Consider the following 110,515-nt stretch of genomic DNA (forward strand, 5'->3'; position numbering starts at 1 on the left):
ATTTTAATTTAAATGAAGATTATAGACTAATTTAACATTAATGTTTGTCAATCACTCAAATAAACACGTATTTCTTTCAATTCAAAATTTAATTTTCGATTTAAAAAAAAATAAATAAATAAATCCTAACTAAATCACTTAATTAATTGGGAGATTAAAAATAAAATAATGGCTCTACAGCCACCTATTAGACTCGTCAGTAGCGTCCGCCATAGGTGCAAAGGGACGAAGAAGCCATATTAAGATCGATGGTATAGGAGGTATGTCAACTGAGTCCGATATATCCCTAGTCGACATCACAATCAAGGGACGTTATAGTACGGAGTGGCATTCTTTAAAAAATGTTCGTTCTATTCCTAACCTGAACCTTGGTCCACAACATATTGATCGCGAGTTTGTTAAAGGTTTACATTATTTATCTGATTTGGTCGATTTTATATGTTATGAACATGCTAAACCGATGCTTTTAATTGGTATCGACAACTGGAACCTCACCCTGCCCACAGAGATCCGCCAGAGCTCTAAGTCTCAGCCTGTAGCCGGTCTCACCCCTCTTGGTTGGGTCCTTTTCGGTTTCAGCTCGAGTAAAACCAAACCAATCGAGTTCGTAAACCATACCATTTCCACAACTGTAAATCCGTCAAACAGCTATGAATCGTTGGAAAATCTCATAAAAGAACATTACAAACTAGATTCTATAGGCATTGTAGCTAAAGATTATCGCACCCCTACTGAGCAAAGAGCGTTAGATTTACTAGAGTCCACCACTACTCGTCTTCCTTCAGGGCGATTTGAAACAGGTCTCCTATGGCGAGACAACTTAAAAGATGTCCCCAATAATTATAAACTTGCCTTGTCCCGCTTTAAAAGCCTAGAACGAAAACTCATAGGTGATAACTCGCTTGCAGAATCATATAGGCAACAGATAAATGCCAACATTGTCAAGGGTTACGCAGAAATATGCACAGAACCTGCAGACCCCTCCAAAATCACTTGGTATCTGCCACATTTCGGCGTCGTACACCCACAAAAAAGAAACTTAGGGTTGTACACGACGCAGCAGCCACTTTTGAAGGTGTTAGCCTCAATTCTATGCTTTTAGCAGGTCCCGATTTACTGCAACCTCTGTTAGCAATCCTGATGCGTTTTCGTGAAGGCCGCATCGCTCTCAACGGCGATATTCGGGAAATGTTTCCCCAAATTAAAATCCGGAAGGAGGACAGAGACGCTCAACGTTTCCTGTGGCGTAATGAACCATCCCAACCGATTTTGGAATACAGGATGTCGTCGATGATTTTCGGTGCGGTCTCCAGTCCGTGCACAGCTCTCTACCTGAAAAATAAAAACGCATTAGATTATAAAAAAGAATTTCCGATGGTCGTAGATGCTGTAGTTAACAACCACTACATGGACGATTACCTGGGTAGCGTCGACTCTGCAGATGAAGCAGCTCGTCTCGTAGCTGATATTGTAGAAGTCCACTCTCGCGCAGGTTTCGAGATGAGAAATTGGGTTTCTAATTCTAAAGAAGCTCTTACCTTGATTCCTCGAGATCTATGTGCCACAAATATCTTAGAGGTAAATCTCGCAAACAATGCTCCAAACCATAAAATTCTCGGAGTGTCTTGGAACATCGTTGATGACTCTCTAGGCCTTTTGCGAAGTTTACCCCCTATCCATGAGTCTTCTAAGTGGACTAAGCGCCATGTCCTATCATTACTAATGCAAGTATATGACCCTCTAGGCTTTTTGGCTCCTATTGTCATAAGAGGTCGAATTCTTTTTCAACAAACCTGGAGGCTCGGTATCAACTGGGACGATCACTTACCATCCGAAATTCTATTAAAATGGAAACATTGGTTTGAGCACTTATCAAATCTCCGCCAAACTTCTATTCCACGCTGCTACACAACATGTGAGTGGACGGAAAAACAACTCCATGTCTTTGCTGATGCTAGCGAATACGCATACTCCTGTGTAGCGTATTGGCGTTTCATAACGCCCAACGATTGCAAAATAAGCCTTATTGGTGGAAAAGCGAGGTTAGCTCCTCTAAAGCCAGCCTCCATACCTAGATTAGAGCTCCAGGCAGCTCTGATCGCCGCTCGTTTTTGTAAATATTTAATAGAGGCTCATAAACATAAGCCTGTCAAAATTTTCCTTTGGTCAGATTCTTTGACAGTTCTCAAATGGCTTCGTAGCGATGCTCGCAATTTTAAAGTATTCGTTTCACATCGGGTTGGAGAAATTTTAGAACTCACAGACATTTCTTGTTGGAGATATGTTCCAACTCATCTGAATGTTGCTGACGACGCTACGAGGCCACAATCAAAATTCGAAATTTCACGATGGTTCTCCGGGCCACCCTTTCTATTACTCGGTCAAAATGAATGGCCTGAGGAACCTTCCACAAATGTGCGACTAGGCCCCGAAGAAATGAAATGTGATCGAGAGCTAGTTGCACTAACAACAGATAATTCTCCGGAACTATCCCCAGTAGTAGCTAATCACTGTCGTTTCAGTAATTGGTTACGTCTAGTTCGCGCTACAGCTACTGTTGCTCTCGCTGCTAGGTTTTTTATACATTTATTGTTTCGTAAGATAGGGAATAGGGTTGACGAAGCCCCTTCTCGACGGCTACAAGCCTCAGATCTAGTCGCATCAGAACTCCGCTTACTCTTGCGTTCCCAACTAGACTCCTTTGGAGAAGAACGTCGCCTTATTAAAGCCGAAAAGCCCTTGCCTTCTAGAAGTCGTTTGAGACGGCTAGCTGTCACCTTGGACGATTCCCAAATATTAAAATTAGCAGGGAGGACAAGAGCCTGTGCGGGTTCAATCACCACAAGTAACCCCATTGTGCTCGACGGCAAGCATCCCATCGTAAAACTTCTAATAAAACACCATCACAACAGAGCAGCACATGCGAACACAGAATTAATTGTCAACGAATTACGACAGAACTATTTCATCTTCGGTATACGTCCAGCCGTAAAGAAAGTCGCCAACGAATGCATGATGTGTCGCCTTCGTAAAAAGAACCCACCGACCCCACCGTTCGGTGATCTACCTGCAGAACGGATGGCTCATAGCGTACGCCCATTCTCCTTTGTTGGGCTAGATTATTTCGGGCCAGTTACTGTATCCATTGGCCGACGAACCGAAAAACGCTATGTGGCACTCTTCACTTGCCTGACAGTACGAGCCATCCACCTAGAAATTGTTGGCAGCTTATCCTCGGATGCGGCAATCATGGCTCTACGTCGCTTTATATCAAGGCGTGGATGCCCAATTAAAATTTACTCAGACAACGGGACAGCCTTCGTCGGAGCAAATAATATACTGAAGCAACTCTACCATGACGACGTAGTCAATGATGCTGCCAATAAAAGGATCCAGTGGCACTTCATTCCACCTGGGGCACCCTTTATGGGCGGATGCTGGGAGAGGTTGCTCCGAAGCGTAAAGACAGCCCTCTCTGCAACACCAAAAGAAAAATCACCACGAGAAGAGGTTCTACACACACTCCTCCTAGAAGCCGAAGCCTTAATAAATTCAAGGCCACTCACCCACGTCTCCGTAGACCCTAATGACGAAGAAAGTATAACGCCATTTCACTTTCTAATTGGTTGCTCCTCTCCCCACCAATCATTCGGAGAGATGGATGAACGCGACCTTATCCGTCGAGTAAATTGGAAAAAGGGCCTTCGTCTTGCTGACCACTTTTGGGCTAGATGGTTGACGGAATACCTCCCCACACTGATTCCGAGACGACCAGGAGAAAAACCAGAATTCAAAGTCGGAGACCCGGTTCTCATTGCCGACGGCAACCTTCCGCGCGGTTCATGGCCACGGGGCCGTATCTTTAAAACATTCCTCGGTCCCGACAAAACGATCCGTGTGGCAGAGGTCGCCACCAAAGGAGGTATCCTCAAGCGCCCAGCCCGAAAGTTGGTTCCTCTACTAGACCGCCAGCATGTCAGCTCAAACTAAACCGGTGCTCACACCGCGGGGCGCCATGTTGCTGACGTACTGGCCACATACTTTTATACTTCATATATTGTATTTTTCTAAAGAATTTTATTATATTATTTTGTATACAGAACTTTAATATCAAATAAACATTGTGACAGACAACAACACTTGCTATAAATATTATTACAGAAAAAAAATCTGAATCATATAAGCTTTATTACTGTAATGTGTGTTAGTTTGAATATTAATATAAAAACCTACCTTGTGTAATACAATTACAGCGATTCTGTTTTCTTTATTATCCCACTCTATATCGCAAAAATATTTGAAAACCGATTTCCGCGTAAACGAGAAAACAATGAATATTCCTAGAGGAATGACAGATTCAAATGTAATATTGTGTTTATTTTTAATTGTCACAGTATTTATGGCCAGACTTTAGGACAACAAAAGCGAAATATTATATTTTTTAAATTTACCCTCTAATAAACTTATATAAGGTTTATTTAACAGTAAAAATTATTTTGTTTTTTTTGTAGGAAATGAATGAATTTTTTTTTTAAATCATAAATGGACGTGCCATATGGGGGAGCTGGGTATCCCTGATATTGCTTACAAAGTCATTCCAACACTTAATTGTTGAAATGGAATTGTTTTAGAAATAATAAACGTTTTTCAGATTCATAATTTCAGTACATGACAAGATAAAATTTATAAAAAGAAAATAAGACTTAGGAGGAGTCTAATTTTATTTTTATATATTAAAATAATATACAGGAACATCTAATTTTCGCTGTAAGTAGTACTTACTCCGTCTTGATTTTTTGTTGGCCTGTAATTTCCACCCACGCTAACGCGAGAAATCTATACATACTGACTAATGACTATGTATACATATGTATATAATTTGTTTGTTTGTAAACAAATTTTATCTTTTACTGGAAACGGAACTATTGAACCGTTTATATAAATGGATTAAAATAAAGCTATCGTGAGTTATATTTATGTTTTCATTTCCGCGCTGCAATAGCTGGTAATCTATGAGTTTTATTATGTACCTACTTGTACTAAGAAATGGGAATACTAACTGGGGCAAGTGAGTTAACGTTATAAAAAATTACTATGTCCTTCTTCGCCCCAAATAGCTTGTGTATTCAAAATTTCAGTCGTGAAGACGCCAAATAATTCATATTTTAATTAACTTCTTATGGTTCACACTACAGTTATATGTTTAGCAATTATTTTAGCGTGTATTTTATATGATATTTACCTACGTCAATAGTTAACATTTCACTATTAGTTCTATTATAAATAGGGTTTGCTCTGTATTGATTCCATTGATTGAGCACGATTGAACCAGTTTTTTAATGCAATACATTTCGTTTGAGCAAAAACTAATTGATTTATTCCATATCATTCTATTTATACATTATTGTATTAAAGAAATATACGTCATTTACAACTGTTGTTACAACAACTTTACTTTAATCTTGTCTGCGCTAAGAATACACTTATTCATTAAAAAAACATTAAGTAAAATACTTCCTAACGTTCACCTTAGACATAGCTATAAATATTCACGAGATAAAACCATTTATCGCCCTTAGGACCGCAAGCTGACGCCTCTCGCGGCGGCCTGAATTTGAAAATGTAATTCCAATTCAAGGATAGTACCTACTGAATACGGACAGTGGATGCCTTCTCACTTCTTATCCTAGCTGGTACAATACCTTTGGATTAAATAAAATATACGATAAATCTAGTTAGCCAACTTCATAAAAATATTGTATACAAAATTTCAAACAGTATCCATTATTAATATATATAGTCAATCAAGTCTTGACATAATTATTGACTTGACAAAATAATTTTATTCAAAATAAGATTTTTGCCCTCCCGACGACGTTTCGACGAAGTTACATTTGCCGTGATCACGAGCCGTAGAGTAGTACAATGATGTAGGTGTCAGTGGTATTTTCAACTACCGTCACTAGATTGTCCAAAAAAAGATTATGTCACGCAGCACTTGCTGTACTCGAACACTTATTGAATATAATTACTTATAAAAATTTATAAAAAAACAAATAGCTATAAATGTAATACAAATACAAAATACAAACAATATGTACTAAACGCAAAAGTTTAAAAATCATATTATAGTATCGTACTTAGTTCCTGGTGTATAGATTTAGCCTGCCATAACTCGCAGGGGTCAATATTTTTAAATGTGTTTACTTATTATTGTTATACTATACTTATTTAAGTAGCGAACATTATAATTTTATCTTTAGGTTTACTATAATTTTATATGAATATATGAAGCTGACTGTACATGCCAGTTCAATTCATTCTAAATTATGGCATTGCGCGATTTATACCCAAATGACTACATATACCACTAACTTTACTCATCGAAAAAGTAAGAAAGCGTAGCCAAGAAATTGTATCGACGCAAAGGCGTTTGATAAATCGTTAAAGTAGTTTTTCCTGTTGTAAACATAAGTTCTATGAAACGAAGTTACCACGAAGTTTTATATTGAATATATCTTATTCTTTACATTTCGTCTTACGTTTACTGATCTACTTCAGTTCTTAGACACCAATATAGTAAATAGGTTTTTATAATCGTAATTTCGTTAGTATCGACGTTCTATAAAGTAAACGACATATTTTTTTTTCTAATACAGTATATTTTTACATATATTTTTTGTAGTATAGGGGACAAACGAGATTGTGACTCATCAATGGTAACTGATTACCGCCGTCTATGAGCACTCGCAACACCAGGGGAATTGCAAAGTGCGCTATCGACCTTTTAAGAAGGACTAAGCTCTTTTCTTGGAGTTTTCAATATCGTATCGGTGCTGAAATATGGAATGACAATCAAAAACCTGAATACCTGATGGTATGTGATAACCGTCGCCTATATATATATAAAGAGCATTACGATATTATCATATAATGCCCATGACACAGCTTATGGGGTGCCATTTCGCATGGCTAAGATATCATACCTGTATTCAATATTGAAATAGGTATTCACTATACAATTTAGGTAGGTATGTACCTAGTGTCAGTAGTAATATTTTAAATGGGAAAAGATGTCTGTTTGTCTTTTCAGAACTTGACAGCTGAACGGATTTTAATTTTTGCCGTGAAGATAGATGTATCACAAAGATAGATATATGCTAGCTTTTGCCTCGAAAAATACAGAAGTCGCAAGTAAGAGATAGTTAGGGGAAAAAAATTGCCGTGTTCAACATATAGCTGATGACGAAAATATTGGAATTTTATTTTGTGGGAAATTAACGGCTCGTTATGATCATGGTTATTCATTGATTCGGATATTATCTATCAGATTCAATAAATACATAACAAACACAAGAAATAAATATTCGTACACTATATAAAATTCTGTCTTTTAATAAGTAATCAATTTATACAGTGTATTATAATATTGTTAAAAACGCGAATGTTTGTATGTAACTTAACTTAACATACATCCTTGCGAAACGGAGGTGAGTCACTACTTACTACACTAAAGTAGTCAATGTAATTAGGTATATAAATGTTAAAATCGATAAACGCAAAATTTTCTCAGAATATATTGTTAAATATAGATGAACATATAGTTTAAAAAAACTTAGAAAATTATCTCCTAATTTAGTATTGTTTCCTCATTAATTTTAGCTATTGTTTATTAATTGATTAATAAAATAACAGATTCTACCTATTAACTGCCGTACGAAATCGCGAGCTTACCCCTGTGAGTATAATATCCCTGTGTTATTTGTATATTTAACTTGGTATATGACAGATTATTCAAGTATTAGTTATAATGTCGTAGAACAAGTTGGTTAATGAAGTTCAAGTAGCCACGTGGGAAATCTGTCAGCTCGGTCAGGTGAATATTTATTAAACGCAAAATATAGGGGAAAAGGTCACGGTTGAGGTTATATTTAAAATTTGCATCATTATATAGATCTTATAATAAGATGAGAAATATTTTGTCAATCCCAATCAAGGCTCCGGAAGAATTTAGAGAGTATTTTCGGAGAATTTCAAAGTCAGTAAAAGAAATTCAATTTACATTTTGGTATCATATACAATAGCAGCATCGTAGATTTATTTAACTAATTACAAATTTAAGCTTATTTCACTTTTATGTATAAGACCAGTTTAATTGACGTCTACTCTTTTTTTAAATAAGTGCTAGCCTATATTCGCCCTCGTTATAAAATATAATGCAGACACACTTTCGCATCTATAATATTAGTATTAGAAATTATATACATACATTTTCAAATAAGATAATTTGTAATTAAACTTCAAAAGTGCCAGGAACCTAATATTCAAACGTAGAGTAGCAGTATACGATATTTAAGGAAATCGACCTAAGCATCGCATGGACAGGAGATTGGAACATGTACCTCCATATAGTGGCGGACATTTTACGTCATTTTAACGTGCAGATAGAAATGTCAGATAAGACTAATAGCGTCTCAGCTCGCAAGAATTTATCATTTACGTACTTACATGAAGAACTCAAGAGGAAGAGCAAAGGATAGCATTTATACCCCTTTTTAATATGATCAAATAGTATATTTTTCTATTATATTTTCCTTTATAGTGTCGATTTGTATTCCTACGTATATTTTTATTTTATCTATGAACAGGTTTCGATAGTTCAGCTTATTAAAAAAATGTGAAAAGATTTGGCACAGAAATAAGTATCTTCTATTCAATATTGTAATTTACTAGCTTATAAAATAAGTTAGATAAATAAAAATTACAATTAATTAATTTTTATTTATGTTTATGTCAGCCATTCTATTATATCACTTTTTAGACAGACAAATTCACAACAATATGTCATATATGTGTACTTTTCATGTATACAAATCTATTATTATTATTAGATTCACCTCAATAATTCAGGATTTGGTTAATGTCACTGAAAATAAAAAAAATTAAAGGAAGTCGCGATTAGCCACAATAATATTAACAAAGAAAAGTAACATCAAAATATTTCTGTTCCCGGTCTGTTAATCACATTGTAGTTTAAGATTTCTTTGATGCGAGTTACGGAAGGTGAACATTAGGACGCGGGAACATTTTTGACCTTCTTTAAGTTGGTATGGGAAGGAACAAACGTTTCCGATACAGGGAACTCTACTTAAGATAAGATTGAAAAACTTCCGTAAGAGTTTTATGTCTTTTGGACTGAATATTTTTATGGACTCGCTTCTACTTTTCCAGAATTATTTGACATAAAATTATTGGAAAAATATTTGCAAAGTTATATTCATAACGCGTAATATTTTGGTAAAATAATGTGATTATCTAATTACGTGCACGAAGGGCGATTCATCTCGGATGATTTCATTACTCTCGGTATAAGTTGTAATCACTAGCTAAAGAAATATCTGGGGTTTTCTTATAACAAAGATCTAATTATGCGGGATTCCGGATACAAATAGAAATCGTGCCTAAAATATTGTTAGCTTGAGTTTGAAAAATGATGCATTGTCAGTAAAAACGTACGAGAACTGTATGGATTAATATAATGCTAAATAGAATTGAAAAAAGTCAACGATTCTCTAGTTTATTTACTTTTGATTTGGATCTACGAGATCCAAATCAAAAGTAAATAAACTAGAAATTATTATAAATAATTATTACAAATAAAGTTATTAACGTATCAAAAGATTTGAATGGATCAACAATGTATAATATTAATATTTATTCAGAATCACCATGAAGTTATTATTAATATATGTATTAAAATTGAAATCAATCAATAGTTAAATTTGAATAAGATATAATGATTATCAGTTATTGTATAATGATGATGATGATGATAAGGATAGCAGTTGTAATACTAAAGTAGTTGTAAGAGAACTTTTTATTTAAATTAGTATTGGTAAAGATTATTAATTGGGAGAGGATAAGTGCAATAATAAAATATGTAACAGTTCTATTATTTATGAACAGGTTTAAAACGGATGAGTGAATTTCTGGAATAAATTTCTCCGAATCAATATAAAGATAATGAAGGTATTAACTGGCTTATGCGCAGTTTCCCAAACCGATTAGTTGGCACAACGGGACATCCGTTTTCACAGCACGACGAGATGATGAAATCCGATAGCGATGCCTCAGTAGTTTTCGGTATAGACGAGACATCACTCCCTTATCTGTTTCATATTCTATTGGAAACAACTTTCATCCCTTGCGAAATGTGTCGCGTCGATCAGATTTTGTATATTCGTTATAGATAAGAGGATACCATTGTGACGGATGACTAAATGTTTATTACTGAGTATAGAAATAATGAGTATAAAACTCAGGACAATTAATAGTATCATGATGGCACTCTGCCGCGCCGTCTTAATACTATGATATGTTATACACATATGATATAGCAAAGTTTGTACTATAAATACAGGCCAACGGATAGATTTTATAAATATATATTTTTTTTTAATGTACATATATAGTTGTTTCTACAGAGTATTTTCTATATTATATCATATATAATATAATGTTATCTATGATTATATATAGAAAATACTTTGTAGAACAATCATGAATACATTTTATTTATTCTGTGAGATGGTGGTTATAGGCGGTATACTAAACTGCTAGACCAGCAGGGCCTTGAGTAATCGAGAATATTTGAGACATATGTATAATTGTAAGTATTATGATATGATTGACTTAAATACTGAAATGATTTCATCACATGATTAATATTATTGTTTGATAAGGTTTTACTTTATCGAGTTACATACTTGATTATACCTATAAATTATTTGTTTGACAGTGAAACAACATTTTGTAATAGTGGTTTTAAAAATGGAATAGATTCAATTATTTTCAATATAAGTATATTATATTGAAAATTTGTAAATGCGTCTGTCTACTGTACTTGTATATATGATTTCTGTACTTGTATGTACTGTATGTTGCAGTCACAGTTTTTTCCTGTTTAGGTTTTTCTATCAGATTGCTTTCCATGGGAATTTCTATCAATGTATATAAAGATCAAAACAAATAATGTAACCAATGCAGATAAGATAAATGTAGATACGAATCTACTTGTGATTGAAGTGGTTTACCTCACCACAATAGGTATGTAACAGAACAACTAATATACCAAATCAAAGCTCGAAATACTTAGGACTTATGTGAATAAATATATTATTCATCATGTACGGTCAGAGATAAAAGCCGGTATTTACGTATGTTGTAGCTCTTACTTTTTCTTGGGTTAAAAATAATATATTCTTGCATGACTTTGTCATACTAACAAACTAACTCTACTCTCGGCAAGTATGCGATATCCAAAAACCATACTTATATTATAAATCTGAAAGCATGTCAGTGTATCTGTTAGTTTGTTTACTTTCACGACCTAACGGCTGATCGGATCACACAAACATTGTAACATACATAAAAACGAATAAGGCTATGTTTTATCTTAAAAAGCATATGAAGTCGCGAGAACTAGGTTTATAATGACAAACTTACACTGTAAGTTAGGTATATATTTTTTGCTATTATTTAGTTATTATGTATGTTTATTACAGTTATTCTGTTGTATCACTTTTCTTACAAGTAGTATATAAATCTAGTATGTGCTTAATTTTCTAGTAATTATAGTCGTATGTGACTTATTTTTTACAAATATTATGAGTGATGTCACTGTGAACTCTGGATATATTATTATATACATACGTATAACACATTATTATATAAGTACATACAGATTCTATAATACAGAGTAGAGGGGCTTACCGAAGTTGACAAAACTCGGCTTTAACTCTCAGTTGATTTAGATACGTATCAATACTGTATTATTCTGAATTGAACTATCTAATAGCGAATTATTTGCAAGATTTGTGTTTAATATAATTATAAATTTATCTTTAACATAATTTAGTTATATGCTTCATAAAACAAGTGAGCACTGAAATAAAGCAGCGCTCATAATTCACGTCACGGTGTCTTGCGGTTTTAATCAAAGCCAAACTTTCTGAAGAGCGTTAATCTACTAATGTCGGGATAACAAACTTGTTCACCAGTTTGGGTCTCGCCTCGCACACAGTTCAATGCATAAGCACAAGTTTAGCATTTAGTATAATCTTAGATTTTGTAGGTACAACCTTTTGTTATAGTTAGAGGTATTACATTTTGATGGCAGACATGAGGTCTCTGTTATTATTATTATTATTCTTGGTATATTTTGTTTTCTCTTCTGTTTTTTTGCTGTGTTATTATTTATTTATTTCAGGCAACTAGGCCCATATCATCAATATCTTATAGACTAACATACATATGAAATAATATTTTAAAACTAATATATTGAGCTTGTCTGTGTGGTCACGGCACTGACGACGGCAATCTGCCACTGTAACGCCGATATACTACAGCCTTCGCCTAGGTTACTCTGGGTCCGTATATAATCAACAATGTCCTGCTCCTTAGTGGCGTAATGTAAACCGTACAGGTACATTGCCGTGGTCGGTGTAGCAGCATGTAGCAGGAAGTTGGGCCCAGTGAGGGCAGTGTCACAATGGCTCCTATTGACCCTCTTCGTGCACCTCTTCTTTTGTACCACGACGAAGCCATCATCGTCAATCCATCGTTATAATACGATATATTTTACAGAAACATAAAAACGTATATAATTTCTTAGATTTAAAAATATCGCGTGGCATCACGGGACATTTTTAAATGGTAATTTTTAATGGACCACATGGTAATGTCTGTGACGCTTTTCATGTATACAGTCGTCCAACAGATCAAATCAGATGATCAGTTAACTTATACTAGTGAAGACCCTCCAATAAAAAAAATTGTATCTCGAAAAGTGACGAGAGAGCCAATTGAAAAATTTAATTGTGAAACAAAGTTTTTAATGGCAACCACATTTGAACACACTTGTGACTTTTAAGTCGGGTTAGTAACCACTAGCCCACCCTGTTCTGGCCACGACCCAGACAGTTTCAGTAAATTAAAACAAACAGAAATGCGACTTGTGGTTTTATATACTTGAGATAGGATAAAAAGTTTTCTGTAACATTAAGCTACAATTATATTATTTACTTGTATGATAGAAACTAATATTAATAAACGTACTCGTACATATATTATGTATGGGAAAATAATAAACTATAGTTATTTTGTATACTGTACTGGTTAATCAGAAATGTATTTGTTATTCTAAACTTGTATTTGAATTTATAGTTATTGTATTGTACATTCTTGTTTATACTTCAATGTCTTGATAATCGTTCCTAACATATAACTCCGTATACCAAGGCTTTTTCTGTGTTTTCTTTATACCTATATACAGATAAAATAAAAGTACATACATACAGTTTTATATGTTGGTTACTCTATTATGATGTAACGTCTATATAGATTTGCATCAAATTTTGTAAATGGAGAGATATTATTATACTATTATTTTATTATGATTCATTAAGTATACCTACATATTAACTGTGGTTAAATGTCATTCACCCTCATTATATTTACCGCAATATTCAGAAATATTAGAAACAAATGAGTTGAAGTGAGTGCTCACGCATACTCTAAAGCGTATTTATTCGTGAAAGCCATCAGTTCTGTGATGAAAAGCTAGCGTGTACTAGTGCGGAGGGCTTATGCCTCGACTCGTTAACTAAAGACTGGCGGAAAATTAAGCTTCGAACCGACCCGCGAGCGCAAACGCCTCCATCATTGCCCATTAACCTCATAATAGGTTAAATATGGTAAGGAGCTCGCATTCGGGTATAATAGTGGCTATGACTACCTTTCTCAAATTTTCTTAGTACCTACTTGCACAAAATTTCTTAGTACTTGGACGTTAAACAGTGCAAGTCTTTTTAAAATTAAATAGTCGCGCGCCAATATTACAATGGACAAAGTTTTTAAAGATGTTTTGGTATAAAATAAGTACACTTTTTCATAATTATAGCACAGGACGACTACAACTTCAAACAAGATTTATATTTTAAGATGTACATTATAGAATTGTAACATAATAGAAATTTATAAATATAGAGTTACATATAAATAATACGTTGTGTATATGTGTACAGTTACCCATAAAAAGTTATATCGCCTAAATAGAGGAAGTTTGTTTGGTATTCCTTTAATTTTGGAGTTTTGCAACAACTACAGATAATAAAATATTCAAGAGCTTGTCTTGTACAAGTAAACGTACTCATATGCCTACTGTTGTAGAATCGACATACATAGTAATGCAATACAGAGTTAATACTCAGTTGACAGAGCAGCCTTATCCGGTAGCGCCAGAATATCTAGTGGTTTTCAGGTCACGTGCGAAATGCGATCATTCGAGTACAACAAGGCTCCCCACAGGGTATAGATACCATTGAAATATAAATTTAACAAACTCCTGCCAGTCATAAAAAGAGATGACACTGAGGATAACATAATAAACTCAATAGGATTAAGTATATTATCAAGCTGCCCGGTGCGCTTGACGTCTCACGAGAATGTTATTGTTTGACCTACTTAAAGGGAATACGGTTTGAAATTAAATTTTCCCGCTAAAATATTAGCCAATGACATTTGAAGTGCTAGTATTTTATTAATGTTTTATATAAAACTATTATTTTTAGTTTTTTTTATTGAAAATTAACTATTAGTGGCAAAGTTTAATCCACATTTGTAAAGTTTTCTTATAAATTGCTCATGACAGTTTCACACTTCAGCAACTTTAGAATTTAATTTATTACTGTACTTGGATCTATAAAATTTACTCTTACTATTTATATATTTTTACTCTCTTTGACTTTTTCGATATAGATAGGTAGGTAAGTATATTATTGCTGCCATTAGATATACTATACATTAGATAAATATATATCTCTTTTTTTATTTAACGTGTAAAAATAAGACATCAAATCAATATACAATCTTTGGAATAAATTTAGGTTGCACTTCTACTTGGCACCTTTAATTACTTCTACATATATACAATACGATGATAACATCTTGTTTTCCTTTTATCATTTGTTACTTTTCTTTTATGTGCATATTGTCCATTATAATATATGTAGATGCACATGTCATTATAAGACATGTGTGATGTTATCTCGTATAGTAAAAGCCTTTGTTTGCGATCGGCCAAGTTAGTTAACAGTTATGAGTGGGTGTAAGCATAATTCCGGATATACGTTCGATCACTGATAATTTCCATTCATTAATTTATAATTGAATTTGACATCACCTTGATGACAGTTCTAAATAAATGGACCTTTTGATTATGCAGGACCAAAAATGGGTTTTACAACAGAAAACCGAATTTCAGCATCCGTATCAAATTCAAAACTATCTAAGTTTCTTTTTATAAATATAATTTATGTTTACATAAAAACATATACTTAATTGATATATATTTTTATATGATGAAATTATTTTCTTCATATACGCAGTTATTTAATAAACTAATGTGATTAAATACTAACTAATGATTAGTTTTAATTCAATAACTAATAACTAATGATTAGTTTTACAAAACCGTTTCATTTCATTCCAGAAATAACGAAAATTATTTACATATATTTGGACAATTGACATAGGGCAGATGTTAATATATATAAGTGCGAACACCCTTATCTGCTCCGTAAAGGTTCTCACAGGAGGATAGTTAGATAATTAAATCTATACTTTTTATTAACAATATAAAGAGAGTATACAAACAGGAACATATGCATAATAATATAATGAAGTTGGTTTACTGATTGCATAGCTTGAATAAATGAAATTACAGTATACCTATAATAGAATTTTCTGGAGCACGCACGGTTTTGTGTTTTTCCGGTCTTAATCATTTTCTATTCTGGGTCAGGAGAACTCGGGTGGACTAGTGACGTATTTGCACATGTTAAATTCACGCCCAAGTCAAAGGTACGTCGAGGTTAACGAGACACACCTCACTACTTGCAACCGCTGTGCAAACCACTTTTCTGTTAAGTATTTTATATTACACATATTGAACTTGAATCTCTTTTACATCCTCTTCAGTCACACCACATAAAGAGTGAAAACTTATTTGCCAGTGCCCATTCTGAACTGATATACATATGTAACCGTTGCCGTCGATACCTCGCAGTGGTGAAGTTAATATTGCGTATTGTTGAAATGTACACTTGGTATATACTCGTCATTACTCGTATTTAATTATTTGAGCTGTCATGCTCATATTTCTTTAATATCGTATAATGAAAGCTATTAGTGGTGAGATGTAAATACAAAAAATATATGTATATTAAAATTAATTTAATATATATTTATTTTTTGTGTGCTACTAGTAACTGTATTATCCAACTAGGACGAATTTGTGTATTTTATTTTACTTGCTCATTCTGTTCACTGAGGTTTGGTTTGAAAATGAATTACAATAAAGTCATGTAATGGAACTACAGCGCGATATTGGTGTACAAGTTGTAACAAAGTATGTAAGTAATGTACAGATTAGCCACGTGGTCTCTACACGGACAAACCATATAATACGACACACCAAATGAACTGTACGGAAGCTTTCAACCCCATTTGGTGAGCTCACAAATCCTAGACGAAAAACATTACTGCCTAACGTCGGTAACGTCCGCTTTCGAAACTTGCTTGTTCATTTTATTTTATTTTACTTACGTGCTGTATTTACTTTCTGCCGACATTATAAGAATTTCGGTATAACTTTCAACTGAGGTAGACTTTGAAAAAAGTTCTCTGCGTGGGTACGTCAGTCTACTTTACAATCAGCCGCCAAACACCTTGCTTTGATTGGTTACCACTCACCATCAGGTGCGTTGTCAGTCATCAGCTTATTTGCTATTTTTACATAAAAAAAATATATTTTTTATCTTTATTTCTAATTGTATTTTATGTACGAAAATTAATTCGTTTTACTCAAGATATTAGTAAAGTTTGACACAATGTCGCAATGATATTTTTGACCAGTCCAAATATTTTTACACAATTATTATATATGTATATGTACTTTGTGTATGAGGTGTATAATATATAGTTAGTGTTTATATTTTATTATTAAGACTCTTATTCATTAAAGGTATAACTGCTCACAAACAGAGCTCAACTATTATGGATCTATTTTTTGCAGTTTATAATTGAAAACTGTTACTCATCTGAAATTTTTAGATATAATTAAATTCTTATTCAACTAGTACGTTTAGTTTATAATAAACTAGCTACTTGCCCCAGCTTCGCCCAGATGTACATGTATTATACCTTACCGTACCTTTTTCTAGAATCACTCTATATATTTAAAAAAACCGTTTCAAAATCCGTTGCGTATTTTTAAAGATTTAAGCATACATAGGGACGGACAGACAGCGATAGCGACTTTATTTTATACTATGTAATGTTATGTAATGGTTTAAAAAAATTACTCTTGCGACTTAGTATCAGAATTTCAGTGACAATAAAAATTGCCGTAAGGTTATATAAGCGCACAGCGAAAACTAAATATGAGGACTAAAAATAAGGTGAGCACCTTACGAGCAACGTCTGAAAGAGCTATCAAATTTTAAACACAATTAAATAATTTTATGAGTAATTCTGTGTGATCATTCAAATAACAACTCCATTGCATCTCAAGTCTCAAACAGAAGATTATATCAAATCATCTCGTTCTCTTTTGCAACAGTCGGTACAATCTGTTTCAAAATGGTACATTCTCATATGATAGATTGCCTAATTGCTTTAGAAAAATGTCCATTCAAATCTTAGCTTCTGATTTATCTATTGTATATAATGTTATTAAGTATAGCGTATTTATAAATTAATAAAATATACTTACAAAAAATATTAGCAATACACTATACATACGATACATACATATACGATACAAACCTAATGACTCATTTATAAATATATAGGTCCTTATTTTTACATTACAAATTTTTATATAGGTATTACACATTTATATACATAATGCTTATAATTAAATAATATCGTATATGCTATTACTATCAACAAATGTTTGTCATGGCTTAATAAAAAAAGTCAAGTGTATATTGATCCTATACCAAAACTACTATGTTTTTAAAATCACTGACATACCCGGTTTCTAGTAGTTATGCGTATATTATAAGATTATAAAACACTGCCGTTGAAAACCTGCTCAATTTCAAAATTATTATATATTTAGGTTTATACCTACAGCTGTAGTATAATTCAACTAGACGTCCTGAATATAATATCTTATTGATGGTCAAAGCCATGAGCCTGAGAGCCTTAGGGATTTGTATATATCGTTTGTCAGTGGCCAGGGCAGGCCATTGCCATACACAATGGCCACTCTCGGGACATGCGTATTTCTGTTGCCATAGTTCTGTCTATCGATGATATTACAAGATAAAGATTGCATACTGATTTTAAATTAAGAAATTAATATAAATTCTGCTTCTTTGGGTAATACAAACACTTAGAACTAATGCCCATCGTGCACACTCCCAGCTCTTTTTTATTACCTTTTCCTACTCACACCATCTTTAAAGACCAACAACTTACCTGCAGTGAGTGTAATATGTGTTCTGATGGGCGGTCTTAATTACTTACGATCAGGTGTGCGGGAAACGCGTTTGCCCTTTACACTATAAAAAAGCTGAAATTTAATTTAATTTAATTTTGTGATTTATTTATTTATTTCAGGTAATGTTTTTTACATTGTATGATAAATGTACGAGTACACACAATCGGATATAAATAGAATAATAACGCAAGAGAATGAAATTAGGTAAAATAGCCTATCGCGACAAATTCACCAGGCCTGAAGTGCGCTAGTGTTCTTGAAAGACCACGTGGAGAGGTCGATACCTTATAGGCTACATTGAGGAATGAACAATGAGGAAGCATTCCCTTGAGGAGAAGTGAATGTTCCCTAATATTTAAATGCTAAATTCTTCTCATTTTAATGACGATTAGATATGTGTGAACCCTGGTGTTTAATTATGCGTGTATTATATCACTATTTGTAGGAATACCAAAAAAAACCTTAAAAAAAATACCTTGAATATTTAATTTTTTTTTTTTATTAATTAAATTTATCAGTCTAAATCAAAAAACAATTTTACATAATAACAATGGGATATTTATACAACAAATGTGAAACTTAATATTTTGTTGTTAAAAAATATGTTATTCCCGAATACAGAACAGAGTCAATGTTTATGTATATGTTGTACAAAGGATAAGTATTTAAGTCTATAGAAGGAAATATCAGAGGACCCATATCATTTTTGCAAGTGATTGGCGGACGCGAAAAAGGCGTTCGCAAATGATGACCCTCATCATTTCTAGTTGCCTCCCATCTTTCTGGATCTCTTGTGATGATACAAAAACTCTCAACTTAGTAACCACATTCAATTGAAACGCCTACACTTACGTAAATAGAAAAGTAATATTAATGATCTACATATGTCTGAGTTTGTTTTAGATGATGTTATTAATTAATTTACATTATCATATATTTTAATAATACTATACAACAACAATAAACGAAGTATAAACTAATTTAAGATACTTTTAGATTCAAATTACAAAAACGGTACCAAACTATTAAATTAGAAAACAAACTTATTTTTGTTTTAAAGAAACACAAAGTAATTTTACATTTATATACATTATTTGAAAAAGTAATAAAAGCTTTTCCTTGTTACAGATAACATTTCCTCGTCATACAAATATTCTATAATAGGTTACATGAAGCTCCTTCTATCCCAGTTCGTCTATTAATACAAAACACCACCGTAAATTAGTGCCTCTAGTTTAGAAGACAAAAAAGCCAAATAACATAATATAAGTGTCGTAGTGCCAATGTTGAAGAAGTGTTGATTAATAATAAGTATAAAAAACAATAGTGAAAATGCTGCCAGTGCCGCAGGATCGTTTGTCTGGGAGACGAAGCAGTTCCATCGTCAGTCGTACTCTCCTTGGTCGGCGGGCTTCCGTTTACGTTACTGGCAATCAACAGGACCCTGCAAAGGTTAGTATTTTTATATGACAAATATTATTTTTCTAATTAAGCTCGTTCATATACTGGTAATATTTTTTTAAAGTACGTTTTCACTTTATACACACCATAATATTAAGAATGATCAAAATAATATCAGGCGATATTAATGAAATTTTACGTAATTAGTTAATATATGTACATACATACATAAATCTTAATAAACATACTACAATATGAAATTGTATAATGTTCTCAATAACATCTGTTGTAGTTAAGTTAAAGGTACAATTTTTTTTTATATCATGCAATCAGTCGTCCAGACTATAAGTAGATTTGTTGACTATCTGATATCGTGAGAGGTGATTCTCCATTGAGAATGCCTCAGATATTCCAGCTTATGCCAGGTTGTTGAAGTCTGGTATTTTACGTCTCTTAAGACGTGCCATATAATTAGGCAACGTCAGTTAAACAGCAAGTTTATTTGGATGTCTGTCCAGCTTGATTTTATATTTTTTTATTGTTTGAGAGATTTCCTCCTTGACAGAGTTGATCCCCAGGTGGTGATGAACCTCCGAGTTACGAATAAACCAGGGTGCGTTACAGGTTTGCATGTAGTTTTGAGCTCTTTGAATTTTGTTGATGTTGGTAACACTTGCAGAACCCCACAGCTGGAGCTCATACGTCCAGATTGGCTTAAGGATTGTCTTGTATATGAATAGCTTATTGTCAGTAGACAGCTTTGAGTTTCTTCCAAGCAGCCATTGCATTTCTCTATATTTGATATTAATCTCATCTCTTTTAGCTTGGATGTGCTTAGACCAAGTGAGTCGACGATCAAGATGCATACCCAGGTATTTCACAGTTTCACTAGTGGGAAGTGTGCTCGAACCCATCATCACGGATGTAGTTGCCTTTTCTAAGGGTGAAAGTTATGTGAACTGATTTTGAGGCGCTGAATTTAATTTTCCATTGCTTTAACCACAGACCAATCTTTGTGAGAGCATTTTGTAACAGATCTGTAGCCTCCACTTGATTTTTACTACAAGCTAAGATGGCTGTATCATCTGCAAAGGAGGCTACGATTGTTCCCTGTGTTTCCGGAATATCTGCTGTGAAGATACTATATAGTAGTGGACCAAGTACGGAGCCTTGTGGCACCCCAGCCAGAACTTCGTAAAATGCCGAGGTGTACTCTCTCCTTTACTTGGAAGATACTTTCTCTGAGATAAGACTCCATTAGCCTATATAGATTATATGGGAGGAGGTTCTTGATTTTATAGAGTAAGCCTTCATGCCAAACTTTATCGAATGCTTGCTGTACATCTATAAATGCTGCGGAGCAATACTCTTTACGCTCAAACGCATCTCGAACAACCTTACACACTCTATGAACAAATTTAATATTGTAATATTTTTTATATATATAATAGGTAACTTTTGACGTGAAGCGGTATATAATTTAGTGGTGTTTGATATAATTAAAACTTCGCTGTCATAGTCGTTGTAACAGTTTAAACAAGATATAGAGAATAGCCTTCCAGCAGTGTTTCCAGGAAATATCTGATAAGTGCGGCCGAGCCAAATCAACTCAATACACGGTCCAACTAACCTCAGAGATGCGGGAAATGTGTTAGAATATTTTTTGCCATGAAGGAATGTCAAAAGATCTGTTTTTCCATCCCTAAATCCCCAACGAGTCTTCTATTTGGCTTATATTTATTTTACAAAGAAATTTATCTATTTAATTTGTTTATTTCAAGCACCGCTTGGCACCGACCGTGAACTAATCTCCAGGTCTTAGTAATAGTAATATAATACAAATTTTAAAATGAACTCCTTATTAATTTTCTCAAGAGATATAGAATTCTTCAAGGAGAACATTAAATTTATTATTTTTATATTTCGTGTTTTATACATGTAAACTATATACTTAATCGAATTTTAACCCGAATAAATGCATAGTAAATATAGATTAATTCTCTCGACTTTTCGACTAGGTTCCACTTGCAGTGACCACGAGCTGATTGCAGTACAGCTATGTCAATATCTACTACCGTCGCTAGATTGGAACTTTGTTTAAACTTATTTATCAGTGTATTCCACGCAGAAGTTTATATTCCATACAGTAGTTATCATTTACGATTCAAGACCCGATTTAATAATGCATAAATAAACCATAAAATGGTCTCTTGCGACGCAATAATCATTTAAAATATGGTTTAATATTTAAATAGAAAATCGTTCATCCATTTGGTACCAATATATATTCTTTTATCAGTTGTATCTCTTATTTGTTATATTATGTAGGTTTATAAACAGTACTCGGTATTTTGTTTCTTACTTAAATTGATACACTGAACCAAAAAATAACTGTGTTACCCAGAAATAAAAAAAAACCCTTCTATTTCCATGAGTGAATTGTAATTTCCACGCCCGTCGTATACTGTCAACCTGATTAACAGGTAAATGCAGATTTTAGAAATCGACCAAACTAAAGTTATTCGCAAAGTAAGTAACTATTAGGTATATCATTATTTTTGAAACTGTTACGTTTGAAAAAGTAAAATACGATCGTAAAGTTAAAAAGTACAAAGACAACACTATAGTTTTTAGGAATTGCAACATGCATCTCTAATCAACCGATTTGATATTTTTTTTATTATTTGAAAGTTATATGATGAAATTTATATGGCATATGAATTAAATAGTAATTTAAAAGATTTAATTTATATTTCGGTCCCTTGATACTAATTAATAATGGCTTAATGCAATAAATAACTAAAACTCACGCAAATAGTTACAATGAAATGTAAATTAATATGCTAAACATAGTTCACTAACACAACTAGCTGATGGCTGTACCATTAGTATGTTTTGCAATGAGTCTATTTTATAACCTCTAGTTTCACACAAAAAACGATAAAGTATTTATATCTACTACTGAACCTGGGTCCATTCCTACTTTTATTGTAATATGCGTATGTCTTAGTAATAAGTATATACATGGTTTTCCATTTTATCTATTTCTTCTTCTAACATGTATATACATATAGGAAAAACATAATTAATAGAATTGTTTTCCGCATAGTTACTAAGACTATTTTATAGAAGTTTGTACTCGAACCTAACGCTACAAACACTGAATTTTTTGTCAATTCCAAGCTATAGTAGAACTGTTTCTACTAACACCAATGGACGGGTATATTTTTATAGGCTGGTCAAACTGATGACTACAATCTCTCGGGTAACGTTAAAACAAATCGGCAGTTTTGTCTTCCCAAGAATTGTATTTTTTGTGTCGCCTTGTACATTTGTTGTTCATATATATCTAGTTGTACTACATAGAATTTGAAAAGACTGCAATTCATAAACACCTGCAAATAAAGAATTTTCCAGATTTTTATCCCAGATTGGGAACCATTCTAACATGTGACTACAAACTGAAAAACTACATGCATACTTTGTGCCATATGATAGTATAACAAGTCATGACAAAGTTAAGTAACCTATAACTAGACTAGCCTTGTACAAAGTCTTCGCTGGACAATTACTATGATAATGAAGGAAGCGAAGAGCGCTACTTATTTATAATTTTACAGACAACTAATTTTAGTCTATTTACTTTTATTTTATCCTATAGTAAAAAGCAATTAATTCAAACTAAAACAAAAATCTTGAGTAGTATTCGTTTATTTATGATAATTTGAAACTAACTCGTTACTTTATTCACATACGCGTGCATTTAAAAGGTAGGGTACCGTAGTTTTATCCTTTTAAACAGTGTGAAATCACAGCTCCGAAATGAGATCGAATGAATTATTTATACTGTCGATAGCTCGAGAGTTTCTCCAGCGATCAGGTTACCGAAGTCAGTTGGTAACAGCTGAGCGGAATTTGCATTATAAATCGTCGATAACATTCGGCAAATTGGTCTATTCAGACACGAGTGGATTAGGATGAGACGTTTTCAATTTGTATAACTAATAAATAAATGATGACACGTACATGGGGTAAGTACTCTATTTAATGCCTAATATAATTAATTGAGCACTACTTAATAAAATTAATGTAAAATAATGTTTACAGAATTCTTAATTAGAGTAAAGATAAATATGCAAATAAGGGTTACACCGAACAGCTCCCAGACGTAAAATTATTTACGGAACATTAACATTAGCAAATATTGTACAAAAAGATTACTTGTGAGATATTGTAGTCTATCAAATATTGTACATGCAATAAAACCTTTTAATAAAACTTTTTAAATTCATGTGAAATCAGCTAAAATGTTTATGTTTATATCGTAAAGATGCACGATACTTATATTGCATCTTATTATCCTATTTTATTCAAAAATCTTTAGCTATTTATGCATCATTGGCCGCTTGTAGATATTATGAGACAACTATAACAATAGTCAAGATGTTTCAATATGCAGTTACAATTTATTTGGCATCTTTCCACTAGAAATAATATCATTATGGCGTACTACAAAAAACTTGGTTTATGATTCTTACTGAATGATAGTGTTTATAAATGTAGTAAACATTTAACGATTTATTTCCGTCTCTCATAAAGTGTTTGGGTAGAGATAGACAGTGCACTGTTCTTTCATATGAATACGAAAATATTGATGTTCAAATATTTTTAGACTTTAATGACTAAATTGCATTAGTTTCATGTAGTTTAAAACATTATATCTTATTTCATAGCAAGTCAAACATTAATATGCATCAGAAGTGAGTCCAATCAAACCAGATATATTATTAAATATCTATTTATAATTTGCAAGGGTACATTTGTGATCCGCCATTATGTACACAACCGGAGCAAGAGAGTGATAGCACTGGCTGTCTTATTTCCCATAATATGTCTAATTTTAAATCTTAAAGAAATCGACTGCATTGCAAATCAATTATGCGATGCCATTTCAGAGGGCTAAGATATGATACTGTTACGTCCTGGATAGCCAATGAAACTAGTGGACTCTATTAATAGGTTTAATATAAAAACTGTTATGAACAAAGGACAGATTCAGATAAATTTTAGAATGGAGGGATTATTTGTAAGCCGGTAAGTGTCGATGCCGGTCGGACAAGAAGTGCCGGTGTCCGCCACCGGCCGCAGTTGCCGATGCGCAGCACCGCCCCCGCAGCCCGCGGAGCGGTGCGTTGAGTGCGTAGACGGATACCACTTATCCTGTAATTTTACTACCTAATCACACCCCATTGCTGAAACAGCTTGTACAAAGCAAAATGCTTAACGGCACTGACGTGGGGACGCAGACTTTTAATAATCTACCGCGATAAAAAAAATTATATTAATATACAGAACAGGTGTACAATATCATGTGAGAAAAAAAATATTTACGTAATAAATACCAGTAATTTCAACAACAACCAAGCTGAGGAAAAAAATCTTCAATGCAAATATCGTCCTATCTTCTAAACATGGGGCTTTTGAAAGAAAATAATGCGGATGTCGTTTATATGCCTCATTTCACGGCTTCATATGACTCTTTTCTTCCATTCATCTTGCGAATAGTAATCTTAGTTATACTCACAGCCTCGGCTAAATTAAAAACAAGATTTTTGCATTCATCAAATTATTGTTATTGTTATTTTTAATACTTCTTGTGAATTATTCTTTTATATATACATGCTCTTACAAAAGTATGTATTTATTATTATTATTAATCTCTCTAATAAATTTCGCTTACTTTGTGTATCATACATACTTTTCTTTTTGTTATTTCCAATTTATGTAGGTACAACTTGCTTGACTATGATTACCGCTGGATGTTTTTGTGACCTGAATATTCAGTGATAAATATGTTTGTAAGTCTCAAGGTGTTGCTGAAAAGATAATGTAACTTTTACAAGCAAATTTCGTCCTTTCAGAAATATATAGGTAACGTTGTAAGATTATCCTTAAAAGCGAGCTTTTCTTACAAGAATTTTAAGACAGATTGATATTTCGTCCAAATTTGCTATGAATTTGTTGTTTGACTTCGTTTAATGCAATAGTCCTCTTTTAAAATATGCATAAGGCGGATAGACTATTATAAGCTTTGTAATTGACCATTCAAGGAGTTGCCTTCCAAGGTCCTCCCACCTTATTTTTAATAATTGACCTTGCTAAAACCATTGTGTTTCATGGGCCACCAACCTTATGTGTAACATAAAGTAACTTTGATTTGCCTGGAAACATATAAAATAATAGAAATGACAAATAGGATAAACAAGTTCTCAGTCACATTTCCATCCAACCTGTCTGAATTTATTCCTCCCACTCGCAACATTGAGACGAAGCTTCCGCAGTATCGTCAACTGTTTGTTCAAGCTACTTATACTGATTTTCAGAGGGACGTGACAAGACCCATAATGTAGTCAAATGATGTTGGCTGGTAACAATAGACTAATAAAAAATACCTTTTTATTATTTCTTTATGGGTAATTAACCCACATTGTTTCAGTTCATACTTTGCCGACCACCCGGGTGCAGTGGTGACACGTTACTTTGCATTAATGACGTTCCGGGTTCGATTGTTAATCGAGTCATTACAGTAAAATTTTACTGATTTAAACTTCATTTTTGCTGAACAACCAGAGCACAGTATGAATTGCAATCTGAATTAGTCTAATGCAGGCAATTAGTACACCATGTACGTAGCAGTTAGTATTCGTAGTAAATTTTCTTATAACTTTTAGAGAGCTAAAACTAAAACTAAACTAAAAAAAGCCTTTTCCATTTATTTATTTGAATGTAAATGAATTCCTTTCACATTATTTACTTATATATTTATTAATAAGACCTTTAATTAAGTACTACTTTTAGAGTTTCAATTATTAAAATACATTTCAGAAACGCTCATCATTCCTACTAAAATGTGAAAGTTTCAGCATAGGTAGACTGTCAAAAGTCACCTGTTTACTCACATCCTGGTACATTCCCGGTATATTTCTCATCCACCAATTGCCTTGCTTTGTAGGCTTTGTTTCGGTTTCAGGGTCCAGATTAAGCACCGAAATTAAAGGATAAGAGGCATTCTTGGTGCTTTGGAATGGTAATGTATATAAGTAATAGGTATGTTTTTGTGGGTATCACTTCATAACGTGATATCCGCTATGCTGTATATATAGTGTCTTTTTGTACAAAATGACGCAGCAATGCGCCTAATAATATATTTTAATTAAATATTAATTTCATTTTTAATTAAATCTTTTTTGATTACTAAAACTATCGTTAAAATCGGTTCACTGTATGTCACTGACAAACAAATAAACAGATATATTCTCGATTCATTAAAGGTACTTATGTACATCAAGTACGTAGAGTCACCGCAGAATAAGCACCGATCCCGTGGGAATGCGGTGAGCCATTATTCTTCGGCGTAATTTATTTGCTTCGGTATTATTTCTTTTGCTAATATATTATTGAACAAAAAAGAACAATGTGCATGTAACACATTTTTAAGTAGTTAAATGGTTAGTACTTTTAGTAAGATTTAAATTACGAACAAACCAAATAAGTATTTTTTATGTAACTGGAATAGCAAACACGCGTAAGGTCTACTTGATGGTAAATGGTAACCGTTACCTTTACATATGAATAGCAGTATAGACATCACGTTATTACGAGACGTTCGTGGTGCGTTACTTATGCTTTGGCATTTTGGATAAGATTTAGTAAGTACAGTGCCCAGTAATTTCACTGACTTATCTCAACCTTCAATTAAAAAACAACTTACAGCTTGTCTGCTGCAGTAGGTGAGACAGAGAAACCAAAGCTTTGGTTTAGTATAACAATAGTTGGCTATAAAAAATAAAAACAACTGAAATGAAAAGTTTGAAAGAATAGATTATATAGATTCTTCCTATAAATATAAGTTAAAAGTAGGGAAGATACCCCCACCTACTTATAACTTTAAAACTTCTCTTTGTAGAGTTCTCCATTGACGATGTCTTTGTAGCCTACTAACTTCTTATAATATAATATAAATGTTTTTAAAATATGAATTGGTACCTACTTTATTAAGTTTGAAAATATAATGAAGCAATTAGTAACAGTTTATTGAAATTATCTCGCTTACTTTTCAAGTATGGAGTTTACTTTTAAGATAGGTATCTTACGTTGCATTCAAATTAAATTTTGATAAATTTATTTCAAAATACTTTAAATGAAATTATTCACATACATAAATACTGATGTATGTGAATTATTTCATTTATCATTTTCTCATATTTACAACCCTGTAGCTAATCCTAGCCGATGTTGTCAGTAGATTTACCGATCTATAGAGCGGGTTGTGAAAGCACATCCATCACCTTGTAAGATCCATGATCGTAACGGATACGTCTATAGCTTGAGTTGTGATCCACTAAGCATCTATATATTCAACCATTTCAAACAGTAAAATAGACAATATATAAATAACTGTAGTGAAGAAACAAGTATTTATGAAAATGGTTAAAAAATCATTACTATTAAAAACTCTAAATAATTACAGTTCAAAACAATTATGTTAAATTAACAAGCTTTTCAATAAAGATAAGTATAACTTATAGATGTAGTATTATTTTAAAAATAGAAATATATTTTTATAAAGAAAATCATAAAATGGTAATGAAAAGTAGATTTTTTACATACAGTACTACAGTTTCATTCGTTATTTTTAATTCAATTCCATTTGGTCAAGAAACCAAATAGCCCGTAAAAAACACAAGTTTTTCAAATCAAATACAAATACATTTATGATATAAATATGCTACATACTTCACTGTTTGAATTAGCATGGCAGTTACATTTGCCGAAGTGAATCGCAAAAAATACTACCAACCTTTATATATAAATAGAAATAGAAGGAAGCTTCACTTGCTTTATCCAATCGAAACCGTTATTCCGTTGACATCTGAATTTCCAAAAGCCCTTTTGTAGTGAACGCCTACTCCAATACGCCATATATCTAAGCAACGTCTATTCAAATTTCAAATTTCATAGTATGTGATATACCACTAATAGATATCAAGTTTATATTTCAGCCAGTAAGACTGATTTCGCTATTTGTGTTATATGTACATTTATAGGCATATTGTGAATATGCATTCCTAGGGGTATCTGAGAATGTATTCTCTTCTTTGTCGGTTCCTCAAGACTGAGGGTCGTGACCACCAGGAATGCTCCTTCCAACCAATACTCTCCAGGCATTTCTATCTTGTGCTAAATGGACCGCCGACTGTATATTTTGTTTGACTGCTTCTCGTACAGGATCAGTCCAACGTGCAGGTGCCCTACCTCTGCCCCTTCTACCGTCCACGTGGCCCAACATTATATTTTTTTCCAAATATATCTGGTTTTCGGCGGGCCACGTGGCCAAAAAAAGTTAGCAGACGCTGGAAGCACACAGTAGAGAGACGGGTTCTGATACCCAGTTGTTCCAAAAGAGATGCATTAGTGCGGCGCTCCGTCCATGATATTCCTAACATTTTGCGCCAACACCACATCTCGAAAGCATCTATTTTAGAGAATGTATTACACCATTATAAATAAACTTACGTTATTGATACGAATATGATGCATTTCATTGAAGTGAACGTGTTTGTCACTACACTTATTTGCATACTGTTATCATGAATATTGATAATGATCCGCGGGTTTACAAAGGTAAATGTGCATGTTCGTGATAGTCGAAATAATATTACGGGAGATAATAATAATAAATAATTTTAAGGGCATTCACATAACGACATATAATTTTACACCTTGTAAGAAATAATGTAATGAACTCTGTTTAGATGAGCAATATACACGAGGCCAATGTCATTTTTTGTTATTGTTCTGAGGTATCATCCATGTTTTTGCAGGTGCAAATTATTGTATAAGAAGAAAGCAGTTAAATAAAAATCCAGATTTCAGAAAGACATCCGTATATTAAATTTAATAAATATATATAAGCAAATATAGCAAATATATATATATCCAATTTGAAAAAATTAGAAGGAACATTTAAAGTAAAATACAATATTTATTCCCACTATTCAGCTAGCCTTTTGTAAGTTTTCTGAATATAAGCTACTCATAATGACCAAATATTCCAATAATTCAAGCTGTTTTTTTGTTTCAAGATAATGTATGTACTCGTTATAACGAATTGTATTCCTATATACTATGGAAAAAATAAGTATACAACGATTTAATAATTATGTCAGTAATAAAGAAAATAATATTTAAACGATAAATAAGACAATTATTAAATTAAAATAAAGTTTTGCAAAGCTTTATTATTAGTCCTTGGTGTCTTGGTGCCAAACAAACACCCAACGAATATAATTAAATTACTTAAGGGAATAAATGGCACCGACCACAACTGGTTATATTAGATTAGGAGCTTAGTTGAAAGTTAAGATTCGTAAGGGTCATTCTTTATTCCGACCTCATGATGTTTCAATTTAACTAAAATTATTTTTTTTTATTGAAAATAAATGTATTTTCATGCATTAATCATTTGTTCAAATACGAATAAGATTCTAGAGACCAATATACTAGTGAACTAATTACATGCATCGACATGACTGAACGTCACACTGTGTCTAATTGAGTTATGCAAAGTACCACATCGTATCCCTCTGACGTTTTCATTAAGAAGCGTATAATGGAGTAGGTTTGCGTGCACCTCAGTGGAAACTTGTGTTAGTAAATAAAAAACACCACCCAGATATGCATACTTAATATCTACTCATTCTTAATAGTATTAAAAAAGTATATCTGTTTTTCAACTAACTTTTTCTTAACCAGGAAACTGATTTTATTACGATTTTCACTATGATTTCTATAATTTATTTTGTAAGGTTTATATGTGTAATACCTACATGCATCTAGTTATACGACCTCCTTTATATAGGTAGACAGTATATAACTGAAAGCGAGGTTGGTTGTTTATAAATATATTTAAAAAAAAGTTAATATGCGGGTAACATTAACTCATATTTAATGATTGATGCCAATGGAATTAATTTACTCCATAATGTAACGGCGGCGTCGTGAAGTCAACTTACTAAATTATTAAACATCTAGAATTGCCGCACGCTCTCTTAACAATTCATGAGTGATTGCACGAACTTACATCTGAATAAATCAAACACAACCTTAATTACTTAAGTAGGATGCTATGATAATTGAAATCCCGTTGAAGATTTATATTATGTACATAGTTAAATTCATTGTGACTATTTATATAGCTAACAACACAGATTCTATAATTCCCAATACCTGTAGGGCAACCATTCACTACAAAGAAGCTAACTGAAATCTGTAGAGAACAATTAATAGTTTATTGATATTGAATATTAAAATAACTAGCTGAAATTATAATGATGATGACTATGCTAAGCTAATATAATATGTATTTAGATAGGTACTTTGTACAAAGTGTAGTTATAAATATTTTTGTAAGAATCTCATGAAACAACAAAAAGCTGCACTCATTTTAATTTACATGGTTAAATTACATATATCTACAATTTGCTCCCTAGAAATTCGACAATAGTATTACCGGACCGCAGTCAAACGTAAGGTTTAACATAAAAATAACATACAATATTCCAAACTCAATAAAACTTTGCAGTATGTATGCATTTGTATGACGCAATGTGATAAAGTTGAAATTGAACAACGAACGTCCCGGTTGCATTATATTTGTATCGAAGGCAGAAGCAGAAGTAGAAACTTTGTTCTATATTGAGAATACTTCCAACTGCTCGTTGTAGTTCCGAAACATCTATAGAATTTCCCAAAGGAGTTCCCAGGTTAGTGAGCAGAGAAGAGCATTCTCTTGTTAGTAATTGCCGCAAGTAACACATTACTTGTATCTATTCCTCGAGAATACATGTGGTTGGAAACATGTGACAACTGACGAGATTATCATAATAATAACAATAATTCCCAGGACATTTTACAGCGCCATCTAATCCCGAGCTGAGCAGACTTTGTGTACCTATAAACAATACAAACAATTATACTAATTACTATAAATGTTTGTATCGTGCGAGAAATGAAACCCACGACTCTCGAAAGTAAAGCGCTATGCTAAACCGCTAGACCACCGACGCCGTATATAATATTAATATTCTCAAAAAGACAACATGACCTAATGTTTTATTATACGACATAGACGAGACTTTAGAGGGAGGGCACAGCTTGATGTATTTTGATACATCTTGCTCGACTTGGGGCGGCCCGAACTGGCGTAGTACATCCACCAAGCAGAAAACCACAGCCAAATAGTGCTGTGCTTGCAACAGCACTGTGTTCCTGTGGTGTGTAAGGTGACCAGAGCCCCGTGGGGATTGGTTGTGCTGGTATTGGAGGACCTGTGTGTTCAACAGTGCCACGGAATTGCATAGGCGCGACGTGGTGGCGCAGCGTTCAGGGAGACCCGGTAAAACGGCTAATAGCTGGCCGCCCTCAATGCGGTCCACCATCATCTCGAGACCGCCAAGCCGACCCTTCTGTTCCTTACGGAGACACAGATATCCTGTCCGGCTGATACTTCGTACCTTACGTATCCCGGATATACATTTGAGCACAAATTTGTGCGTCGAGCTGGGGTATGTTTGTATGTCCGGGAGGATATTTGCTGTCGCCGCCTTCTTGGCCTAGAAAAAAAAGACCTGTCAGTACTATGGGTACGCGTAGATCAGAGTGAGTACACCGGTATCTACGCGTGCCTATACAGGTCTCATAGCGGTGACGAAAACACGACTCGTCTGTTTGAGCACCTTCAAATCACGTCTGATAAAGTTCTCGAGCAATATCCCTCCGCGAATTTAGTGATACTTGGAGTTTACCCGAGTTTACCCTGGCCTATGGATTCTCACAACTGGTTCATTCTCCAACGAGAGTACCAGATATCGAGACCCATACGAGTTCCTTACTGGACCTTCTGCTGACTACAGGTCCGGACGAATGTTCAGTCACCGTGGAAGCGCCTCTTGGTTCTTCGGATCACTGTCTTACTCGATCCCAAGTACAGTGCCACACAGCGAACACCTGGTCGACGTCGCATGTGGCATTATAAGTCAGCAGATTGGGACAGATTGTGAGAATTTTACGCGTCGTACAAGGCATTTGGCATCAAGATCTTCTATTGAAATTGCCCTCATACGGAATACCATAGGGATTATGCAAATGGGTCGCTAGTTTTTTGTCTGGCAGATGCATCAAAACCGTAGTCGACGGTAGTTGCTCCGATAGCATGGACATTAACGATAGCGTCCCGCAAGGCTCTGTTCTCTCCCCGACACTGTTTTTGCACCATATTAATGATTTGTTAACTACGGTTGACATTCATTGCTATGCGGATGACAGTACTGGGGACGCGTTTTACACGGGCCGTGCGAACATTTCTCTTTCCGTTGTGGAGTCAAACCGCGAAAAGCTTGTGTCTGAAATCGAGAGTACTCTCACCAGAGTCTCCGATTGGGGACGATTGAACTTAGTTGAATTCAACCCTACCAAGACACAAGCCTGCGCGTTCACCGCTAAGAAAACCCCTTTTGCTCCGCAATTCCGGAACACGTCCATTACCATCTCTAAGAACATTGGGATTCTCGCTGTCGACATCTCTAGCACAGTTGAGTTCCGTAGTCACCTCGAAGAAAAGGTCAAGCTGGCGTCCAAAAAGCTCGGTGTGCTGAATAGAGCGAGGCGGTACTTCACTGCGAACCAGAGACTTCTATTGTATAAGTCGCAAGTTCGGCCGCACATGGAGTACTGCTCTCATCTTTGGGCAGGAGCACCTGGTCGGTCCTTTTGACTCGGTTCAGAGACGTGCTATGAGGATTGTCGATGATCCCAATCTCTCAAACGGTATCGAACCACTTAGCTTGAGGCGAGACTTCGCATCGCTTTGTGTATTCTACCGATATTCGGTAGAATACACAAAGCGATGTATCTACGTTACATCGTACGTACATCGTTGTATATACAACGGACTGTGTTCTGATGAATTGTTTGACATAATGCCTCCGGCTACCTTTTACCGTCGCACCGCTCGCTATCGACAGGGAATTCATCCCCACACGCTGGAACCTAAGTGGTCTCGGACAGTGCGGTTTCAGAGTAGCTTCCTCCCGCGTACACTTAGATTGTGGAATGAACTACCTGCCGAGGTTTTCTCGAGAGACTACAGCATGGGGTTTTTCAAGAAGGGTATATTAAGGTTTCTTAAGGGTCGGCAACGTGTATGTGACACCCCTAGTGTTTCAGGCGTCCATAGGCTACGGAAACCGTTAACCATCAGATGGGCCGTATGCTTGTTTGCCACCTAAGTGGTATAAAAAAAAAAGACAATTTATATTTTGGACCGACTCACTGGTGATAAAAATGTATATGACAAACCTAAAATAATTGGTGAGATGGTGGCTGGTTTGCCCTCTCTCATGTTGGAATATAAGTCATGGTCGATTAGTGCTTTCACCACGACGTTGTCAGTTGATAATGCTTCTGACTGTATAGTAGTCAGAAGCATTATTAACTAACAACGTCGTCAACTACATATACCACAGGTATATAGATATATTTTATTATTATTTAATCTTGCATTGTTTTTGTTTATTGATCATAAATTAATATGTAAACCTGAATTAAAATAAAATTCCAAATTTCAGTTCAATCAATTGGGGGAAATAATCGGTTCACTACTGAAACCTATTCCTATCGACAGAAATTGGATAGTGCCGTTCTGAACCTTTCCATACTCATAAATTGAACACTAAGAACATATTTGTTCAATATCTCGTGAATTAATAGAGACTGTAATCAATGGATTCCATTTACTCTTAATTGCATTTTAGAAGAACTACAGAAAACTGGATTAGATTTCAATCGAAATGGCGATTAGACTCAAAACAAGAAGTGCTACTCTAAAATTCAATTGTAAAATTTTATCACTAACACGCTTATTCAAATATAAACTTGTAAAAATGAAAAAAGCATGATATGTCGATTCCGACATGCAGAAATAATATTAATAATATTAACGAAACTGAAATTGAATACAAACAATGCAGATATCAGCATAGATGTAGAAGTGAAAGTGCATGAAGAAAAATCATATGGAAATTTCATCCTTTTATTACCTTGAAATATATTCTAGAATGAAACATCGTTACGGACAAGTCGCTTACAAAAAAATGTTAAATACTATGAAATTTAATATTTTTCAAATTACAAAATGATTAATGGAGGTTTTTACCAAGCGTCAGTACCGAATAAAGCACTGAACTGAAATTGGACGGCTACGAGAAAAATAAAACGACTAAACGCCAGACTGTAGCGGAATATTTCGAGTTGCAACTGTAATACCCACCACTCAACAGAGCTTAGCTGATGCTGTGACGTAGAAGTAAGTTTAATTAAATTGGCGAATTTACTATATAAAATATCTGTACAATCCTCATTGTGATTATACTACTAATACAATTGAATAATGTACAAAATCATAATTATTTCTCAATTACGTAACAACGAACGAATAAATACAAGAACTAGTGAAATAAATTGATTTTTAATTAATTGAAACTATCTTTTTAAGTATGACGCAGGAATACCCTCAACATAAAGTATCTATATCCTAATCATGGATTACAGATACGAACTAGTATTTCTGTACTTGAAGTCGAGGATCCTTGCAATTGTGGTAACTGACTAACAAAACAGACATTAAACTATTTTTTACAAAATAAATCATCGAAATCTGTTAAGTTTCGTCAAAAATATTATATAAATTTAACACAACATTTATTCATTACGCTTATTTTCCGTCATTAAGCCCCAGCTTTACACACATATATTATAAAAGGTAAGCAAATTTAGTGAACATAACTCTGCGTCATTTCCTAGCAGTCAATCAACTCTTTTTTCTGTATCACCCATGCAAAGAAAAATTATTGGTTATATATATATATAGCCAATATGGTGGTATAGGTGATGCAGAAAAATGGATTATATATAGATATATATATATATAGTGATACATAAATATTAGTAGTATTGAGAAAGTGATACTTGAGAAATTTCAATACATTAGAAGGTGGTTGATGGAACATATCTAACCACGAGCGCCCAGATCGCTTATCGATGTAGAGCATGCAACATTGTGTTCGAATATTACGTTCGTCTCCTTTTCATAGTATCATGGTATGTATTATACATCACAACTATATTGATTTAACTGTATAAGAGTTACAATTATCTTTTTCTTATTAAATCGATTATTTATAAATATTATAAATGTATCTAATATTTATTATTTATTAAATTATAAAGTATAAATTGTTTCATTGCTTACATCTTTTATTTATAAGAATGTATCGTTAAGCTGTATATAATAGCAGTAGTAAACTGCTATAGCTGTTGATGAGCAAGTTCCATAATCTCTCTCTTGAATCATTAGGAAAATGAGACAAAGCCTCAATAAAATTATAGTTAAGGTGTTGTTAGTCGTACTTGAGTTGCCTAACCTAACCTTTTATATATTATGCTTTATGTTACTCCCCATTACTCAAGTGCAACTTGCATCAGGTGTAGATATTACGCCCCTCGTTAGTGAAGTAAATCTCGCTTCGCAGATTATCTGGGTTGAATTAATATATTATACATGTACTATAATTTATTATTCTTGATATAGAGAATGCATTTCTCTAAATCTGATCAAGTATGTAAAATATTACTTCAATGATAACATGAACTATTGCCATTATCAGAAAAAGACTGTAAGTCGTGGGTACCTATGAGCTTACTCGTCTAATTTCGCCATCAGAATGTCAACTTAAAAATATAAGCAGAATTGAAAACAATACACTTGTTTATTGTAAAATAATGGGTAACCTTAATGGAGTAGTAACAGTTCTTAGTTCCTATATAAGTTCTTGCGTAAGAAGTATATATTAATAATTCATTTGTTAAATACTATATATAGGTATAACATATTAGGTATGAAATAATCTTAAGCTTCAATAATATGTTATCCAAAAAGTCAATAAAATTTTTTCGCTTTAAAATATTAATTCAAGCACGTCGAACCCTTCTCAAACTGATGCAACTACGTGGCGAGATATATCGTGCCTCGGTTAGACATCAGTTATAATGTTAGGTATAGCAGCGCATATAGGAACCTACGCTGCGCTTCAGTTTAGAAGGTACCTAGAGTATGGCTCTTAAAACTCATCGAACAATGCTCCTATTTTCCCGACTATAGATGAATGAAAGTTAATTTTTATTGCATAATTGTATAGATATATAAATATATCAAATCAGATCTTAGAAACAACGTACACCTTAAATCTCTTGATGGATTTTCATTAATATTCCATTAAATAAAATCCATGAAACCTTTTAATCTCTAGGTCATTAAATTCATTTTAATTGTAGAAGTGCTGTTGAGTACATGACAACAGTATAAAATCAATTATGACAGCTATAAGCTGTTACACACGTTGAATACACCTATTACCTCAATTATAATTTTATCATAAAAATACTACTACTTGAATAAAATTGTTGTTAATATATAAAATATTATCATTTGCAAATAAACACAAAGTTGAAAGTTTAATATAAAAAGAAATATTTATATATGTATATATATATTTTAAAATATATTAGTAAACATTTTTAGATAATTTAATAATTGATTATAAATTTGTATAAACACTGGCTCAGACTATCTTCAGTGGTTATATCCTAAGTCGTAATGCTAATCCATGTTCTACCATTTAGAGATCTATTTAGGTTATCTAGTTTAGTAATATTAATTATTCTGTCCCCAAAAAACTTAATATAAGTACAGTATATACATTGTTCTTAATGGTGTAATATAACCCATACTATTGTATCACTTTCTATTCGTCGACAACTAGAATTTTTGCTGTAACAAGTTACCTCTTTTACGATTTCACAAACTGATATCTCATGACCGATCTGCTTGAATCTGCTTTTATCCCTACTATTACTGTAGAATTACCTAGAATGATAAAAAGTCAGGGAAATCAGTACTCACTGATATCACGAAAAACCCAATTATTCTCAAAGTTGCTGAAATTCAGAAACAGTCCGCTCATTTAACTTTATGAACTGGTATGAAAAAGTATCATCAAGCATTATTACAAAAGTTTACCGTGAATATTTTTACTGTAATTCAGAGCAGTTATTGAGATGAATGAATAACGTAAATTTATCATATTGTTCAGCTGCCTAGCCCAGTCTGTGATAAATAGACAGCATCAAACTCTAAAAAGTCAACATGTCAGTTTCAAAACTCAACTCAAACTTAACTTAAAGATTACAACAGTTAGTAATTTATAATTTCTTCCATCATTTTTAATACTGCAGCTTAAGTATAATTCTACTTGTTTGAATATTGTGTGTACGTATACATAAATCATTAATTTTCCAAAAGTTCTCTAGTTCGAAATCGTTTCGTTTATCTCCTAATCGTTCAGTGTTTAACAGGAATAAATTCATTATATGTAATTATAGGTAAATAATTTGCAAGTTACAAAATCAAAATATTATAAAATGTAATGTAGTAGTGAATAAAACTATCATGGAGTACATTCAAATGTAACATGTTTTATGAGTAACGTTTAATTTGAACGTAATTTTATTAATGATTAAATAGGACAAGAACAAGTGGAGCAAGAGTCATACGTGGTACATACAGTGTGGTGGCAGATGAGTTTCCTCTCGCAAGTACTTAGGTTCTTGAAATAGCTCCCTTCAGAAGAGACTGCATCATGGGGATTAAAAAGGATATAGAGGGTATGGTAATAAAATGCCACACCTATTTAATACCATAAAAATAAGTAAGTTTGTTTGTCATAATGTTGATATTAAAATAGCAATCTTGAAGTACTCCAAAGAGTAATATGCGATATTTGATTAAGAGTAAGAAATAATAAAATTTAAAACGATAATATTCATAAATATTTATATCAAAAATCTAAAAAACCGGAAGTAACATTCATCGTTATAGCTATAAAAACTGTTTTACACTTTACTAGTGTAAAATAACATGGTTCTATCAACGAGCATATGTATGAATGTTCATTTGAGATAATATTTACGAGTTTAGTTTAGTTACTTTGTTACAATTTCATATAGATCGTAAGGTGTAAATGGTTTAATATAGTTCGTAAGCCATATGGTATGGTACATTTCAATTAAATTAGCATACTACCAGTTTAAGAATTTGAAGTACTCTTAAACGTAAATGTGAAAGTTTGAGATGTTTGAATACATATTTATTTATGTAACTAATTTACGCGTAAATAGCTAAAAGCTTTATTTTTGATAACTCTCTATCCATCTATCAAATTTTATATTTGATACATAGATAGACTTTATCTTACACAAAAATTATTTACCTTAAATATATGGTATACAAGATACAGCTGGTATTTCATACAAAACTAACTTAATTAGTAAGTAATAATTTCTGTACATAAAGTAATAAGTAGTTCTAGATAGAATTATTTGGACCGAAAGATATTACTTTCAGTATTCTCTAAAAATAGACATAGTAATAACTTTTAAGTACCAATAATAATATTTATAAGAGCTGGGTCCTGCTTCTACATTCATATGAATTAATACAAAATGCTAATCAAGTATTTTAATTACTAATGAATTATTAACAATTTAAAGTAAATGAACTTTGTGTTAAAAACATCGAAATATATGATATTAATAATGTAATATTAAATGTGAAGTAAAATAAACTAAAATTATAATAACAAAGCAAAATTACAAAGCCTCATGTTTGTTTTGTACAATACCGCCAATAACAATAGATGCCTTCAGGCTAGTTTGAACGTCAGCATAATATTGCATGCAGCTAATTGCCGACCACAGCTTAAGGGCCCTTTCGGTATCTTTTAATTAAAATTCTCCTTCCGGTCGAGGTGTCATAGAAACAACATGTCATTCTGATGTATATTTTGTGTCATTTGGAAGTTACCAAACGAAGTTATACACACAAACAACAAGCGAGTTGAAAATCTCTTCATTTAGATTGTTCGTTAAAATTCACAATTTAGGAGAAATAGAAATAATCTTTATTCAAACAAACTTAATATAAGCACTTTTGAATAGTCAAGTTTTTTTATTCTACCGTTTATTCGGAATGCAGATTCATCACAAGAAGAATAAGCAAGGAACTTGTGTGTTGCTCTTTTAAATAAATATTGATTTACTTATATTTAATTAAAAACAAGCATTAGGCATGCGACAATCAACATAGAAACCGCTACGCACTTGATCTCTGTTCAATTAGACAACATTGTCAGCGCTATGAATTTATGTTAGATATTTTCTACAAAAACATTATTATCATTTATAAATTCTTCAATTTTATAATAGAGACTGAATTCATTAAAAAAAGCGTTCTAGCCTGAAACTGTGTGACAGACTGGGAGCTAAATCGACGAAGTTGTAGAGACAAACTGTGCCATCCGCCATTCATAGCCGCGGACAACTGAAAGACAAGTTTGAATGAAAGCATTCAAAACTTATGCGGCCACAACGCCCCTAAACTATCCCGTCTTCCAAAGAATTAAGCCGCAGTGACAGGAGAAGACAGATTACAAAAATTTCATTGAAAGTTACTAAAGTATACGCGATAAGTAATATAATAGATAGTCAGGATGTTATTTTAAACAAAGTTGTAACTGTATTAAATAAAGTTGACAAAACACATAATAGGTTAAGTCTATCAGTCAGTTTTTTCTCACTATAAAGCAAGGTCCATACTGGAAATAAGTAAATATAATGGCATCTAACAATAGCAATATTTTCATGTTATGGAATCTATATTCAGTTCCAAGGCATTTAACTTTAACATAACATGTTAAATTACGATATGTTTGATCAAATCGAATTCCATTGCTTTTTGTTTTTTTTCTTCATTGTATGTTATTCACGTTTTAACAGTTATAGATGATGATATGTCTATAATTAATATTTATCATCGTATTCTTCAATTAGATATTATTTTACTGTTACTACTTACATACTTATTATTAATTCACTGGTGATATAATTATCTGTTGATAATAGGAACTAAGTTTTTATCGTACAGTATTTTGATATTAATAATCTTAATATATATCTAATATATAGGCAATACTTAAATTATACCTGTCTTTAAGGCTTCATTAACGCGAAATTGTACCTCACAGTCTACAAACTCTCTATATGAGAGGGATAAATTTTCCACGAGTCAATATTGAACTATTCTGCCCTGCTTTACTCAATTTGGTGGGCACTTCATTTTACTCAGAATGTATTCTGATACACATAGTATATAGTTATCATTATACTTTTGTATATAAAAATATGGTATCTAGTAAAAAGTATTGGAAACTGTATAACTATATATTTTTCTGAGCACAAAATGAAATGCAGCTGAAAGTGCCATTCGTAATGATTTATAGTTATTGTACATTTTAGGAGTGTATAAATCTTCTATTTATAGATAGCTATACCGGCGACTTCGTCTGATTTTTTGAGATAAAATATATATTCTATGTCCATCCTGTCAGAGACACACTATCATATTTATAATATTAGCAAGTAAGTGTAGATTATAGATAGTACAATATCAACCTATAAGAGTATAACTACATATATATAGGTATCACAAACTAGGGTGGTTTGATTGCAATGATGATAAAATTCCATTTACTAGTTTACAGTCGGCCGTCAGCTTATTTTTATCACTTGTAGTGTGATTACCTCTGTCAATAACTATTCTCAATTCTCATTACAAATCGTTAATACAGAAAAACAAACCGTAAGTTAAGAATAAAGTTTATCCTAAGTTTGCTACTTTATGTATTAATATACCTGAAACAATTTTAAAAATGATGTTCTAATATCTCATTATTAAAATAAGAAGTCATTTTATGGAAATATTACTGAATGATTTTTTATTTATGTGTCTTCAAAATTGTGACTTCTTGTATTCATATACACACTTGTACATAAATACATAATTTATCATTACCATGCATATTTATGGTACCATAATTTTTATTAGTCATGTAATTAAATCGAATTGACACTTCATTTATTCCGTGCACGCCCTACAGAGACGTGTAGCCACTAAAGATGTCACTGCAGTAATCCTAGATGGATTGCTTAGCAAAGAGAGCCAAAGAATGTTTATTAGGTACGTAGCTACGAAATATTAACAAACATTTACGTCCATATAATGGTAGAGTTAATCAAGAGCCAGATGCTTTTACTACTTCGACTTCCAAAGCCCAAAGTATATGGAGTCTTATTTGTGCAGCAATGCAATATTGTGTTAATTTAAAAATGATGTAACGATTATGGGAACCTTGTAATAAATCAAATAAATAGTAAAAATACATCGTACGTTAATATTGTAGATAAAATAATACTATATAATAGTGCTATATATTATATTGTAACTACATCGTTCGGATTGACAAATGTTAATTAAATACTACATTAATATACATTATTCACCTCTCTAAATATTTTACATATGTACTTAGATAGGTAGGAATAACCAATCTAATGAATCACAAACGACGATATTTAATACCACATTTTTTCTAAATTACATATAGCTGTTCGCCTATAGTATCCAGTAGAAAGTACGAATCATGAGTTACTCTGTATTCCGAACTTTTTTAACATAAGAGGGTTGTATCACCGGCTTGCTTATCAGAACAAAGGGCGTTCCATAATACTGGCCACTAGTAAAATACATATGGCCACTTACATAAATTTCGACAATAATAAGAATAAATTGAAAATTAGAACTGACACAGGAAACACACTGAATTATATTACATAAAAAATACTGAACTAATATAACTGTCATTACTTCGCTGTACTCTTAGGATGCTCAGTGTATGGAAGGAGTTCTTCTTAAACGAAATCATATTTCTCGTTCCTGCTCATAATTTTTTCCTTTTGTAATACACAATCCAATCTCTAATTTATTTTCCTCTTTGTATGGGTTCGAAAGCCAACAGAAGTAGAACTTATTAATGTATCTACTTCTCTATTTAACAGTCCTTATGCTTTAAACTGTTTATCAATATTTCATCCTTACATATTTAGCTTTAAATGAAATTAAACAATATACAAATGAAACACACTTATAATATTATTTTTCCATGTTATATATTAATATATAATATTAATTTTAAAATTTATTCTGTTATTATTAATTTATTCTAAAATTCCTGTATTGCGGCAGAAATATGAGAAAAGCACTAATAATGTTCAGAATAATGATTCACTACATCGAGAATTGAAGCAGCATCAAATATCCAGCCATACTTATAACGCTAAATTAATGTCGCAATATTAAATACTGTACGCAAACAGTAAATATCCGTTATTCATTTTTGTCTTGACTATTCATCTGACCTTATACATACTACTTCTACATAGGTGTATGTATATCCTTTTAAATGACTACAGTGACATATAAATCTGTGATGCTATACATTTTTCTCGCGATCTTTACATAGTAAACATATTACAGTACATATTATAGCGAACCGCTTGATAAATAATTTATGTATATATTATTTTTAAATTTTATAATCAAATTTTTGACATATTCTTTTTTGTAACATTGTAATATATATTGCTGTCGTACTAGCTGCATTTTATCCAAGCAATCCACAAATCTACATACATTAATATTTATACTATATATACATAATACAAGAGCTGTCATGATTCAGTCGATGGAAAGCTTTACTGTCAGTTAAGGAACCTCTACCTACCACTAGAATATCAGCTTATTAAATATAAATTTATATATATATAATATAAATATATATAATATAAATTTTAATATTTGACAGGTTGTCAAATATTAAAATTTATATTAAATTACGATTAATAATACATATAGGTACCACAGAGTACCTCAAATAATTATTATGAAACTCATAATTTGTGAAAGCACCTTAATATATTTGAATGAAAATCTACTTACATATAATGTGACACCGTAGACCTAAATTGTTTAGGTATCAACTTAATCTTATTTATTAAGATTTTGAGTTTTCAATAAAATAAAAATATAATAGTGCATCTTTGAGAAACAACGAATTACTAACTGTGAATGGGCGTGTCGCATATTCAGAACAAGACTGCGAAAGCCCTCGTAATTCCGTTCGTGACATTTCCAATGATTTGTGGATTTTAACGCATTTTATTTGCACAATCACACAAAATATGTACCTGTGGGCGATTGTTGATTGTGAGTTCAGCTACTAACAGTACTAATGTATATTCTGTGGTGTGGCGACGTTGCAACATATAATATAAGTGATACTCCTACCACAGATAACATAATATTACATACTCCTACTGTTAAGTTAAGATATACATTGGAAACGCACGGACGTCGCTGATGATTTCTATTACTATAAAAATGGTACTAACCTTTTTGATACAACTATGATCGACACTTGGTAATTACTGCTAATTATACATAATATTTTACGTATTATACCTACTTGTAATATTATCATAACTTATTAATTCTAGGGAATCATTTGTGATAGATGTTGTGCTACTACCTTGCATTATCGCTGAGTTTATTTCATTATCAATTAATTAAACAGATTTAATAAAACAGTGTAGGATATATACAAACAACAAGAACTGAGTACGATATAAAAATATCCATTGCTTATCAATAATTACAACACACATAACAGAATAATTATATTACAATAAAGACCAGAGCGGAATTCGGATTTTAAAAGTACGTAAAATACATTTAATATGATAAACGAAATAATTTTTAGTTAAAGAGAAGTTTATTTGAGGTTGTGGTTAAAAATGTTTATGAGAAAGCAACATACTAATGTATATAATATTGCGATCACATAACGTTGTCATAATTACTAGCCCATTTCCCGCGTAATAAATGTGCGAGAGAAACAATGTAAGCCTGTGAGATTCAGTCGATGTACATTATGTAGGGCGATAAATAAGGGCACAATTAAAGTACCCTTCGGACGTTGACTGATATACAGCCTCTTTGCAACGATTACCAGAGCAGGGCTCTGACATCGACCGTACAGAAAAAAAATGAACAGAATCACGTCGGCGCTCCCATCTTATCGATTTATAGGACAGTTATTGCAACACAATTTGGTACATAAAGTTATACCTATATATGTAATATTAATAGACATATGATGCAAAAACTGTACCATTTATGTACGAAATATACATGGACGAAAAATTTTATGAAAGCTTTTATATATATTTTTAATATTATTGCTGAAAAATACATAAAATGATATTACTTACTACCACCATGCATTTAACACACACACATTTTAGTCTTTACGTAATGACCTAATGAGAATCTTAATAACGTTTAAATATAAAATTTAAATGAATTATGAAATGTTAACCACTAGATATAGATGCAGGTATAAAAAACAAATAATCAGGAGTTTTAAATGATACGTACTCAAAATTATCTATCCAAAATATTTCTACTCCATTCTTAATGTTTTTAAAATATTGTCTTTGTTATTATAAATTATTATAAATAAATATGCTTGGACTTCGGATCCAATTCACTAGTTTGAAAAATACTTTCACTCTTTGTAAATCAGGTAGGTACGTTATTCTTAATGATAGAGTCTGTATTATGATACGTAATATATACCAAATCTGAGCTAATATATAAAAAAGTTATCAGCTAGGTTAAAAAAGTAAAAAATAAGTATAAAGAATTACTCATTTTAATGCAACTGCTATGTACGCATATGGATTTAATACAATTTCTGAAACTTTGTAACATCAAAAACATCACTGATGTATTATTTGGCCTCATATATTGAAATAAACTCGAGTATATCTCATTTAGTTTATAATTACTGGCGGATTCATTGACTTGAAATGTTAATCAGAGGAAATGTTAATTAGCGGAAATTTCGTAAATATTACGATAGCAGAACCACTTTATACTTAACTAGCGACCCGTCCCGGCTTCGCATAGGTAGAATGTAGATACTAATATGGGGCAGTATGGAGTGATATTATGCTAATAAACCTTTCTCTTAAATCACTGTGCTTACTGCAGAATACTGTAATTAAATAGTATCGTTGAGTAGTTTAAAAGATCTAAGCGATCAGACTTCATTGTACGTGGGTAATAAGCGATCCTTCCCGACTTCGCACGGATGCACACGAATCTTTAATATCTCGAGTTGTTCTATACTATACTACGCATGTATGATACATACTCACTCACTCTATCTATTGCTAAAAACTGCATCAAAATCCATTGCATAATTAAAAGATATAACAACAGAACGAACAGACAGTGGCGGCGACTTTGTTTTATACAATGTAAACAAGATACTAAATTGACTTTGTACCGAACCATAAAAAATGAATTACTTGTACAACAACAAAGAACAATATTAATATTATTATTAATAATACAAGAAATTAGCATGAAGATTTATTAAGGCTTTATTAAGGATTATGTATTTATTAAAATATTCACTTCAATATCTAAAATAGTAAGCTTAATAATAGCTTGAAATGTTAATGATTTCACAAACAAACACGTTAATTGCTATTTAAACAAATACATTTATACTTGATACAAATTTGTAATTGAACTTACGTTACATTTTATACATAACCATGCTTAAAATTCCACTCTTTCATCAGGTAAAATTTTATTTTTCTAATTAAATATTTTAGTTGTATATTTACTGTTCGAACTATTAATTATTTTTTGTAATATGGAAACATATACAGTCCACGCAGAGGTAGGTACATATTAGGTACAGTTAGTATCTATAAAATGTTACATAAACACTTGTATAGAATGCATATAGGTACAAGTCAATTCTCATTCGCACCAATTCGGTCGCATCCTCAAGCAGTGTTCCATTTTTAAACTTTTAAAAGAATATGCATTCGTATTTTAAAATCGTGATTATTTATAGTAGTAGCGTCTAATAAAAGTTACCACTGAATACCACTACATTTTAATTACTGTATAATTAAAAAGTTTAACCCCTCTTGCTTAGAAAATCACTATTAATTTTAGGTAAATGACAGAGATTTTTTTTTATTATTATGTGATTGTTATAGATGTTCTACGTTAAAAATTATTGTTTACGATTTTTTTTCTCCATATGAAAAAAAAATACTATAATAAAACTAAACTGAGCAGGTAACTATATTTTCTACTGTAATTATTTTTGTACGTGTAGCGCCACCTAAGGGTCTCAGACGTGAAACATACTACAAAGCTCAAGAATTTTCTTCAGGCGGGCGGAATGTGGCAGCTCTATACGAGAAATCTGTTTAGTTTCGGATGGATATACTAGATGTCGCTGTAATTTTTGTTTACTCTACTAACAGATTAAAAATAAAGACAGTGAAATACTATTTCAATGGTTATGGTTTATGGTTAAAATATTTTCTTATTACTTCGATTATATTTAAATATATGTATCTAATATGTACTAAGATTTTTAAGATTTTAAATTTCGAGTAAATAAAATATCAAGTCAAAAGGAAAAAAAGTTTTTTTTAAATATTGTTCTTAATATGAGTATGAAGTATATTTATCATACCTATTTCAATATTATCAAATATATTTGTATAAACATAATATACAGCACGAAGAATTTCTTCACTTTCATGCATATTCAGTGTATATTGTAACGAAAATGTGCAATATAAACTTATATGTTAGTATACCCATTTAACTTCTGCTAGCTAAGTATGTAAAAAGTATTTATTATACTCTTATATGATTCTTACTCCCTACAATCCCAACAGATATTTTGTAAAGTATTTCACTTAATCTGTGAAAGAAAGTGAAATTCTGATGTAAGTTTTCGAGGCTTTCCTTTTTGTTGGAAGTTTTATATTTAAGATTTTTCTAGAGCATCAGCCGCAAAACCTTTGTGTACTGCTGCACAAGGACGATAAAATATATCCGTGCCTATATGAATATTTCTATTACAGTTTAGGGTGTGCAACCGCTTGATTTATCATAACAACCCACTCATATTATCCCAGTGTATTACGCGTCTCTCCCAATAAACAATATTAATTAGCCATCCACACCTGTATTTTGGGATGACTGAAGACTCTAAAAAATCGTCTACGTGGGTATCTCCGTTGCCGCTACGTGTTCTGTATGTTCTGTTTCGGTTGAAAAGTCAAGATGTCTTTGCCTTCCGGAATAGCAACTCATGAGCAATACCTCGGGCGTCACTTGATAAAGTGATCTGTAGTGCTGTTCATGTATATACACGATGGTTCCTCATCAGCAGGTAGACCGTCAGTTTGACAGTCTATTTACTATAAAAATAGACTTTTTTCTTCTTTTTAACTAATTCGGCCTTCTCCAATGTTGGTCGCAGTTGGGCTTTATAGCTTCATCGGACAATAGGGGGCGTGTGCAGATGGCACTCCATACCCTCGGAAGAACATGGGACGGCTTAAGGTTCCTGCCTGACAGATACAACTCTAGTCTGAGTAGCTGTGTACATGTACGATGCTCCGACTGATTAGATGAACTGACGACTTCAAGAAGGTGGACGGGAGTAGATGGATACAGAAGGCGGAAGATTGTATATAGTGGAAGGCATTGGGAATGGCCTATATCCAACAGTGGATAGGGACAGTCAGAGGTGATGATGATATTAGACACAATTTGTTTTTACTTTCTAAAACAAAGATCGAATTGTGATAATTATTTAGTATGTAATCCCCACTATTAAGGTAGCAAAGCTCAGAGAGAGGGCCAGTGATTATAAGAAGATAAGCCATTGTCGATGTTTATGACTTATAAGTACTCAATCAACTTAATCTCTCCGCTATCCACCTTGAAAACCAACGTGGTTTATTCCTATAACATGAGGATGGAAACAAGGTGAGAACGAAAATGATGTCATTCTGCACAATGTGGAGCACAGTGGGCTTCATGTTTTCTTTTTCGGTCTCGCCCTCCCCTCCTCTTGCCAGCTTCATTAGCGTTTTTTCAGAAGTTGTGAGATTTGATACAACATTATACAAGTACAAGACGAGTGAAGTAAAATCAAAGCTTATAATAAATCTTGTCTTCAATGCGTACACAAATGGGGCGAGTGTGATTATGACATGATGTCAACAGACTTGGAGTGGTTTATTTGAGTGAGTCTGGTTACTAATAACGTCCTGTCAGCCACAGACATAGTAAAATATTTGATTATATCTAAATTTGTAGTGTGTATAGAGCCTGCACTATTATGAATATAACATTAAAGATCACAATTTGTTCAATCGAGGAGGAGGACAAGTTTGATGATAAGAAAATCATTACTAACCACTAAACAAGGTAAGGGATCTAATCTACTTAAAGCTTTAGATTATTTGTACATATTAGTAGAATCACAAACAAATGGACAGACAACTTGATGGTAAGTGGTAACCGTCGCCTATATACATAAACAGTTCCACGGTCACGTGACGCCGTGTTACCCTTAATGTTTACCATAATAAAAACTAAATTTAGCAAAGAAATTAAAGAAATATATATTTATGTAACGCATAAGTTCTTTGTTAAGTTCTCACAAAACAATTTTTTAGAATCATGATTTTAATTACTAACTAGATTTTTATTACAATTGCGTGTAACTGTCGCTTGTAACCGTACTGTTGTACATTTTATGTAGGCTGCTTTCGTGACCGATTTCATATCACATAGTTCATGGACTTCTTAACTACGCAGAATAAGTAAATTTATGTACGAAAAATTTATTAATTCAATTTTAAACCCAGAACATAACTAGCTCATTTAAAATACACAATTTCTTTTTCGTACGTATTAGATATAAATTACTTACTGATATTAGAATAAGACAGAAGTGATGCAGTTTACGCTGTAAACTGTTAAGTTACGTCCGTCTTATTACTATATGTATTATGTGTTTTACATCTATAAGTTACGCTGGCAACAGAATACATAATAGTTTAATTAATTCCATTAAAGTCTGACTAAAATTGTGGGCCACCTATACTGGAGAAGGTTTTGGAAAGCCACCTAAAGTAAATTTAAGTCATGCGGGAACCATCAGACCACATGACAATTACAGTACCTACTTGACATGTGTACCCAGTCCAGAAGCCGCGGCAAACCCTACCTCACATGAATGTCTACTATTAAAAGGAACCTAAAACACGTCGAATTAATATCCCCGATGACCCAGGATAGACTATCCTGTCGAAGATTGACCAGCGGGCCGACCTCAAATAAATGAGACTAAGGCCACGTAAAAGAAGTGAAGAAAAACTGAATTAAATTGTGACAACATTAGTAGTAATAATATATTAGTTTCATTTATAATAAGTCCAGTATAGCCTTTATAGGGTCGGTACATAGTAACCAATCTTATAATGAATGGCATAAATCATAATATTTAATATAAACAATAAGACAAGGGTTTAATATACTGAAGCTCAAGTAAACGAAATTTCCTCCTTTGAAATATAATATAGGTATCTTATATGGTATAACCCCATTCTGATTGCTCTTTTGTTGAGGATGAAATTTAGATGCTTGTTGAGGGTGTAAATGGATGTATACACTTACGAAAACAAACGTTTTTGCACTCGCGATGTTTATGTGAATATAATTAATAGATAGGTTCACCATTTTATTACCATAAATAAATTCGAAACAGACTACATAAGTGGTATAATCGACATTCATATATTATCCTTAAAATGTTACTAATACAAGTAGCTATCCTAAATCTATATTATTGAGAGATAAGTTCTAATTTTCTATCAACAGATTGGTACTATCCAAATTCTATACCCAGCCCTCGGCCTCACTGACTTTATTATTGCAATAAAGCGGATTCAATCATTTTGTCGAGGATATATTTATGAATGCCTTATATATGTATATGAACAAAAAAATGCCACAACGAAACTATTTCTATTATCTGCAAATATTCGAATTTCCGAAAATTTAAAACTTAATTAAAATTACATTTTTAAATATTTTATATAATTAAAAACCTACCTATTTTATGTTAAATTCAGATACATTCTTTATAATACTTACTTATCTGTGGCACTCGTAGAAGCTAATTTCCGTGAAGTAAGAAACATTGCCAATAATAAAAGATTTTCACTTTCTTGCATTTAGCATGTATTATCTCCGTACAATATTGCGTTTTGCATGAAAAAATATAAATAAATCATTGCTTGTTACAACCTACGACGGTCTTGTCGCGGGGCTGTAGTTTGCGTTTGTACGCGCCTTGCAATTTTTATGCAGCAGGAAAATTAACTTTTGCTGCATTGTAGCCCAGCTTTTTGTACAAAACTGGTAGTTAATTTAATTTAATCAACCCGCTGCGTGAGTGAAATTTTTATTATACCATGTAAAACGTTTTCAATGTTTTATATTAACTCAAGGTTATATTCGTGTAATAAAGATTGAAAGTATACAATAATGTCAAATGTGAAACTATTTTAATATTTATATCTACAGTGGGAATAATAAAACGTAAGAATTTTTGTGCTTGATATGATTTATAATAATTGTAACTGTTACCCGCTTCTTCTGCCCAAAGTTTCATTTTAAATTTAATACCACCCGTTTATTTCGTAATAAGGTAACAATCAAACAGACAGACATTTATAACACTTTCGAATTTATAATATTCAGGGTCGTTATTTATGAGTAATATTTGTTACTAACTTTAATAATTGTAATATTTACTTATGCCGCTTACGTCCTTAATATAAATACTAGTTATGAGTTACTTCTATAATATTCTAATTTTTTCCGATTAGCTTTGTCTTAAAATTATAGTTTTTGTATAAAACTACTGAATCTTTCTACGTATTTTATTTATTAGCTCTATATAATATAATCATATATGTATTTATTAATAAAAATCAAATGACCAGAATGTAGAACCCATTTATTTTTAAATCAATTAAAATTATTTCGTGAACATTAACACCGCGCCTCCTAGTCCCACGGAGCTTGTTTTATGGATACTAGACAACTGAAGACTTAGTTTTTTTTGTAAATAGATACATAATATATATAGAAAACACCCAGACCGATAATAAAACATGCATACTTACGAATACAAACGTGCGAGGAATAGAACCCGCGACCATCGCCGGTAAACCTAGACCAGGGACGTCAATTAAAAAAAATAATAAATTTAAAAAATAGGTAGATATCGCTTCAATTTAATACAAAATCTTTCGTTTCGATAACTTTATAGTACCTAGACATAATTAAAAGCAATGTGCACTGAATGCTCGATGAAATGAGTCGGACTTGTTCGTTCGGATCAGTAGTTATGAGGTGCGAGGTCGGAGCTCGGCGGCAGGGAACACATGCAGGGTTGATTGGCCCTTGTTGTTTGATTTCCTCGGGCTGGTTGCTGCCACCTCGTTGCACATCACTGACTCCAGGGGTGCCAACCGTACGCCAATCCTCCTACAAGAACGAGATTTTTGACCTTCGGTACGTGGATATTTTCATCCTCGTGCAAATGTATAAGAAATCTTTATAATAAAAATAGGGCGATATATGAGGTTAAAGATCCAGATTGAGCTAATTTACGAGATTTTATAAGATCTTTTTTCTAGATATGAAGCAAAGTGCTAGTGTTAGTTTATGGTTGGCAACCCTGACTGGTTCGCTCATGCCCGCTGCTGTTTGTTTTGCTCCAGTATATTAACGTTAGTTCCCTCTTTTATTATGTTAGGAACACAGGCGTTCCACATGAGGTAACTTGTACCTCTATTACTGTTTTACTTATGACATTTTCAACTTTTTGAATATTGTTGACAAAACAGCGAAAGAGGCGTAGTTATATTCAACGACCATTTTTATGAAGAGGAAGGTCCTCAATTAGACTTTAGTATTTGTGTGTTACATGATACCAATAGCTTACCAATGACACTTATACCAATGCACTATGTGTCTTAACCCATGTAATTTCAGTATATGTTTTACCCGTGATCATGGCCGTTGAAACACTGCCGAAATATCGGGAACTCAACAAAAATAAAGCGTGGTAAGATCCCGTGATTTACTAATTATACTTATTAAATTAAATAGATTATTATTTCAACGTAATAAAAAAGAAATCAGACTAATCTTTACAGATTGCGTGTCACAACACTATGATCAAGTTAAAGTTAATCCTGCTGCCTCACATTTTAATACTATAATGGTGAAAGAGAAAAATAGTGTGACATTAATTATTTTTGTCACGATCTTTTGCGATTGTCGTGTGGAGCAGACCTGATATCTTATTGATTAATCAAAACTCTAAAAATGATAACTTACTTTTTAAATATTCCTTACTAGTAACAATACACTTTAAGTGAATTCATCACCATAATATGACATAGTAACCGGCACCACCATACGGATATCATAATTTAATTTACATTTTGATGTCAACGGTATGCCTCCGAAACAAAACACTGCCTTTAAACCAGACCTACCTGTATTAGTGTTACAAAGCAAGCTGCTTGCTACGGAATTAGGTGAAAAAAAAGATTCATGCAATGACTTTGTACAAAGTCTACCTCGATGTAACTCATTCTTTAATTTCATTTTTGTATAGAAGAGAAAAATAGTTAAATATTTCTATGCGAGAAACTAAAAACTACAATTGCCGCATTTCCATCATACTTTCGTTACTTTTCTATTATTCCAAATTTTCAGTTTTACGCAGTTTATTTATGCCTGGCTAATGGAAATGACGTCACAAACGCCAACCACTGCTAAGTATAACGGATTATGAAAAGCCGTGGTTATTGTGATAATAATCTGAGGCCGGTTAGCACACTGCAGCTAACTGGTTAGTGTGACAGGAGGCGAGGCCGACGCGACGGAAACGAACTGTGGGCAGTGCGACAGATATCATCGAACATTTTTAATATTTTTTTAAGCTTTGATTTCTTAAGATTTTCCATTATAATTTATGTATTTAATTATTCTTGATTTTTATGATAGGTACAGATTATTGCAACTATTGTATCACAATTAACGTTCGTATTTTTTATGTAATTGGAATGGAAACGCCACACATCAGTGTGGAAACCGTATGGATAGAGCATTACGACATCACATTGTCATGTGATGCCCGTGATATCACTCATACGTTACCTTTCCGGGAGGTTTCTGTGATTTAACTACCTTATCTCATACTACTGATGCATCACTTTAAGTTCCGTAAATAAATTTAAATAAATGGTATATTGTGTATAAAATTTACTAAAAAAGCAAGAAAATGGCTTTTTTCGGGTATATATATTAGTAATATAGGTATATTAGTGAATAACTTTCAACAAAACGGTAAGGCTGAATAATAAACTAATATCAAATTTAATATGCATTGCATTCGAACTAGATTCAAGTAAGTGGAACTCCAGAGAATACTATACGGGTAAGTACAATTGAAATTGTATGACATCCAACTTTTACCTACTTAACTACTACTTAGGGCTTGTGCTCATTTGGTAGTTTTATTTTCTCTTTGTTACTTAACAACAACACCACTCGTCTTTTTGTTAATTAATATAATGAAGGTCATTTTTATCATTTCATGTCTACAATTTTGCGTCTTCCATTTATAGTTTCTGTCTTCTATCACCAGCGCCAGCTTTGTACCTAATAGATGTAGGTGTGCTGTATAATATTCTAAATTCTAAAACAATGTAATTTTAATTTTATTGAAATATATCAATTATAAAATAAATTTCTAGTCTAGATATAAAATAAAATTAGTTATAAAAATACATTTTAGGATTAGATGTTAACAATGATTATGAACAAGGAATTACGTAATTTACTCTACGAAAAAGGTAATTACGTAATTTCATATGTTGATATTATTTAGGATTATCGCTAGTAAAAAAAATACAAATAAGCTTCTTTGAAATCGAAATTCAATCAGTTTCTTTATTTCCACTATATCCGCTTAGTCGTCCTTCGTTGACTATGACAAGTTTAAATTTCCCCTGAGATAACCAACTGACGAACTTGTATATTCAATGTCAATATTTAAGCATCGCTTCACATCTCAATTGCTAATAAATATAATCCCAAGTTGTAAACAAATGCATGACAAGTAGAACAAAATAAAGTAGATACTTTTTATATTATGTTAAAATTATTAAACAATGTAAGTGAAGCAGATAGACAGTCTTATTCATTCATATATTAATATTTAATTCTAGCAATAACGCAATGACCTATTTACTTGTTATATCGCTGGTGTAGGCAATCCACTCTTCAAATAAAAAACGCCGCTATTAGGGATAACTGGGTGAACCTTAGCACAAAAATATTTATTGACTGAGGACTGAATGTTATATAGACTCAGTTTGCACATGTATTTAATTAATATATTTATAACGATTTTTGTCAATGTAGAAGAGCAAATTTTATATAAATACATACATGAACGATTTTAAGATACTTTTTGTTAAATGAAAAGATAACATTGCGTTATAGTTCACAAAAGCGAAATCATTTAGAGGACTGCATTAAAAACACAGCTGTATGAATATACAATGGAATATTTTTATATAAATATAGATTTTTTTATTAAAAAGAGTAATCTTCGTTTTATACTTACTTATATTTTTAATTATAAGTTTCATGTCAGTTGAAGCACTAATAAAGAGTACCATAAAATTTATTGCACTCCCTATACATACAAGCTAAAATATAAGAACATTAAAATATAGTGTACATATATGTGTGAAAACAAATATATTATTGGTTACACCACGTTTTTCACACGAACAAGAAATCTTAATTCGACCAAGAAGAGGAAGACGAATCGGACACAAAATGCTACCAAGACTTAAACACCCAGAGGTCCGGTGCCGACCAAATATTTTAAACGTTTTCTCTATTTATATATCCTACGAAGTATTTGATAAAAAAAATATACTCGCAAAATATAGATAGCAGCAACGGTGGAAGTTTGAATTACACTGTATCAAAAAGCGCCCGATACCTACTTACCTCAAAGTCGTGACCTTAGACTAATATTTAATGACCAATATTTAAAAATAATGTAGACATAGTAACAACAAATACTAATTATATTTATTAGAGTCTTAATATATTACAGAATTAACATTATAATAAGTACCTAAGTCCTGACTTGTTATTGCTAAGCTGAAATTTCTACAACTAAGTATACATTCCAAATTGGTACAACTTCAATATACATAGGGCATGGTCTATTTATATATCAAGCATAGTACAGCACAAAGGATTTTAGAAAATTCATTGCTAATTATAAATATATTTATACAAGCTCTATTTCATTAATAAATATTACAGATATAGATATATAGGTTCATAAATTTGTATTATAGTACAAAACAAGTATTAAACATTAACGTACTTAATATAATCTACTAAATGAAAATTTGAAAGAACACCTTCACAAGTCATGAAAAACAGCTTAATCGCATATGCAAAATAAATATTTGAATTGAACTTTCAAAGTTTATGACTTAATCATACTCAGACAACTCATCGAATTTAGATGAAATGATGAAATTTTGGTACTTATCTATCTACTCATATTTGCCACGAAAAAATTGGACTATAATAAAACTCGATGGCGTTGCTTAGATGATATGAATATATATAAATACACACTGTTCCTAATCGAAGAATTTTGGAATAAATAATAGAACATAATCAAATGATATTAAAGTAAAGGAGTTGTTACAATTCGATTTTTTCACTGATACGTTTTGTTTCTTATTACGTATTTATGCTATTGAACAGATATGTAATTTAATACCTACTAATATATTTTTGTGATATCTATTCTAACAGGTAAATATAACAAAATTGTGGCCTAATTATACAAAATAATAAAAAGACCTATGTCTATTCATTAAAATTTGGCCTTTAGACCAATATTTGCAAAAACACTGTCGATATTTAGTTAAAAAATAAATTCATGGATCAATTACGGCTACGTGTACCAACTATATTCACACATCTTATACAATTCCTACATATATAGTCCATTTATTTTGTATATCAGCAAAATTGAGATTCACACTTTGTCGATAATATTAATTTATTAGTAAAATCCATATCCATATTTGGTCAATATCTGGTTTTATCAGTAATGTCAATTTGACAAAGTAGTAAAGTGTTTACACATATACAGGTTCGTGACATACATACCCTACCTAAATTCCAAACTGAACAAATAACGACATACAAGTACATAGTACATACTGTATTAAGAAATACAGTATATAAAAACACTACTGCCATGCATTTATATTTTTAGTAAGTGCATTACTAGTAATAGTAAAAATAAATGCCATAAGGACCGCCATGCACCGTTACTTGTATATTTATGTCATTAAATTATTAATAAATTAATTAAATTTATCTCTGTGGTAGTCTAAAATAGAGATATTATCTACAATGGACAGGAAATGGTTGAATTATATGAGTTCATCTGATACAAATTATACTATAGGATAATGAAACAGACCGTATATTTATCGTTTCAGCCCAATATTCCACCTATTGTTAGATATTATAAACTTTGTAACAAGTCATCTACTTTGGTCACCCCAGTCTCAACTATTTCAGCCACCATGGAAGTTTGCGATGTATGCTTCTGTTGAATAGTGAGAGAAGCTAATGAAATCATAGGAAAAGAGGCTCCTACCTCTTATCCTGTAACTTCACGTAATACACGTGTTAATTGAAAGCACTAAGATGATGACATCTCATCTTAGTCCTACGGATTGACAACACATGAGCTGTCATGATAACGTGACCTACAGAGGTCTCTTCGAGTATATAGGAGTTGGTTACCACTCGCCATTAGTTGACCAGTGAGTTTTTTTGCCATTCCTACATAAAAAAATGTGTTATATGAGTTGTTTACAGGAACTTTCCCCTTAAGAAAACACAGGTGAAGTATTTTATCAATCATTACGGGCAGCGGGTGCGCGGGTCGGCGCGGGCGAGTGGCACGGCAGCTGTCCTCTGCGGCAGTTGAGCGTCGCGCCGGCCGCTACGACACGCGCCTCCTCTATATGTACTCGTAGCCCGCGAGCTACGACACGACACGTATCAACAGTCGTGTAATCCACATGGTTTTTAAAATATATTTAAATAAATCCATAAGCTAACTTACATTAAATAAAAAAAATATTATATAAGTAATGTAATACAGACTTTAAATGTATAATTAAAAACTGTGTTTCAAATAAGAAACTAAATTAGTTTTTAAAAGTTACATGACTTTGTTGCATTATTACAATGTAATTATTTCTCTTTTCATATAAGATAGAGAGAAACATGACTGCATCTACTTTTATTACTTTGTATTTGATTATTTTCTCTTAAATGACAATAGTACATAATTCCACATACTTCTTTTCTAATATACTTTATTTAGATACCTCTTTTTTTTCTTTATAAATGTCAACTGTCTATTTATTTTAAATTTAAATATCGAATGAACTTCGAACGCTTCTAATATTTTTCAATGACTGAAAATATTCGAAAAATGGATTCAATTTGGCTTAATTGTACCGTCAATTATTGCCCCTTCAACATCTGAATGTGAATATATTTACTTATATGTACTTTACGTACATAAATATTAATTTTCTATCACATCCCTACACTTTCATTAAATTATCATTACATGTTCTTTTGTAAATTGCACTTAACTATAATATATATTTTTTATATAATAAATATTTAATGTACAACGCGTGCATAATTTGCACTTGAAAGCACAATATCTGCGATATGATAGTTTTTCTACGAATTTGGTGATGGTATTGTTATATATAATTTTAATTAAAACAATACAGAGCCTTACATTATTTTTAAAAATAATATGAATCCTGTACCACTCTGTATTATTTTATTGAAACATTAATTATGTTATATGTTCGTTTCTATTTAATAAAAAAAGGCCCTCAATTGGCCTATATATTTTCTAATACCTATTATATATTGAAGTTCTTTCATCTGAAAATTTAAATAATACTGTATTTCAATTGATTATTTTTGCATTGTTGCTCTCATATTAGATATGTAAAAAAATATATTTTTTTAATTTTTGTAGAACAAGTTATGTGAACGTTAAAGCAAGTAGAGTATGAAAGTAAAATTTTATGTGCACGTCTATCTCAGACGAAGAACGGGTCTGAGTTTCAGTAACTTAATAAAGTTAATTTTCTTTGATATAATAATGTACAAATTAGGGCTTAAATGAATTCTCTTGTAGCTGTAAATTTAATATGAAATATGTATAAAGAACTCTTGTCATTTAAAAATATAAAGATTGCAATCCTGATGCAAAAAAAAATACGTTTGTTTAAAAACGAAAATAAATATAAAAACTAAAAGTAAAAACTAAAAACTATACTTAGCTTTTAAAAACTTTATCAAAAAATTTCTGTCATATACATACTGCCCTGTTTTTAATTCAGTTTTTTTTATTAATTGTTCTCAAGAAACATTACAATTTTCAGCAAAGTATTTCCCATTATTCTCCCATTAATTCAAAAATTGTCAATTCCAATTTCTCAATTTGGTTTAGTTTTAATTAATGATCCAGTTACTTTGTAAGAATTTCAGATTTGTAGTACAAATATTTTCAAACATTTTAAATTAGAAATTCAACCAAGCTAAAAAATGCATGAGATGACAAGCAACGTACAACAAATACGTAATTTTAAATATATCTTATTATTATTAATATTATAAACTCGAAAGTTTGTGAGTATAGATGGGTGTTTTATTGCTTTATCATGCAAAAACCACTAAATGGATTTTGATGAAACTTTACAGTAATATAGCTATAGCATCAGAATAACATATAGGCTAAAAATTTAACGTGGGTGAAACCGCGGGCACAGATAGTATATAATAAATATGTCTTACAGACAAAACAGTATAATGATTAAATAATACCTAACTGTAAATACCAAAGTGTGTTTTAATGTTACCACTGAAAAAGAGTAATTTTTTTTAAAATTCGTGATCGTGAAGAGTAATATTATAGGTTCAAATATATCCCGCTGAATAATGTCCATAACTCGCAACGTCATAGAGAACCTTCGTGACCTCCATGGTGGTGGCGTGGTGTTGCTTTTTGATATATAGGCTGGATGGATTTTAATACAATGTTTCGTTAAATTTATCTTAATTAAAGCTTTAGGGGAAATCGTTATAATGCTGTGAAAGGGTCAGACCACCATTCAAAATAATATCAACATCGCACCTACATGGCGTGTTTTTTTAGAACTACAGTTGATGAATAGATTAAGAATGTACTTTATTTAACAATATGAAAATTACTACTAAATTAATATTCAAATAAATCCATATAAATAAAAGTTTTAAATTAGTGAAAATTCGGATAACGGCACAAAATAAGTCACATTGACCTTGTGGCTTTTCAATATATGTTTTATGTGTTTTTTTGTATATATTGTAGGAAAATGTTTGAAATTTACAGAGAACTCTGATTCTAATTCTAATTGAATTAATAAGTAAATCCTTTTATTCATATTCGTGTTCATTTATATCTGAGTTTAATACTAGGTATTGAAGAAGAATAGATGATAATCCCCATCGAGCGAGGATCGTATTCGCATATAAGAGTCGACTAATCCGGGCCCATGGTAGGTAAGGGGACAGGACAAACAGCCATCCGCCTATTTAATCCACCACAGAATAATAATAATAATATTACTGACTTGTATTGCAACATAACAGTTGAATGGATAATACATACATAAATGTTAGTTTATGCGTAGTCTAATACACGTCGGTAGTATAATGATTCTATGGTCTGGCCTATCTTTTTTTATTATTATTAATTTTTTTTCATAGTGTAGTCAAATTTACCGGATTGAAATGTCTGGTCTTATGTGCCATGCCACGCTAGCAAGAAGTATATTATGCCAATAATTCACTTTACGTAATGTATTTGAAAAACGTTAAAAATGTATTACAAATTTACACAATAAATGTTAATGGTAAAAAACCATCTCGTATTCAGTTGCTACGTAATGTATTCAGTTTTTATTCATGACAGCTGGCGTAAAATAATAAAACATATGTAGTTTTGCCTACTGCACATTTGTTCATTGTTTCGAACCAAGTATTTTTAGACCAAAGCCCGCTTATCAATAATTACATCAATAACACAATAAAAATGTCTACCTATCTTGATATTTAATATCCCTTTGTGACATTTGGTTCCGTTGTTATATAATAATAATTGGGGTAATTAAATATATAAGATCATTTTATATATATTACACTTTCAGGATATCAGTTTCGGGCCATCAGTTAGTCGGTCATTAGATATAAATTAGATATGCGACTCATATACCAGAGTATGAATAGTGATGAAAACAAATAGTAGTTCTCAATACCTACTCTATAAAAAATCAAGAAGATAGATATATATCTAAATTTCCAAAAGAAAGGTAAAAATACAATTGGGAATTACCATTTGTCTGACTAATACACGTAAATCATGTCGTGTATACGAATTGCGAACTTTATTTTGCGCAAATTTCTTTCCTCATTTACGATTTTTTCCGCAAACTTATGAATGTATAGATTATTTGAGCGCAATTTTTTTCTGCACTGCGTATAACTGAAAAGATTTCTTTGATTGCGGTAAAAACCATGCTGAAATTACGTAGTATGATTGACCTCTTAGAATAATATACGTTATTTTTAAAGTATAATAGTACGGTAATAATATTGTTAATATGTGTTCAAAATTATGTTATAAAAATCTTAGAAAGTGTATAATAAATAAAAAAACATTTTCTTTTGAAATACAGTATACAAATTTCATAAAATATTCAAAGAATGATTTCATGATCACAAAATTCACAATCTCTGCGAAAGAATTCTTCACATATTAAGATGTATTTTTTATCAATCGATTTGAAAATTGAGAATGTTCACAATTCATCTCCATTTTTGTATGTTACGGGATACCTTTACCATTTATGGACTTTTAATGATGCTATCTGCAATCGATATGATGTTGTTTCTAAGTCCGATACTAATTAAATTAAACAAATTAAGCTGAAGGTATTTATAAACATTCTATTGTTATAACTAGATACATTTCGAATTGACTTACAAATACACATAAGTGCTGTAATAGAGCTAAATAAATACAGATATTTTAGTTTGATTTGCTTTAGGCAACTAAATATGTTTTAAACTGTATATATTTAACATATATATTTTCCTGAAACATATACGTATACATATTGCAGGACCCATAATCTGAGTATATAAGAAAACAGTATAATCTCCCTCGGTATTTTACTCTTTTTGTACCTCACCAATATATAGTAAATTTGCATCCGACAGCTTTCAGTTTCCAGTAAATTCAACCTCTGCACACTTGAGAAATTCCCAGTAAACGATCTATCAATTGCATGTTACAAACTATATACTGTACAAGTGTATACATATTTATCCAAATCAAAAATTATTCATTTTTTTTCTTAATAACGCAATAGGAAACATACTTCATAAGTCGCTGCCTTACTAAAACTTTGTAAAAGTTAATACCTTATTTTTATTGTAGTTAATGCCTAGTGCATAAAAATTTTATTAGGAATGCTATATGCTACATTCACATCAGAATTATAAACAAAGAGTACAGGTTTTGTATCTTTAGATAATGTATATATATTTATAACACAGGGGACAAACGAGAATGCGGCTCACCTGATGGTAAGTGATTACCGCCGCCCATGAGCACCCGCAACACCAGGGGAATTGCAAGTATGTTGTCGGCCTTTTAAAAAGGAATAAGCTCTTTTCTTGAAGGTTTCAATATCGTATCGGTTCGGAAATACCATTGCTGGAAGGTGATTTCACAATGTGGTTGTGCGAGGCAAAAAGTTTCTAGAAAACCGTACTGTGGAAGACCGCCATTCATCCAGATGATCAGGATGGTATTTCAGTTTCTGGCGGGTGGTACGTTGGTGAAACTCAGTAGCTGGTATTAATCCGAACAATTCCTCAGAACACTCCCCGTGATATATGCGGTAGAAAATGCACAGAGATGCAATATCTCGCCGCAAAGCCAATGGGTCGAGTCTGTCTGTCACATAGACGTTGATTACCAATGATTCTGGCTGCTCGGTTCTAAATGCGATCAAATGGAAGTAGCTGGTATTGTGGTGCTCCGGCCCAGAGATGAGAACAGTATTCCATATGCGGCAGGATCTATGCGATATATATATGGTAGATAGTAATCTTCCGTACAACGGCATCTATTTGAAGTCTTTTATAAAGGAATATACTCTGAAGAATTGCATTGTATTGAAAATAAATCGTAACACAATATAAAATGTCTTATACATAGGATTATATCACGCACACATAGGGTAAAGAGGAATTCTATCTATAAATCCTCGGATATAAGCTCTGAGGTTTCATAGAAAATCAGAAGCAGAAACAGAAGTAGAAACGTCACAATAGCGATATATTCTTTATTTTACTAACAGAATTCCATATATTTATGTATATCATACTATGTATTTATATAAATATATAATGTGTAGCTAAAAAAACATTCGTAATTTTTTTAGCGTTTGATTAACCTCGTTGACCGCCTTTATTTTCCTTTGTGTTTACGACCTATGAAAGTATCCAAAATACAGTAATAATAAAATTTAATAACTGACTATAAACACAATAAATAATATTCGGTGCTACCATGGTTATTCGAAGTGTATACAAGAAAATGTATAATGGTACTATGAGCATTTGTGGATATGTAAAGAGGAAGAGGATTAATAGCATATAGTCGCAAATGAAGTCGGGATGGCAGGAAATATTCGACATCTGTCCACTTATCATCACGAGACGGAGTCATCCGCGACGTCAGTAAGTACATACCAGACCATAACATATACCATGATTACTATCTTTATTAATATTATGAGTATCTAAACTACTCTTGTTATTCATAACCACGTCTAATAAATCTATTTCAACTATTCAATCTCGTTTTCTTGCTTTGACTTTAAGCTTTTATGAATAAGAGGGCATTTGTTAGTTCCCTAACGACTCAATGTCTTAAGCAGTCAAAATTTTGGGTAAAAATTATTTATATTCTATTTAATTAATAAATTTTCATTATAGTTAGAATGATTGGAACATCTGAAATACAACAAAAATTTTGTCTGGTACATTTGAATCAAGACAAGATCATTTTATGGTATGCAGAGTTAATTAATCCCACGTTAGACAGATATTCTTCATAAATTCAAAGACCAAATATTGAACCACTGCGATACGAATGGCCCAAAATATTTATCTGTAGTGTTTTAATTTTTTTTATGTATACCACGACATCGAAGAGCACTAGGCGATTCACTCCGTAATTTGAATGACATGTGACAAAGAGCCAAATCTTTATTTCAGGTATCACTGGGTAGATGAACTGATCTCTATCCATCATAATTTTTACGTCTATTATTATTAGTTTTCTCAATTATAGAAATATAACTATAATATAATATAATAACCATAATAGAAAAATAAATATAAAAAATTGGATACACATTTTAATTTTTTTACCAAGTTTTTTTAGGTAACATAAACCAAACATTCACCGTATGTGATATGTACCACAAATAACCTCCCTTGAGGCTCGTTTGAAATATGCTAACATTTATAAAGTAGGGCAATAAATGTTCATTTAATAAAGAGTATGCTTCTATGGTCTTATTAAATGAAAACCCTGACTTTTAAAATTTATTTTAATTTAGGAACTCTAGAAAAAATATGTATATTAACAAAAGTACTTAGACGATATTAAAAATTAGAGATTACAATTTTTTATAGAATCGTGTAACATGTTGATTCTTAGGAACTAATTAGCCTGACATATTACACATTATTGTGTACCTAATATACACAAATATATGACATACATACATAAAAAATAACCCTTTCTGCTTTACCATAGTCGGATAAAAAAAACGATTACAGTCATAAATCTGACAATCAGAAGGATTTTGTTGGGTTTCCCGTTGTGGTAAACTTGTATTCTACTTGTGATTTCTGCGAACATTTTATGTGAAATGAATCAAATATTCAAGTCCAACGTGGCAGGGGACGACCTACCGCCGTCTCTAGGATTAATTAGATTTGTATGGTGTTTACTATGTAAATACTTAATAAGTTCAGTCGTAATGGGGATAACAGACGAATCCCAGTATATAGCATTTATATGAACCGGAATAACCTTCAGCTTTCTGTACAATATGCTGGCGTGACGTGATGTAGTAGAATATATTCAAAAATTGTTATCGTATGCCGCTTACTATATTTATAAAATTATCAAAAGACCTTAACCTAACGTAACCTTAATGTTTGATGAAGATTAAATCTGTTAAACATGGTCTAGGAATATCCTTGTCATATTTTATATTGGTTTTTACTTCATTATTTAATTTTTTGAGACAGTCCTTTTATTGCATTTTATCGCAAATAATTATAATCTCTTAAGTTTTATAATCTCCATATTAAATCCTTGGAAATATCTCCCTCAGCTGGTATATACAAAACAGCCAAATCTCCTGGTGAACGTTTAATATAGGTAACATTCTATTACATAAGACTGTTGACAAGAACACTGCATGAAATACAAATTACTCAAGTTTATAAATAAAATAATACATAAATATGTTCGCAGCAGAGGTCACTCATTACACTATAATGCAATTCTCTTCATATTTTATATTTTTAATAATATTATTTATATTTTTAATATTCGCTATATGACTTTTGAAAATAATTACAGCATTGCTGTCTTCTGTCTTAGTAGAAATACTGCATGCATTTGTTGCGGATTTTATTGTTTGGGATCACAATTTAATACAATCAATTGTGAATATTATATCTATTACGTCATACTTTAATAAAATCTTACGTTTTTTCTATTAGTCTTATAGTTATAAGATATATTAATCTTATCCTATCGACAAGTAAAACCTACCTACTGAAATATTATATATTAATGTAATGTATATTATAACAAAAATCTAGATAGGTCAATACATACAATGAGCCAGTCCTGCCCATTGTATGTATTTCTATATATATAATGTTGTAAGTAATCATAAATAAATAATCTGAGAACAATTCACACAGCGCCAACTAAAGCTTGTGTTATAGGTACTAGATAACTGTCACAACAACATAGATATTTTTTTTGTAAATACATATATAATATACATAGTAATGACTGATGACTGAGTAAAATGAGAATAATATAACAGATGAAAAAGGATAACTCAATATCTACATAGAGTCAAGGACAACCCTGGCCTAACAAGAACATAATAAGTACAGTCTACCAAAGATTAAGGTAGGGTTAAGAATATTAGTATAAATATAATAATACTAAATTCAGGCATACTTTCTAAGTAATATTGCATATTTTTATCATCAAATATAATAATAGTCTAAATAACAATTACCAACAAATCACAATATAATTCTATATGATATACATACATAGTTACTTATATCTTTACTTCGACGCATTGAAGTCTACAATGTATACACAACATACCGAACAACCCAACAACCGTATCAATAACTAGGAATACGAACCAAGAGATATGTGACACTATTACAATCCTTATATTAATTTGATGTAAAAATTAACTACATACTTACAAACCAGCGTTATAGGTATATGTTAAAATATTACAGGTAAGTGTTTTAAGAAAATAGTACAGAATAAGTTCCCATTCGTACCATTAACAAAAATCTACTTATAGCAGATACTCGAACTGTGGGTGTTGGCCTTGATTAGATTAGCCAAATTGCCTTAATCTGAGTAGTTCTTTGTTAATCTGTAAGTAACAAATAAACATAGTTGAAATACAAATGGTAGGCGTTTTCAAGATAATTAAAGTAGATTTTGTACATGTGTAAATATTGTACCAATAATATAGTAATATGTACTATATCACTTATCTGTTTTTATTTAAAAAATGTAATGAAAATACTTAATTAATTTTGCGTTAGAAAGTAATTTTTTTTGACAGTTTCGGTGGGCTTAGGGTTTTACCGCCTTACTTCCAATGATCTCAACTCTTAATTTCTGGCATGGTTCAAATATTTTTAGTCTTGAATATGATTGTATGTACCTATTCGTCTATACCTACGTAACAACTGTTGGCTGTTCCAGAACACTATTATTTACACCTTTTGGTTTTTTACTCGTATATAAAGCCTAATTTTATACTGCACTAACGACCCGCCCTTCTATGCATATAATAAAATCAAAATAGCGCCTATTAGCTAACCTACATTAGGTATATTATTCTACTATACCTCTGGCAATAGGCATATCATTGAAAATTGTTTTCAACATCATGCAGTAATTTTTTGTTGACCTGTACAAACGTACTGTCAAAGAAAACTAAATACTAAATATTTTTTTCTTATTATAGCGAATTCATAATGTTTCATTTTTCATCTGTTTATAGATATTGTTACCGGAACATGTTATATATTAAAGAATATGTGTTTAATACACAACTACTCGTAGCTTCATTTCATAGCACATTTAAAGCTGTAAATGCGGACATATTCTGATATTAATACACTGCACGTATGCCACACGTGAATATTTCAGAGTTATAGCATACTTCTACAAATGACTATACCTGAACACGCTACATATTAATTATTTACATCTATACCATCAACATCTAAACACATAAATCAAGCTAAAGATAGTTTTTTCATAACCCACTAAATGTATCTACATATTATCGCCTATTATTTCTTTTTAATATAAGAAATATTTTTTTTTACATAATAACTAAAACCTTAATACTACGTAGGGGACAATGCATAATTGATACGTTGTCTCCGTAAGATAAGATTATGTATCTACTCTTGTCCTTATGAATATGACGATACAACAATATATGCATATACATAGCAAGGTATTGTTTGTAACTGGATTTAGGTACTACTAAATCTACTTACAATTTAGTCCCTGTAGAGGCACTTATTTTTAAATTTCAGTGTGTTATTTGATTTGCGCAGTTCATCAAATATAAATAAATTCTACGTATAATTTTAAGAAGAAGCTTTTGTGTACTTATCATATCACTCAAAGATGGAGATTACAATTGAATGAGAACTACAACATGAATAAATAACATTCTCTTATTCATGATCCTACCTTAGAGAATGCTGGATAGGCACTGTAATACATTTTGTTCATACATTGTGATGGTACGAGTATGTATAAATTATGTCTACATTAGATGATCTTGTAGACTGTTTATTAATAGATTGTATAAGTTACAACAGAATGGTTGTCTACGTACCACAAATATTGTAGGTATAAGAATTGTATTATGCTGTATACATCTAGTCCAACTTGGTAAAATATTAGTTAGAAATCTCGCAATAATATAATACACTTATTAAATATAAGACAATTATTAACAGAAAATAACAATTATTATTAAATTAATTAAGTTAATATGACCCGCACCCATCGATTTCTAATTACAATAAAATATTTGTAATCAGTTCAGTTGTTATAAGATTAAATAAAAACTACTATTTGTTGCTATGTTTACTTATTGTGACCTTGAATCATCTTTGTCTACGGATTACGCAAAATGAAAAGAAGATCAAATAAAAATAAATAATGATATTGTGTATCATTCATTATAGAGCCGTCCTTATAATTTATCGCATAAAAGTGCCAAGTCCTGCATTCCATTGTTTAATTACAATTTGCGTAATTAATTTTAAAGAACGTAAAATTTAGCATACTCACCTTTTATATGTACCTGTTTTAATAAATCATTATTGTTTCTAAATTTATCTATAACAATAGATTCATTAGATGATATATCGATGAAATACAAACGTATATTAAATAAGCCTAATAAATTGCTTTTCGGGAATTCCGAAATAAGTTAATAAATTGCCATTCCGGAATTGTACGGAAGTTATTGGAAATCATTCCATAATTCTAATTATTCATTGCTCTCCGTATGGCAGCAAAATAAAATATGCTTAGGGAAAATAGCCCTGACGCGCTATAAGCACGAGACTACACAAAATAAACCCTACACCTGACCTACCTATCTACCCAAAAATTTGAAAAATAATACCGACATTTATTTTATTTATTTATTTAATTCGGATTACATCCATATTATGTTAGTAGACGACTTATAAACTATGTTAATAAATTATAATATATATAGATATGCTCTCAGTTCATTTAATATATTTGTGTCGACGTCCAGAAGCCCTAAGTACGCAGCAGTACAAGAGCCTTTGGAGCGTCCAATCTGACATATTTGCAATAGTCGTTAGGAGGCTGTTAGCGCTCCCCCGAATTCTAAACATGTGATGCAGCTTTTTGCATATTATGTCTTGAAAACAATTTATTTTAGAGACTTTATGTTGACTCAATATTTATTTAGTGGCAAATATTTTTTTTGTTTTCATTTCATTAATTCATACTGATAATAACTCTTATTTCTAAATCCATACTTTACCCAACCAACTCTAGATATTTATTAAATAAATATATAAGCCACATTTGGAGATATACATAACGGTGCGAGTTGCGATCACGTGGCATGATAAATGAGAGAATTGATCATTTAGGTTTATACATTGCGCCCCTTTTGTCTAGTTATGCCTCGTAATGGAAGAAGGACATGACATATTCCTGTCTCAGTTCTCTTTTGTTCAATACAAGCTTTGAGTGTCATATAGAAAAGATTATTATTGTAATAATAACATCCTGGACAATTCACACATCCAGTCATCTAGTCCCAAGCTAAGCAGAGCCTGTGGTATGGATACTAGACCATTGAAATAAAAATATAGATCCTTTTTTTGTAAATACATCCATGATGTACATAGAAAACACAATAAGTGGTTGTTTTGTTATCAGTCTGGGATACTCATCAATACCAATATTTGTATATTGGTACCATTTGAGGAAACGAAACCGCAAGCAGCGGTAGTACCACTGAGGTCGTCAATATTAAGTAATAAGTATGTACTTAGCATACATATTCTAGGTAAATTACATATTAAAAACTAATATTTTATGTTTTATAAACCTTTTTTCTGGCTTACAATTGAAACTTTACATTAACGGGATATTTACGTATCGGGATCTGCTAAGTAATATCATAACTATGAACATCTTGATAAACACATTTATGTGATACGAGAAAATTTACAATTATGTCAATTTTTCAAAATAACTTTTACAAATTATAATACGGTAAAAGTTATTTTGAACACGTAATGTAATACTATTTAATATTATAGTGCCCATGCCCATGCCCATATTCTATACACAATACTTAATATAGTCTTGAAGTAGCTGTTAATAGAATAATTAAACATTGATAGAATTTGGTAAACACCTTTACTTCCAAAATCACATCAGTCAGTAATTAGCCAAATGTCAAATCTATAAAAAATGTTACACATTATTAAGCGACCGAACATACTCATTTAGCTGCACAAGTAAGAAGAAATATAAATTATTGTCGAATCTACCGTCCAATCGACAGCATCGTATGATTGCGTCTAAAGATTATTATAATGAAAATGCTTACATAAGTGCCACTTATGACAATCGCTTTTGTCAAATTATCGTATATATTATCGAATTTCGTAGCGGAAATCATAACGTAGACAAGAAAGAGCGCTTCAGAAAGTAAAATGGATTATATTTTTAAGTTCAGGCGAATAGACGTTTATCACAAATTTTGTCAGCAAAATATATTTGGTAAACTTATTGTTTAGTATTGGTTATCAAGTATTTATAACTGGTCCTAGATTTTAAAATCATCGAATGTTGTCGAAATCTCAAATGCTTAGTTTATATGTACTAATACAGAGTCAGGTTCTCCATATATAGAGTACTAACGTGGAAAAATAAATAATGTTTGCTATTTGATATACATACGAATTTGTATAACAAACAGAAAACATGATTTATTTTTGCATATTGTGCTACTGTAGATGGAGGTTGTTACAATTAATTAGATAAAAGACTAATCTTTTATAATTCCATAATAATAATTCGTCTTCTATAAAAGGATTAATAGATAACTAAAAAAATATCTAGATTTCAAAACCATGCTTACCACAGTATTAATACACTTAAATGTAATATATATGACAATACGTATTTTTAATTATAATCTAAAAGTTTATCCAATTCACACTATCCAGAATATTGATTATAAGCGAACGTAGCTGTTCACGTCCTTAACTTCACGATAATTTATCGTACGCCGCGTCGTTACACTTGTACGGCCGATTTCAACCACACACGAAAATTGATTACAATCGTAATTCACTCTAGCGTGAACTGACTGATTGAGTCTTATGCTTTCGTTTGTCTAATACACACATCTACATCTGTTTGAGTCTTTGATCGACTACAATACTAGAACGTCGCCAAGCCTCTCTTTTTTACTCTTTTATTTAATGTTGTTTATCAGTTCTTTTTGAAAACAAAAAAATAAATGAACATTAAAGTTGGAAATAATTACTTCATAATATCTGAAATAATCAACTAAAACGTAGTTCTGATTGTACTTACATCCAAAATTAAAAACTTTATCACATTTATTTAACTATCTATCTATCCCAATTATAACTATATTTATTCAAATCAGAGATAACAAATTTCTTTTTAATATTCCAACAATTAAAATTACATCTAAAAAATCTTAAGAGTTAAAAGCCAACGCTTACCTTCCTTTTGAGAAAGGAAGGATATCATTACCTTTGAACCTGTTCTTACCAATTTTTATAGGGATAAAATCCCTTCTTTATTGACTTAAGACCAATAGAAAGGTTAATTAATTCACTCTCTCAATAAAGTTTACCTACCAAATTAGTTAATCAATGTCAATATTATACCCTTTCAACAATTATTAAAATTCATAGTACATTTTCGTTCAGCCCAAAGATTAAACACGATGGAACCTATTAAGGGTCGTGACCACCCCTTCAATTTGTTATTATACTGCAGTAATGTTATAACGGGTAACTTGATATTATTAAAATGAATTCTGTATAACTCAAATACAAGAATAGTTTCTGTCAAATCTGTAATAAAAATATTTTCTACACAACTGATCTGGAGCTAAGGTTGGATTTATATTTTAATCTATATGTAAAAGCTCTACCAAAGCTATTTTGTATATCGCTGTCATATTACCATTTAAAAGCTAAGGTTTAAGGTATATCATCTATTTGAAGGGAGGGGAACTTTTGAAAAGAATATAATATGCAAGGAAGCAGATTTACAACAGAAGTGTGTAAAAACCTATATATGAAACATTTATTATTACTAATTATCTTATCTGTGTTATTACTAATGACCTCGATGGTAGTAGTTCTATCCTCACGTGGTACAACATACATATAAACCTAGTTAGTGATTACATTAGAGTTAAGATTAATGACTTACAGAATATCGAATTTATAACTTCATAAATACTATTAAATATATTTATATACATTTTACAAGTACTATTAAACTATCATACTATTTTTATAGTATCTAAATTCTATTTTTTTTCATTACAGTTATTATTGTTTATTACAGTTAATAACAGAGATCAACGTGCAGCTAGCTCTGTTCCGCGATCTGCTGATCCACATCGGGCAGCCACACGACTGTCCAGAGCTTCGAGAGCGCGTGCGCAGATTACGTCGCGCATGCGTTGAAGCCACCAAACAGACCAGCCAGTTAGTTCTTCCCAATTGTAAAAAGTAAGTTTCTTACATCTATAAAATCTGCCAATAACATGTTTTTTATACATATAACATTTGAGTGCACCAGTTTAGGTAATAAGAATACCACCATACTATTGATCACTATTTGCATATGGTTAATCAAAAGTTATTTTTCCATAAAACCATGTTCAGACTGAATCAGTAAACTGTGCATGTACTTAAGGGGTTTAAATAAATTAGGGGATCATTTTTTTTATGTAAATTCGTCAATTTTGAAGCTAGAAGCTTGAAACTTATTTTTGAGGCTGTTGATTAAATATAAATAAATATGACATTCTAAGTTTCTAAAAAATTTACCCTTAAAATAGAATAGGAGACGAAAGTTTTTATGTAAAGTCGTCATTTTTGAAGATAGAAACTGATTTTTGAGGCTGTTGATTAAATATAAATGAATATGACATTCAAAGTTTGTAAAAATTACCCTTAAGGGGGTAAAATAAAATAAGGGAAGGAAGGTTTTTATGTAAACTCGTCATTATTGAAGTTAGAACGATAAAACCTTTTTATTGGCTTTTTGAGTTAGTTTATTAAATACCTTACTAATATTATAACTGTCATAGTAACTCTGTATGTCTGTCAGTCTCACTTACACGCTAAAACTACTTAACAGATTTAAGTGAAATTTGGTACACAGTTAGTCTAGATCTTGAGAAAGTACATAGGATACTTTTGAATGCGAAAAAAGGGTTGTAAGGGGGTTGAAATGGTAGATGCAAGATTGTACGTAAGAATCATAATTTTTAAAGGTAGAAACTTATATTTTAGGTTGGTGATTAAATATGGGTAAATATGATATTCAGAGTTTTTAAAATTTTACCCTTATGAGGGTAAAATAAAATAGGGAATAAATGATTTTAGGTAAATTCGTCATTTTTTAAGTCAGAAGCTTGAAATTTATTTTTGAGGCTGTTGATTAAATATCAATAAAGAAAAATGGGTTGTAAAGAATTTAAAGGAGAGTTAAATGTTTATATGGAAATGTTGTCATTTTTGAAGCTAGAAGTTTGAAGTTTAATTTTTAGCCTATTTATTCAATATATATTTAGAAAAAGAGTTAGAAGGGGTTCAAAGAGTTATGTATGGAAGTGTCGTCATTTTTGAAGCATTGATGAAACTTTTTCATTTGAGTTTTATTGGGTTAGGTCTATAAATATTTTTTTCATTATTTCGTCTAAGTCACTAATTTACGCGGACGAAGTCGCGGGTATAGCTAGTAGCTATATATTTAACTTCAAAACCTGCCAGATTCTGCTAACATACAGAATATTTGCGGAGTCTAAAGTATATATACTACATATATACATAGTAGAGTACATTTCAAATATAAGAATTTTCTGACCGAATTTTTTTGCAAATATGTGGCCGGCCTGAAAGTTTACAATGGATTCGAACGGAACAAAAAGTATTTACGAGCTCTAAAAGCAATCCTCGCCCTTGGGGAGCGGATCTGTGTCTAGAGTTAAATTAATGCTCTCCCACAACTGGATAAATAGCCCCCTGCTTTTAATACAAAACAAAACATACATAATTCAAATGGGCATTCGTTCCTAGTATTTCGATACCGTGAATGACTAATATAAATATTTACTTTTACCCGGGCCCACATGTAAAACCAGAAACCTCCACGACGTTACACGGGTCCGTAGTTTGATTGGGTCCTATGAATTACTTTACATAAAATAATTTACAATTGGTTTCTTGACAATATAACGTAAATACGTATTCATTTTATCTATACACAGACGACCAGCACTCTCAATTAACGCTATATAATAAATCGTTTCGAAAGTTTGTCTAAGGAATCCTAAAATGCGAATAAGAAACAGAAACATATTGTGACAGAAAACATAACCATCAACTTCATTCATAGACATTGAATACATAAACTTGCATGACGAGTATATCAATGAGTCTGACCACGCATGTTGTTTTACAATACACGAAAATAAAAAATACAGCAAGATCACGTGGGCATTTATTTTAGCTTTAGTTTTTTTATACCGCAATGGTGGCAAACAAGCATACGGCCCATCTCACGGTAAGAGGTTATTGTAATGACGCCTGATATACAGTTCTAAGTCTACTAAGACTTAGAAATGTACTAAGAGTGTTAGGTTTAGATTGGGATAGGTACTGTTATAAAGTGCCATACTTACATATATAAAAATATAAGATACAATTGATATATAACAATACCACGTTATGACGTGGTATTGTTATATTTGTGTAGCTATAAATGTGCTTAATTTGCTATTAAACATATGAGATATGTAAAATATTAAATATACTTACAAACAATGTCTCTGCTCCAAAGGTATCAATATTTTTTAGGTTTGAATTTATTACGAGCTAGATAAAAAAAAATTTTTGAACCTTAGCCTTGCATTAGCATATTTTTTGCCGACATAATAAGACATCATAATTTGAATTATACTTTATAAATAACATTCGTATACAAAGGTCTTCTTGTAAATTTACATTGAAATATTTATGACAGCGCCTAACCGAGCCGTTACAAATTGTGTAGGATCGCGTTGTGAGCTTTTATGTAAACCCGAGTAGATGCCCTCTACCCAATTATTTGCATTTCAAAAGGCAAACCAGTCAAGTCGGAAGTCAATCTGAAAATTCCGAAAGAGAACTAATTACGACATAAAAGTAGGTATTCATGTATATATGTAGCATGTCCCATCGAAGTATTTGTAGGTATCTGAAACTAATAAATCACAGAAGGAATTTTCACAAAGCTAGCCTAACTAAATTAAATGTATAATAATGGAATTCTTGATTAAATTTGCATTTACAAAGCTATTAATAACACGTTGCAATTTATGTTATTCCATTGAAAACCAAGTTTGTAATTCAAGAAGCTCTTGAACTGTGTTTGTGATGTGCATTCTGCCATGCTCGTACTACATGCACGACTGCACGCAATAACGATTATTTGTAGTTGTGTGCAACTACTGATTCAAATATCATTAGCAGTAATATAACACGATAAATTGTATTTACTGTGTCATACTGGTTATATATTTAACAAACATTATTTATTAACCAACTTCAAAAAAGGAGGAGATTCTACGTTTATATCTTTCTTGTCAATATCTTTGTCAATAGTGGATAGATTAATCGCGGCAGAAGTACTAGTTAATATATTTATATATATTTATAATCCAAAAAATGTGATAATAAACACAATAGAGAAACAAATAAAATCAATAAAAAAAAACAAATAGTGGATGGATTTAGGAAATTATTTTTTGTTTAGAATGGTACACTCCAGAGATGGTCCAATTCCCTGTCCCTGACTGAGCAAGAGGCAGATAGGAAGCTGCCTCTTGCTTTGTCAGATTTTATAAATAAGTTGTTATATACATATAATAATATGTATATATAAATAAAAACGAATAAACCAACGGCTTTTCTTAATCAATAACATTTTTTATCCTTTTCGCGCAGATTCACCGAAACCGAATTAATTATAAGAACGTGTTAAAGCGTAATATATTGCCAGATAATATAAATAACCATAATTGAACCATCATTTAATGAATCACCATTTAATGAACAAATACACAAAAAGGTTATGTCTGTGATTATTTAATTTATCAAGTCAGTAGTCAAATCCACACGCACTATTGGGATCTTGCAGGGATTAATTTATGCAAATTGACAACCAAAAGCAATTACCAACAATTACTCCAATCCAGACATACATTGTCCATGATAAACGATTCATGGCCCCTCCCTTACAAATTAACAATACGAACTGTGAAATCTGATTTTATAAACGTATTTCATGCGACTATATTATGCCAAATAAAATATAATTATTTATTTATTCTTTTGCACACAAAAATGCGGAGCACAAGGAATAGCGGAGTTTTTAACTAAATCATAATGATTAAATACATTCTTTTTATTTTGTTTAATTTAATTTAGCATGACACATTATTTACAGTAACATTCAACTTATTTATTTTACTTGAGTTTAGGCTGACTTCCTCAATAGGTTGTATTTTTTTTAATAACTACACCCATACTGTATTAGTAGAAGAAGTATCGACCTACAGCTCCTTTTACAACCTGAATGTTATTACCAAATTTTTAGACGTACACTGATTAAACTATAGCTTACTTTTACAAAACTATATAAGTAATTAACTAAATATATAACTATCTCGTAATTGCTCTCAGATCAACAAGCGACGGTTGTACGGAACAGCCCCAGCTGGTGCTCCTGTACTTCATGTCACAGCTACTGCTTCGAGAACTGGCCAAGTGTCACCGGCTCGTACAATTAGTGCCAATGGACATGACTTCTTATTATGGTATATCACAACACATATCCCAAGACTACAGTACAAATAGTTGAGAGTTATTTTATTCATTTATTGTACTTTGGGAAACTTATGGAATACTAAATTGAATAAAAATTCAATTTCTATAATTCTTTATGTGAAACAGAAGTGTACCGAAAAATTCAATCCGAAGCAAAAATTTATGTAAATACACAACTAAAAATATATCATGTACAGCATCATGTATATTTTTTATAACTATAGTAATTTCCAAAGTATATTATTATTAATAATAATATTTAATGAACAAAAGTAAAAGACAGTTACAGTTTTAGCTGGTGGAATGAAATAATCTCAACAATTTCTTTAACATTTAAAACAAAGTTATCGTATAGAAATATTTATTTTAATAAATAAATGTAATAATTACGCAATCTAATCTAATACGACTATCGAAACACTTGCGTACACTTGTTGAATGCTAACGACATACTCGTATAGTATGTACATAAATCAAGAATTTGCTTGTTTGCAGTGATTTTATTTGCAATCTCAATGTTGCTCAGACTGTACTTTAAAATTTATTATATATGTATACAGTTCTATTTAATCTGAATATATCTGTAAATATATTCAGATTCTGATAGTACACTATGTATAAAATCATATCTATTTCACCTACTTCAACAGTCAAGGAACATCACACGATGACATGATATCCGTGGTGTTGTTCATGTATATAAGCTACGCGACAGTTACCACTTACTATCTGGTGGGCCGTCAGCTTGTCATTAGGTTATTTACTTGCCATTATAATTACATTACATCTATAATTTAGCTCCGTCTTAAGAATCCTCGACTACCTAACAAGTTTTACTAACTCTGTAAAAAACTTGTTTAAGGAACTATTAAAATTATAACAAGAATAATTACGCGAAAATTGCCAAAATATTCCTAATCAAAATCTATCACAAAGCTAAAATACGTGAAACTTTCATTAGTTAAATATCTTAGATGTCAACCTAAATATTAAGCACTTACCCACCGTCAGAATCACTTCTCAATTCTGGTCTTTTGAATTACAAAGTTTGTTTTTAGAGACCGATTAATAATTAATTTTCCTTTACCCTCCTAATTGTTTTTCTAATTTAGCAAGCTCAGCGGTGAGATAACTAGAAAAGACAAATGACAGTTGCATGAAAACGTCCTTTGTAACATTCTTGAACACCAAACATTACTTTTAACTTTTTTCTTTAAATATTTCTAACTTGATATTTTATTATTATGTGTTTGATTTTATTTTGAAGATTTATTGTTTTTAATATACATACCAAGTTGTGGTTACCACAAAATACATTTAAAATTATTTACTTCCCTACTTTATTTAAAAACGAGCTTCTATTTCTAGTTCTATCTATATGTATAATTCTAGTCTTATCCTAGTCCGGTAAATCAGTCACTCTGTCAGTATTTGAATTTTTATGCAAAATATTTCGTAATCCATACACCATACTATATATCTACTAAGCTAAAATTTTGACGGCGGCAAAGCCTCGTGGGATTATACATACATATATCTGTAATAGATACACTCTTGCAATACTTTTAAGAGCCGCACGACTTTTACATATTTATTTTCCAGTAAATGTTAAGAAAAGCAATATGATATTTTGCAGTAATAACGTTTATGGTCTTGTGGCATATATGTATTTCCATACAGAGTTAATTTTCATTGTACCAAGTTGACGCCCATAGAACAGTACTCGAAATCTGAAAACGTGGTCTTGATCATTTTTATATATCTAATTACCACGATCTCATTTTCAATTTAGGAATTCGAATTATACTTTTATTTTTTAACTATGCTTCTTTGAGAGCTCTTTGTCAACTTTCATAAGTGCTATAATTATGTTTTGCATGGTACCCCTATTAAGACTGATTAATCTTTATTTTTTATAATTATTTCTCTAGTAATAATATTTATGATAAAATGTATTTATTGCATATAGATAAAGATAATTTTATTGTAAACAGAAAATCGTGCCGGTCCATCCAATTTCGGTAACGTGATCAGTCAGATTTTGCTGTGCAAGCAAATCACACCGGACTTCAATCAAGAGGAGCTTTGCAGTATCGCCAAGGACACTCAAGAGATAACCAGGATAGTGAATGATATACAAGAATACCTGCCTCAACATGAAAATCTTAATCATTTGGGTATGATTTTATCATTGTTGTATTTTTCCTGTTAGTAATCAACTTTTAAGTGAGGGATGGGACATAAGACTTCTACTAAAGATATCGTTTGACCTTACTTGACAGATCACAATCTTAGTTTAAATTTGGCATCTATCAAAAGATAACAGTGTTGAACTGTTAAGAACAATAGTTGTAGTTCCTACATACACGACGCTATTTATGTTTCTACTGTTATACTATTCATTGGTTCTCTAAAGTTGGTTATAGTTCAGATTCTACAGTTAGAGAACTATAAACTTAAAAAAAAATAATAAAAAAGTAACCATTCATAAAATTTTAAGATGCCGAAATTTTGTCCATTCAGTTTGGTAACTACAATTAGTTACAAGACTACTTACTACTGTTTATGTATTATCACGAGCATGGTAACGTAGTACTGTTCATGTATAAAGGCGACGGTTACCATTTCCCATCATGTGTGCTGTCGACCTATTTGGTAATTAAATAACAAAAAAATTATAACATTTAGGTTTATTCAACTTTCGGCTTTTTTTTCAATACATCAATAAGATAATATAATATGTCTATGTTGCAAATAATAGCGCAATGTCGGAAACGAAGTTCCATTTACATAAAAGGATTAAGAGCTTACTCCCACGTTTTCGTATCTCCATTGACATTAAGAACACTCTGCAGTGGAGTGCGGGAAAATGTTCCTTTATATGGCATCCTACCGCAACATTGGTGTTACCATCTATCAATATAGTTGTTTATGTAAATACTTTTATTGCTATATCAATAGTGCTCGCAACTTCATACTCGTGTACATTTTTAGATCGCTATTTATTATATTATTACAATCAAACAGATATAATAAATAAAGCACCAATATGACACCTTCAATTATTTAATTAAAATGCTACCTATATAATAAAATGCAGGTGTAGTATTTTTTTTGTGCACATATATGATATAAAAATAAGTTTACACATATATTCCACATGTTTAAAATAAAATTATCTACAAACCACATTTAAAACATGCATTACGGCTAAGCTTTGTATTATATATAGTTGGTAGTATATTTTATATATGCACAATAGAATAGTGATATGGTACCACTTTCAAAGATAAGTTATCTCTTTCATTATCTATATATTATATATAATAAACGCTGTTGTTTTACAGAGAGTAACGTCGCACTGAAAGGCGACGACGTCAACGGCCTGTGGAGGAATAAACGAAGAGGTTCTTTGTATAAGGGTATGGGGGTGCTCTGTTGCGTGTCCAGGCCAAACTACCTCTGAGGGTGACGGGTCTCGCCATCCCGGCGGCTCAGTACAGAATAAACACTAACTCGGAATTGCGAACTCCTGGGACATTGTTCCTATAAAAAACTCCAAGTGTTCAGTGAAATTCTATAGTAGTGATCGTGGTGTGACAAGTACCTAATACTTGTTCGGTATAGAAAATGAAGGGGTCCATTAAATTGTTTAGTTAGTAACCGATACGTGCGAAGGTAGATGATTTGTATATTATGTTACAAATCATCAACCTCTAGAGTTGTATGTATGGATAATAATATGTATTATATGATTACAGAGTATACCTACGTGAATAAAAGCGCATAGTTGCATTTTATCGTGAATTGCCTGGAATGGGATCAATTGCGTTTAAGTAGTACGTATGTTAATATTATATTAGTTTGTTTACTAAATAAATATATTATCATATATTTATTTAGTAAACATAATTCACACACTATGCATTTAAAAATTATATTGCGTATAAATTGTTCACACTTAGTAGAATTTAAATAATAGATATTCATGAATCGTAATAGATATCCGAAAGTTATTTAGATACTAATTGTACAATACTCATTTCATACACTACTACTACAGGTATTTATATCTAAATATTTTATAACTATATATACTATACATAGATATCTGTGTTCCACAAAAAAAATATATTAGTATTTTATTCTACATTTTCTTTCTTTATAGTCGTGTTATTAATTGACAAATAAATTATTACTATACAATTAAAAAAAATATGTAACTGATATAAAATACTGGTACTTCTTTCTGCTTATAGATAGAAATATATTTAAGTTTACAAAAAACAACAATTAGTTTATTATTGAAATAGTTCAGTAAAATAAAAAAATAAATTGAACAAGCAGCAATTAATATAATCTTATAAAAATATCATGTTAAAAAATATGCTTATTAGGTACTAAAATATATTTAATTTCTTGTTATTCGTACTACTATACTATATATATTGCACCCAAAAATAAACATCGACATCTAAAAAAATAGGCATATAATTAATAACATTATTATATTCTCTATTTTTATCACTTATTTTCAATTTCTGCTTCGATATCTAATTTATAAAAAAAAAATATAGAAACCGTGGCCTAGTCAACATATTTAACTATAACTATTCTAGTCAATTAACATGCCCTATTTCATAGTCACATTATGTAGCAAGAAAGTAGTCACAATACATCGTAGCTATAGATAGAAATGAGGTACCTAATCTATTACTATACATATAATATTATATAAGCTCATTATTGTTCGATTAGATCGACATATTTATTACAACCAAACTAAATAGATATAAATTATTAATTATAACACTTACTTATTTTATAATATAATAAATATATATGAGTAAAATGGTAAGAATTGTATTCATGTGGAAATCAACAGGTTTCCATGACTGACAGAAATTGTAATGTCACTAGAACATTATTTAGTTATAAGTAGAGTGTGAGTCGTGTTGTCTACTAATGATAATGTAGTCATCATCATCATAGTGAGCTTGTTCCGAATTTTACGTCATAGAGATTAGTCAAATATATAGTACCGAAGCAATTTAATACTTAGATATACAAATAATACGTATATCAGTAGTTACAGAAGATTAATTTTGTTACTCGACTTATTCCAGTTTCAGCAAAACAAATCAGGCTTCCTCAATCAAAGTTATAAATTGGCCAAGTTACAAATTTCAAAAGAAAGGATTGCTTGCCTTCCCTTCGGGATTTACTAATTATATCTATGATAAAATTAATAAATTAAGGTTATTTATAAAACATAACTCTAACCTGAAAGTATTATATCGAAGTAAGTATTTTACTGTACCTATTTAATTTTTATTAAAAAAAGTATTTTTTATTTGTTATGTAATATCAATGTTGTTTTTTACAATTTTATTACAATTTTTATTATCAGTTATGTTCATTTATCAAGTTACGTTTGTAGCTGATCTCATTAATTAAAAAAAAACAAATTACATCTCAGAAGAGAATTCAATTATGTTTATAGGTTTAAGTATTTTTTACTTTTGCAGAAGTTCAAGGGAGGCCTAACGTATATTAATAAACAATATCTGAATACTAGAAACTTTTATAGTATGCATGCTTCACTGGATTTAGAACACAGATTAAGTAGTTTATTGACTTATTATTATAGCGCACTGATACACTCGATGAACATTAAAACTTATCCATTTTTTATGAAAATTGTGTTATATTATTTTATAAAATCTAATAAGGAGTTTTTCAATATTATTATAACAATAATAAAGTTATACTTTCGTATTTACTAAATCAGTGTAATTAATAACTATTTAATGCACTTATTAAAGTGATGACTGTGATATACTCATAAAGTAAATTATAGAAAAGAATATGAATTAGTAAAAACATACTCAGAGTACTGAAGTTTTATTTCAATCTATCCACTTTATACAAATTACTATCAATCAAAACAATATCGTTTTTTAATTATAGGTATATGGATAAGATCTAAAAATCTTTTGCGTGAACTAGTTGACTTTAGTCTCGCCTATTTCAACAGCATGTTTTGTACAATGTGTTTCTGTTGATGAATGAGATAATTCAGACAAATTATAGGATAAAGAGCATGATATTATAATCCTCCAGAATGACAACGCTTAAGGGGTATAACGGGCGTCACATGGCAATGTGATAATAATAACAATAAATAAACAACACTCGATAATTAACACAACGCCATATAATATACATAGAAAACACCCAGATCGATACTAACAATGATACTGATTGTATACAATGATACAATGCGAGGAATCGAACCCGTGACCATCGGAAGTAAAGTAGTGTACTAAACCACTAGACCACCGAGGGCGTCAAATGATATTCATTAATATTGAATCATTAAGTATATCACGTGGACCAGCTTCTTTGCTTTTCCAATTAAAGTAGTTATAATTGCACATAGATATGGGTACAAGGATGATTCAATTTGTAAGTAATATTAAACACAAACGTCGTATCAAACCGAAAGTGTCTTTAAAGTTGCATTTTGATTAGTATTGTTATTCGAAATATTTTAATGGTGTTCGCAGCAGCTGGCCTTTACAATTTCACTAATTGATAAAATAGGTAAGTTACCACTCCAAACCCACGGACAGACTTATAAAGCAGCATAAGGCCAACTCCTGCCTGACGGAAACGACTGAGGACACCACTAGGAGTTGGAACCTCAGCTCAGACGGTCGTAATTTTGAATTTGACGTGGATTAGATGGAATCGTAGGGGATATTGGTTAGTAGGCAATAGCACACAGTCGTCCTTAAATAAGTACTTGACACAACTAAGTTAATCTTAAATATCGGTATTAACAGTATTTTCCTCTGCTACTTGTCATACACAGGAATATCACGGAGCTACTTTGTATATGTACGGGTATCTATTCCCCGTACTTGTTTGTAAGGTTGCGGGTGCAGGTGGAAACAAGAAAGACAAGTGTAATTATCCTCTCGAGCAGAGTTCGGTGGTCTGTACTAGCGATGGAAGCGGAATGAATTGTGCCGCGTTCGGCACCTATATTTATACTCCGCCCGCTCGCACCGTGTCACGTACTAGGTAACGATTGTGTTACGCACATAGGTGCGAGCGGGACGGAGAGCGCGAAAGACCACCTCTACTCGCTCCTTTATTTATTAATTTAAACTTTACATACAATGCAATTATATTTAATTCTACCTATTAGGGAATTGAAACTACTACAATTATAAATTTTATTAAGCTAACAATAATCAAATATTTACAATAGTCGCGAACATATCTCCCGCCGCAGCTAAGCTGTATTTAATTCGAGTTCGCGTTGCTCGATTGGCAGGATTACTAATTTCTTCGTAGGTCGCCGAAGTATCCCCTTGTTAGTGCGCACGTCGACCGCCCGTATTTCACCATCCGGTCCCGGATACGTAGCCACCACCACGCCGCGCGGCCCGGAGTTCCGCGGCAAGTTGCCGTCTGCCACCAGCACCAAGTCTTCTAACTTGATGACTCCGTGTGTAGCTCGGGGCTCCCGCCGGTGTTGTAGCTGGGGTAAATATTCGGTTACCCAGCGCCTCCAGAAGCAGTCAGCGAGCCACTGACTGGCGCGCCACTCCTTCCTGCCCGCCGTATCGCCCTCAGCGAAAGCTCCCGGCAGTGGTACGCGGGACGGACCTCCCAATAGGAAGTGGTTGGGGGTGAGTGCGTCCTCGTCGTCCGCTGATGTCGACACGTGGGTGAGAGGTCGACTGTTGAGCGTGTGTTCTACTTCCACCAGCAGGGTGAGAAGGACTTCTTCTTTCGGGGCTCGTTCATGCAGCGTTGCGGCCAGCGCGGTTTTCACGCTGCGCACTAGTCGTTCCCAGGCGCCGCCCATGAAGGGAGCGCTCGGTGGTATGTAGCGCCAGCGTATAAAGCGCACCGACGACTCTTCTTCCATGGCTTCAGCGGCTGCTTTCTTCATCTCGAGGTCGGCACCCTTGAGATTGGTGCCTTGGTCCGACCACAGCTCCGTGGGGCACCCGCGGCGGCTTATAAAGCGCCGCAGAGCCATTACTGCGGAGTCGGTGCTGAGGCTGCCGGCGATCTCCAGGTGCACAGCCCTCGTGGTGAGACATGTGAACAGCACGCCGTACCGCTTCTGATGCGTGCGACCCACCGTCACTGTCATCGGCCCGAAGTAGTCTAGGCCGGTGAAGGTGAACGGCCGCTGATGATGTGCCAGCCTGCTGCGTGGGTGGTTGCCCGTTGATGGTTGTGCTGGTGCTGCTTTCCTGATGCGGCACGTTTGGCATCTCTTCAATTCACTACGAACGGCATGTCGTAGGCGCAACACCCACATGTGTTGACGCACCTCGTTCGCAGTAGTTTCGAAGCCCCCGTGATGAAGTTTTCTGTGCACCCATGCTATGTACAGGCGTACCCATACATGTTGACCGTCGACTATGGGTGGTTCCCGTTGCTCCGCGGACAGATTGGCGGCAGCCGACACCCTTGAGCGGAGTCGCAGCACATTGTCTTCGTCGATGAAAATGGACAACTGTATAAGTCGACTACTCGACGACAGTTGTTTATTGCGTCGCAACGCCGCTATATCGATGCTGAATGCCTCTTCCTGTATTGAGCGGATCCATAGCCGACGGGCGCGTTCTAAGTAGTGTGTGTCTATGGGTATATAACACACAGGCGCACGTACGTTTTTCTTTTCGACGGTTCTGGTTTTCTTATCTTGTTGCTTCGCCACGTGGGATCGTCTTCATGTTTTTTGTTTCTCTTGTGGGTAGCGACGGCGCAGTGTTGCTTGAGTGGTCGCAATTTATTTATAAATTGCAATACGCGGGCCGTACTGCGGACGATCTTCATCCAGTCGGAGAATCGCGCGGGATCGGGCAACGCTCGAGATAATCGTGTTGCATCTTGTATTGTGTGGGCGCGCTCTTCGCTTGTATTTTCCGTATGGTGGGAATCGTCTTCATGAGGCCACTCTTCTTCTGGTCGATATAGAAACTGCGGCCCCCGGAACCATCTGTGTGTTGAAGTGAAGTGGTGTGGCACGTCGCGTGTGGCATCATCCGCGACGTTGTCGGCCGTCGGCACCCATCTCCACTCGTTCGTTTTCGTATCTTCCATAATTTCAGCGACTCGGTGAGCGACGAAGGGCTTGAATGCACGCGGCCCGGTGCGTAACCAAGACAGTACGGTACGCGAATCCGACCAGTAGACACGACGGGCAGGTTTCAGATCGTGTTCTTCGACAGCCGTGCGTGACAGGCGGCTCCCTAGTACGGCCGCTTGTAGCTCCAGACGTGGTATAGTGGTGACCTTGTTCAAAGGGGCCACTCTTCCCTTGGCTGCGATGAGTGACACACGTACCTCGCCGGTCACGCATACGGCCCGCCAGTATACGACACAGGCGTATGCATCTGAGCTCGCGTCGACGAATGTGTGAAGCTCCGTCGTACGTGCCGTCGCCACACCGGGGTAACACCGTGGTATTACCAAGTGGGGTAACTGCTGTGCGTGCGATATCCAGCTCCGCCACGCTGCTGCTTCCCGTTCTTGCAGTTCGGTGTCCCAGCCGATACCCGTGCGCCACGTTTCTTGTAATATCTTCTTGGCTTGTATTGTGACGGGTGTGGCCAGGCCCAATGGGTCGAACAGCGACATAACGGCGCGGAGGGCTTCTCTCTTCGTTGGGGTGCGTTCGCCTCGTATGATGTGTAACGGAAGTTTGTTCCCGTTGAAGTTGAACCCGAGACTGTCTTCCTCAGGCCGCCACACCATACCCAGTATCTTCTCAGCGTCGAGTTGCACCATGTTCTCTTCATTTCTATGTGAGAACTCTTCTCGTACATGGCGCGAGTTCGATGCCCAGCGCTGAAGATAGTAGTTCGCCCGGCTGTGGATGTAGGCGACCTCGCTTGAGACTCGTACGGCTTGCTCTTCAGTGTCGAAGCTAGCGAGGTAGTCGTCAACATAGTGATTGACAACCACCGCTGCAGCCGCCTCCGGGAACTCTTCTTTATGTAGTTCGGCGTTCTTGTTCTTCACGTATATCGCCGTGCATGGCGACGAAGTGGCCCCGAAGATGACGCTCTTCATCCTATATTCGACAGCTGGACCCTGGCGTCGATCTCCTCTCCATAGAAACCGTTGCATGTCTCGGTCTTCTTCTCGTATTGTGACACGCATGAACATATCCTTGATGTCCGCTGTGACCGCCACACGGCGCTGTCGGAACCTCATGAGGACCCCAGGTAGTGATTGGAGTAGGTCGGGTCCCGGCAGCAGCATGTCGTTGAGACTAATGCCCCTTGTCTTGGCGGCGGCGTCGTGCACGATGCGCAGCTTGTCCGGTTTCTGTGGGTTGATGACAGCGAAGTGTGGCAGGTACCATACTCGTTCAGTCTTCACCGGTGGGGCGATTTCTGCATATCCCCTTTCTAACAGCGTGGTAATTTGCTGTTTATATCTGTTCTTCATGTCTTCATTCTTGTCGAGTTTTTTCCCAATTAACTCGAGGCGTCGCATTGCTGAGTCGTAGTTAGCCGGCGGCGTTGCGTTGTCGCGTTTCCATAGCAACGCGGTCTCGTAGCCTCCCGCCGGTAACGGGCGAGTTTTTTCTTGCAATATTTTCAGCGCGCGTTGTTCCTCTTCATTGTATGAGCGCTTCGGTGTGACGCCCAGTGATTCGAGAGCGAAGTGTTCTTTCATTAATCGCTCTATGGATTCTTCATTTTCTTGCCCGTCGACTAAGTGACTGATTCTGTGCACTTGCTGTCTCGCTCTCGCCGCTCCCGTGCCGTGCAACACCCAACCCAGGTCGGTGAGTGATGCGACCGGTTGTGTCTTATTGCCTCTTCTGACTTCATGTGCGAGCAGCAAATGCCAGTTGTCTTGACCCAGCAGAACCGTCGGTTGACCTTCTTCATATGTCAGCTGATCTATTATATCGTACAAGTGTGGACAGTCTTCTATTGCGCTGCGTGATACTGTTTGTGGAGATAACAGTAGTTTCTTCATGGTTCGCGCAGACACGGCATGATCTTCCGATCTTCGTCCCCGTATTGTGAAGTGGACAAGCTTCGATTCATCGGCGTTTATGCGTGTCCCGGCCACGGCCTCTATGTAGAAGGGTGCGGGAGGACCAGTGGCGCCGATTTGCTTCGCTGTTGCTTCTTCGATGATGGTGCACGTTGCGCCGTCGTCCAGGAGTGCGTATGTATCGCACGTTCCTTTGGGACCGATCACTTGTATCGGCACTATCTTGAGGAATGCGATCTTCTTATCTTCTCTCGCAGACGCGACGACTGCGGCTGCTTTATCATCGGAGGGCTCGCTGTCCTTCTTCTCTATGGTGTCGACGTGCAGGAGTGGGTGATGTAGGTGTGTACACCCACCAACGTTGCATCTCTTCGTCTTGCAGTTGTGACGAAATCTTTTTATCCTCAGGCAACGGAAACATAGCCTGTGTTTTTTTGCTATCTCCCATCTTGCTTGTGGCTCGGCGTTCTTCACAGTGATGCAATCGGGTGGTGCGTGTCCCTCCCTGTTGCACGTCGGACACGGCGGTGAAGTCGGTTTCTCCTGCGTGATGTATGTTTTCACGCTTCTCTTCGTTGCTGGCTCCCGCCGGTCTTCATTTACTATTACTTCGGCGGGTGCGAAGTCACCGCACCTGGCTGCGGTGATTTGCAGGAACTTGGAGAGCGTTATCAGGTCCGGTTGATCAGCTGGCTGTTCTGCTACGAAGTCGTAGTATTTGAATCGTAGCGCAGAAGGCATCTTCTCCGTGATGGATCTTGTCACTTCTTCGTTGTACAAATAGTGGTTCTTCTTCAGGGCTTGAATTGTTGCAGTGACATTGGCTATTCTGGATGCGAATAGACAGATGTCCTTGGGGTTGTCTGACAGCCGCGGCAGCGCACGAAGTTTATTCATCTCGGCCATCACGAGTGCTCCTGGACGGCCGAACCTCGTAGCAAGTAATTGTATTACTTCTGCTGCAGACGTATCCCCGACGAAAAGACAGTGTGCAGCCTCTTTGGCCGCACCCTTTAAACACCGACGTAATCTACCCAAGTTTTCTTGCTCGGTCAGCTGCCCCGCAGACTCTTCATAGGCCATCTTCCAGGGCAGCCATTCGCTTGACGCGCCGTTGAAGGGTGGTAGTTCTGTGACTCGCGGCACCGTGGAGGGCTGAATTGCGCGAGCTGCCATAGTCATTGCAGTCGCCAATTCCTTATAGTCGATGCCCCCCTTCAGTGAATCCTCTTCTTTCTTCGTTGGCATCATCGGTGCTATGGAGTCTTCCCTCGGACCGTTGTGGCTTGCATGGTCCCGTCGGAATGCGTCGCTGCACGGCTGCGGCTGCGGCGCTTTCGTTCCCTCTCCGGCGGGTATCGATGAGATATTAATCCCCTGATGCAAGTCGGCGGTCGTCCTCTCTGTGTGCGGCTCCATTGTGAGTGCCAATGTGCTCGTCCGGCGAATCCAGTCCGTAGTCCTCTCTCTTCTTAATGTGGCGGCGTCCTCTTCATTTTCGTCCTCCTCTTCGTCGTCCGTGTCCGCCTCCAATGCTGCGACGCGTGCGGCGGCCAGTTCTACCTCCTTGCGTAGCAATTCTTCTCGGGCTTTAGCCAATTCTTTCTTCTTTTTTGAAGCTGTGGTGCGCGGCGCCCTTGGAATTGTTGTGGTAGTCTCCGCAGAAGTCTCCGCGGAAGTCTCCGTGGTAGCAGTAGGTTCCGAGGACGTGTACGTCGTGGTGGTCGACGTAGTGGCGGCAGCAGGCGACGTAGTGGCGGCGACGGTCGGTGTAGCGGCGACAGGCGACGTGACGGCGGCGGTGTTTTCTTCGTTTGATTGAGCTTCCATGGCTGTTCTTTGGCTTCTTGTTGTTGGCATCTGTGATCTTGATCTCTGTGCAGTCTTGCTTTCTTCTTCCAACAATCCGGCTCGAAGGACCAGATGTACGGGTATCTATTCCCCGTACTTGTTTGTAAGGTTGCGGGTGCAGGTGGAAACAAGAAAGACAAGTGTAATTATCCTCTCGAGCAGAGTTCGGTGGTCTGTACTAGCGATGGAAGCGGAATGAATTGTGCCGCGTTCGGCACCTATATTTATACTCCGCCCGCTCGCACCGTGTCACGTACTAGGTAACGATTGTGTTACGCACATAGGTGCGAGCGGGACGGAGAGCGCGAAAGACCACCTCTACTCGCTCCTTTATTTATTAATTTAAACTTTACATACAATGCAATTATATTTAATTCTACCTATTAGGGAATTGAAACTACTACAATTATAAATTTTATTAAGCTAACAATAATCAAATATTTACAATAGTCGCGAACAGTATATAGTATTTTTCTAGTGTGCTCTGGTTGATGTATATTGATAACTGTTTTCGTTAATTTACACAGGTTATTTACCAGCGACACAATATTAAAAAGTAAGATTCCTTGTGGAAATGAACATTTGCTGAGAGAATAGTAATATTTGTAGAAATAAGTCGGTACCTAAGAATATTAAATACCTAAACCAATTTATACCATAGTGTTATTGTAATAGATTTACACAGAACTGGAAAAATTTAGTAAAAGTGTTTTTTCATAGTAGTACAGTTTTTTAATTACATTATTTAAGGGCGAATTATGAATTTAGTTTAAAAATTACGTACTCAGTCTGACAGATTGTGGGTGTGATGATTTTTTTTTAATGTATGTATTCTCATCAACAACCAAGGTTAGCATCCAAGTTCATAAATATAGATATGCACGCTGCAACTTACACACAAGACCTAACATAAAATAAGAAACAAATTAAATTTATTTCATTATATTAATTGTCCCTTTCGTATATATCTCCACGCTGCCTTATATAAGGAATCGCTGTCCTTCCTCCTTGCCCGCCACTGCCACCACGGTCATTCCAAGATCGTTTCGGCTTATAATCGTCTTCCATTGACTTTTTAGAACTGTACACTAAAACAGAATCAGCTATATACCTATAAGGTAAATGAAATGAATGTATGTATAACCTTTTATTATTTTTCATCAATAAACTAAAGGTCAATTTAAGAAATTATTTATTGAAGGTCTGTGCTATTGCAAAGATTAATTTGTTATCCCTGATTACCGTCGTTTATAGAAAACAATATTTTATTATTGAAAAATTCATGTTTACTATTTCTCCACATCAGTCCATAAAAATAAGAAGGCAATTGAAATATGCTATTTATTCCATCATTATATTATACTCCTTATTTCTAGGACTGAGAATTGGTTGACGATTAATTACTACTGTACATTGTAATACCCTCAAAACTTACCTTAAATAATTTAAATATGAAATTTAATTAAATTCTTTTTTTCTAATTTATTATAACATATATTTATTGTTCTTACAATATATGTTCAAGCTCATTTACATACACACAAGATATGCATATTTAAGTAATTAGTTCTAGAATATTTATAATTAATATTTACAAATACAAAATCCTATTATATATATATATATATATATATATATATAAATATCCCCTTGGGCACTTTGTGGCTCAGACGTGCCGTATAGGTAGTTTTTTGTTGATCCTTTTTCACTTGTTGATCCGGAGGCCTTTTGTTGATCTAATGCCAGATGACCATATGTAAATGTTGCTCCGTTTTGAGCCACAACTGTCACGACGAGTAATAATAATAATTAAGTGATTTATACACGATTTTATACAAATCCACCTTTTTGGCATACGAGCACTTCTTGATCCAATTCAAACGGGCCAATCAGGGTGCAGCATTTGCCAAGGGCTTCCTCATTGGCACGTTTGGGCTACTACATTATGGCTACAGTAACTTAATAATGTCTAGCTAGTATTTCAAGAATAATAGTCTATCTAATCTAAATATTTATAGAAATCAGTCTGGAGTAACGTGACTCCAGATCAAACCTCAATACTTGTTATTTTTTGGACGGGAATCTTTTCTTTTGTAACAACGTTACTGAGCGAATAAAGAGAAGACGCAACGGCGGATCCAGGGGGAGCGTCATGGAGGTCATGGGAGTCATGGGGGCGTCATGACTCTCCCCCCCCTTAGCCCAGAACTTAGGTAGACCACTAATTGAACTAAAAAATAATGAAACAGCAAGTTTTTTTGCACGATCGGAGTGTTGGTACAGTAGTATTAATTATAATTAAACATTGTTACTTAAAACATAACAGTTAAAGTACTATAACACTAAAAGCAAAATAGGTATTTTCAAAATACTTTTTCAAAATAAATTACCCTTTGAGTTTTTGTTCAAACCTCAGATATTATATTTATTTTAGGTATATCAATCAATACATAGTATAGCATAGTACAGTCTGTCTGTCTGTCTGTTTGTTCCGGCTAATCTCTGAAATAGCTGGACCGATTTTGACGGGACTTTTTTTGGCAAGTAGCTGATGTAATAAGGAGTAACTTACGCTACTGTTATTTTAGAAAAATAAAATAAAATTTCACGCGGACGAAGTCGCTGGGGCCAGCTAGTCTATAGATATACCGAGATTTAATGTTTAAGTTGCTATTATGTTATTGACAAAATTTTACTGTAATGTTTACTACATGCATATGAATATATATAAGGTACATATACCAAAATAACTATTTTTATAATTTTAGTCTGTCTGTCTGTCGGTCTGTTTGTTCCGGCTAATCTCTGAAATGGCTGGACCGATTTTGACGGTACTTTTTTTGGCAGGTAGCTGATTTATAAGGAGTAACTTAGGTTACTTTTATTTTAGAAAAATAAAGTTAAATTCCACGCGGACGAAGTCGCGGGAACACCTTGTTTTTAATAAAAACATCTTTTTTGTGGTACTTGAGAATGTTGAAGCCTGTTGTTTGTAATATTGAAATAACCGTTTTTTACTACTTGCATATGAATATAAATACGGTACATACACCAAAATAACATATTTTACAATTTTTGTCTGTCTGTCTGTCTGTTTGTACCGGCTAATATCTGAAATGGCTGGACTGATTTTGACGGGACATTTTTTGCCAGGTAGCTGATGTAATAAGGAGTAACTTAGGCTACTTTTATTTTAGAAAAATAAAGTTAAAAACCACGTGGACGAAGTCGCGGGAACAGCTAGTATTAGAGATACCTACGCGTTTTTTTATTGATGACTAGCTGTACACGGGATTTCGTCCGTGTGGAATTTAACTTTATTTTTCTAAAATATAAGAAGTTAAATTCCACACGGACGAAATCCCGTGTACAGCTAGTTGTCGGTAGTCTAGCGATTTAGCTAGCACACTGCTTTGATTCCTGCTTGGTGGTCGAGGGTTCGATTCCTCGCACGCTGCAAACATTTGTATTCATGAGTATGATTGTTTGTAATGGTCTGGGTGTTTTCTATGTATAGATAATATATATGTATTTACGAAAAAAAATCTTTGTATTTATATCAGTACCCATAACATAATCTTCAGCTAGCTTAACTTGGGTCTAGATGAAGCTGTGTGAATTGTCCTGAGATTACTATTATTACTATAATAAATCTTTTCAAATCAGCCGATGTTTATTTTTGCCATAATACGTGCTGTTACCATGTGATAATATTACGTACGTACTTATTAAACTATTAACTTATTATTAAATTATTAACTATTTATACTGTTTTAAATGTGATGCGTTCATTATTTATATTTCCTTTGAATTAAAGACAAATGTATATATATATATATATTTATATACACTTGCACACTTAGTTGATCCAGCCACGATCCGTAGATATTGCTGATCCACTGTCTCTCTCTTTCTATCACTATCTTTGTATTCTAATATGCGATGTTGCCGTTCCGGCCGAGACCATGCGTTGTTGCCAAATGTATTCGTCGATAGTAGTAGATACTTATACTCGATATATATTTTTTCAACAATTTCCTGCAATAGTGAATCCGTATCGGCATTTTTTTTAAATGCACAAAGATTTTTTGGCTCTGAATATATTTAAAAATCATTTACTTGTGTGTTGATGAATTTATATACTAGTACATGAAGTACCTAATACTTGTTTTGATTTGAATAGGTAGCGATATTATGAATTTATTATACGTAATCTAAAGATTTTGACGAAATAAAAGTAATTAGTTATCTGTTAACCTTGACTTCATGCTGGCACCAGTATTATCAGATGATGAACATACTCTTCGAAAACTTACAGCAGAAATATCGTGTTTGGACTCATTAGATAGGTCTCGATGAATAGAGTTTAAAAAACTTAAAATAAATGGTAAATTAGAAATAATGTATAAAAACCCCTTACGTAAAATTCAACCACTTTAAACTTAATAATAATAATAATTAGGAAAAGAGAAAAGCTATACATGCACTGAAAGTAATTGATGCCTTCCACACAATATTTTCAGTATTAAACAACTCTGTTTGTTCAGTAAAAGTGTAAATACACTGGTAACCTTTAATCATATTTTATATGCAAACATTACATATACAAACACTAAAGTTTTATTTCAGAATAGCCAGTAGTTTTCAAGAAATAAGTCTTTGAAATTGTACGTGTAACTTATATATATACCTACTAGTTTTTTCACCATAACAAACAACACCAATATGACCTAGTTAGTAGTTTACCTGTGTACCAATTAATAATAATAGTAATCTCAGGACAATTCATACAGCTTCATCTAGACCCAAGTTAAGCTAGCTGAAGATTATGTTATGGGTACTGATATAAATACAAAGATTTTTTCGTAAATACATATATATTATCTATACATAGAAAACACCCAGACCGTTACAAACAATTTAATAATAAGTTAATAGTTTAATAAGTACGTACGTAATATTATCACATGGTAACAGCACGTATTATGGCAAAAATAAACATCGGCTGATTTGAAAAGATTTATTATAGTAATAATAGTAATCTCAGGACAATTCACACAGCTTCATCTAGACCCAAGTTAAGCTAGCTGAAGATTATGTTATGGGTACTGATATAAATACAAAGATTTTTTTTCGTAAATACATATATATTATCTATACATAGAAAACACCCAGACCGTTACAAACAATCATACTCATGAATACAAATGTTTGCAGCGTGCGAGGAATCGAACCCTCGACCACCAAGCAGGAATCAAAGCAGTGTGCTAGCTAAATCGCTAGACTACCGACAACTAGCTGTACACCCGACTTCGTCCGCGTGGAATTTAACTTCTTATATTTTAGAAAAATAAAGTTAAATTCAACACGGACGAAATCCCGTGTACAGCTAGTCATCAATAAAAAAACACGTAGGTATCTCTAATATATTATACACTAGCTGTTCCCGCGACTTCGTCCACGTGGTTTTTAACTTTATTTTTCTAAAATAAAAGTAGCCTAAGTTACTCCTTATTACATCAGCTACCTGCCAAAAAAAGTCCCGTCAAAATCGGTCCAGCCATTTCAGAGATTAGCCGGAACAAACAGACCGACGGACAAAAATTGTAAAATATGTTATTTTGGTGTATGTACCGTATTTATATTCATATGCAAGTAGTAAAAAACGGTTATTTCAATATTACAAACAACAGGCTTCAACATTCTCAAGTACCACAAAAAAGATGTTTTTTTATCAAATAAACAGTTTTTATTAAAAACAAGCTGTTCCCGCGACTTCGTCCACGTGGAATTAACTTTATTTTTCTAAAATAAAAGTAGCCTAAGTTACTCCTTATAAATCAGCTACCTGCCAAAAAAAGTACCGTCAAAATCGGTCCAGCCATTTCAGAGATTAGCCGGAACAAACAGACCGACAGACAGACAGACAAAAATTATAAAAATTGTTATTTTGGTATATGTACCTTATATATATTCATATGCATGTAGTAAAAAACGGTTTTTTCTATATTACAAACAGACACTCCAATTTTTATTAAATGTATAGATGTATAGATTATTATTTATTTATTTATTTATTCATCCAAAATAATACAAATTGTGTAGGATAACGTAATAGTAACATTACAGTAAAATTTTGTTAACAACATAATAGCAACTTAAACATTAAATCTCGGTATATCTATAGACTAGCTGGCCCCAGCGACTTCGTCCGCGTGAAATTTTATTTTATTTTTCTAAAATAACAGTAGCGTAAGTTACTCCTTATTACATCAGCTACTTGCCAAAAAAAGTCCCGTCAAAATCGGTCCAGCTATTTCAGAGATTAGCCGGAACAAACAGACGGACAGACAAAACTTATAAAATATGTTATTTTGGTGTATGTACCGTATTTATATTCATATGCAAGTAGTAAAAAACGGTTATTTCAATATTACAAACAGAAACTCCAATTTTATTTACATGTATAGATGTATAGATTAAAAAAAAAGTAACAGTCATAAGGCTAGTCGTATGCCTAATATATATAATAATGTAATAAATTCATTTAAACTGAAATTGCGGGAACATTATTTAAATTTGTATCTTTTTTACTGTCCTTCTCCTTTTTTCACATCTTTCTGTTATATCCATATAGTTCTCTCTATATTTTCTGTTTTTCTTACTTTCAATTTGAGACTGTACTTATAATTTGATTATCGGATCATTATGTATTTACTTATATATAATATTTATACATTTATGGGTTATATTTACATATATATTTATGTATGTATACTGTTATTTTTTTATAGAAATGTATATTTTGCTTATCTTTATTATCTTTATAAATCTTTTTTTGACATTTCTTATTTATATTAGTGCACCGCCAATAATCTTTCTCTGCACCACTCATGGTTGCCTGGTAAATAACGCGGCAAAATATTAAGTCCGCCACATGTACAAATTTTTTTGTGCATTAAAGTTAAAGAAATAAAAAAAATACAATACTGTTTAATGAAAATGCGTGTTGTCTAGTGCTTTGAGATGTATCAAAATAAGGTCAACAAAAAAGTCCGTGATGGTATATGTCTATCTCTTAAGGATAACCAACAATAACCATTTTTTATCTTTTACATTTTACGGGATTTTTTTTTATCGTATGTTTCCCTTAAAATCATGTAAACTATGTTATTATGTCATAATCTAAAGAAATAATAATATTTTATAGTGACATATCCACTATAAAATACCAAAAAGTAGCAATGTAATTCGTTACGCGCGAATCAGGTGTTATAAGGTCAAAGGTCGGTGCACCCCGCGTATTTGATAAATAGTGCTTCTCTGGATGTCTTTAAGAGAAAATGGCAGTATGTACGTGTATATGTACAAGTCCTTAAGTGTTAAGTTTTTCAAATGTACATACAGTAAAGAATAAATATTTTTAAGTACAGTACTTACGTACATTAATATAATACCTACTTTTTACTTGTATCTATTGTTATCAAAATTAAATTATAAGTTCTTAACTTGACCACGACTATGTGACCCTCTCTTGGCGCCAAAACGAGTGAAAAAATGAACAGCATACGACGACGACGCAGTACCTATAGAGTGGAGCAACTGCTTATTCAGTTTTATTCAACTATTTAGTCCCTCCACCGTTACAATGAATGGAGGCGGATATTACAATGTACGTAGCATTGCGAATATAAAATATCTAGATTAGGTATAATAAATTCATAATTCATAGGCCGTTACGGTATCAGAGCCAAAGTCTTCTTTCTTTGTTTATGTACTGTTAGATGCGACAGCGACTTTGTTTTTATATTACTATGTAATTATTGATATACCTAAAATAAATAAAATATCTGAGGTTTGGACAAAATTTCAAAAGGTACTTAATTTTTAAAAAGTATTTTGAAAATACCTATTTTGCATTTAGTATTTGAAATACAAAACACAAAACTATTTTTGTTTTTAGAGTGACATTTCTATGAATTCACTGTCGATAGCGAGCGGTGCGATGGAAAAAGATAACCGTTTATAAAAATATAATAAATAACCCTGGACAATTAACACAGACTGATACTGAACTGATATAAATAGATATTTTTATTTTGTAAATACATATATAATATACATATAAAACACCCAGACCGATGAAAACAATCGATGACCGATGAGTACAAATGTTTGCATCGTGCGAGAAATCGAACCCGCGACCATCGGATGTAAAGCGGTGTGACCACCGAGGCAGTCGAAATATATAAATAATCTTATGAATTTAATTTATTCTAATTTGTTTATGTGCGCGGGGTGCGGTGTACGGTGCTCCCCCTGCCTCCACCGTTGCTGGAGCTTGCATGTATGGAGCATTGCGAATATAAAATATCTAGATTAGTAAATTCATAATTGATAGACCGTTACGGTATCTATATATATTCGGATTAAAATAAGTATCGCAGTAAGGACCAGTATATAAAGTGATCAACACAATTAACTGATTTTTGAAATATATATACAGAGCCAAAAAGTCTTTGTGTATTCAAAAAATATCTAATTTGTTTGTGTGCGCGGGGTGCGGTGTACGGTGCAGGGGGGACCCTGCCTCCACCGTTGCTGGAGCTTGCATGTATGGAGCATTGCGAATATAAAATATCTACATTAGTAAATTAATAAATTCATAATTGATAGACCGTTACGGTATCTATATATATTCGGATGAAAGTAAGTATCGCAGTAAGGACGAGTATATAAAGTGATCAACATAATTAATTGATTTTTGGAATATATTCAGAGCCAAAAAGTCTTTGTGTATACCAAAAATTTAGCCGTTCGGAGCCATTCAGTCACGAATTATTAGTAAAAAAAGTGTCGAGTATATCGTACTATCGACGAATATATATGGCCACATCGCAAAATAGAATGCGACGTTGCCATACCGCCTGAGATATACGCGATAGGAGTCAAGTTATTCAGTGCAAAAGGTGGAATCAGCAAGTGTGTAGGTTGTGGCGTGATCAACAAAGTGCCCAAAGAGGTGTTTATATATATATATATATATACATGTAATCTTATAAAAGTATTTAAGCATGTTTATTATATCATATACTATACTCACTTTCTTTGGAATCACGACGTGAACGTCTGGCTATTGAATTATTATTAACAGAGAGCCCTTTATAACGATCCTCATTTCTCTCTGCCATTGTCGACAATGAGACTATTTGCGATATCCTAATAAAGAGAAATAGAAAATACAACTGCCTATCAAACAAATCCGCACTTATCTTATTATGTTTTGAAGATTTACATACTTACAGGTTCGTCAATTTATTTTTATTCTTACTCTTTTTAATAGCTTGTGGGTTCAAAATTACATAAATTTTAGAATATTGATCAAGTCTCTCCAAACTACCGTCACCGCGATTTTTGTAATTAAAGGATTCAAGTAAATTATTTGGTTTTAATGCATGTTTTGATATTACTTTCTTGTTCTTCTGTTTTATAACATCAGCATTTTGTGATAATACTTCCTCTAAAATCTGTTGCGTTGGAAAACTGTTACCTGTATTTTCTCCATACTGCTTATTTAATAATTTAATTATATTTTTTATTTCCATATTGTCATAGTTTTGTTGTTTATATTTTCTCATTCTCTCCTTCTCATTAGCAGCTTCCTCTATAAGACCCACAATCTCTCCACTTCTTAGAATATCGCGGCGGTTGTCTTCTTTGTCAGAAGATTCGGAGCTATCCGAACTACTACGTCGATCTCTTTCTCTTTGTTGCAATTGCTGCTGTGTCTGCAATATCTCCATTAAAGTACCGACATCTAGATTCTGTGTGTTTCCATAAATTCCATTTAAGGGCATAATTACTGAAATTGATAACACACTAAGTTTTAAAAATGCACACAAACTTTCCAATTTGCTTATCAGAAGCAGAATTCTCTATAAGTTACGCACTCGCGATGTAGGTAGCCTACCTCATGGTACATAGGTCACGTAAGAAACTGTACTAAAAATTCTACTAATTAAAACTGTACTATTTTATATGATTGTACCTATATGACAATGGAAACTATTATACATAGACATATATTTATACGTGGTCTGCATATTTAATGCAGTCTACTATCACATATTTTCTGGGTGCATTGGCACGCAGTACACAAAATATACTAAAAGTATTGCGTTGGACGATCTTTTGCGAAATGGAGTCAAAAAGTTTTTTATCGGAAGCACCAATCCAAAAAATTACACTTACCACTTTTTTATACAATATGTATAAAAACAACATGCAGAAAGAAGTAACATATAAATAAGTAGTGAATTGTCAGACAAATTAGCATAATATAATATTTAATGTCTCAACGTGAGATTAACGTTAGTGATAATTAACTATAATTGAAATTTATGTATACATATTATTAAATACAAACTCTCTAAAAGCCCAAAGTTTGCAGACAAAGTGGTTAGATTACAGAATGTTACCCCGAACGTCTGCAGATCTACTTACCGGCAAATAAAAATGCTAGGCTCAACATTATAACTGTATTCCGTCAGAGTGCCTCAAGTAAAGTAAGTACGCAGGAGTTCTTATCAAATGACAAACTACATAAAAACTTATATGGCAATTTTCAATTTTCATTTACTCTTATCAGGTTGTTGATATAGTCTTAAAGAAATTTTAACAGCTGTTTAATATTTCTTTCCTAAAAAAACGTTTCGATCTATGAAAAAAATTGTATAAAAGTTAAGTTCGATACGCATCATCGCTTCATGCATATCTTGATGAAGATTAAAAATACAAGATTGTTATACTAATGACAATATTGTTTTAATAAAGGTGGTAAGAGGTCAATCGTCTGGCATAATATTGTCTTCTCTTACATCTTATTACGCTCCACCTAACCTCCGAATTATAAGAAAGGAAAAGATGAGAACTGGAATTTTCTTCTATGTATTATTATTAAAATACAATAATCATTAATAAATGAATTGATAAATATTGGAATCCTATTGTTGGGCACCTCCTCACCTTGAGCAGAGGTTCCTCAAGAGGTTGTTTAATACATTAATTCGAATACTGACACACGTTTTGAATAATACATAGAAATCTTAAACATGTTATAAAGGCGTGTCTGTCTGTTTGTTCATTTTCACAGGAAAATGGTTGAACGAGTCTAATGAAATGTAATATGAAGATTGTATCACTAAGACGGACGTAGTTATATTTCTCTACAATCTTTCTCAGTAAAAAAGTAGGCAAGTTAGGATTGAATGTACCTACTTATGGTATACATAACGATAGAATAAGATAAAAATGTAAATTACAAATTATAAGTTTATTATAAACATATGTTTAATTATATATTTAATTAATATTACCTTCACGTCTGTACTTGCGTCACTGTTTTGTATGCAAATAGTAACAAAGGGAAAGGCTAGCATAACGCCTTGCGTGTGTATTTAATGGGTTTAGTGAATTTGACCTAACGGCCCTGTAACACGGAAAACTTTGCAGCAATTAATTATACGCTCATTCAAAATTATTTTTAACTTCGTTTAATATCAGTGCTATTAAAGAAATATTATAAAGTATAATAGTGAGTATTGTTTAAAATATTTTTAGTTAGACTCAATAAAAACTCTAAGTCACAAAAATATTTGGACGGGTGTAAATGATATTTGATATCCAAATCGATTATTTGCTAAATTAACACTTTAAATATATTTCATTTATGAAGAAATCAAAGCCTGATTTTGTGCCTATAGTATCTTTTTAATTTCGGTGAAGATTTAATTTAAACAAGACAAATACAATTTAATATAATTATGTTAAATTTAATTAAGATTTAAATTAATTTAATTATGTTTAGTACATGTAACTAACATCAACAAAAACAACACTTGAATTTCCATCCTATTAATTGAAAGTTTCAAATGAAGAATGCGAGATGAATATAAGTAATTAAATCTACGTTACATATAAGACATTGGTAAGATGTTCCGTAGATAGCAGTCGTTCCGGAATTGAACGCAGGAAATTAACTGGAAGCTCGGTGTTAATCTGAGGAAGCAATATACAGCTGAGGCCCGAAGCTTCGCGCCATCGCCTTCTTTAATTACTGCAAATCCTAAACTACGCTTGATTAAACAATTTCCGAACAAATTACACCGGTAAGTACCCACTTGATTTGAAGAAGTGGCCACTCTATTAGGTATTAGAGTGTGTTGGTTGCAACGATAAAAGTCGATGAGCCGGCCTCGGCAACAGCGCTGTATTTAGTGGTCTTCTTATTTCATGCTTAACGATTTATGAAACCATTCATTTATAAAATAAACCTGATATTGCCTGAAAGAAAGTACTTTCTGTAAAATGAATCATACCCCTAAGTTGTACGGTTGAAAACTAATTTAACTTATTCAAGTCAATTTCCGTTTCTTTAGTAACTGTAGCAAATTGTATACAATGCACCTACGAGAATATATTTCCTTGCTTAAAAAAGTTAAAAAGAAATAACAAATGCATGGAAACCATAGATATTTTACATACATGGTGAGTTGGTTTTTATTATATTTGTTGTTTGTTTCGTACCTGGATGGTTCTTGGGATCGCTCACTTCATTCGTTTACTAATATTATGTATTCCAAATAACCTGGACAAAGGAAATGCATATGTATAGAAATAATTACGACTTTAAGGAACGAAATTATTGAATTTTTAAGTTTGTGTTAATAAGGATATTTACCTTCCTAGACACATTTTTATAGATAACATGCTACGAATGTGAGGTCCTCCCTGCGCTAATGTTATACGTTAATGGGACGAGTGGAGGATGACAGATAGGATGGGCATGAAGTCAAGTCTGTTAGCATCTTGACAAATTCACCAGCAATTAACCAAGAAGCTTTCTAGGCGGCGAACGGATAGATAAATGTTCGAATTTCCTAATTATTGTAAATTATTTATAATAATTATTAGATATAATTAACAACTGTATATATATATATATACAGTAGTATATATATATATATATTAGTCTATATAGCTATTATCTATCTGTAGTTATTATATTATTATTATTTCCCTATAATTATATATTCACCAATTATACCTTGCCCTACACCAATAAATTAATAGTGTTGTTCACAATTAATTTATTGGTGTAGGGCAAGGTATTTTACTAAATATTGACGATCTCTGGGTTAGCGGTTTAGCACACCGCTTTACTTCGAATAGTCGCGTGATCGATTCCTCCCACGAAACTAATATTTGTATTCATGAATATTATTGTTTCTATAAGTCGGGGTGTTTACTAGGTATATTATATACCTATATAATTACAAAAAAATATCTAAGTATTTCTATTAATTGTCTAGTACCCGTAAGCTCTACTTAACTCAGGACTAGATGACGCTGTTAATTGTTCAGGGTTATTATAATTATTATAATAAACGACATATAAGGTTAAAACCCTTGAATACGGATATAATATTTAACGTCCCTATAAATAGATGAAGGAGTGAAATTTCTTTGAACAATGCGGTGTTTATTTTAAATTATTATCTATTCACGAAGCATGAAACGTGAGAGAAATCCTGTGTCGGACATGGAGAGATTTGTGCTAATGACGTCTTAATGACGATGCGCTCCCTCCCTTTACCCTCACATGTTTATACACCCACTAAGGGTTACAGTAATGCTTACTGTAATTATCCGAGTGAGTAAATGTAAATAAAATACATTGTTTTCGACACTATAACATTTCAATGCCAGACTGATAGTGATAATATACATAAGTATAAGTAAAATAATATGAATTAGTAACATATACTCTAAGTACTGAAGTTTGCATTTTGAATAGATCGTCCACTTTATGGAAATTACTATCATTAAAATATAACTAGCTGATCCCGCGACTTCGTCCGCGTGGAATTTAACTGTATTTTTCTAAAATAAAAGTAGCCCAAGTTACTCCTTATTACATCAACTACCTGCCAATAAAAATCCCGTCAAAATCCAGCCATTTCAGAGATTAGCCGGAATAAACAGACAGACAGACACACAGACAAAAATTGTAATAAATGTTATTTTGGTGTATGTACCGTATTTATATTCATCTGCATGTAGTAAAAAACGGTTATTTCAATATTACAAAGACACTTACTTGCAATTTTATTATTATATTTTATAACGTATTTTATAACTTAAATTCCATGTAACCATGAACAACACAAAGGAGTGACAATTCTAAACTAAACTAACAAAACAATAAGACATAATAAGCCTTTGACAGAACATTCAAATTCTCAATTGACTAAGTAATGAACAATAGTCACTGCCAAAGCAAATTACATGGTCATAAAGTATATAGAATTCGTAGGTAAGAGTATTACAGTACAGTACAGTACTAGGTAAGAGTAATTTACAGTTATACCTTCATGAGCTGACTGTAGCCCATTCTGTAATTGGAGTCCATAGATTTTCTCTTTCTTTCCCATTTTCATCACATTAAATATAATTTGTTTTATTTTTATGTATAACGTAAACATTTTACTGAATTAAAAGTGTAAATTTTAAGCTACAATGCGCAAAAATATTAATTGTATTACAAATTTTTGCTGTTATGCAAAAATTTGTAATACAATTAATATTTTACCAGTGAATCTATTTAAATTTCTGTCAATATTTTAGGTTCAATTAACAATGCAAAAGTCATTGACATTGTTTACTATCTTTAGATAGTGTTTACTATCTTTAGATAGTAAACAATGCCTATAATTTACTATAGGTATAGTCAAAGCAATGATAATTTTTTAAACGTCTACTTTAATATGTTTTTCGAAAATATTAACTTAAATAAATTTTGCATTATTGCAACATTAAGTTTTAACGACTAAGATAAATTAAACAGAATATTGTGTAAACAATGTTACTATGGAAACATATCTTAAGTGTCATATAAAGTATCTACTGGAATACATATGATACATATGTTACTGTAATACTTGTAAATATCTAAACAGACAGTCCTTTGTAGTCAGAACTAGGAAACTTGAGTAGGTAATTGTCATCGCTCTGGAGCAGATATTTCATCATGCTTTTTATGTACACCTTTACACTTGTCGCATATTATCATGAAGTTCTGGAATAAAAGAAAATTCAAATTAGAAAACATAAACAGGAATAACAAGAAAGATGAAAATTAAGTTAGTTCGCTGTTACTTATGAAAAATATATGTTTATTTTCCACATTTACATAATTTCTATTACAACTAAAGTTGATTTCTAAGAAATCGTTCATAGTTAATTACCTAAATATGAAAATATAATAATTTTTTCTCTCTCTCTTTGACAATACGCGGTGTTTTACCAAAGTGGGATTCAAAAACTTATTATGATTCACGTGAGAATTAGTATTGTTTAAAAAAAATAATTTATCACTGCCACCTCACTACTACTCGATATGTAGATACCTAACTAAAATGACATACTCCTTCCAGACAATGAAAATCAGTATGTTCTTAAAAAAACATCTGAAATAAATGAATAGCATCCCTTCTTTTGTGTTTTATTGTCACATGTTAAGAATTTAACAAAATACTTTACCATTCGATCAAACGCTTAAAAATTAAAGATAATGTCAACTACTTTTACATAAATATACTATACTACACTACTTTTACCTAGTACCTCATTACATAGTATAAAATAAAGTCGCTGTCGCTGTCTGTACGTCCATATATATGCTTAAATCTTTAAAACTACGCAACGGGTTTTAAAGCGGCCTATCTATTTTTTTAATAGATAGAATTATTCAAGAGAAAGGTTTATATATATGGTACATGTACACCCGGGCAAAGCCGGGGCGAGTAGATAGTATACAATAAATACCTTAAAGCGTAAATTTATTAATGAATGTATATGTACAGAAATAATGATTAAAAGCCATGAACTTTTTAAAAACTCATATATTTGACCCAGTGGCTTACAAAACTACTGGCGTATGGGGGGGCTCAGGTGAAAAATATATTAAACTTTTAGGTCATAATACATTGTGACTAGAGGCGATCACCGTTCCGGATAGCATCTGACACAAAGGATACATCTAGCACTTCAAAGCGGAAATGCTGCTGGTATCATGACAATTTTTACCAGACCAGGCACGAGACAGGACAATTTTCATTAGTCATTGTTTTGTCTTTTAATTATATGTCGTGATTAATTTAAATATAATTAAGTAAATGTGAAATATATATTAGGTAGATAAATGAAGAACATATTTTAATATAATTTTAAACAATGTAAAATAGAAATAAGTATTTTACCAAGTTGTATTGTTAGCGTAGTAGGTCCATCGCTATAGTATAGTTATGTTCCGACTTTGGGATATGCATCTCCATTAATTGGGTAGCTCTATAGGCCAATTCTTCCAATTCATGAAGAGTAGTAGGCTCCATACCAATCATATCTTCACGGCGTATTACAAACCTGGGACCCCACTGTCTGCGATTCTGATATCCGAAAGGTTGATTACTGTGCCTATACCAATCTAGTTCTACGACTGGAAAGTTCACCATTTTATACCACAGCTATCAAATTAAATAAGTAATATAAAAACGTTCTTATTTATATTACGAAAAGTTATTATTTGCTAATGAATTCACTTAGTTATAAAACGTTAACTAAAACTATTTTTCAAATCTTTACTATATCCACAAAGTTGCCGTTTGGTGTGCTGCCAAGAAGGAAATGAATATGGTCAAAAGTTGTAATTGTCGTAAAAATATAACACGTGTAAAAAGAAATAAGTATAGCAGAACTCAGGTAAACGAGTAAACTCAGGTAGTTTAATTTGTAACTACAATAGAGCTTTTATCATCCCCACCTACCGGTGGATATCCACATTCTTCATACATTGTATTGTTTCCGGAACTACATGAATTCGTAATCTCCTAAACAAACCTTTTGTATTAATAATAGCGAATCTGTCGACACAAAACGAATACACGAATCCAGGAATTATAGGCGTGGAAAAAATCCTGTAATTTTTGTGCGTAATAGGTAGGTATGTAGTAGAATATACTTTTTTTCTTAACCCTATAATACACAGAAGGTATATTCTGAGCAATATGCTACCCACATCGATGCAACAATTCACGTAGTTCACACTTAGGAACGGACTTGTTGTGCTTATTTTATTATCTTTAAGTCCTCCTACTGGATAATTTTCGCTACTTAATTTACAGGGATTACGTATAATATATACAGTACAATTTGAAGATTAGATGACCCCATCAAATATGTAAAGTCATTTAAAGGAAATATCTATCCATAACGAAGTCTTACCGAAGATGCTACCAGTATGAGTACTTAATGAAAATTGTTCTATACTGGTCATCGACAGGTTAAAGTTATTGTGATTTGAAAACTTTTGGTTTTATAAGGTAAATTTTAAAGGTAATATATGGCAGGTGTCTTTCATCTATGGTTATTTTATTGGATCATGCCTTTTTTACTCTGATCGGTTGCAAGTAATCACATACATTTACACAACTGTAGTGCAGTTAAAATCCAGGGCCGGCGGAAACGGGCATGCAATGCATGCTGAGCATGCGGGCACCTCGTCGGAGGGTGCGCCGCGCCGTCACGCAATTCGGATATATACTATAATTTTATTAATATGTAGAATCTATAGAATACTTAATAAATTATAATAAATAATCTAACTTAACTATGAATACGGAGCCATAAGCCGCGCTAGGATAAAAATTCCATGCGGGCGCTGAGGACCCTAGCGCCGGCCCTGTTAATGTCTATAGGTAACAATTACCAACCTCCAGCAGATCAGCCATTAGCTTGTTTACTATTACAGTTACATAGAAAGAGAAATTCTATTATATATATTTTAGGTATTTTTTTAAATGATGCTAATTATAACAATGTAATGATAGATGACCACTGACTATTTTGGTCTGCAAATCAGCCAACTAGCAATTGTAGCAAAATTAAACAGATACAAAGAAATGGTCACTGCAGATTTCTTTTTTTTAATGAGAATAATTATGTATGCCAAGATGAAATACCAACAGGATAAGTATTTTAATTGCTGGCTTTATCCGGATTATTCCAAAAGCCGAAGTAATGCCGGCTCTTTGTGGTCCAAATCCATCTTTGTCATTTGTCCTTGGAATACTTCAAATCTATATTATTAGCGCTGTTATTACATATATTTTTTTTTTAGAAATAAGTATCTAAAGAATATAAAAATATACTCTTTCGTTGCTAAGGGAAAAAAATATACTTTATCGTTAATATTAAACCTTTCATGAATATTAAATTTGGGAATTTTACGAAAATATTTTGACTGTTTTGAAAAAAACAATTTAATCCCTTAATTATATATAGTCGTGTTTTTATGAAACATACAAACAAATAAATCCGATGTATGTCTGTACACACACAGAATAATTGAAAGCATAACGCTATGGTTATTTGATACAAAGGATTTTTGCTTGGTACGAACATGCTGTAGATGGCGTTACTAATTGATGATTGTATAAAGATTCGAAACATAAGACTACAATCAGAAAGAATGTATAATCTATTTTTACAAATCCCATAAACGTGCCAAATGATTTAATGGAACTAGAAAACTTATATATGTGAAATTTACCCATACTTGAATATAATTAAGCACTGCTATAGAGCATAACGTTGTCAGAATTCCAAATATTTATAAAAATATTTAGATTTTTTTACGTTAAGATTTTATTAACTGCCTTACTTCTCATAACTACAATATTAATCAGTAATAAATGCTGGATTTCTCTTTTTTGTCATTCCCACTAGTTTATTATAACTTTACTTGTAAACAAAAGATAATATAATTTCATCAACAAAGCTGTTTACATTAAAAGTTAGTTTAAGACCAAGTACAATATTAGCCTTAAGTTTGGTGCTCGGAAACCGATACAGCGACGAACTAATAGCTAATTTCAGTCCTAAACAAGCTGTAAAGGGAATTGATAATTTTAGTATAAGTATTAATACAGATAATCCGAATACAATAATTTTTAATGTTTAAAATTATTGTACTTGAAATTGAACATAAACCCAAAACATCTATTTCCATTCTGTATTTAAATGTTTATTATAAAAATATTTTGTATTTTATTTGAAATATATTTTCAGGCATATAATAATAATAATAATCATCATCTTTATTTGTCTCAAACAAAAACTAATACTATGGTTGCCCATACAATAATAAAATTTTAAAAATAGACAAAACTGTCTATATCTCTGTGGGGGCAGTTCACCCTCTCTGATATTCTGTTATAGCCTTTACCAGCAAATTACTACAATAAGAGATCAACGACGACGATAGCTCATTAAGTTAAGTTCTAAACTACTACTAACAAGTAAACATAATCATTGACAATAACTTATAGATTCGTATTTGCAAAATGCAAATAACTTTTTAAAGTTTGTTAAAAACCTAACACACTAATAAATTTTAGATTAGGTTAGGGTAAATCGTAGACGTAGCCTATACCTGATTTATGCCTACGTCAGAAAGGGCATGAGGAGCGGATCATCAGACATCAGAAATTAATTCTGTGATCCCCATGTTTCATATTTACTTGCAACGGTTACCAGTTTTAACTAGTGGAAGGGGGAAAATAAAGAGGTATATTTGTCAGACTTAAGGGGGTCTTCCTATGTGATGGGTTGAAAAAATCGATTTTTTTTTTTTTCATAAATTGCTCCCTTAACATGTCTAGAATACGGTAGTAAAGCGATTTTAGAAAATTCGAAGTCGTTTTAAAGATACAGCAGGTAAAAGAAAGAGCGGTTCGGAGCGGTGAGTTGGCAGTTAGAGACCGGGCCTATTGTGTACCGTCGGCTTTATACCTGGCCTCCCTTTTATTAATATATTTGTTTATACAAGTTTAGACACGTTTCTACAGACTTAAACAGAAAAGGAGCAGGTAAACTTACTGATAAAGTTATCCAAGAAATTACAAAATTCTACGGATTAGCAATTCGACGCCATCCAGATTCGCTTGAAGATATGAGAAAGGAAGTTTGGGCAACGTACTATCACAAATGTTCTTCTGATGAAAACCCTCAGCATCAATTTTGTCCAGAAGGCGAAGACAATTGGTGTAAATGGCGTAAGGCTGAAGCTAATAATGAACTGGACCAATTTCATCACGATAAACCACCTCTAATTCCGCAAGTCCAAGAAGCTATCAAACCGGTTTTCGAAGATTTATCGAAAGACG

The 110,515-nt window shown here is 32.8% G+C and overlaps 4 protein-coding genes across 5 annotated transcripts; 2 read left to right on the plus strand and 2 right to left on the minus strand.

Annotated features, from left to right (window-relative positions):
* The first annotated feature begins 1,374 nt into the window (after positions 1 to 1,374).
* On the plus strand, positions 1,375 to 3,990 carry LOC131841696 (uncharacterized). The gene has a single exon (XM_059190012.1). The coding sequence runs from the start codon at positions 1,375 to 1,377 to the stop codon at positions 3,988 to 3,990; it is 2,616 nt and encodes an 871-aa protein (XP_059045995.1).
* A 15,760-nt stretch (positions 3,991 to 19,750) lies between these two features.
* LOC131841688 (uncharacterized) lies at positions 19,751 to 82,505 on the plus strand. 2 transcript variants are annotated; one of them, XM_059190001.1, is made up of 6 exons: positions 19,751 to 20,020; positions 72,802 to 72,968; positions 77,190 to 77,323; positions 79,328 to 79,510; positions 80,681 to 81,172; positions 82,460 to 82,505. In XM_059190001.1, the coding sequence occupies exons 1-5, from the start codon at positions 19,901 to 19,903 to the stop codon at positions 80,797 to 80,799; spliced, it is 723 nt and encodes a 240-aa protein (XP_059045984.1). In that variant the 5' UTR covers positions 19,751 to 19,900; the 3' UTR covers positions 80,800 to 81,172; positions 82,460 to 82,505. The 2 variants fall into 2 exon arrangements, with proteins under 2 accessions (XP_059045984.1, XP_059045985.1); XM_059190002.1 differs by lacking the exon at positions 19,751 to 20,020 and adding an exon at positions 63,967 to 64,037.
* Positions 82,506 to 84,636: 2,131 nt separating this feature from the next.
* On the minus strand, positions 84,637 to 90,212 carry LOC131841697 (uncharacterized). Its single transcript, XM_059190013.1, has 2 exons — positions 86,186 to 90,212; positions 84,637 to 86,003 (listed from the first exon to the last, which is right to left on the minus strand). The coding sequence occupies exons 1-2, from the start codon at positions 90,210 to 90,212 to the stop codon at positions 84,637 to 84,639; spliced, it is 5,394 nt and encodes a 1,797-aa protein (XP_059045996.1).
* Positions 90,213 to 91,178: 966 nt separating this feature from the next.
* Positions 91,179 to 100,764, minus strand: LOC131841693 (uncharacterized). The gene is made up of 4 exons (XM_059190011.1): positions 100,737 to 100,764; positions 99,537 to 100,095; positions 99,337 to 99,452; positions 91,179 to 91,321 (listed from the first exon to the last, which is right to left on the minus strand). The coding sequence occupies exons 1-4, from the start codon at positions 100,762 to 100,764 to the stop codon at positions 91,179 to 91,181; spliced, it is 846 nt and encodes a 281-aa protein (XP_059045994.1).
* Between the last annotated feature and the right edge of the window lie 9,751 nt (positions 100,765 to 110,515).

This window comes from Achroia grisella, unplaced genomic scaffold, assembly GCF_030625045.1.
Source record: "Achroia grisella isolate CSIRO2021 unplaced genomic scaffold, CSIRO_AGI_Agris_v1 utg18712, whole genome shotgun sequence".
In the NCBI taxonomy this organism is placed as follows: Eukaryota; Metazoa; Arthropoda; class Insecta; order Lepidoptera; family Pyralidae; genus Achroia; species Achroia grisella.

What these genes read in the sequence shown, in the direction of transcription:
- LOC131841696 (XM_059190012.1), top strand. Translation starts at nt 1,375, where the DNA reads ATGGTCGTAGATGCTGTAGTTAACAACCACTACATGGACGATTACCTG.
- LOC131841688 (XM_059190001.1), top strand. Translation starts at nt 19,901, where the DNA reads ATGCTGCCAGTGCCGCAGGATCGTTTGTCTGGGAGACGAAGCAGTTCC. An exon ending in GTTCTTCCCAATTGTAAAAA is followed by an intron (nt 72,969 to 77,189) that starts GTAAGTTTCTTA and finishes AATTGCTCTCAG; the next exon opens with ATCAACAAGCGACGGTTGTA. An exon ending in GGACATGACTTCTTATTATG is followed by an intron (nt 77,324 to 79,327) that starts GTATATCACAAC and finishes TATTGTAAACAG; the next exon opens with AAAATCGTGCCGGTCCATCC.
- LOC131841697 (XM_059190013.1), bottom strand. Translation starts at nt 90,212, where the DNA reads ATGGAAGCTCAATCAAACGAAGAAAACACCGCCGCCGTCACGTCGCCT. An exon ending in CTGGATGAAGATCGTCCGCA is followed by an intron (nt 86,004 to 86,185) that starts GTACGGCCCGCG and finishes ATATACCCATAG; the next exon opens with ACACACACTACTTAGAACGC.
- LOC131841693 (XM_059190011.1), bottom strand. Translation starts at nt 100,764, where the DNA reads ATGTTGAGCCTAGCATTTTTATTTGCCG. An exon ending in CCTAGCATTTTTATTTGCCG is followed by an intron (nt 100,096 to 100,736) that starts GTAAGTAGATCT and finishes TATCAATTTCAG; the next exon opens with TAATTATGCCCTTAAATGGA. An exon ending in AAAAATAAATTGACGAACCT is followed by an intron (nt 99,453 to 99,536) that starts GTAAGTATGTAA and finishes TCTCTTTATTAG; the next exon opens with GATATCGCAAATAGTCTCAT.